The sequence below is a fragment of the Antechinus flavipes genome, chromosome 1 (genome assembly GCF_016432865.1).
Source record: "Antechinus flavipes isolate AdamAnt ecotype Samford, QLD, Australia chromosome 1, AdamAnt_v2, whole genome shotgun sequence".
Lineage (NCBI taxonomy): Eukaryota > Metazoa > Chordata > Mammalia > Dasyuromorphia > Dasyuridae > Antechinus > Antechinus flavipes.
The window spans coordinates 699,324,062-699,468,240 of NC_067398.1; the positions used below are offsets into that span (position 1 = coordinate 699,324,062).

The window sequence follows — 144,179 nt, forward strand, 5'->3', positions numbered from 1 at the left end:
ATTTACTATTTAGTTTTGCTAAGCATTGGGAATAGTCCATGGAACATAGTAGATGCTTACTGAAAGCTTATTGATTTAACCTAACCTGTACCCTTTTTACCTTACCAAATTTCTTATACTTTAACTCTTTCCATGTACTTTATAAAATCAGTTACACTGATCTCCTTGAAATCCTCCAGACTAATATTCCATCTTCTTTCTCCATGTCTGGAATGCTCTGCCCCTTTACCTCTGCGTTTTAGTTTCCTTGGCTTATTTCAAGATTAAACTTAAATCTCACCTTATGACCTTTCTTGATCCCACCAGCTGCTAATGTCTTCCTCTCTGAGACCACTTTCCATCTATTCTGCATAAATCTTGTACATATCTACACATTTACATAGTTATCTTTCTCATTAATACTTGACATTAAACTAAGCTCTTTAAGAGTAGGAATTTTCTTTTCTTTTCTTTGTAATCTCAGTGATTAGCTCAGGGCCTGGCACATGTAGACACTTAAACATTTGTTCTATGTAAAACAAAACAAAACAAAACAAAACAAAAAAAAAAAAAACCACATTTCCAAAGAGTTTTCTTTCTTTGGAATTCTGAAACACTGACCTATTCCTAAACTTTCCCCAACAATACTGACCTTTTTCTCTGACTGCTCTTCATTTGGCCTTCAAAGATGCCATAGGGGAATCCATTTCACAAATTTAGACCTGTTTATGCAGGAATCAAAACTGTGGGCCACCACAAGTGAAATGGAAAGATATATGATTGGCATAAAAGGGTGGTAGTCTTGTTGCCTAATAATTTCAATCATGTCCAACTGTTCATGAACCCATTTGATGTTTTTTTTTTTTTTGGCAAAGAAATTGGAATAGTTTGCCATTTCTCTCTGCAGCTTATTTTACAGAGGATGAAAGTGAACTGGGTTAAGTGACTTGCTCAGTAGCTGATTAATAAGTGTCTGAAGCCAAATTTGAACTCAGGAAGATGATAAGCATGTTGCTAAAAGATAACCATAAGATCTCAAAGCTGAACAGGTACATCTGTAACTTGCTCAACAATCAAGCAGTGTCAACCATATATTGTGAAAAGACTTCCAAGCAAATAAACAGTCTTGTTGGGAAAGTGATTTACTATGGAGGATTTAGAGAAAGATTGGTACAAGAGTTACACCGTCTTTGTAGTTGGATGAAACCACAACATCCAGGAGATAAAAGACTCATTCAAGTATTAATGTCTTAACAAGTGTGTGAAGGTCTTAGAAGTCTAGACCAGTTGAACCAGTTTGAAGAAGAACTTTTTAATTCCTGTTAACGTTTGACTTTCTAAAAAACTATCATTCTGACCCTTTAGGTAAAAATCATAGGGGCTCCTAGATAAAAACCACTATGATTGAATATTTGTTTTTCCTTCTTTATAACCAACAAAAAACATTCAATTCAAATAAGATATCACAGCAACTATGAAGGGACTTCTGTATGAGAGTTTTTTAGAAATCTGTAAGATTACAAAAATTTTTTGACTCCTCTGTCCTCATAAGTTGTCATCTACACAGACTCAGTTTGCAGTCTTCAGAGGCTTACAATCAAACAGAAATACCAAAGGGTTTCATTATCTAATAAGGTTCAATAGCTATTTCAATAAATTTTTTCAAAATTTGGCTATAACTTAAGGAGACCCAACTAGAAATGAAGGGAACATAATTTTTTTATTGATTTACAATTGTTTTTTCAGTAATTTATCCAATGGTTTTTTTATGGGAGTGGCTTGTAGAAATAAAATATTTTAAATGGAATTTTGTTAGATGGAAGAATATCTATGGCTTGTGTACTAACAAAAAAATGACAGCTACCAAGGCAGTAATAATTTTCCATTTTAATTCTATACCAAACTATTTAAGAGATACTTTACAAACAAAATAATTCATTTGGGGGAAAAAAGTATCTAAATATAAAAGACAAAAAGAAAAAAGTAAGAAGAAAATGAATGTTATTTCCAGATCTTAAACTATAATTAAAACCACAGTCATTAAAACCATTAGGTTTTGTTTAAAAAATAAAATGTAGAGGCAGCTAGATGGCACAATGGATAGAGCACTGGAGTAAGGAGGATGTGAGTTCAAAACTGACCTCAGACACTTAACACTTATTGTTATGGGCCAGAACTCTGTACTTGAAACAAGGATTCATATAAGGTGTTAAGTCAGTGGAATTGATAAAACAATGGTTATCTAGTTTAGCACGGTGATTAATAGTCCTCTAGTTCAGTATGATTAAACTAATCTTACAACAAATAATGGTTCCCTAGTGATATAATGATTGGCTTATACAAACTCAGCCAGAGCCAGAGACTCAGAGGGGAACTAGAACAGACTCAGAGAAGACAGAGGACTGAGAGGCAGGAGCTCAAGCTCTCAGAGCCAAGAGAGACGCTCATTCCATCTCTCACCTTTGTGATGGTTAGAGGCTGGAGCACAAGCTCCCATACTGAAAAGAGGAAAGGAAGAATTGGACAAAGTAATGTGGAAAGCATTTCAATTTGATTTCATATATGACTTAATTCAATAACATGGCCATACTTCACACACAATGTAAGTTTCTGTGTAATGTATGGTCCAACATAATGATCTGTTCCTCAATCTTCTTCAATTGTTCTTTTTCATGGGACACCCCTATTCCATGTATAATTTACTTCCTTCCTTGCTTTTTCTTTAGAATTCAATTACACATCTTATAGGAGCCTTTTCTTAGTCCTCATTCCCTAATCTCCCAAACATACACACAATCAATGTCAGTCTTCCCCTCTAAGGGTATTTTGAATAAATTTGTACATTCTTCATTTATAAAATTCCTTATCTTAAAGAAACTTGTGGTCAATTGAGGCAGATGTTTCTGTTGTGAGTGTTCCAATGCCTGAAGCATAGCAGACATTTAATAAAAATTTGTTGATTGATCTGTATAAATAGTGAAAACTACCATGTATAATTCTTTCCCTTCTTTAAACAATGACCTGGGTACTACAAAACATTCCATCAGCTAACAAATTTCTTATGGAAATGGAAATAATTAACGTTGTAGTACATCCTTCCAAAGACTTTACCCATCTCTTCTCTGCAAGATTTAATTTATTTTATTTTATATTTTCTTTTTTTATAAAATTTTGAGTTTCAAAATTTTTCTTCCTTCCTCCCTCCCTTTCAATCCCATTCCCCAATATAGCAAAAATATAATCTAGGTTATAATTGTTGAATCATTTTAAACACATTTTCCAGGCCTTTCTCAAATGAGCCTGTTCATCATTTTTAATAGAACAAAAATATTCTATTACTTTCTCATGCTATGTTCTTCAGTCATTCACCAATTGATAGGTATCATTACCACCACAAAAAGAGCTGCTACCAATATTTTTGCAGATGTGGGTTTTTTCTCCTCTTTTTTTGGTTTCTTTGAGATACAGATCCAGCAATGACACTACTGATTCAAAGGGCATGCTTGTAGCTGATTCTCTTCTTTACTGAAGAATTCGAACTGGGTTGAATCATCTCATTCCTGAAGAGAGCCTCCTCCATCAGAGTTGATCATCATATAGTCTTGTTGTTGCTGTGTGTAAAGATCTCCTGGTTTTGCTTATTTCACTTAGCATCAAGGAAATGAGACCTTTATAAGAAACACTGGCTATAAAAGTTTTCTACACCTTTGTGCTTCCCTTCTAATCTTGATTGTGTTAGTTTCGTTTATGCAAAACCTCTTAAATTTAAAGTAATTAAAGCTGTCAATTTTGCATTTCCTAATGTTCTTCTTTGGTCATAGTTTCCTTTTCCACAGACTTGACAGATAGAATATCCCTTGCTCTCCTAATTTGCTTATAATATCATCAATTATGATCAAGTTAATGGATCCATTTTGACCTTATTTTGGTACAGGGTGTTTGATGCAGGTCTGTGCTAAGTTTCTGACATTATTTTCCAGTGTTCCCAGCAATTTTGGTGAAATTGTTAGTTTTTATCACAGAAGCTGAAGTTTGAAGGTTTCTCAAATGCTAAATTAAAAGTGTCAATGATTACTGTGTCATGTGATTTTAATCTATTTCATTGATACACCATTTTATTTCTTAACCAGTACTATGTCTTTTTGATGCCTTCTGCTTTATATAGAGTTTTAGGTCTGGTACTGCTAGGCCACTGTCCTTTGTGTTTGTTCCCACTAATTCCCTTAATTTTCTTGCCCTTTTTTCTGCAAGATGAATTTTGACATTGTTTGTGTTGCTCAAGCTAATAATTTTTTGGCAGTTTGATTGGCTAGGCATTGAACAAGTAGACCAATTTAGGGAACTTTTATGTTTATGCTATTAGCTTGGCCAGCCACGAACAATTGATATTTTCCAGTTGTTTACATGTCACTTTATTTGTGTGAAAAGTGTTTTGTAATCGTCTTATAGAGTTCATATAATAACTGGTTATGACATGTAAAATCTAGGACATTTCTGATAGAGCTTTAAGACTGTAAATTATTGTTATCACTTAACGTCTTTCTTTTTTTTTTCCTATATATATATATATATTATTTTATTTTATAATAACTTTATATTGACAGAATCCATGCCAGGGTAATTTTTTTTACAACATTACCCCTTGCACTGGCTCCTGTTCCGATTTTTTTTCCCTCCCTCCCTCCACCCCCTCCCCTAGATGGCAAGCAGTCCTATATATGTTAGATATGACTTAACATCTTTCTTAAAGACACCTTGTAAGAATCTACTTTTTAATTTTTTTTTAATTTCCTTCAAACTTCCCTAACAACCTGACCAAATTTTTGACTCCACTCTCTTACTAGGCAGTATTGTGTTTCCATTGACCTTATTTAAAACTCATTGAACTTCTAACCACCAAAAAACAAAACAAACAAAAAAAATCCCAAACACCTGAATTTCCCCGTATTCTTATTTCAGAAAAGTTTCTCAAGTTTTTCATAATCTCTCTGTGTGTATAAATTTAGTAGAACATGAACTACCATCACATAAAATAAATACAAGGTGTTAATGCAGATTAGCAATTCAGAGCTCACTTGAAGAGGCAAAAATAATTTAAAGACAATTCTCCACCTAGGTGGAGTTTAGGAAAATCCCTACTTGCCAAGTTAGTAATATTATTTATTTTATTTTTTGATTGTTTTGTTTTTCTGATTATACATATATATAAATATTATTTTAATTACACATTTATTAATCATATTGGGAGAGAAAAACAGAACAAAAAGGAATAACATGAGAGAGAGGAAAAGCAGAAGGAAAAGGAAAAAGTGGACATATTTTTTTTTTTTGATGTACATTCATGTTCCAGACTTTTGTCTCTGGATGCAGATGGTGTTTTCTATCCAAACTTTTTTTTTTCTGGCTCTGAATCTGTAATTCTTCTTCTTTTTTTAATAGTTTTTTTTTTTTAATTTTTATTTAATAATTACTTTATATTGACAGAATCCATGCCGGGGTAATTTTTTTACAACATTATCCCTTGCACTCGTTTCTGTTCCAATTTTTTTCCCCTCCCTCCCTCCACCCCTCCCCTAGATGGCAAGCAGTCCTTTATATGTTGGATATGTTGCAGTATATCCTAGATTGCCTTGGATCACTGAATATCTCAGAAGAAACCAAGTCTTTCATAGCTGTTCATCCCACAATCTTGTTGTTACAGTGTATGACATATTCATGGTACTTTTTGTTTCACTCAACCTCAATTTGTGTAAATCCTTCCAGGCCTTTCTAAAATGTTCTTGTTCATCATTTTTTAAATAGACAATACCATTCCATTACTTTCGTGTACTGATGGTCATCTCACTTTCCAATGCTTTGCCATCATAAAAAGCATTGCTACAAAGCCAGGTTCGCGGTTTGACCTAATTGAAGGGCAAATACTTCTGGGGCAGAGGCTAAGGAAATAACAAAAATAACTCCTAGGGTCAGCTTTGGAGACTTCAGAATGTCCTTGAGGAACGTTTGCCTGAAGGCCAAAGTGTGGATTGGACAGATGACCAGGGAAAGATTGCAGGACCCTCTAGTTGAACATGGTCAAGGGGAGATGAGCAAATCTGGTCTCTGGTTGTGGCTGTAGGTGAGGAAGGGCGATTTCATGCTGGCTGGATGTGGTCCAAGAGAAAGCTGCTGGTTGTGGTCACTTTCTGAATCCCTGCTTTGCGTTGCAAGGCGGAGGGATGAGCTGAAGCTTGCAGCCTCTCCAGATTAGAGGGAACACCTTGAGACTGAGCTTCTGAACGCAATTCAGAAAGGAGAAGCTTTATTCAAACTCGTGCTTAGAATTTGATTATAATAATAAACTGATAAAAATAAAATATAAGAAAAAATGAGCAAGCAAAGGAAAAAAGAAGCACGCATAACTGTAGATCGGGGTTTATATTCAGAGGAATATAGCTTAAAAAAAAAAAAAAAAAAACGCATTCCTGCTCTTCTTTCGCGCCTTCCGCAGGGCGTACGGGCTTGAGCGCTAGCGCGTCCGAGGCCCCGGGCCAGGCGTCCGTAAGCTGACTGCCTGTGAGAGGGTCCCTTAGGGCTTCAGAGTCCAGATCTATGCGGTAGGACGACCGCGTCAGAGGCCGGCGCTCCTGCAGGAGAAACCATGAGGGGAGAATGCAGAAATCAGGGAGTCATGGAAGCCTGCTGATGAGAAACCTAGTAACAAACACCTCTGAACCAACAATGTCATCGGGTTCCAAGTAAAACGTTTTACTCCTCCACCAATTTACATCATCCACCAATTCTCCAAATATTGAAAAAAAAAATATCTCACCCTCGGGGCCAGCTAGATGGTGCAGTGGATGGAGCACCAGCCTTAACTAAGGTCAGGTGGACCTGAGTCCAAATTTGATCTCAGACCCTCAACACTTTCTAGCTTTGTGACCCTGGACAAGTCACTTAACTCCAATTCCCTCAGGGGAAAAAAAATCCTCACCTTTGGATAAGTGATAAAGAATCCTAAAACTTTTGACCAGTTCAGTGAGCAGCCACGTGCCTCTTCTGCTTTTGGTGCTATTCACTCTAAAGGTGGTATTCCTTGCAGGTTGGTAAAAGAGTAAAACAGGTTACAGTGAGACTGCCTTTCTGAAAGTGATCCATTTGATCCTCTTCTTATTACTTTAGCAGAGGGTCTGAGAGAGACTAAACATCCATATACATTTGTATCAAACGAAGGTTTTAAAGAATAACTTTGGGTCGAAGATGCTGCTGACAAAACTGTGTCATTGTCACCGAGACTGATTCCTGTCTTGAAGGCAGCTCTGACTCATTCAGATGGCGAAGTGTTTGAAAGGGGCTTGAATGCTTTAGTACATTTGAGTAGTGACCTCAGGCCTTCTCTAAATGATCACCTGCTTACAAGTCATTCCTTGATCTTTTGCTTCCAAGTCTTTCCAAAAGACTAATGGATAAGAAATCCAAAGAGCCAATCACCAGTGCTTTACAAAAGCTAGAACCCCATGGTGGAAGGGGCTGTCTTATTTATGATTATCAAAGCTAAGATTGCAACCTATTGTTCCATCTCCTCTTAAATCAAAGGAATGACAAAATGATTTGACTAAATGGTGAGAGATTTCAGAAGCCTGTGGTGAACAGCATAGGATCCCATTTGAATAAGGTTCCTTTTCTTAATCTCAACTCCTGATTTCCTATTTTCAAGATAAAATTTAATACACAGAAGGGATATCATGAAATCGCATTTGTCATCATGGGAAAATAGAAAATAATGGAAAACTATTGAAAGGATTTCTATAGTGCAAATGTGGGGTTTATCCGGTTTTTTCCTGCTACATTGATTTGTATTAAGAATCACAGTTTTGGTTACAATTTCTGCTTTTATGTTTATGTTTTAGTTAGAATATCCCTTAAGTGATTTCGCTAGTTGTTCCTAATTACTCCGCCCTACTTTGCTAAGTCTAAAATTCTACAAAATCATAGAAATTCTAAGAATTAAATGATTTAGTAACTTACCGATAACTTATTGCTTATAAATAGGGATTTTTAAAATGTGGAATGCTTGGTGAAAACATCCAGAACATTTCAAAATACTACTATTTATTAGTGTAAATTTTTATATGTTAACATGTAAATTATTATTTTACTACAACTCTAGATGAGTTTAGATGTTGTAATATAATTTATTATATTTCCTTTCCTAAAAGCAGACTTGCAGAATGGAATATTTAAGAATTCAACTGTTGCAATTACAAATTGTATTCACAAAATTTTTGGTTTTAAGGTGTTAACTCTTTTCAGCTTAAGAGAACTTAATTGTATTCTCAAAATTTTTGGTGTTAAGGTGTCAACTCTTTTCCCCTTAAGAGTACTTAGTACTCAAACAGCCCTCCCCCTTTATAGCCCGAAAGTGTGTGTAAGACAGAGACAGAGCAGAGTAAGAGAGAGACAGATACTTTATGGGTACATCTAGTGTACCAAGTTGACACCTGTTACATCTTGTGGCCGAATTGAAAGTTTGGGGTCTGAGATAAAAACTATTCCAGGGTTTTTTACTTCAGGAACTGAGCAAGGGGGAGGAGGAGGGAACTTCTGGTACTTTTAAGAAAGTGCAAGTGGAAGTCAAGTTCACACACACACACACACACACACACACATCTTAGGTGTGAAGTCAGCTTTTCACTTGTGACTCCCTCTTAAATAGAAAGGGCAACTTTATAAAGGAGCTCAGTTATAGATCAAGTCACTGTAGGGAAGTGAGCTCCATATCATTTGGTGGAGCTTTATAAATGCCCTGGTGACAAAAGAAAGTCTTTCCTTTTCCACGCAGGGTTATTTAAGGCAGATGCATCATAGTGGAAATTTCTAACAAAAGGTGATCCACTGGAGAAGGGAAAAGCAAAAGACTCCAGCATCTTTATCAAGAAAAGAACGATAAGGATCCTCAAGATATGGAAAAGCTGGAAACAGAGAGGAAGAGACCTGGAGAGGAGGAATATGGCACAGCTGGGGGCCTGTCAGAGGAAGAGGACTATGTGCCTTATGTGCCCGTAAAGAAGAGAAAGCAACAAAAGCTACAGAAGTTGCTGCGGAAGCGATGGAGGGGAGAGGCTGAGGAGGAGCGGAAAGACAGTGGCAGTGAGTCCCGAGGAGATGAAGGCGACATTCCCCTGGGCCCCCAGTCCAGTGTCAGCCTTCTGGACCAGCACCAGCTCCTGAAGAAGAAGGCAAATGCCCGCAAAGAGTCTGCTAAGGAGAAGCAGCTGAAAGAGGAAGAGAAGATCTTGGAGAGTGTGGCAGAAGGACGAGCTCTCATGTCAGTGAAGGAGATGGCCAGAGGAATCACCTACAAGGATCCCATCAAGACCAGCTGGAAGGCCCCTGGGTATGTGTTGAGCATGTCTGCAGCCAGGCATGAGCGTGTTCGCAAGAAGTACCAGATCTTGGTGGAAGGAGAGGGGATACCACCCCCCCTCAAAAGCTTCAAGGAAATGAAGTTTCCTGCGGCCATTCTGAGGGGCCTGAAGAAGAAAGGAATTCACCATCCCACTCCCATCCAGATCCAGGGCATCCCTGCCATCCTCTCCGGCCGCGACATGATCGGCATTGCTTTCACTGGCTCTGGCAAGACATTAGTGTTCACTCTGCCCCTAATCATGTTTTGCCTGGAGCAGGAGACAAGATTACCATTCTCCAGGAGGGAGGGGCCCTATGGGCTCATTATCTGCCCTTCTCGAGAGCTGGCCCGCCAGACCCATGGCGTCTTAGACTATTACTGTCAGCTGCTGCAGGAAGACAACTACCCCTCCTTGCGCTGTGCCCTCTGCATTGGGGGCACGTCAGTCAAGGAGCAGATGGAAACTATCCGGTATGGGGTGCACGTGATGGTGGCCACTCCTGGGCGTCTCATGGACCTCCTACAGAAGAAAATGGTGAATCTGGACGTTTGCCGCTACCTGGCCCTGGACGAAGCTGACCGAATGATAGACATGGGCTTCGAGGGAGACATCAGAACCATCTTCTCCTACTTCAAGGGCCAGAGACAGACACTGCTCTTCAGTGCTACCATGCCCCAGAAGATCCAAAACTTTGCTAAGAGTGCTCTGGTAAAGCCTGTCATCGTCAATGTGGGCCGGGCAGGGGCTGCCAGTCTGGATGTCATCCAGGAAGTGGAATATGTGAAGGAAGAGGTCAAGATGGTGTACCTGCTAGAGTGTCTGCAAAAGACACCCCCACCAGTGCTGATTTTTGCAGAGAAGAAGGCGGATGTGGATGCCATCCATGAATACTTGCTTCTCAAAGGTGTGGAGGCTGTAGCCATCCATGGAGACAGAGATCAAGCAGAACGGAGCAAAGCCATCGAGACATTCCGCGATGGCAAGAAAGATGTCTTAGTGGCCACTGACGTGGCCTCCAAGGGCCTGGACTTTCCAGCCATTCAGCACGTCATCAACTACGATATGCCCGTGGAGATTGAGAATTACGTTCATCGGATTGGTCGGACAGGCCGCTCTGGGAACACGGGCATGGCCACCACCTTTATCAACAAGGCCTGTGATGAGTCAGTACTCTTGGATCTCAAAGCCCTCCTCCTTGAAGCCAAACAGAAGGTGCCTCACATGCTGCAGGTCCTGCACCAAGGAGATGAATTGGACATTGGAGGAGAGAGAGGCTGCACCTTCTGTGGGGGTCTGGGCCATCGCATCACTGACTGCCCCAAGCTGGAGGCCATGAAGACCAAACAAGTCAGCAACATTGGCCGGAAGGACTACCTGGCCTACGGATCCATGGACTTCTGAGCCAGAACAGAACTGCAGGAAGAAGACCAGGTCTCCCCAAACTTTTCTTTCTGTTTTTTTTTTCTTTTTACTTATTCTGTTTTTTAAAATAAAATAAATTTAAAAAAAAAAGCTTTGGATCTCACGTGTCTATGATGTTTTAAGGACTGCACAGCATCTTTGTCAAAATAAACCTTTGATAGAACATTGGAGGGAATGTTAGCTTTGCAAAGGCTCCTCACTTTTTTATATTCAGCATATTTTCCCTTTTCCATATCACAGTTGTTTTTCATCACCTATCAATATTTGTGTAGTCATTTCCTAATTGGTGGGTATCTACTTTGATTCCAGTTATTTGCTCCCACTAACAGCAGGCTGGTATAAAAAAGATTGCAATAATGACATAATAAAAAGAGGTGACATTAGATATGAACCCCTAGTTTGGAAGCTGTTCAGTACACTACTGATGAAGAACAGGCAACAATTTGCAAATGCAAATAGCTCCATGTGGCTGGGAAGTGGGTAGATAACATTAAAAAGGAAACTCAACTCATGTGTGTCTAGTGATGAAAGAAAGGTCCAATACTGTAATCAATATTGCTAAGGAACTTGGTGTGGAAGCTCTAGGAATCAGAGTAAACTAGATGTATTCAAACAGAAGGTGGATAGATTAAACTTTGTTATCTTTGAGGTTAGTAAATTTAATTGGATAAGCAGGGGTGAGTTTAATTGAGATGATAATCAGTATGCTGTAATGATGTAATTGCAATAAGATAGATAGGACTAACAAGGATTGGAATATAGACATTGCATCTTTGACCTTCTTCATGGTGGTTATCCTGTCTCCTGCACTAAGATGAGACTGACAGAGGAAACTGGGACAGACTATGACAGACGCAGATTGTGAAAGGGACAATAAAGATTTTGGATTTTATGCCTGACTGTTCTCGTGGTGATTTTTCTACTGAGGCTAAGTAAGGCCCTTCTGGAGGACCTCCAGAAAGCTTGCCGGAATGTTACAAATTCTCTTTCTCTCTTTTAAAAAAAAAATTCTTTCAAAGTACCCTAAGAATGTGACCAATTTCTTGGCCAAACTCACTTATTTGGCAGCTTAATATTTCCATGCCCTTGTTTGGAGTTCAGTAACTTCTAAACACCAAAAAACAAAACAAACAAAAATACCAAAACATTCTTATTTCATCCATTCACCCAATCACCATCTCATTTTTATTTCAGAAAACTTCCTCAAACATTTTCTCAACACTCTGCAGGGGTCCTCAAACTTTTTAAATAGGGGGCAAGTTCACTGTCCCTCAGACTGTTGGAGGGTCGGACTGTAGTAAAAACAAAAACTTTGTTTAGTGGGCCTTTAAATAAAGAAACTTCATAGCCTTGGGTGAGGGGATCATCATCCTCAGCTGCTGCATTTGGCTTGCTTGCTGTAGTTTGAGGACCCCTGTAACTTAAACCATATATTATTGTGTTAATATTCTACATTTGGTTTAGTCCTTCCCTACCTGGTGGGAATCTAATGTATTTCTATTTTTTCATTCACTCTTGGACAAAGAGACTTATCTCTAATTCATACTACTTCCATCCTTTCATCCCAAGCAAAAGGGGTTCTATCTCTGCTCAGATCTAGCTGAATGGAATACAATGGGATAGAATTCACCTTAGATTAAATTCTTTGTAAGGTTTTCTAATTAGGTGGAACAACAACTTCAAGATTTCAATACAAATAGCACCTCAGAGCAAACTTGGAAAGGACGAAATAACTTAAAGTCAGGATTAAGTAGTTCTCCACATAAAACAACCTTGGAAAAATTTAGGAAAAACCCTAATTCCCAGATTCGTGGGGATTTAAAAAAAAATCTTTTTTGTTGTTGTATTCTTTTTTCCAATTACACACATGCTTTAAAAAAATATATACACATTTTTTATGAATCATATTAGGAGAGAAAAATCAGAAGAAAAGGGAAAAACCATGAAAGAAAAAAAAAAATGAACGTGGCTTCTCTTGTTCTACATTCATTCTCCATACTTCTCTCTCTCTGGATGCAGAAGGTGTCGTCTATCCAAACTGTATTGGGATTGCCTTGTATCACTGAACTGCCGAGAAGAGCCAAGTCTTTCACAGATGATCAGGACATGTTCTTGCTGTTACTGTGTACGCTGTATTCGTAGTTCTATTCATTTTGCCCAGCATCAGTTCTTTGTAAATCTTCCCAGGTCTTTCTAGGCCTTTATAAATTCAGCTTATTCGTCATTTGTATTAGAACAATTTCTTTCTTATAACATTACTTTCACATAACAATTTATTCAGCCATTCCTCAGCTGATGGCTTTTACTCACTTTCCTTTCTTTGACACCAGAAAAAGAGCTGCTGCAAACCCAGGATGATGCTTTGAACTGATTGAAGTTCAAATACTTCTGGAGCAGAGCCTAAAAAGAGTCAAAAAAAAAAATAAGCCTCAGGAGAAGCTTTGTAGGCATCAGTTTAGACTCCAGCAAGTTTTGCCTGAAGGACAAAGTTGGCTTTGGAAAGATGACCATGGAAAATGGCAGGTTGAACCTTGTCAAGATGAGATGACCAGATTTGGTCCCTGACTGTGGTTGGGGGTGAGGAGGGGTGATTTCATGCTGGGCGGTATGGTCAAAAAGAAAGTTGCTGATGGTGGTCACTCTCTGAACCCCTGATTTGGGTTGCAAGGTAGAGGGGTGAGCTGAAGCTTGCAGCCTCTAGAGACTGGAGGGAGCAATAGCATTGGCAGTGCTCATGGTTTGTGGCTCAGGAGATGAAAACAACAGCACAAAAAACCTGGATTAGGCCTGAGATACCCCCAACACCTCAGGACTAAAGGCTAACTTTAATACAAATTCCATAAACAGGAAATTTGCTGCTACTGCTGCTACTACTACTACTGATGATGAAAAAGAAGACTAAGAATCCATCCAAAGATTATATCTATGCTTACAAAGAAGATCTGGATTCAAATTCAGAAGAAGATGGTGAAATTAAAATAGTTACTTTGATGCCTTCTGAGAAGATGGCAGAGCTCCAGATTCCCATGAACAGACAGGAAATTAGAACAAAATGAATATAGAGAAGCAAAAATAAAGGGGTAAAATAGTGGTCTTCCTAGGACAAAATGAGAGGACTTCAGAAAAGACAGGAATTTCAAGGACTGAGACTTAGCCAGCGAGAAGGATAGACACCTCTAGACTGACTTCTTCACGAGTCTACAAACACAACAAATCAAGCCCTGGGGCAGCTCTGTCAGCAGGCAGACTAATCCTCCCAAAATTTCCTCTCAACTTTCTCCTCACTCTAAGCTTCAAAGAAATTTCACCTCAGAAACTTTCATCTCACAAACTTGTACCTCTTGAACTCTGATCTAAAGAATAGCAGACAGCTGAGTGGGAGAAGATTGAAAGTCTTCCCTGACTTTCCTGATGCCAGCTTTAGCAGTGCTGATTAGAAGCGATCTGAGGTCGTTGGCTGAGCAGTAATCACATGCCAGGTGACTTCAGTTTCATAGAGAAATTGAAGAAGCATTTTCAGGATATTATGCCTGGGGCCCTAATTGTGGCTAATGGGAAAAGAGAAGTCCCTGAGATTGAGTTCCTGAACATAATTCAGAAAGAAAGATCTGAGGACTATATTAACCATATTCGGGATTAAAACTTAATTATAACAATAAATTGCTAAGAGATAAAATAAAAACAAAAATGAGCAAACAAAGGGAAAATAACCCTAGATAAACTATGAAGACCAGGGTTGACATTCAGAGGAAGATAGTTTTAAAAAAAGAACACTTCTACCACAAAGAGTAATCTCAAATCATCAAAACCAAAAAACAAAACCAAAACAACAACAACAACAACAACAACAACAACAACAACAACAAAAACCTAAAACAACTGAGAAGAACTGAAAAAGGAACTTAGAAATCAAAACAGGGAGATGAAGGGGGTGATGTGTGTGTGTGTGTGGGGGGGACTAAAAGAAATCTAAAAAAACTTGTGAAAAGAAAGGTACCCAATTGGAAAAAGATACCAAAATGTACAAAGAAAATTAAATCCTTGAAAATCAAAATTGGGCAAGTGGAATTGAATGATATTTTAAACTCCAAGAGCTAATAAAACTAGGAAAATTGAAGAGTACCTGAAAAATCTTCTTAGAAAAATAAAGGATGAGGAAAACAGATTGAGGAGAGAATATAAAATTTTTGGAGTTTTTGAAAGTAATGATTTTAAAATCTGGATACAATTTTACAGGAAATTATTAAAGAAAATTTCCCTGAAGTTGAAGAACAACTGTATAAAATTTAAAAAAAAAATGGGGGAGAGAAAAAAAAAAAAAAAAAAAAAAACTACTGATCATCACTTAAAAGAGATTCCAGGAAGAAAACTTACAGGAATGTCTTAGCCAAATTTCAAAACTCCCCAAGTAGAAAATATGGCAAGCAACAAGAAAGGAAAACAATTTAAATATTGCAGAAATAATCAGGATTCCCAAAGTATAGCCCTAGCTATACTAAAAGACTGTAGATCTTGTATCATTATATTTTGAAGAGAAAAAGAGCTGGGGTTGTGTACAAAAATAACTTCCATAGCAAAGTTGAGTATGATTCTGAATAATAATTTTAAAAGGACATTCGATGAATTGAAAGACTTTCAGATATTTGTGACAAAAAGGCCAGAACTCAATGGAAATATTGATATACAGGATCCAGAAGAAATATGAGGAGAATGTTTTTAAAATATTATAATAAGGCAGCCTTTAAGGTAAATCTGTTTTCTTCATATGTAGGAAAATATTAGCATCATTCTTAAAACAGTCATCATTAACATTATGTGCAAGGGAGATTGAGGCTGAGTTTGTATGTTGCAGTGAGTCTAAAAAACAAAATTAGGTAAGAAATAATAAAAAGGAACAATTCTACAGATTGGATGTGAAAGGAAGAATTAATACAGAAGAAATAAGCTGATAGAGAACTAATCATAGTTAAACCTTATTCTCATCAGATTTGGATTAAAAAAGAAATAACAAGAATATCTCGAAGAGCATAGAATACTTCTGAACTTGTAGAGCTTAGCTTTGGGTAAAGTATAGGAAGGTAAGGGGAAAATAAGCCTGAGAAGGGAAATTGTAAGTAAAAATAAGATGGAAGGAAATGAAGAAATAGTAATGATTACTTTGAATGTGAATAGGATATAAAACAGAAATATATAGCAGAATGGATTGAAAATGAAAGTCCAGGAATATGCTGTTTACAAGAAAGACAGTTAAGAATGAGAGAAGCACAGAGTTAAAATGGAAGATTGGGAGTTAGAGCCAAGATGGCAAAGGCAAGGATTTGCCTGAGCCATTTCCCAAACCCCTTCAAGATAATGACTCTAAGCAAATACGAAAGCTCCAGAACCCACAAGAAGATAGAGGGAATTTTTTTTTCCAGCCCAAAATAACTTAAAATTTAACAGGTTTAGCAAGTTGTCTTTGTTTAATGGATACTGAATAAAGTGATTTTAATTTATCTATTTAAAAAAGATGAGGGGTGGGGAGACTTGGCATGAAAGGTTGGTTGCACCAGAGTAAGAATGGTCGCTACCCTAGCGACCAGGTCTCAGGAAAACAGGAGCAGCCATCAGGGTCACCTAATCTTTGTAAAAAGTGGTGATTTTCAGACCTCTCAACCCATAGGTCATCAGGAATGCACAATCCAGTGAGAGTGGAGCACAGACAGTCAAGCTCCCAAGAGTAAAAGTTATTATGTTTCAACTTATGTGGATTAGTAATTATGATCTCAGACAAATTCATGGATAAAATAGATTTAGTTATAAATATAAACAAGGAAACGACATTTTGATTTTTTTAAAATACTTCGAATCAATGCTATTGAACCCATATGCACCAAATTCTATAGCACATTTCAAAAGAAAAAAAAAAGATCCCATCCTGAGATCAGAAGGACCTGAAATCAAAGAATCTAAACTGTTTAGATTGACAGGGAAACAAGAATATTTTTTTCTTTTTAAAAAGTTTTTGATTTTTAAAACATATGCACAATTTTACACATTAACCCTTGAAAAACCTTATCTTCCAATTTTTCCCTCCTTTCCCCCACTATCTTCCCTAGATGTCTTATAATCCAACATATATTGGATATACATTTGCAATTCTTCTATGCATATTTCCCCTATTATATAATGCTGCATGAGAAAAATTATATCACAAATTAAAGAAATAAGAAAAAATACAAGCAAGCAACAACAAAGAGTAAAAACACTATGTTGTGATCCATACTCAGTCCCCACAGTCTCTCTTTGGGTTCAGAGGGAGAGCCCTCTTCATCACAAGAACATTGAAACTGATCAGAATCATCTAATTGTTGAAAAGAGCCATATTTGTCAGAATCAACATGTTCTCCTTCTTGCTGTCTACAATGATCTGCTAGTTCATCAGTTCATGTAAATCTTTCCAGGCCTCTCTGAAATCATCTTGCTGATGGTTTTTTAGAGAACAATAATATTCCATTACATTCATACATCATAACTCATTCAGCCATTCCCCAACTGATGGGCAGTTTCTTGCCTCTATATAAAGGGCTGCTGCCACAAACATTGTTGCATATGTGGGTCCATTCCCTCCCATGTGATCTCTTTGGGATACAATCCCAGTAGAAACACTGCTGGATCAAAGGACATATGCAGTTTGATAGCGCTTTGGCCATAGTTTCAAATTGCTCTCCAGCATGGTTCAATCAGTTCACAACTCCATTAACAATGTATTAGTGTTCCAGTTTTCCCACATTCTCTCCAAAATTTGTCAGCTTTTCCTGTCATCTCAGCCCATCTGAAAGTTGTGTAGTGATACCTCAGAGTTATCTTAATTTGCATTTTTCTGATCAATAGCGATTTAGGGCACCTTTTCATATGACTAGAAATGGTTTCAATTCATTCAAAAGAAAACTGTCTGTTCATTCCCTGACCATTTATCAATTGGAGAATGACTTCAGTTCTTATAAATTTGAATCAATTCTCTATATATTTTAGAAATGAGGCCTTTATCAGAATCCTTCAAAATAAAAATTGTTTTCCAGTTTGTTACTTCCCTTTTAATCTTGTCTGCATTGGTTATGTTTATACAGAAACTTTTAAAACTTAATATAATCAAAATGATCTATTTTGTATTCAGTAATGTACTCCAGTTCTTTTTTTGCCGCAAATTCCTTCCTTCTCCAAAGTTCTGAGAGGTAAAACTATCCTTTGTTCTTCTAATTTACTTATAATATCATTCATATCATTTACATATAATATCTAATTTACTTATAATATCATTCATATCAGTCTATTTAATGAACCTTATATACCGTGTATACTGTGTAAGGTGTGAGTAAATACCTAGTTTCTGCCATAGTGATTTCCAATTTTCCCCCAGTTTTTGTCAAATAGTAGCTTCTTATGCCAAAAGCTGGGATTTGTCAAATACTAAATGCCTGTAGTCATTGATTATTTTGTTCTGTGAATCTAACCTATTGTAATGATCAACTACTCTCTTTCTTAGCCAGTACAAAATGGTTTTGCTGATCACTGCTTTCTAATGTAGTTTTGGGTCTGGTACAGCTAAGTCACCTTTATTAGCATTTTTTTCATGATTTCCCTTGAAATTCTTGATCGTTTCTTCTTCCAGGTGAACAAAAAAAAAATGAATATTAAAATAAGCCTATTTTATACAAAGGAATCATAAATGAGCTTCCTAAGGGGGAAAAAAAGAATGAAGACCAGATTGATTTGTAAGCAAATTCTCCAAAAATTTAAAGATCAGCTAATCCCAATATGGAGTAAATTGAAGAACGAGTACTACCAAATGTTTTAATGAAACAAATATGATACTGACATATAAAGAAGAGAGAACATAAATACAGAAAGAAAATTATAGACAAATTTCATTAATGTATATGGATGTAACAATTGTAATGAAAATACTAGCCTAGAGACTACAAGAGTATATCAGAGATTATAGATAATCACTAAATTGGATTATACCAAGAATGGTATAACATAAAAAATTTCATTAATGTAATTATAGCATGTTTTTGATACAAATAAAGTGAGACTTAACTACTTGAAGAAATAGTGATTGTTTGAAGATGGGCAGAAGCAATATTAGAAAATGCAAATTCTACTTAAAGTACTTATTCAATGCTATCATAATTGAACTACCAAAAATCATTTTCTTTAATTAGAAAAAGTAGTAATAAAATTCATTGGGAAGAACAAAAGGTCAAGAATATCAAAGGTATTAATGAAAAAAATGTTAAAGACATTTTAGTAGTACCAGTTTTATAGATAGATTGTTGGATAAAGGTCTCCTATCTCAAATGGAGAACTTTGTCAAATGTATGCGATTATGAGGAATTTTCAGTGAAAAGGATGTGTTTCCATGAAAAAAAAATGGCCCAAACTACTTCTAGTCATAAGAAATGCTCTTCATTTTGGAACTGTGCTCAAAAAAAAAAAAAATCAAACTGTACATACCATTTGATCCAACAGTGTTTTTTTTTTTTTTTATTGGGGTCATATCCCTAAGAGATCTTAAAAGAAGGAAAGGGACCCTCATATGGAAAAATATTTGTGGCAGCCCTTTTCGAATTGGAAACTAAATGGATGCCCATCAGTTGGAGAATGGCTGGATAATTATGTTATATGAATTTTACGGAGTATTATTGTGCTGTAAGAAACGATCAGCAGGATAATTTCAAAGAGACCTGCAGAGACTTACATGAACTGATGCTAGGTGAAATGAGCAGAACCAGGACATCATTGTACATGGCAACATCAATATTATACAACAATCAAATCTTATGAGATGATTGATGCCAGGTCCAATAATCTTGCGATAAAGAGAGCCATCTACATCCAAAGAGAGGAGTGTGGGAACTGACTGTGAATCACAACATAACATTCTCACTTGCTTTGTTGTTCGCTTGCATTTTGTTTTCTTACTCACTTTCTTTTATTTGATCTGATTTTTCTTGTGCAGTAAGAGAATTGTATAAATATGTTTATATATATATCAGGTTTAACATATATTTTAACATGATTAAGATATACTGGATTGCTTGCCATCTACGGGAGGGGATAGGGAAAAGGAGGAGAAAATCTGAAACAAAAGGCTATGCAAGGGTCAATGTTGTCAAACTATTCGTGCATGTTTTGAAAATAAAAGGCCTTTTTCAAAATAAGAAATGCTCTAAATCATTTTTTTATTGGAGAGATGCAAATTAAAAGTAATTAAAACATAATCTCCCACCTATTAGATTGGTTAAAATGATAGAAAGAGGAAATGACAGTTGTTAGAGGGGATGTGGGAAAATTGAGGCACTAAAACACTATTGATAGAACAGTGAACTCATCCAAACATTTTATAGAACTATCTGCCCAAAGAATTATAAAAGTGCATTTACTCTTTGACTCCAGAGTAAGACTTTTAGCTGTGTTTCCCAGAGTGATCAGGGGAGAAGGAAAAGGACTAATATATATTCTAATAATTTAATAATATATCTAATCTAATCTAATAATCTAATATATTTTTTAATAATATATATTCTAAAATATTTATTACAACTCTCTTTGTGGTGGCAAAGAATTGTAAATTGAGGGGATGTCCTTCAGTTGTGGAATGGCTAAACAAGTTGTGGTATATGATTGTGATGGAAAGCACTGCAAGAAATAAGCGTGTTACTTTTAGAAAACCGAAGAAAGACATATGAAATAATGAATTGTGAAGTGAACAGAACTCAAAGAATGTTGTATACAGTAACATCAATATTGTTCAAAGAATAATTGGGAAGAATCAGGGTATTTCAAATATCATAAATACTCAGCTCAATTATAAAGGACCTATGAAGTAAGGTGCTATCTACCTCCAAAGAAAAAACTGATAAATAGAAGTAAGCAAAACATGAATGGAAAAATTGGTTTATTAAATGTCATCCCAGAAGAAAATTTACAGGAATTTCTAAGTATATATAAATTATTTTTATTTTCCATTATTTTCCAAGTTCTTGTTTACATTTCCTTGTTCTCCTCCCCTACTCCTTCCACCACCACCACCCCCAATAGCAGAGAAATCAGCAAGGCCAGCCTTATCCAAAACAATTTTATAATCAAAGGACTGAAAACAATAAACCACGAAAGTATGAGGATATGTACCAATAGAGTGTTAGTGAATGGAAAATGCAATTTTGACTTTAGATGATACTGGATTATTTAGAACTGACTTTTAAGGAAAAGTAGACACTGATGTCTACAAGGAAAGGTGTTCTTCACAAATAATTATTGAGCCAATATGGTTGCTTTGTATATTCATTGGTAGAAAGTAACCCACTGCAGCAACAAGTACCTTTAAATTCATCAAATGTGTCAAGTTTGATTATAATTATCTTTGTAATAGTTATACAAGAAGCCACACTCTTGAAGGTTCACTAGAGCTCAAGTTCACAATTCTACTCACTTTATGCACTGCCTGTATGTAGTACATGTATCCTGATGTTCAACTATTTTAAAGTTTAAACAAAATTTCAATGTAGGTGATTGTTTTAATGAAAAAAATTGTTTAAAATAACAGGAATGAGGGATGTTATTTCATCCAAGTTGAATGATTTAATCCTTGTGAAATAGACATGCCAGGTGGAAAGATGGGATGTGGCACTGGAGGTTGTCCACCTTGGGGCACAAATGGAATAGGGTATCTAGGAGGTGGCATTGAAAGTCCTGGACAAGAATAGGAAGGATCAGCATGAGCTGGAGGCAATTGTGGAGGGTGAAAGTTAAAGTTATATGCTGGTGGGGGGACATTTGCAGATGTTGGTGTAGGAATTATGGGTGGTGGAAAGGATGATGCTAGGGCAGGTGGGACAAGTGATGGAGGGTTAAGAGGATGTATGTGTGGAGGGTATGGCAAATGAGTGGCTTGTCCATATTCTGGGGGCAGAACCCCATGGAATGGTCTGTCTGTGTTCCTCATGAATTGCATATTTTCATAACCTTCTGATATGTAGGAATTTGTATTTGACATTGTAGTGAAGTGGCTAAAAGGTGGTAGCGAGGGATGGTGAGGAAGAGGAGGTGGTTGATATACAGGGGCAGAATAACTTTGAGGAGCAATCTGGACGTTTGGTAGCTCTCCAAACTCCATTGTGCTGGTCTGCTCTCCCTTTCCTATTGAAACTGCATCTGTGAGCACTGGTTGACATTGTGGAGGTCGATGTCCAGGTAATCTTGATGGGTGTATGGTCTGAATTTGGGAGATTTTAGATGGTGATGACTCTGCTGCCTTATTATCTGCCCTGGAAGAAATAGCGAGTGATTGTTTAACTTTCCTGGGAGAGTTAGACCGAGGAGATGGTTTCTTAGATTGTTGTGCTTGCTGCTGTTGCTGCTGCTGTTCACTGCTGGGTCTCTTTCTTTTGGGGCTGCCACCATTTAGAATTTTGAGAATGCTGGAACTGTTGTCACAGCACTGGAGTGAGGGCACTTGAGGCCTTGACTGAAGAGACTCTGGTTGCTGCAAATGATGAGGAATATGGAGAGCTTTCTGCTCGTGTTCTTGTGAATAGAGATCCAGGATCTGACGGCAAATATCTTCTAATACCTCATCAGATACATCTGGAACAAACTGTTCCCACCATCTCTCGTACAATGGGTTTGATGTCCATTCCTGTATTTTAAATTTGCATAAGTGACCTGCCAAGTACATCACTGAGACTGCTATGATATCCGGTTCCCACTGTAATGATAATGTAGTACACAAGCTGTCATTTACAAATGTCCATGCCATTTGAACTAACTTTTGGATTTGGTTTTTATCACCTTTGAGTTGTTTGGCATATTTTAACAGATATTCATAGGGATGTTCCACCTGAAAATCAAACTTTATAGCCTGTAATAAGACCCTTTCTAAAGCGATAATTTCCTCGTTTGGGTCATCTCCAAATTGACCAAACTGTATGTCATTTAACAAGCTGCGAACTGTTTTGAGAATATCAATACATCTTTTAGGAGTTTCTTCTACTTTTCCTGCCAAAAAAAGAGCACACGCTCCTGTCACATATCTTGGGAATTGCTTAAATGAATGAAACATGTAGAAACGGTGAAAAAACATTACTCCTGTAGCCACCGTGAGATAGGGCAGTCCCAAAGATTTTCCTACATCAAAGATGAACCTGGCACCCTCTCGTCGGTATTGGGCTTCAATAGCTGGATCCAGGCCCTCTAACAGGGAAGGTGTCATAGATAAAATTTTTTTATCCCAATACCAGCATGGTTTTCTGTCGTCCAGAGTTTGGTTTGCCAAAGTTTCTGAAGAACTGGAAGTTTCTTCATTCCCCGTCATTTCTTGAAGTCAACTTGTTCTTAATGAAAACTTTTCCTGAGTAAGTTAGAATCTTCCACCTGACCAAGTCCTCCTTAGCAACTCCTCTTACTGCAGTCTGCAGCGATTTTGCACATGGGGTGCCAGAAAACCTGGAACAAAAAAATCGGTACAATTCAATATTATTAATTTAATCAGATGTATTTCTACATTGTCTTATCCAAGAATATGCTATCATGTATAGTTGATATGAAGATAGTTTGTCCAAATTTGTTGGAAGCTGCTTCCTTAGGATAAGCTGATTCTTAATGTGAGGAGACTGATAAACTTCTCAGCCCTCTGTGCGAAGCTCGATCTTCCACTTGGGAATTTCTCTAATTCATAAACCTCCCCATTCTAACATGGTGCGAAACTAGTTCTTCCCAGTTGTGAATCCCTTAATCCTAGTTAAGCCTGGATTGTAAAATATGTCCCGGGTATGCTTTCCTCTCTCTCTCCTTCTTTCCCTGTTTTCTTCTCGCTCGCTCCCTTCTGTTTTCTTATTCTCCCTCCTTACCTCTTTCCTTCTGCACCATGAGATGCTTGCAGAAGTCTCGGCTTGGGCCCTGAGGGAAGATCGTTGGAGAACGCCCTTCTCAGCTCCTAAGAAAGGGTCAGTGGTGGGGGGGATGCGATGCGATGCGATGCGATGCGATGCGATGCGATGCGATGCGATGCGATGCGATGCGATGCGATGCGATGCGATGCGATGCGATGCGATGCGATGCGATGCGATGCGATGCTCTTCAACAGCGCGGCCTGAAGCAACTGGAAACCTCGCCTGATTGCTGCTTATTTAAAGAGGCTACGAGTTAACACCTGGTTCTAGGAGCCTACGAGTTAACACCTGGTTCTAGGATGCTACGGGTTAACGCCTTGTTCCAGGCGGCTAAGACTTAACACCTTCTAGAGAAGAACTTGGTAACCTTAACCAGAGAAATTCTAAATGGAAAGGTTTCCTCTGCCCGGATTGCTAGACGCAACTTGCCTAAGATTCTCCTTTGTAAGTCAGGGACTTACAGGGAAAGGGATCCACGTGGGCAAAAATGTTTGTGGCAGCTCTTTATGTAGTGGCAAAAAGCTGGAAACTGAGTGGATGCCCATCACTTGGAAAATGAATGAATATGGCATGGTATATTAAAGTTAAGGAACGATTATTGTTCTATAAGAAATGTTTGACAGGATGATTTCAGAGAGGCCTGGGGAGACTTGCATGAACTGATGCTAAGTGAAATGAGCAGGACCAGGAGATCATTACACATGACAACAGCAATATTATACAATCACCAATTCTGATGGAAGTGATTCTCTCCAACAATGAGATGATTGAGGCCAATTCCAATGTTCTTGTGATGACGATAGCCATCTAAAATCCAGAGAAGGTACTGTGGGAACTGAATGTGGATCACAACATAGCATTTTCACTCTCTTTGTAGTTGTTTGCTTCCATTTTGTTTTCTTACTCATTTTCTTTCCTTTTTGATCTGATTTTTCTTGTGCAGCAATATAATTGTATAAACAGGTTTTCATATATTGGATTTAAGATAGATTTTAACATATATAACATATATTGGGTTACATGGGAACACAAGGGTCAATGTTGAAAAGTTATCCAATCATATGTTTTGAAATTAAAAAGCTTCAGTACAAAAAAAAAAAAAAACACCTCTTTGTATCTTTTGTTCCATTTAGGGACCAGACGACAACTTCCCATCCAATCCAATCAACATTTCTTTTTTTAATTTTTTATATGAATATATCTTTATGTACCATATGTCAGCACAACACCTATGGTCAAGAATTGCAAATTACATGAGAGAAATACTAGTGATTTCAAGTGATACCATTAATTCACCAAAAAGGAAATAAACAAAAACTAGATGTTTCATTGAAATGTTATTATCTTGGTGACCAGAGGCCCTAGGGTACTTTGTTCAAACTAAGGTGGACAGTACCAAACACAGTTAACATTTTAATAGCATCTGAGAAAGGCTTATAAAATTTATATTCTTCTCCCTACACCCGCCCTGCCATCCATTGAGAAGGCAAAAAAAAAAAAAAACCACAATATTCATCATATATATGTGACCATACAAAACAAATTCTCATATTAATCATTCTGAAAACATTAAGTAATCATCTACTATTTTTTAAAATAACTTTTTATTGACAGAACCCATGCCAGGATAATTTTTTACAACATTATCCCTTGCACTCACTTCTGTTCCAATTTTTCCCCTCCCTTCCTCCACCCTCTCCCCCAGATGGCAAGCAGTCCTATACATGTTAAATATGTCACAGTATAGATGTGATATATGTGTGCAGAACCGAACAGTTCTCTTGTTGCACAGGGAGAATTGGATTCAGAAGGTAGAAATAACCCAGTAAGAAAAATAAAAATGCAAACAGTTTACATTCATTTCCCAGTGTTCTTTCTTTGGGTATAGCTGCTTCTGTCCATCATTGATCAATCGAACCTGAGTTAGATCTCTTTGTCAGAGAAATCCACTTCCATCAGAATACATCTTCATACAATATCCGTTGTTGAAGTATATAATGATCTCCTGGTTCTGCTCGTTTCACTTAGTATTAGTTCATGTAAGTCTCTCCAAGCCTCTCTGCTGGTCATTTCTTATAGAACAACAATATTCCATAACATTAATATACCACAACTTACCCAACCATTCTCCAATGGATGGGCATCAATTCATTTTCCAGTTTCTAGCCACTACAAATAGGGCTGCCACAAACATTTTGGCACATACAGGTCCCTTTCCCTTCTTTAGTATCTCTTTGGGGTATAAACCCAGTAGTAGCACTGCTGGATCAAAGGGTATGCACGGTTTGATAACTTTTTGGGCATAATTCTAGATTGCTCTCCAGAATGGTTGGATTCATTCACAACTCCACCAACAATGCATCAGTGTCTCAGCAATGCATCAGTGTCCCAGTTTTCCTGCATCCCCTCCAACATTCATCATTATTTTTTTCTGTCATCTTAACCAATCTGACAGATGTGTAGTGGTATCTCAAAGTTGTCTTAATTTGCATTTCTCTGATCAATAGTAATTTGGAACACTTTCATATGAGTGGGGATAGTTTCAGTTTCATCATCTGAAAATTGTCTGTTCATATCCTTTGACAATTTATCAATTGGAGAATGGCTTGATTTCTTATAGAGTCAATTCTCTATATATTTTGGAAATGAGGCCTTTATCAGAACTTTTAACTGTGAAGATGTTTTCCCAGTTTGTTGCTTCCCTTCTAATCTTGTTTGCATTAGTTTTGTTTGTACAAAGGCTTTTTAATTTGATGTAATCAAAATTTTCTATTTTGTGATCAATAATGGTCTCTAGTTTATCTTTGGTCACAAATTTCTTCCTCCTCCACAAGTCTGAGAGATAAACTATCCTATGTTCCTCTAATTTATTTATAATCTCATTTTTCATGCCTAAATCATGGACCCATTTTGGTTCTTATCTTGGTATACAGTATTAAGTGTGGGTCCATGACTAATTTCTGCCATACTAATTTCCAATTATCCCAACAGTTTTTGTCAAATAATGAATTCTTATCCCCAAAGTTAGGATCTTTGGGTTTGTCAAACAATAGATTGCTATAGTTGACTATTTTGTCTTGTGAACCTAACCTATTTCACTGATCAACTAATCTATTTCTTAGCCAATACCAAATAGTTTTGGTGACTGCTGCTTTATAATATAGTTTTAGATCAGGTACAGCTAGGCCACCTTCATTTAATTTTTTTTTCATTAATTCCCTTGAGATTCTTGATCTTTTGTTCTTCCATATAAATTTTGTTGTTATTTTTTCTAGATCATTAAAATAGTTTCTTGGAAGTCTGATTGGTATAGCACTAAATAAATAGATTAGTTTAGGGAGTATTGTCATCTTTATTATATTCGCTCGGCCTATACAAGAGCACTTAATATTTTTCCAATTATTTAAGTCTGGCTTTATTTGTGTGGAAAGTTTTTTGTAATTTTGCTCATATAATTCCTGACTTTCCTTTGGTAGATAGAGTCCCGAATATTTTATGCTGTCAACAGTTATTTTGAATGGAATTTCTCTTTGTATCTCTTGCTGTTGGATTTTGTTGGTGATGTATAAAAATGCTGAGGATTTATGGGGATTTATTTTGTATCCTGCAAATTTGCTAAAGTTATGAATTATTTCTAATTGCTTTTTAGTAGAATCTCTGGGGTTCTCTAAGTATACCATCATATCATCTGCAAAGAGTCATAGTTTGGTTTCCTCGTTGCCTATTCTAATTCCTTTCATCTTTTTCTTGACTCTTATTGCAGAGGCTAACATTTCTAATGCAATATTGAATAATAATGATGATAGTGGGCAACCTTGCTTCACTCCAGATCTTACTGGGAAAGGTTGCAGTTTCTCCCCATTGCATAAGATGCTTACTGACGGTTTTAAATATATGCCCCTGACTATTTTAAGGAAAAGTCCATTTATTCCTATACTCTCAAGTGTTTTTATTAGGAAAGGATGTTGGATTTTATCAAATGCTTTTTCTGCATCTATTGAGATGATCATATGGTTTTTGTTAGTTTGGTTATTGATATAGTCGATTATGCTAATGGTTTTCCTAATATTGAACCAGCCCTGCATTCCTGGTATAAATCCCACTTGGTCATAGTGTATTATGCTGGGGATGATTTTCTGTAATCTTTTTGCTAATATTTTATTTAAGATTTTAGCATCAATACTCATTAGGGAGATTGGTCTATAATTTTCTTTCTCTGTTTTCATCCTACCTGGTTTAGGTATCAGTACCATGTCTGTGTCGTAAAAGGAGTTTGGTAGGACTCCTTCAATCTCTATTTTCTCAAATAGTTGATATAGCATTGGAGTTAATTGTTCTTTAAATGTTTGGTAGAATTCACATATAAATCCATCTGTTCCTGGGGATTTTTTCTTAGGGAGTTGGTTAATATTTCTTTTTTTATTTCTTTTTCTAAGATGGGACTGTTTAGGATATTTACTTCTTCCTCTGTTAGTCTGGGCAAGGTATATTTTTGAAGGTATTCTTCCATATGAATATAAACTGCTTGCATTTTTGTTTTTCTTCCCGGGTTATTTCTACCTTCTGAATTCAATTCTTCCTGTGCAACAAGAAAACTGTTCAGTTCTGCACACATATATTGTATCTAGGATATACTGCAACTCATTCAACATGTAAAGGACTGCTTGCCATCTGGGGGAAGGGATGGGGAAAAATCGGAACAGAAGTGAATGCAAGGGACAATGCTGTAAAAAATTACCCTGACATGCGTTCTATCAATAAAAAGTTATTAAAAAAAAAAGAAGGTATTCTTCCATTTCATTTGAGTTGTCAAATTTATTGGCATAAAGTTGGGCAAAGTAACTCCTAATTATTGCTCTAATTTCCTCTTTGTTAGTGGCGAGTTTTCCCTTTTCATTTTTAAGACTAACAATTTGATTTTACTCTTTCTTTTTTAAATCAAATTTACTAAGGGTTTGTCTATTTTGACAACTCTTAGTTTTATTAATTAATTCAATAATTTTTTTTTACTTTCAATTTTATTGATCTCTCCTTTTATTTTTAGAATTTCAAGTTTAATGTTTGACTTGGGGGTTTTTAATTTGTTCCTTTTCTAGCATTTTTAGTTGCAAGCCCAATTCATTGACCTTCTCTTTCTCTATTTTATGCCTCTAGAGATATGACATTTCCCCTTATTACCACTTTGGCTGCATCCCACACATTTTGGTATGATGTCTCATTATTGTCAGTTCCTAGGGTGAAGTTATTAATTATGTCTATGATTTGCTCTTTCACCCAATCATTCTTTAGTATGAGATTATTTAGTTTCCAATTATTTTTTTGGTCTGCTTCCCCCTGGCTTTTTGTTGAATGTAATTTTCATTGCATCGTGGTCTGAAAAGGATGTATTTACTATTTCTGAATTATTGCATTTGAATTTGAGGTTTTTGTATCCTAATATATGGTCAGTTTTTGTATAGGTTCCATGAACTGCTAAAGTACTCCTTTCTGTCTCCATTTAGTTTTCTCCAGAGATCTATCATATATAACTTTTCTAGTATTCTATTTACCTCTTTGACTTCTTTCTTATTTATTTTGTGGTTTGATTTATCTAATTCTGAGAGTGCAAGGTTGAGATCTCCCACTATTATACTTTTGCTGTCCATTTCTTCTTGCAGCTCTCTTAATTTCTCTTTTAAGAATTTAGATGCTACACCACTTGGTGCATTTATGTTTAATATTGATATTGCTTCATTATCTATGCTACCCTTTAGCAAGATATAGTGCCCTTCCTTATCTCTTTTAATTAGATCAATTTTTGCTTTTGCTTGATCTGAGATCAGGATGGCTACCCCTGCTTTTTTTTTTTTACTTTACCCGAACCATAGTAGATTCTGCTCTAACCTTTTACCTTTACTCTGTATGTATCTCCCTGTGTTTCATGTAAACAACATATTGTAGGATTCTGGCTTTTAATCCATTCTGCTAACCGCTTCCTCTTTTTGGGGGAGTTTACCCCCTTCATATTTAAAATGACCAATTCTGTATTACTTGCCATCTTGTTAACCCCTGTTTATGCTTTTCTCCCTTCTTTACCCCTTACTCCCCTCCCCAGTATTAAACTTGTGAGCACCACTTGCTTCTCACAGCCCTCCCTTTTTAGTATTCCTCCCATCACCTTAGAGTTACTCCCCCTACCTTACTCCTTTTCCTCAGTTTCCATATTCCCTTCCGCTTAGCTTATTCTTTCCCTTTTCACTTTTCCCTTCCCACTTTTCAATGAGTGGGAGAAGTTTCACCATAAATTGAATATGTCTAAAATTTTTCTCAAAGCCAATTCTGATGGCAGTAAGATACCCACTATATTCACCCCCTCCATTCTTTCAGATATAATAGATTTCCTTTGCCTCTTTGAGAGATGTAGTACCCTCCCTTACCCTTTTTCTGGTATAATGTCTTTCCCACCTCTAGTTTCTAGAACAAGGTATACATGTATTCTTTATACATCTTTATAGCAGAAATATAGTTCCCAAGATTTCTTTTTACCTTTTTAGGTTTCTCTTGAATTCTATATTTATAGATCAAACTTTTTGTTAAATTCTGTTTTTTTCATCAAAAATAGGTGAAATTTGCTTATTTCATTGAATGACCATCTTCTTCCCTGGAAAAAGATGATCATTCTGGCTGGGTAAGTTATTTTTGGTTACATACCGAGTTCCTTAGCTTTCGGAATATCATATTTCAGTCCCTTCGATCTTTTAAGGTGGATGCTGCTAGATCCTGGGTAATCCTTATTGTGGCTCCTCTATATTTGAATTGGGTTTTTCTAGCTGCTTATAATATTTTTTCCTTTGTCTGAGGGTTCTGTCATTTGGCCACTATATTTCTTGGTGTTTTGATTTTAGGATCCCTTTCAGTAGGTGATCGATGAATTCTTTCAATGTCTATTTTACCCTCTGTTTCTATGACTTCTGGGCAGTTCGCTTTGATAATTTCCTGGAAAATAGTGCCCAGGCTCTTTTTTTCATCATATTTTTTCTGGGAATCCAATAATTCTCAGATTCTCTCTCCTAGATCTATTTCCCGGGTCTGTTGTTTTCCCAAAAAGATATTTCACATTTTTTCCCATTGTTTGATTTTTTTGGTTTTGCTTGACTGATTCTTGTTGTCTCCTTGAGTCATTCAATTCCATTTGTTCGATTCTGATTTTCAGTGGAGTATTTTCTTCACTCACTTTTAAAATATCTTTTTCTAATTGTCCAATTGAGTTTTTAAGTGAGTTGTTTTGTTCTATGGATTTTTTTTTCCATTTCACCAATTTTATTTTTTAGAGAGCTATTTTCTGTTTCCAGTTCACTAATTCTATTTTTCAATGATTTGATTTCTTTATCCACTGTGTCTTTAAATGAGTGGAATGACTTCTCCAGACTTTCTTGCTAATCCTCCCTCTCCTTTTCCCATTTTTTTCTAGCTCTCAATTGAGAGCTTTTTTAATTTCTTCTATGAGATTCATCTGTGCTGAGGAACAGATGATCTCCTACTTTGGGGGTTCATCTGGAGAGAGTATGGTTTTAGTCTCCTCAGGGTTTAGAGTCTGCTCTCTCTCCGGATAGAAACTGTCAATAGTTCAGGTCTGTTTCAATTTTTTGCTCATTTTGTCAGAGAAGAATCAAAGACAATCTAGCAAAGAAAAAAAGAAAAAAACCCAAAAGGAATCTACTTTCTTTTGGGGGCTGGGTGGTGTTACCGAGCTTCCTCTACAGACTAGGGGAGGGCAGCAGTGAGGGACTAGCAAGACAGCCATGGCTGTGCTGCGCCTGTGCTCTGAGACTCTGAGAGCATGCTGAGATACTGTGGGGGAGGGGTGGTCAGGTCCTGAGAAACCCAAGCTGTTGGGGGTTTTATTCTTCACCCCCTGTGTTTTTAGCTTCTCTGCTTGCCTGCTGGCTTGCTGCCAGGGAAAAGTATCCAAATCCTGTAGCAAAGCTCTCCCCACAGAGATGGCTGAGATAACCCTCCCACCCCCCTCTGGTCTGCTCAACTGTGAGCTGCTTGCTATGCTCTCACTGCCGCTGCCTGCCCTCAGCCTGTGCCTGATCTACAACTGTCCTGCCCTCAAGCAGAAACAGACCTTTCCTGGTGAATTTCAAGGATGTCTTCTCTTGGTAACTATTTGTGGTTTTTTTTTTTCAGTCAAGCATTAATTCAGAGGCTTGTCATGAAATGAATTCTGAGAGAAAACACGGAGCTTACGTAGCTGTGTGCCTCCTCTCCACCATCTTGGCCCATAATCATCTACTATTAAGCCAAATTATTCACAGGTTCATGAAGATATTGAAATAAAATTGAAACAGGTGTTGCTAGTGGTATATGAATATTATGGAATATTATTGTTCAGTAAGAAATGACCAGCAGGATGATTTTGGAAAGGCCTGGAGAGATTTATATGAACTGATGCTGAGTGAGATGAGCAGACCCAGGAGAACATTATATACTTCAATGCCAATACTATATGATGATCACTTCTGATGGACATGGCTCTCTCCAGCAATGAGATGAACCAAATCAGTTCCAAAAGAGCAGTAATGAATTGAACTAACTACACCCAGTGAAAGAACTTTGGGAGATAACTATGAACCATTACATAGAATTCCCAATCCCTCTATTTTTGTGTGCCTGCATTTTTTATTTCCTTCACAGGCTAATAGTACACTATTTCAAAGTCTGATTATTTTTGTACATCAAAATAACTGTTAGAACATGTATACTTATATTGTATTTAATTTATACTTTAACATATTTAACATATATTGGTCAACCTGCCATCTGGGGGATGGGATGGGGGGAAGGAGGGGAAAAATTGGAACAAAAGGTTTGGAAATTGTCAATGCTATAAAATTACTCATGCATATAACTTTTAAATAAAAAGTTATACATAAAAAAAAGTGATGCTGTCAAGTCATTCTCTCTCTCTCTCTTTCTCTCTCTCTCTCCCTCCCTCCTTCTTTTCCTCCTTGCCCCCCCCTCCCTCAACTAAGGAGGATGAACATGAATCAAAAGACAATCTTTTTCTGAATGCAAATCACATTCTTTTGTCCAAAGTCTATTGGGATCACTTTGAATCACCAATATTCTAATAACTAAGTCTTTCATATTTGATCATCACACATTCTTACTGTTATTATGTACAATGTGTTCTTGGTTCTTCTTGTTTCACTCAGTATCAGTTCATGTAAATTTTTTCCAAGCCTTTCTAAAATCTGGTTGTTTGTCATTTTTATAGAACAATAATATTCCATTGTCTTCATATATTACAACTTGTTCAGCTATTCCCCAATTGAGAGGTTCTACTCTTTTGCCAATTCTCTGCCACCATAAAAAAGAGCTGCCAAAAATATGTTTGGACATGGACTCCTTTCCCCTCTTTTATGATTTCCTTAGGATACAGACCCAGAATTGACACTGCTGGGTTAAAGGGTATGGACAGTTTTATATCCCTTTGGACTATAAAATAATTCCAAACAGCTTTCCCAAATATTTAGATTTTTTTTTGCAACTCCACCAACAATGCATTAGTATCTAGGTTTTCCCACATTCCCTCCAACATTTATCATTATCTTTTCCTGTCATTTAACCAAATAACATTTATCAAGCACAAATAGACACGGTAGTGAACAATTAATAGAAAATAAATACTTAATAAAAAGAAAAAGTCCCTGCCCTCAAGTGGCTTGGGATCTAAAGTATGAGATAATCCTCAAAAGGAGGCAGGAAAGTAGGAAAGGGTAAAGGTAGGGGGTATCCTGTTCTGTGGAGTTTGAAACCAACCAAAATAGTAAATGTATAGTAGAAAGAGCAGAGATTTCCTGCCCTCTATAAAAGAAGGAATTGAGATTTGTTAGATACGTTGTCCTTGAGTTTAAAAAATAGTAAAATTCATTTGAAGAACAAAAAGTCAGGAATTTCGAAGAAAAAAGGGGAAAAGGTACAGAGCTCCATCTTGCTTCTTCTGATGCACCTTTTTACAATTAGTAAAACTTCTTCTGATGAAGTTGCTATGCCGGTAGGAAGGTGTGTACAGAAGCCCTGGCCCCCGCCCTGAGGGAGGATTCATGGGTAGGGCTCCCCTCCTTTCTGCTTCTGAGGCAAAAAACATGATATTCATCATACATATGAAACCATACAAAACAGTTTCTCACTTTAATCATTCTGCACACATTTAGTAAGCATTTACTGTTAAGCCAAATTGTTCTTCTTAAGTAATGAGGAGGCCAATAAGATGGGAGAGAATATGTCTTGAGACTCTGAGTGATATGAAGAAAACAGAATTGAGGAGTTTGGATTAATACAATTCAAGAATACACTGGAGACTGAAGCAGGACAATTCTAACTCATAGAACAGAAAAGACAGGATGAAGGGAAAATGTAATCCCTTAATTTCAGAATGAATTTACTAACATGGCTTTATTTGACAATACTTTTCTTAAGATTTATCAAAGGTAATAAGACACCATATTCATGGTAATAAGTCTTATTCATATACTTCAAAAATAGTGGCTGATGGATGAATATTGGGGATCTGTCACTCTGGGGACTTAACTAAAAGCCTATGGCTGCTAGGAATCAAAGGACTTTAGAGACTGAGCTGTCCAAGGTAGCATGAAAATGAGTAATACTAAAATGTTCTTGTGTTATTCAACATTATGGAATGGTGAATAGCTGAAACAAAGCAGGCAGAAATGATGTCCTTGTTTCTTTCCCCTAAAACAAAACAAAACAAAACAAAAATCAGATGAGTCACAAAGACCTTGACCTAAAATTATTTATATCTACATTTATGGTGATGATGCTGAATTAGCAAAGCTGAGTTGTAAACACTTCTATTCCTATAAAGTTGTATGTGGACATACTGTCAAATATCCCTCTTCTCAAAACACTTGGACATTATCCGAGATAGAACACTTCAATACCATAGATCCCTTAAGAATATTTTTATTGATTCTCATTTCATTGAAGTGAATTTTTATAGACTAGATGACAACTTTCTCTAACCCTTTCCAAACTCCTCAATTCTGTTCTCTTCATATCACTCAGAGTCTCAAGACATATTCTCTCCCATCTTATTGGCCTCCTCATTACTTAAGAAGAACAATTTGGCTTAACAGTAAATGCTTACTAAATGTGTGCAGAATGATTAAAGTGAGAAACTGTTTTGTATGGTTTTATATGTATGATGAATATCATGTTTTTTGCCTCAGAAGCAGAGAGGAGGGGAGCCCTACCCATGAATCCTCCCTCAGGGCCTGGGCCAGGGCTTCTGCACACACCTTCCTACCAGCATAGCAACTTCTCTAACCCTCAGGATGATTTCAGAGAGGCCTGGAGAAACTTACATGAACTGATGTTAAGTGAAGTGAGCAGAACCAGGAGGTCATTGTACATGTCAATAACAAGATTATAAAATGATTAATTCTGATAGAGATGACTCTCTTCAACAATGAGATGATTCAAACCAGTTTGAATTGTTCAGTGATGAAGAGAGTCATCTAAATCCCAAGAGAGGATTGTGGGATTTGTGTGTGGTTCACAACATAGCATTTTCACACTTCTCATTGTTGTTTGCTTGCATTTTATTTTGTTTCTCTTTTTTTCCTGGGGCGGCATGATAATTATATATATATATATATACATACATACACACACACACACACACACACACACACACACACACACATATATATATATATACACATACATATATTGAATTTAACATATATTTCTATCATGTTTAACATATATTGATTACATACCTTCTAGGGGAGGATTGGGGGAAGGGGGGAAATTTGAACAGAGTTTTGCAAGGGATGTTGAAGAACTGTCCATGCATATATTTTGAAAAATAAAAAGCTTTAATAAAAATAAATCAAGTTGTGATATGCAAATATTCTTTACTTGCTTGCCTAGATACCTACTGTTTCAAATGATTAATACCTGGTGTTCCCTATTCTATAAGGGCAACTACAATACATGGATTGATTATTCTTCCCTTCTCAATGTCCCTTGATCCCACCAGCTTGGGTTGGGAATGGTAGTGTGTACAATTTCTATGGACACTCTTCAGTAGCCAAGGTTTAGATTGTATTGCTTCTCCTTTCTAAAGCACATACCTGGTCAAATCACCCACATCCTATCAAAGGATAAAGTGAAGATATGCATTAGCCAGATATCTTCTTTGGATATTAGAATTACCCATATCTGAAGAGAAATTATTTACTCATTAGAAGGTTACTGGGTACCACAAGTATAAGATTGCCTATTTACACTGATAGGAGCTTTCCATAAATGTTATAGTCATTATGCTTTTCTGGCTTCTATTTTATATCACTTCATGTAAAATTTTCTGTGGTTCTCTTTGTTCATCATATTTATCACATCTTAAATCATATTACTATTCCACTGTGTTAATGTAATTCATTTGATTTAATCATTACCTATGTGAGAGTATCTAATATATTTCTAGTTCTTCATTCAGTCTTGGACAAAGAGAATTATCTCTAACTCAGACTACCTCCATCCTTTCATTCCAAACAAAGGGAGTTGTCTTCTACTCAGACTTAGCTGAATAGAACACAATGGGCCAGAATTCACTTTAGATTAAATTCTTTGTAAGATTTTCTGATTGCGTGGAGCAGCAACTCCAAGATTTCATCTCATCTGCCTTTCCCTTCAGAAAACTAAGCTTTGACCTAATCCCAATAGGAACACTGCTGGATCAAATGATATGCACTATTTGAGAACTCTTTGAACATTGTTTCTAATTGCTCTCCAGAATGGTTGGATCAATTCACAGCTCTACCGACAATATATTAGTGTCCAAGTTTTCTCACATCCTCCCCTCAACATTTCCTGTCATCTTAGTCAATCTGAGAGGTGTGTCGTGGTACCTCAGAATCATCTTAATTTGCATTTCTCTGAGCAATAATGATTTACAATGCCTTTTCATATGACTAGAAATAGTTTCAATATCCTCATCTAAAAATTATTTTTTCATATCCTAAGACCATTTTTCAATTGGAGAATGGCTTGAATTCTCATCAATTTGTGTCAATTCTCTATGTATTTTAGAAAGGAGGGTTTTATCACAGCCCTAGAATGTAAAAATTTCACCGTTTATTGCTTATCTTCTAATCTAGTCTGCACTGGTTTTGCTTGTAAGTTTTTTTAACTTAATAGAATTAATAATATTTATGTTGTGTTCAATAATGAACTCCAGTTTTCTTTGACCACAAATTCCTTCCTCCTCCACAGATCTAAAAGGTAAAATAGTTATGTTCTTCTAATTTGCTTATAATATGACTCTTTATGTTTAAATCATAAATCCATTTTGATTTGTATTAGTATAGGGTGTTAGGTGTAGGTCAATGCCTATTTTTTCCAGGCTAATTTCCAATTTTCCCTACAGATTTTGTCAAATAGTGAGTTTTTATCCCAAAGGCTGAGGTCTTTAGGTTTGTAAAACACTAAATTACTATGGTCATTGACTATTTTGTCCTGTGAATCTAACTTATTGCACTGATTTCTTGGCCATTACCAAATGGTTTTGATGACTATTGCTTTATAATATAGTTTTAGATCTTGTATGGTTAAACCACCTTCATTTACATTTTTCATTAATTCCTTTGAAATTCTTGACTTTTTGTTCTTCCAGATGAACTTTGATGTTATTTTTTCTACCTTTGTAAAATAATTTCTTGGGAGTTTGGTTGATATGGCACTGAATAAATAGCTTAATTTAGGTACTGTCATTTTTATTATATTAGCTCAATCTACTCATAAGCACTTGATAGTTTTCCAAGAGATTAGATCTGACTATTTTTGTGGAAAGTGTTTTGTAATTGTCTTCTTGTAGTTCCTGACTTTGCCTTGGCAGGTAGACTCCAAAATATTTTCTATTATCTACAATTATTTTAAATCAAATTTCTCTTTCTATATCTTGCTGCTGGACTTTCTTGATAATATATAAAAATTGCTCATGATTTATGTGGATTTATTTTGTATCCTGCAACTTTACTAAAGTTGTGAATTGTTTCTAGTAGTTTTTAGATGATTCTTTAGGTTTCTCTAAGTATATCAAATCATCTGCAAAGAGTGATTTGGTTTCCTCACTCCCTACTCTAATTCCTTTCATGTCTTTTCTCTTCTTTTATTGCCAGAGCTAACATTTTTGATACAACATTGAATAATAATGGTGGTAGTGGGCATCCTTGTTTCACCCCTGATCTTACTGGGAATCATTCTTGTTTATACCTATTACATCTGATGTTTGCTGATGGCTTTAAATAGTTGTTATTGATCATTTTAAGGAAAACTCCATTTTTTATAGACTCTCTAGTGTTTTTCATTGGAATGGATGTTGGATTTTGTCAAATGCTTTTTCTGCATCTATTCAGATAAATCATATGATTTTTGTTAGTTTGGTTTTTGACATAGTTATACTAGTGGTTTTCCTAATATTGAACCAGCTCTGCATTCCTGATATGAATTTTATTTATCCATTGTGTATTATCGTGGGGATAACTTGCTGTAATCTGTTTGCTAATATTTTATTTAAGATTTTTGCATCAATATTCATTAGGGAAATTGGGCTATAAGTTTCTTTCTCTGTTCTGATCCTACCTGGTTTAGATATCAGTATTATGTCTGTGCCATTAAAAAGAATTGGGTAGGATTCCTTCATTTTTCACTTTCCCAATAGTTTGCATAATATTTGGAAATAATTGTTCTTTAAACAATCAGTAGAATTCACATGAATATCCATCTGGCCCGGGAGCTTTTTTCTTAGGGGGCAGATTAGTAGTTTGTTCAATTTATTTTTCTAAAATAGGACTACTTAAGTAATTCATTTCCTCTTCTTTTAATCTGAGCAATCTATATTTTTGTAAATATTCCTTCATTGATTGACATGGGCTTTGAGGGAGACATAAGAACCATCTTCTCCTACTTTAAGGGCCAGAGACAGACACTGCCCTTCAGTGTTACCATGCCCCTAAGGAGCCAAAACTTTGCTTAGAGTATCCTGGTGAAGCTTGTCATCATCAATGTGGGCCGGGCAGGGGCTGTCAATCTGGATGTCATCCAGAAAGTGGAATATGTGAAAGAAAATTTTAAGATGGTGTATCTGCTAGAGTGTCTACAAAAGACAACCCATTGAGTGCTAATTTTTGTAAAGGAGAAAGCAGCTGTGGATGCCTTCCATGAATACTTGCTTTTCAAAGGTGTGGAGGTTGTAGCCATCCATGGAGGCAGAGATCAAGCAGAACAGAGCAAAGTAATTGAGATATTTGGGAATGGCATGAAAGATGTCTGACCACTGATATGGCCTCCCAGGGCCTGGATTTTCCAGCCACTCAGCACATCATCAACTAAGATATGCCTGAGGAGATTGAGAATTAGGTCAAAACTTAGTACCTGAAGAGCAGAGCAGATGAGATGAAATCTTGGAGTTGTTGATCCACTCAAATAGAAAACCTTACAAAAAATTTAATCTAAGGTGAATTCTGGCCCATTGTGTTCCACTCAGCTAGAGGCAGACCCACTGGTTGGGATGAAAGGATGAATTAGAGATGACTCTCTTACTCTGTAAGAGATAATCACTGCCTTCAATTTATTATTATTTGCTGTCTCATATTAATAAAGTGATTTTCATACCCAGATCATTGTGATATGGAATTTGATTTGTCACACATAGTGATCAGATATTTATTCTTTGATCCTGTACATCTCCAACTTGTCAACATTCACATGGCAATACTACTACTATGACTTCAAGTAGGTAACATTTATATAGAGCTTTACATTTGGCAAAGCACTTTTTACATGCTAATACTTCTGCTCCTCACACAGCTCTGTGAGTTTGTTAATATTATCTTCATTTGATAAATAACAAAACTTGGGGACATGGAAATTAAATGATTTGCCTTGTCACACAGCTACCAGGATTTACATCTAGTTCTGACTTCAAAATGCATATCCATATAGATTGATGTAGATATGTAGATCTAGTGTCCATTTATAAGGGTTCTGCAAGGAGTCCATCAAAAAGCTCTGCTACCTTAGAAAAACATCTAGAGAATTCCAGAAAAGAGGTGCTAGGATTTACCATTTCCTCTTAGAAAATTCATGAGTTGCTGAAAGTTGAAAGTGCCAAAAATCACCAAAGATTATGTTTTAGTAGGCATTGCATGGACCATTATTGAGATGTAGTTCCTAAGTTTGAAGTACCAGGAGTACTAACTACCAAGACATAAAATTCATGGAACTCTAGAAAATTTTAACTAATTTTCAAAAGCTTTATTTTGCCATTAGTTGGATGTAGCTAGATGATTTTGGACAGAGAAGTAGGCTTGGAGTTAAGAAGATTTGAGTGCTGTTTCATCTCTTTTTTCTATATGTATGATCCTGGACAAATCATTTATACTTTGTTGAAGTGCAAAATTTTTTATTATATCTTTTTTATTTATAAAGCATATGCATGGGTAATTTTTCCAACATTAACTCTTGCATAACCTTTTTTTTTTTTGCAAATTTTCCCCTCCTTCCCTCCACCCCCTCCCCTAGGTGGAAGGTAGTCCAATACATGTTAAGTATGTTGAAATACATGTTAGATTCAATATATGTATACATATTTATACAGTTATCTTATTGCACAAGAAAAATCAGATCAAAAAGGAAGAAAAACTGAGAAATAAAACAAAATAAAAGCAAATAACAGCAGAGAGAGTGAGAATGCTATTTTGTATTCCACACTCTGTTCCCAGAGTTCTCTCTCTGAGTATAGATGGCTCTCTTCATCACTGCACAAGTGGAACTGGTTTGAATCATCTCATTGTTGAAGAGAGCCATGCCCATCAGAACTGATTGTTATATAGTCTTGTTATTGCTGTGTATAATGATCGCCTGGTTCTGCTCATTTCACTTAGCATCAGTTCATGTACGTCTCTCCAAGCCTTTCTGAAATCATCCAGCAGGAAGTTGATAATGTTACAGTGGTAAATCCTTCCAGTACCTTTGACAAGGAAACCCCATGAACAATATTGATGTGCTGTGGTCTGTGGGGATCCAAAGAGTTGGACAGGACTGAACAATGCAAAATGCAGTGTATAGTATTTTCAAATTAAATAGTTTGCCATCAGTGCAGAAACTCACATTGCTGTTGTTTTTTATCCTTACTGACGATGTCTGATAACATTACTGAAAAGCATGGGAAATATTGACTGGGAAACCCTACTTCACTTTCTTTGTGACTGGAAAAGCATAAGAATATTGTCCTTTATCCAGAACCTATGCAAATATGCCATCATGAAACTGGTGTACAATGTTGATGAATTTCTCCAGCAAGCTAATTTTTTCCATAATCTTCCATAGGTCTCATTATTGAAAGTATCAAAAGGCTTGGTTCAATAAACAAAAGTTTTGTACAGACCACTATTTTCTCCTGAGTTATTACTCCTGGAGTTTTGGGGCAAACATCATATTGACCATAGATAACCATCTTCCTGATGAAGAATCATTCTATTAAAAAAACACTTGGCAAAAATCTTGCCATTAATGACTAAGAGAGACATTCCTTCCCCTGTGATTTTCACAGAGTAACCTGTTTCCTTTTCTAAAAAATGAAAGCATCCTTAATCTCCTGGGATATGATTTTCTCTTACCATATAATCAGGAAGATTTCAGACAGCCTCTGTAGGAGCAGTGGGCTTTCTGTCATGAATCTCCACTGGAATGGAGTCATCAGCAGGTGCTTTTCCCTTGGGAAGAGCTTCATGGTGCTCAGTGCCTCTTCTTCAACTGGAGATTTAGCTAGAGAAGAATTGATAGCAACCTGAGGTATATGATCAGTGACTTCAGCATTGATTGATGACAGTCAGTTAAGAACACTATGGAAATATTCATCTCATCTCTTCAGGATCATTTTTTTTTATCATTATGACTACCAATGCTGAGTATTTCAGATGCACCAGAGAGCTTGGTCCATAACCTTCATCCTTCATAGAGGAACTTGGGATTACTACTCTTAGCATAGAATTGAATTTTATCCACATTCTTGCTGAGTTGAGAATTCTCCATCTCTCTCTAACCTTCACTTGCACTCTTGATGGAGTTAAATGCGGTCTTTTTGGAAATGGACAAGCTATCTTGCTAATAAACCTAGGAAACTTCTTGTTTCTTGCTTAACGGCTTCTGAATTTTACCATCATTTTTTTCTAACCAGGACTGGTGTTCTGGTCCAGATAAGCAAATACACCAAGTCTCTGAAAGCTGCCCATTCCTCTTCTGCTTTACTGTTGTTGACTGTGTATTGACTCAGCATTTTCTTCAGTTTAGCAACAAACTGTTACTGCATGGGAGAATATCTCTAAGCTGTTGATGTCTAATCTTCTTACAGTTGTCTTGCCTAAGACATGCTGCTTTTTTTCTGAATTTAAAGTTTTAGCTTGGAGAGGATGAGTCTGTCATTAGTCTAGCTCTCTGTACCACACATTGCCTTCATCTTTCTCACATCTTTCCTATCTCTTCTTTTTTCATCATGATTTTGGTTTTTTTCCCTTTATTAAAGTTTTTTTTAATTTTTCAAAACATATGCATGGATAATTCTTCTATATTAGCCCTTGCAAAACCTTGTGTTCCAATTTTCCCCCTTTCCCCCCACGCCTCCCCTAAATGGCAAGTAATACAATATATGTTAAACATGGTGGAAATATATATTAAATCCAATATATGCCTACATATTTATACAATTATCTTGCTACAAAACAAAAATCCAATCAAACCAGAAAAAAATGAGGAAGAAAATAAAATACAAGTAAATAACAGCAAAAAGACTGAAAATGCTGTGTTGTGAACCATGCTCAGTTCCCATAGTCCTCTCTCTGGATGTAGATGACTCTCTTCATCATAAGACCATTGGAATTGGTCTGAATCATCTCATTGCTTTTTTAAAATACCTTTTTATTTACAAGATATATGCATGGGTAGTTTTTCAGCATTGACAATTACAAAACCTTTGTTCCAATTTTTCCCCTCCTTCCCCCTACTTGCTCCCCCAGATGGAATGTAGACCAATACATGAATCATCTCATTGTTGAAGAGAGCCACATCCATCACAATTGATCATTGTATAATTTTTGGTTGCCATGTATAATGATTTCCAGATTCTGCTCATTTCAGTTAATATCAGTTCATGTAAACCTCTCCAGGCCTCTCTAAAACCATTCTAATTATTATTTCTTATAGAACAATAATCATTCCTTAACATTCATATACCATAACTTATTCAGCCATTCTCCAATTGATGGGCATCCATTCAGTTTCCAGTTTCTTGCCATTACAAAAAGAGCTGCCACAAACATTTTGGCACATACATGTCCCTTTCCTTCCTTTAAGATATCTTTGGGATATAAGTCCAAAAGAAACACTGCTGGATCAAAGGGTATGCATAGTTTGATAACTCTTTGCGCATAGTTCTAAATTGCTCTCCAGAATGGTTGGATCCATTCACAATTTCACCAACAATGTATTAGTGTCCCAGTTTTCCCACATCCCCTCCAACATTTATCATTATCTTTTCCTGTCATCTTAGCTAATCTGAGAGGTGTGTAGTAGTATCTCAGAATTGTCTTAATTTGCATTTTTCTGATCAATAATGATTTAGAGCACCTTTTCATATGACTAGAAATGACTGGAATTTCTTCATCTGAAAATTGTCTGTTCATATCCTTTGAACATTTATCAATTGGAGACTTTGCCTGTCCCTTCTTCTAACAATGACACAGTCTATTTCAATGCCAGTTCTTGCTACAAAAGCATATTTTACTACTAGGCATAAAAACAGTGTTGGTGATGAGAATATCATGAGATTCATAAGTCTTCAGTAGTAACCATTGCTATTCCCATTTCCAACTTTAGTCTTTTCAAGGACTTCATGTCATATCTCATAGTTTGTGCCTTCTCTCAAAATAAAGTTACTCAGAATTATAAGATTGTCTTCTCTTAATACATTGATGATGAGGATCTCCAAATCTTCAGAGAATTTTTCTTTGACATTTTCAGAGTTTGTCATGGTTGAAGCATACACACACATATCATATAATGTGGCACTTTTCTGCAAGTGATAATTGCATTGTCATGAGCCTGTTATTCATTGCTTCTGGAAAGCATGCATCTTACTGGCTAAATTAGCTCTGATTGCAAAAATCAACTCCTCCTTAACATGTGCTCTTCATCAAAATGACCACTCCAGAAAAAAAAAAAAAATCTTGCTTCAACTTTAATATACTGGCTTTAATTTGCCAATCTTGTTTTATCCTGATAGCTAATTGGATACATTATCTCTCACAACAAGAACTGTTTGTTTCTCAGGTCTACTGGACTTCATGATCATTGATATCCTTTCCAACTCTCAAATCCCATGGATGCTAAAGCCCCAAGACTAGTATTGTCATATTGCACAGAGAAGCAATCAACAATGATGAGATAGACACAGGATTGGTTATTTACATATTTTTTGGTTAGATTAGTTCCCACCACAATTGAGTTAGCTAGATGGCACAGCAGATAACTTTGCTTTGGGCAAGGAAGTCAAAAAGACCAGAGTCCAAATCTGGTCTCAGACACTAAGTGATCTTAGGCATTTCTTTCTTTTCTTTTTTATTTGCTAAGGCATTTGGAGTTAAGTGACTTGCCCAGGGTCACACAGCTAGGAAGTATTAAGTTTCTGAGACTAGATTTGAACTCAGGTCCTTCTGACTTCAGGGCAAGTGCTTTATCCACTGGGCCACCTACCTACCCATCAAAAAAAAAAAAAAGAAGAAGAATAGCACTTACCAAGATTGCTGTAAGAATCAATGAGATATTTGTAAATTGTTTAGAACAATTCCTGGCACATAATAAGCAATGTATAAATGCAAATTATTGTTATCATTATTGTGCAATGCCTCCTTGGATACTTTGCCTATCTTTGATCTTGGAGTTTCTTTTGTGTACAGAAATATCTACTTGCCCATAACTAAGATGAAATCCATTCTAACAGAAAGGGGTATTAAAGGAATTGTTGGGGGTTGGTGCAAAGGTTGAAGAATACCCTGACTTGAATTCTTTTATAAGGCATATAGATGGTGCAATAGGTGTAAGGGCTAGAATTGGAGGCAAGATCCTATGTGTATAGGATCAAATCTATCCTGTGACACTTAATGTCAATGTGATCTTGTCCCTATCTCTTAATTTTAGCTTGAGGGATTTTTTTTTATTTAAGACCAAATGAGATATGTAAAAGCATGTTGAAATCTAACAGACATTTATTGAATCGTTACTGACTTGACTGATCACAAAATCTAGGAGAATATTTCTGTACTTATTTTTAGTATGTAATCTATTGGAAAAGAAGGGATTAGATAATAAGATATAAATGCAGAGATCAGATCATGATTGGGAAACTCAGCTAGATATTTCTCACTAAGAAGCTTTACTTGAATTCCCATCTTTTAATTCCTAAAATGAAAACTTCATTAAGCTTTACAGGAAGACATCAGAGAAGAACATTTGGTAGATCTGTAAAGTAGGGTCTAAAAGACTCAGTTTGTGCATTAGCTCCTATCATGAAGAAGGCATATGTACTTGAGGAATAAATTAATAGAGATGTTGATTTCTTTGAGAATTTGATGTCCTTTGGATATCTGAGGATTACGAAACTATATTTTGGTAAGAGGTAAGAATCAGTGTGCCCTAAATATTTAGAGGTAAGCATCTGAGAAGGTACATTATGGACTTGAAATGCTGAATCACTGAGATTTCCCAGAAATACCTATTTAGTAATAATGCTAAGTACCTTGGAGTTTATTAAATTTTCAACCAGCTCACTTCCCAATGAAACATATCTCCTTCTGACAGAATGTGAATATTTCTTCTGTTAACACTGCTTTTTCTTAATACACAGAACTTGTTGCATGATCTGTAGAATATTTGTGCCACATAAACCTTCACTAATTTTTCTCAGAAGCCAACAAGATATAGAAGGATATTAGGACCACACAATACAAATTGGATGACCAATGATTCCAAGTAGCCATAACTTTAGAAGATATCATTCTAATCTTCTTCTCTCATTCTAGTCATATTCCCAACTATCCTCTTTTTCAGGGCTCATTTGACGTTAATGTCCTTTACTTATTAGACACATAGAGAAGGCTAAGATTATTCTCTGGCTCCTGGTTCCTTTGAGAAAGCTAAGAAAGTGAAATCACTACCTTTTTTGGCAACAGAAAAAGTCCAGAGAAATACAACAGATTAGTCTTACAATTATCTAGGATGTATTGTTTTTATTTAACACACAGATCCCAAATTGAATATGAATAATCAAACAAGCAAGGGGCAAGTCTTTAAGACTTTAATAATATATGCCATGGGAAAATACATAGGAGAAAGTCTTCTTTAAGTGCTTTCAGCAGAGACTTGATCTAATTTGTCTCCCACTGTTTCAGTATTGGATACATTGAGAAAAGGGAGGGGGGAACAAGTGAATGCTGGCAGAAGCTGGAAAGGCAGATTTCTGGGGAAGGTGAAATATAAAGAATTCACCAATAGTCATGTGTATGGAGTCTTTTCCTCTCGTTCTAAGATTACAAGGGGATCCTTTTACTTTTTAAAGAAATTCTTAATGATAAACTTCTGAGGAATCACTTGGGATGAAGATCCTAGTGACCTAGAGATCAAAAGAAAGGGGAAAAGATATATATATATATATATATATATATATATATATATATATATATATATATATATAGTAATGGGCTGAGGCTTGAGTTGATGCACTGAGGTCCCAAGTACATGAGGCTAAATAGTAATTGGACCATACTCTATTAATATATATGCTTGGAGAAAGAATGGCCCCCACCCACTCTTTGTGCAAGTCCTAATGTGTTGTATAGAAAATGATGATTTTGGTGGGTGGAAGCAGGGGAGTGGAAAGGGAAGCAGAAAAAGAGACTGTTGGCTGGCATCTTGACACAGCTGCTCGCATTGCTATCACAACGGCCCTTTCCCTCCGATCCCCCTCTGCTAGCTGACTTCCTGTCACAGTTTCCCATATTGCTATCTCAATCCTTCTTCACCTCTACTGAGAATTCTCTCTCCTGAGAATAAAGATTGAAGATTTTTTCCCTTAACCTGAATCTAACTCTGGCTGATTTTAAATACGTGGTTATCACAATATATAATATATATTTCTTTGTGTGGTGGCAAAGAATTGGATATTAAGGGATGACCATCAATTGGGAAAAGACTGAACAAGCTGTGGTGTATGGATGTAATAGAATACTATTGTGTTATAAGAAATGAGTAGCAAGAAGATTTCAAGAAAAACCTTGAAAGACTTACACATGAACTGATGTTGAGTGAAGTGAAAAGAATTAGGAGAATATTTACATAGTAACAGTAACATTGTGTGATGATCAACTGTGAATGATTTCAGCAATACACTGATGCAAGACAATTCCAAAAGACTTATAATAGAAAATACTATCTTCATCAAGAGAAAGATTATGGAATCAGAATGCAAATCAAACCACAATTTTTTTTCATTTTATTATCTGTTTTGTGTGTGTGTGTGTGTGTGTGTGTGTGTGTATAATTTTCTCTTTTATTCTGCTTCTTCTTTTACAATGTGACTAATGTGAAAAAATGTTTAAAATGATTCAACATTTATAACCTAGACTACATATTTTTTACTATGTTGGGGAAGGGAGGAAGGGAGAAAAATTTTAAAACTCAAAATTTTATAAAAATGAATATTGAAAACTAAATAAAATAAAATAAATAAAATCTTGCAGAGAAGAGATGGGTAAAGCCTTTGGAAGGATATGCTATAACTTTAATTATTTTCAATTCCATAAGAAATTTGTTAGCTGATGGAATGTTTTGTAGTACCCAGGTCATTATTTAAAGAAGGAAAAGAATCATACATGGTAGTTTTCACTATTTATACAAATCGATCAATACATTTTTATTAAATGTCTGCTATGCTTTAGGCATTGGAACACTCACAACAGAAACATCTGCCTTAATTGACTACAAGCTCCTTGAAGAAAAGGAATTTTATAGATGAAGAATGAATAAGTTTATTCAAAATATCCTTAGAGGAGAAGACTGACATTGATTGTGTGTATGTATATGTGTGTGTTTTGGGGATTAGGGAATGGGGACTAAGAAAAGGCTCCTATAAGATGTTGAATTGAATTCTAAAGAAAAAGCAAGGAAGGAAGTAAAGTATACATGGAATAGAGGTGTCCCATGAAAAAGAACAATTGAAGAAGATGAGGGACAGATCATTATGGTTGGACCATAAATTACACAGAAGCTGACATTGTATGAGAAGTATGGCCATGTTATTGAATTAAGTGACATATGAAATCAAATTGAAATGCTTTCCACATTACTTTGTCCAATTCTTCCTTTCCTCTCTTTTCAGAGACCCCCTACCTATAACTGCTATTTTGAAAGCTGCCTATCTATTCCTTCTCTGCTTATGCCATAACCAATCTATATTGGATAATCATCCAATTAGTGTTCCAATACTTTTATGATCTTATCACAGAAATAAGGGGAGGGTATGCCAGGGAACAAGGGTGAAAGTGAGGCAGGGTGGATGGTAATAGCATATGGAAGCATAGGAAAGGATTCATAAAACTGGAGATCCTTCTCAGGACAAGGCCTTTGATTTTTGCCTTTGTAGCTTTGATGAATGCTAAGATAAAAAATGTGATAACTCACTCTTTGAGAATTATTTCCCATAGCAGAATTCTGTTCTTGGTACTTGGTCTGAGCCATGCTTCCAGCAAAAATATGACTTCATTTTCTTCATTTAGTGCATTGATGCCAAAGTGGCCAAGTCTCAATGTAGTGATTAATCAGTATAGCTTTCTAGTCTCATTGAAGACAAAGCAATTTGTTCCATATAACCAGAATTTGTTTTCCTCTGTTCATATTAATCTACAAATGTACTAGAAATTGTCAGATTTATTTAGGCTTTCTGACTAATTTTGAACAGACTTTGTGATTGTTACCACTACTTTGGGTATCTAACTAATCATTTCTTGACACAAATATTTCCTCTTGTCTCATGTGTCACAATTTTCATCTCTGTTTCAGCCACCAGAGACTCTGTCCTTGTGGGCTACCTGTGGGCTACAATGAAGAAGAATTTCATGAGAATTCATTTTTTTCTACCTGTGGCTTGATCTTGGGAATTTTATTCATTTTGATTTTGAATTGGATGAATCAATTTGATTAATTGATATTTGGAACTCCTGGATTAAAAATATGAAAATCTTGACTCACCAATATTTCTCATTTACTTCTATGACTCTTCAAGGGGCAGGGAGAACATGGTTATTATCTCTTGGTATTGAAATGCTTTATCTATGTCTGTTTTTTATAAGAAAAAAATAACTAATATCTTTACCTCTAGTCTTTTCCATTTTTCCCATTGCCCCATTAACTTGGTCAAAGCCCTTGGGTATACTCATAATCCATCCCATTGCCTGGAGAAGACTAATTGCTTGGCAGACTTTTCTCTCCTATTTCCTTTTTATCCTGTCTCAGAGATCTTAGTAAGTAGAATATATGTCAATATTCATAAGCTCTAAAGGTAAAGTTCAATGTGAAGTCATCCTTAAAATTGAATAGCCCATCCCTAAATTGCCTGCTCCTACCATTTCTTTTGACACAGATACTATATCTTTCTTGGAGACCTCATGCTATTCCTGAAATTTTGGTTGGCATCTTAATATGCTTCTAAGGGTCTATCCACTTGTCTCTCTCTTCAGCAAAGAGAAAGGTTCTGTGCTTAGGGAACATGAACCAAAGGCTTCAGAGAATATAGTTGTAACTCTCCTTCATTCATTTTGGCTATATATTGAAAAGGAGAGCTAGAAGAGCAGGACATTAAACACTTGTAGGAAGATATAGTTTCCTTTTAGGTTGCTATTTGTTAATAGGCTATTGCTAAGGAGAATTTCTGGTAGAGGTTTAAGAATAGAAGGCCATGTGCTGATCAGTTTGACAGTCTATTGGACATTTTTGTTCTGATTTAATGTTCAATTCTGATACGATGAGTGATGCCAGTTGAAATCATGTTAGGATTGAAGAGAGCCATCTACACCCAGAGAGAGAAACAGAATGTAGATCACGACATAATATTCTCACTTTTTTTGTTGTTGTATCTTTGTATTTTGTTTTCTTACTCATTTACTTTTTTTTTGATCTGATTTTTCTTGTGCAGCAAGAGAATAGTATAAATATGTTTATACCCATTGGATTTAACATATATTTTAACATGATTAACATGTTTGTTATCTAGGTGATGGATTGGGAGAGAAGAAGGGGAAAATCTGAACCACAAGGCTATGCAAGGGTCAGTGTTGTCAAATTATCCATGCATGTTTTGAAAATAAAAAGCTTTTTAAAAAATAAGAAATGCTCTAAATCATTTCTGATCAGAGAAATGCAAATTAATTAAAACATAATCGCACACCTATTAGATTGTTTAAAGTGATAGAAGGAGGAAATGACAATTGTTAGAGGTGATATGGGGAAATTGGGGCACTAAAACACTGTTAATAGAATGGTGAACTCATCCAAGCATTTTATAGAGCTATCTACCCACAGAATTATAACAGTGCATTTACTCTTTGACTCCAGAGTAAGACTATTAGATGTGTTTCCTGGATTGATCAGGGGAGAAGGAAAAGGACCTATATATGCTAAAATATTTATAGCAATTCTCTTTGTGGTGGCAAAGAATTGTAAATTGAAGGGATGTCCTTCAATTGTGAAATGGCTTCAAGAATTGTGATATATGAATGTGATGGAATAGTACTACACTGTGAAAAATGATCAATTGCTTGTTGATTTTGGAAAACCATGGAAAGATATATGAAATAATGATTTGTGAAATGAGCTGAACTCAGAGAATGTTGTACACAGTAACATCAATAGTGTTCAAAGAATAATTGGGAACAATCATGTTATTTCAAATATTATAAATACTCAGGTCCACTATAAAAGACCTATGAAATAAGGTGCTATCTACCTCCAGAGAAAGAACTGATAAATAGAAGTAAGCAAAACATGGTTCAAAAAATTGGTTTATTAAATGTCAGCCTAGAAGAAAATTTACAGGAATTTGTAAGTATATATAAACATACATTATTTTCCAAGTTCTTGTTTATATTTCCTTGTTTCTCCTCCCCTCCCCCCTCCAAAAAACAACCCCCCGCCCCCATCTCTTGCTTAATATTCTGAAAACCATCAATGATATCCCGACTTGTTTCACACTGGAGGGACTGAATTGCAGTTGGGCCATGATAATAGCGATCGTTCATCTTCAGGCTAAGTGCATTGTTTTGACGCTGTTACGTCCCCTCCCCCCCACCCTCACCCCCAAGTCTTAATAGTCGATGGATTCTTGGAACTTCATCCTTTTGATTGGGGGTTGATAGAAGTCTGAAACCAGAGAGTTCCCCTCCGTGCTGCCGTTTTCACTGCTATGCTCGTTTTGGGCTTCACGTTTCCTGAGAGTCGTTGCCAGGACCATAGCACTGTGGTGGTTAATTCTCTGGATGATGGCGGCATTTCTCTTCTGCTTTATGGATTTTGAAGAGTTGGAAGTAGATGGCACGGGGGAGACCCCATAGCCCTCATCTAAGGATGTATCGTCCATAGCTGTCAAATCTAATAGTGGATTTTTCACTCCTAGTGACAGCATCGTTTTCCAACTTTTTTCATCCATTTGGGCACATTCTGCAAAGAGATCCTGTGAGCCCATGTAAAGCCGATCTCTATGAAAGTAATGGGATTGCAAAAACCGTGCCCAGAACTCCTTTTTTGTCATGTTCCGTGGAACGTTTTCTGCATATTTCGTTTTCACTGCTGGGTAGGTCCTCAATACGGACTCAACGATGTCAGAAGTCAAGTTGTACTTCAGGCCATCACAAGCCTCTTTTTTGGGGCAGACATCAGCCAGAAATGCTGCCGAAATGCCCACATCCTGTTTGTGATTGGATGCTGCAGGGCTCTCCACAGCATTCCGGCTGAAACGATTGGCCCAGAATTCTTCAGCACTGATCACCTGACTCACAACCAGGTCTTTATAAAGCTGAAACAAAAGCGGATCTTCTTGCAGTCTTCTGTTTTTCTCTTGCAGTTCTTTCCTGGCTTTCCTGTTGAATTTGGGCAGCAACTGCTGAAGAAGGTCCTTCACGGTATCTCGCTCGCTTACAGCTGTGCTTCCATTGGAAAAATGGAAATTAATTTTGTCTCCTGATTGTAAGATCAGCTGAAGTTGGATTTTAGCTTTTCCTTCTCGGCTGATTTTCTGGCATTTAATGTGCCTATACATATGGCTGATTGTAAATGTGTCTTTGCCTTCAGGCGCCCAAGCGATCCTTTCTGCCAAGAGGTACAGGGTTCCATCTTGCTTCTTCTGACGCACCTTCTTTACAATCAGTAAAATTTCTTCTGATGAAGTTGCCATGATGGCGGGAAGGTGTGTGCAGTTGGTGAAGGAAGTTCTGTGGGGAGAGCTCCTCTCCGCTCTAGTCCTGAGGGAGGGTCGGTGGGGAGAGCGCCTCTCCGCTCCAAAGGGAGGATCAGTGGAGAAGTTCGATAGTTAGAGCTCCACTACTCTCCTCACTTCACTACAACTGCCTAGGATCTTCCCCAGCTATGAGAGACCCAGCCTTGTTGCTGGTTATTTAAAGAGGATACGAGTTAACACCTGGTAATAGGAGGCTATGAATTAACGCCTGCTTCTAAGAGCCTACGAGTTAACGCCTGGTTCTAGGAGCCTACGAGTTAACGCCTGGTTTGATTCCGGGAAGAGTTACCACTTTCTTGAGAAGAGCCTGGGAATTTTACCCAGAGAAATTCTAAATGGAAAAGTTTCCTTAGCCCAGATTGCTCGAGGCAAATTGACTGAGTTTCTCCTTTATAAGTCAGACAATCCCAAGCTTTGAGGAAGGGAGCAAAAATTTGTGGGTTGCTGCTAGTGATATGGCTGAGTTCAGGTAGACCTCTGTTAATGGGGGAAAAAAGAGAGGACCAGCCCAGTCCTTGGAAGCGGCAGAATGGGATGATATGTGTCAGCTAGAATGGATGCAAAACTGTTTCTCTTGAAATTAGCAGAAGAAATGACTCTGGATGGAGAAGAAAATATTGTCATGCATATTTTATTATATTATATCATATTAATTAAAACATAATTAATTATTAATAGAGAGGAGAGGAGTCAGCATTGAGAGGTGTTGCTTGGTGAGGTGGAAGGATTCTAACTCAGGAAAACAAATTTAAGAACAAATTAATTTCAAGAAATGAATGGGAATGAAGAAACTTCCAGTTCTTCAGAAATTTGGCAAACCAAAGTTTGGACTACAGAAAACCATGCTGGTTCTGGCATAAATAAGTTTTATCTAAGACACCTTCACGATTAGATGGCCTGGATCCAACTACTGAATCCAAGTATCGCTGAAAGGGTGCCAGGTTCATCTTCGATGTAGGAATACATTTGGGACTACACTATGTTACGGTGGCTACCGGAATAATTTATTTTCCCTGTTTCTACATGTTTCATTCATTCAAGCAATTCCCAAGTTATGTGACGGGAGTGTGTGCTCTTTTTTTGAGAGGGAAAGTAGAAGAAACTCCAAAAAGATGTAAAAAATATTCTCAAAACAGCTCGCAGCTTATTAAATGAAGCACACTTTGGTCAATTTGGAGACGATCCAAAGGAAGAAATTATGGCTTTGGAGCGTGTCTTATTACAGACCATTGATTTCCAAGTGGAACATCCCTACAAATTCCTCTTAAAATATGCCAAACAATTCAAAGGTGATAAAAACCAAATTCAAAAGTTAGTGCAAATGGCAAGGACATTTGTAAATGACAGTTTGTGTAGTACATTATCATTACAGCGGGAATCTAATATCATAGTAGTCTCAGTGATGTACTTGGTAGGATATTTATGCAAATATGAAATAAAGGAATGGACATCAAAACCATCGTACAGGAGATGGTGGCAACAGTTTGTCCCAGATGTATCTGATGATGTGTTAGAAAATATTTGCCATCAGATCCTGGATCTCCATTCACAAAAACACCAGCAGAGAGCTCTCCAGATACCTCATCAATTGCAGCAACCAGAGTCTCTTCAGTCAAGGCCTCAAGTGCCCTCACTTCAGTGCTGTGACAACAGTCCCAGCATTCTCAAAATTCTGAACGGTGGCAACCCCAAAAGAAAGAGACCCAGCAGTGAACAGCAGCAGCAACAGCAGCAAGCACAACAATCTAAGAAGCCATCTCTTCAGCCTAACCCTCCTAGGAAGGTTAAACTGTTACTGGTTGTTTCTTCCAAGTAAGATTACAAGGCAGCAGAATCATCACCATCTAAAATTTCCCAAATTGAGACCATACACGCATCAACATTACCTTTACATCCACCTCTGGAATGTAAGCCACTGCTCACAAGTGCAGTTTCAATAAGAGAGGGAGAGTAGAAGAGCAGATTGGAGGTTGGAGATCTTCCAAAAGTCCAGATTCCTCTGCCCCTGTGTATCAGCCACCTTTTCTTCCTCACCATCCTCCATTACCACCTTCAAGCAACCTCATTGAGATATCAATTACAAGTTCCTATGTGTCAGGAGAAGGTTATAAAAATATGCGGTCCATTATGAACAAAGACAGACCCCTCTATGGTCTTCTGGCCCCAGCATATAGAAAACCCATCCATTTGCTATACCCTACTTACATCCTCCTAATTCTCTTTCATTTTTTCCACCTCCTCCCCTTACGTCATTTCTACTACCCATAATTCCTACACCCACATGCGTATATTTCCCCTCACTAGCATACAACTTTTATTTTCACCCTTCACACTTGCCTCCAGCTCATGAAAATCCTTCCTATTCTTGTCTAAGGCTTTGCATGCACCTCTTAGTTATCCTCCTCCATTTGTTCCCCAAGATGGACAACCTCCCACATCCCATCTCCCTACTTGGTATGTCTATGGTAAAATAATTAAGTCATTCAACTTGGCTGAAATAACACCCCTCATTCCTTTTCTTTTTAAATCAAAAACTTTTTTTTCACGTTTTAAAAGTCACCTACAGTGAAGTTTTGTTTAAACATTAAAAGAGTTGAATATCAGGATACCTTGTATAATACTACATAGTTGTAGTGCACAAAGTGAGTAGAATTGTGAACTTGAGCTCTAGTGAATCTTCCTGGGTATTGGCTTCTTGTATAACTATTGCAAAGACAATTATAATCAATCTTTACATATTTGATGAATTTAAAGGCACTTGTTTCTGCACCGAATTGCTTTCTACCAATGAATATACAAACCAACCATATTGGCTCAATAATTACATGTAAAGAACCCATTTCCTTTTAGAAATCAATGCCTACTTTTACTAAAAAATAAATTCTAAATAATCCAGTATCATTTAAAGTCAAAATTTCATTTTCCATGCAGTAACATGTTCCAGTGGTACATGACATCATACTTTCATGGTTTAACTATTATTTTCAGTCTTTTAATTTTAAAATTGTTTTGGACAAGCTGACCTTGTTAAATTTGCTGCTGTTTTTTGATGTCTTTTTTGAAAGGGGGAGGTTAGGAGAAAGAAGGAAATGTAAATAAGAACTTGGAAAATAATGTATGTTTATATATACACTTACAAATTCCTGTAATCTTGTTATCTTTTAGAAATGCAAATGTAACATCATTCTGCAAAATTCCATTTTGGTCACAAATGATACTCCCTGAGTCAGTTACTTCCCTGAATAAAACCATTTAAAAAAAAAAAAAAAAAAAAAAAAAAAAACTTTGTTCCAGGCATTGAAATTCATGATATTGTGAATGTTATTAAATTATTCTAGGATTCTGGGATTATTATAATTCTGGAATGACTTTTTAAAATTAATTTATTTTACTTTATTTTTTTAATAATTATAAGTTTTTATTTACAGAGCCTATACCTGGGTAATTTTTTACAACAGTATCCCTTGCACTCACTTCTGTTCCAATTTTCCCCTCCCTCCCTCCACCCACTCCCCCAGATGGCAAGTTGACGAATACATGTTAAATATGTAAAAGTACAAATTAAATACAAAATAAGTATGCATGTCCAAACATTTATTTTGCTTTACAAAAAGAATTGGACTCTGTAATTGTGTACAATTAGCCTGTGAAGAAAATCAAAATTGCAGGCAGACAAAAATAGAGGGATTGGGAATTCTATGTAATGGTTCTTAGTCATCTCCCAGAGATCTTTTGCTGGGCATAGCTGGTTCAGTTCATTACTGCTCCATTGGAACTGATTTGGTTCATCTCATTGCTGAAGATGGCCACGTCCATCAGAATTGATCACCATATAGTATTATTGTTGAAATATATAATGATCTTTTGGTCCTGCTCATTTCACTCAGCATCAGTTCATCTAAGTCTCTTCAGGCCTTTCTGAAATCATTCTGTTGGTCATTACTTACTGAACAATAATATTCCATGATATTCATATACCACAATTTATTCAGCCATTCTCCAATTGATGGGCATCCATTCAGTTTCCAGTTTCTGGCCACTACAAAGAGGACTGCCACAAATATTCTTGAACATACAGGTCTTTTTTCCTTTCTTTAAAATCTCTTTGGGATAAGAGCCCAGTAGTAACACTGCTAGATCAAAGGGTATGCACAGCTTGATAATTTTTTGAGCCTAGTTCCAAATTGCTCTCCAGGAGGACTGGCGAGACTTACATGAACTGATGCTAAGTGAAATGAGCAGAGCCAGGAGATCATTATATACCTCAACAATGATACTGTGTGAGGATGTATTCTGAGGAAGTGGATCTCTTCGATAAAGAGAGCTAATTCAGTTTCAATTGATCAAAGATGGGCAGAAGCAGCTACACCCAAAGAAAGAACACTGGGAGATGAATATAAACTGCTTGCATTTTTGTTTTTCTTCCCGGGTTATTTCTACCTTCTGAATTCAATTCTCCCTGTGCAACAAGAAAATTGTTCGGTTCTGCACACATATATTCTGTCCAGGATATACTATAACCTATTCAACATGTAAAGGATTGCTTGCCATCTGGGGGAGGGGGTGGAGGGAGGGAGGGGAAAAATCGGAACAGAAGTGAATGCAAGGAACAATGTTGTAAAAAATTACCCTGGCATGAGTTCTATCAATAAAAAGTTATTTAAAAAAAAAAGCTCTTTGCAAATTTTCCCTCCCACCCCCACATCACCATTTCTGCCTCTCCTATAAAATTATCTTCCATCTATTCTGTATATATGTGGCATGTACATAATTATTTAAATGTTGTTGTCCTCATTGTGATGTGAGCTCACTGAGATTAAAGACTCACTGGAAAAGAGTATATCTTTAAAAATCACATACTGATAGTTTTGGGTAATACATGTTCCCACGTTACTGTTTTATTTTTTTATTATTAAAGTTTTTCTTTATTTTATGGGGAAAAAAAAAAGAATGTATCAGTGTCCCTGTTTTCCCACATCCCCTTCAACGGTCCCCATTATCTTTCCCTGTTATTCTAGCCAATCTGACAGATGTGTAGTGGTATCTCAGAGGTGTCTTAATTTGTATTTCTCTGATTAATAATGACTTGGAGCATCTTTTCATATGGCTAGAAATACTTTCAATTTCTTCATCTGAGAATTCAGACTGACATTTTAAATGGGAAAAAATCTTGAATACTAAAGTTTGTAAATTCCGATGTAACTGGATCCCAAACTGAAGTTTGTAAAATATATTCAAATGGATATTGAGAACTGCTTGGCCTCTGGGACAACAAAGTTGGATTTAAAATGTTAACTCTTTCCTGATTCATGAAAAGCTCAAATAGATTCATGAAATTTATAGGTTTAGGAAATTTTGTCATTACTCTTCTTTCAGAATCTTTTCTCCTTTAACAGAAATCAACTGAGCTCATCCACACCAGTAGCAGCAACCCACGAATTTGCGCTCCTTTCCTCAAAGTTTGGGATGGCTTGACTTACAAAGGAGAATCTTAGACAAGTTGCGTCTAGCAATCTGCGCAGAGGAAACCTTTCCATTTAGAATTTCTCTGGTTAAGGTTCCCAAGTTCTTCTCCAGAAGGTGTTAAGTCTTAGCCGCTTGGAACAAGGCGTTAACTCGTACCCTCCTAGAACCAGGTGTTAATTCATAGCCTCTTTAAATAAGCAGCAATCAGGTGAGGTTTCCAGTTGCTAAGGAAGGTCTCAGGCCGCGCTGTTGAAGAGCATCGCATCGCATCGCATCGCATCGCATCGCATCGCATCGCATCGCATCGCATCGCATCGCATCGCATCGCATCGCATCGCATCGCATCGCATCGCATCGCATCGCATCGCATCGCTTTCTCCACTGAACCTTTCTTAGGAGCTGAGAAGGGCGTTCTCCAACGATCTTCCCTCAGGGCCCAGGCCGAGACTTCTGCAAGCATCTCGTGGTGCAGAAGGAAAGAGGTAAGGAGGGAGAATAAGAAAACAGAAGGGAACGAGCGAGAAGAAAACAGGGAAAGAAGGAGAGAGAGAGAGGAAAGCATACCTGGGACATATTTTACAATCCAGGCTTAACTAGGATTGAGGGATTCACAACTGGGAAGAACTAGCTTCGCACCATGTTAGAATGGGGAGGTTTATGAATTAGAGAAATTCCCAAGTGGAAGATCGAGCTTCGCACAAAGGGCTGAGAAGTTTATCCGTCTCCTCACATTAAGGATCAGCTTATTCTAAGGAAGCAGCTTCCAACAAATTTGGACAAACTATCTTCATATCAACTACACATGATAACATATTCTTGGATAAGACAATGTAGAAATACATCTGATTAAATTAATAATATTGAATTGTACCGATTTTTTTTGTTCCAGGCTTTCTGGCACCCCATGTATAAAATCGCTGCAGACTGCGGTAAGAGGAGTTGCTAAGGAGGACTTGGTCAGGTGGAAGATCCTAACTTACTCAGGAAAAGTTTTCATTAAGAACAAGTTGACTTCAAGAAATGATGGGGAATGAAGAAACTTCCAGTTCTTCAGAAACTTTGGCAAACCAAACTCTGGACTACAGAAAACCATGCTGGTATTGGGATAAAAAAAATTTATCTAAGACACCTTCCCTGTTAGAGGGCCTGGATCCAGCTATTGAAGCCCAATACCGACGAGAGGGTGCCAGGTTCATCTTTGATGTAGGAATATCTTTGAGACTGCCCTACTTCACGGTGGCTACAGGAGTAATGTTTTTTCAGCGTTTCTACATGTTTCGTTCGTTTAAGAAATTCCCAAGATATGTGACAGGAGCGTGTGCTCTTTTTTTGGCAGGGAAAGTAGAAGAAACTCCTAAAAGATGTATTGATATTCTCAAAACAGCTCGCAGCTTATTAAATGACAGCCAGTTTATGCAATTTGGAAGTGACCCTAAGGAAGAAATTTTTACTTTGGAGCTGGAATTATTAGAGAGCATTAAGTTTGATTTTCAAGTGGAACATCCCTACAAATTCCTGGTAAAATATACCACACAACTCAAAGGTGATAAAAACCAAATCCAAAAGTTAGTTCAAATGGCATGGACATTTGTAAATGACAGCTTGTGTACTACATTATCATTACAGTGGAAACCCGATATCATAGCAGTCTCAGTGATGTACTTGGCAGGTCACTTATGCAAATTTAAAATACAGGAATGGACATCAAACCCATTGTACAAGAGATGGTGGGAACAGTTTGTTCCAGATGTATCTGATGAGGTATTAGAAGATATTTGCCTTCAGATCCTGGATCTCTATTCACAAGAACACCAGCAGAGAGCTCTCCATATTCCTCATCAATTGCAGCAACCAGAGTCTCTTCAGTCAAGGCCTCAAGTGCCCTCACTCCAGTGCTGTGACAACAGTTCCAGCATTCTCAAAATTCTAAATGGTGGCAGCCCCAAAAGAAAGAGACTCAGCAGTGAACAGCAGCAAGCACAACAATCTAAGAAACCATCTCTTCAGCCTAACTCTCCCAGGAAAGTTAAGCAATCACTCGCTGTTTCTTCCAGGGAAGATAACAAGGCAGCGGAGTCATCACCATCTAAAATCTCCCAAATTCAGACCATACATCCATCAAGATTACCTGGACATCGACCTCCACAATGTCAACCAGTGCTCACAGATGCAGTTTCAATAGGAGAGAGAAAGCAGACCAGCACAATGGAGATTGGAGAGCTACCAAACGTCCAGATTGCTCCTCAAAGTTATTCTGCCCCTGTATATCAACCACCTCCTCTTCCTCACCATCCCTCACTACCACCTTTTAGCCACTTCACTACAATGTCAAATACAAATTCCTACATATCAGAAGGTTATGAAAATATGCAATTCATGAGGAACACAGACAGACCATTCCATGGGGTTCTGCCCCCAGAATATGGACAAGCCACTCATTTGCCATACCCTCCACACATACATCCTCTTAACCCTCCATCACTTGTCCCACCTGCCCTAGCATCATCCTTTCCACCACCCATAATTCCTACACCAACATCTGCAAATGTCCCCCCACCAGCATATAACTTTAACTTTCACCCTCCACAATTGCCTCCAGCTCATGCTGATCCTTCCTATTCTTATCCAGGACTTTCAATGCCACCTCCTAGTTACCCTCTTCCATTTGTGCCCCAAGATGGACAACCTCCAGTGCCACATCCCATCTTCTCACCTGGCATGTCTATTTCACAAGGATTAAATCATTCAACTTGGATGAAATAACATCCCTCATTCAATTTTTTTCATTAAAAAAATCACCTACATTGAAATTTTGTTTAAACATTAAAATAGTTGAACATCAGGGTGCCATGTACTACATATCTGCAGTGCATAAAGTGAGTAGAATTGTGAACTTGAACTCTAGTGAACCTTCAAGAGTGTGGCTTCTTGTATAACTATTACAAAGATAATTATAATCAAACTTGACACATTTGATGAATTTAAAGGCACTTGTTGCTGCAGTAGATTACTTTCTACCAATGAATATACAAAACAACCCTATTGGCTCAATAATTATTTGTGAAGAACACCTTTCCTTGTAGACATCAGTGTCTACTTTTCCTTAAAAGTCAGTTCTAAATAATCCAGTATCATCTAAAGTCAAAATTGCATTTTCCATTCACTAACACTCTATTGGTACATATCCTCATACTTTCGTGGTTTAACTATTGTTTTCAGTCCTTTGATTATAAAATTGTTTTGGATAAGGCTGGCCTTGTTGAATTTTCTGCTATTGGGGGTGGTGGTGGTAGAAGAAGTAGGGGAGGAGAAACAAGGAAATGTAAACAAGAACTTGGAAAATAATGGAAAATAAAAATAATTTATATATACTTAGAAATTCCTGTAAATTTTCTTCTGGGATGACATTTAATAAATCAATTTTTCCAACCATGTTTTGCTTACTTCTATTTATCAGGTTTTTTTCTTTGGAGGTAGATAGCACCTTACTTCATAGGTCCTTTATAATTGAGCTGAGTATTTATGATAGTTGAAATAACCTGATTGTTCATAATTATTCTTTGAACAATATTGATGTTACTGTATACAACATTCTTTGATTTCTGCTCACTTCACAATTCATTATTTCATATGCCTTTCTTTGGTTTTCTAAAATTAACATGTTTATTTCTTGCAGTGCTTTCCATCACAATCATATACCACAACTTGTTTAACCATTCCACAACTGAAGGACATCCCCTCAATTTACAATTCTTTACCGCCACAGAGTTGCAATAAATATTTTAGAATATATATTATTAAAATATAGATTCGATTATTAGATTAGATTAGTTACATTATTAAATTATTAAAATATATATTAGTCCTTTTCCTTCTCCCCTGATTACTCTGGGAAACACAACTAAAAGTCTTACTCTGGAGTCAAAGAGTAAATACACTTTTATAATTCTTTGGGCAGATGGTTCTATAAAATGCTTGAATGAGTTCACAGTTCTATCAACAGTGTTTTAGTGCCCCAATTTTCCCACATCACCTCTAACAATTGTCATTTCCTCTTTTTATCATTTTAACCAATCTAATAGGTGTGATTTTTTTATGTTTTAATTACTTTTAATTTGCATCTCTCTGATTAAAAATGATTTAGAGCATTTCTTATTTTGAAAAAGGCCTTTTATTTTCAAAACATGCATGAATAGTTTGACAACATTGACCCTTGCATAGCCTTTTGTTTCAGATTTTCTCTTCCTTTTCCCTATCCCCTCCCGTAGATGGCAAGCAATCCAGTATATCTTAATCATGTTAAAATATCTGTTAAATCTGATATATATATAAACATATTTATACAATTCTCTTGCTGCACAAGAAAAATCAGATCAAATTAAAAAAAAAGTAAGAAAACAAAATGCAAGCGAACAACAAAATGAGTAAGAATATTATGTTGTGATTCACAGTCAGTTCCCACAGTCCTCTCTCTGGGTGTAGATGGCTCTCTTTATCACAAGATCATTGGACCTGGCATCAATCATCTCCTAAGATTTGATTGTTGTATAATATTGATGTTGCCATGTACAATGATGTCCTGATTCTGCTCATATAGGTCTCTGCAGGTCTCTTTGAAATTATCCTGCTGATCGTTTCTTACAGCACAATCATACTCCGTAAAATTCATATAACATAATTATCCAGCCATTCTCCAACTGATGGGCATCCATTTAATTTCCAATTCGAAAAGGGCTGCCACAAATATTTTTCCATATGAGGGTCCCTTTCCTTCTTTTAAGATCTCTTAGAGATATGACCCCAATTAAAAAAAAAACACTGTTAGATCAAATGGTATGTATAGTTTGATTTTTTTTTTTTGAGCACAGTTCCAAACTGAAAAGCATTTCTTATGACTAGAAGTAGATTGGACCTTTTTATTTCATGGAAACACATCCTTTTCACTGAAAATTCCTCATAATTGCATACATTTGACAAAATTCTCCATTTGAGATAGGATACCTTTATCCAACAAACTTTCTATAAAATTGGTACTACTAAAATGTCTTTAACATTTTTTTAATGAATACCTTTGATATTCTTGACCTTTTGTTCTTCCTAATGAATTTTATTACTACCTTTTCTAATTAAAGAAAATGGTTTTTGGTAGTTCAATTATGATAGCATTGAATAAGTACTTTAAGTAGAATTTTCATTTTCTAATTGCTTCTGCCCATCTTCAAACAATCACTATTTCTTCAAGTAGTTAAGTCTCACTTTATTTGTATCAAAAACATGCTATAATTATATTAATGAAATTTTTTATGTTATACCATTCTTGGTATAATCCAATTTAGTGATTATCTATAATCTCTGATATAGTCTTGTAGTCTCCAGGCTAGTATTTTCTTTACAATTGTTGCATCCATATACATTAATGAAATTTGTTTATAATTTTCTTTCTGTATTTGTGTTCTCTCTTTATATGTTAGCATCATATTTGTTTCATTAGAACATTTGGTAGTACTCGTTCTTCAATTTACTCTATATTGGAATTAGCTGATCTTTAAATTTTTGGAGAATTTGCTTACAAATCGATCTGGTCTTCATTCTTTTTTTTCCCCCTTAGGAAGCTCATTTATGATTCCTTTGTATAAAATAGGCTTATTTTAATATTCGTTTTTTTGTTCACCTGGAAGAAGAAAAGATCAAGAATTTCAAGGGAAATCATGACAAAAATGCTAATAAAGGTGACCTAGCTATACCAGACCCAAAACTATATTAGAAGGCAGTGATCAGCAAAACCATTTTGTACTGGCTAAAAAAGAGAGTAGTTGATCATTACAATAGGTTAGATTCACAGAACAAAATAGTCAATGACTACAAGCATTTAGTATTTGACAAATCCCAGCTTCTGGCATAAGAAGCTACTATTTGACAAAAACTGTGGGAAAATTGGAAATCACTATGGCAGAAACTAGGTATTTACTCACACCTTACACAGTATACACGGTATATAAGGTTCATTAAATAGACTGATATGAATGATATTACAAGTAAATTAGATATTATATGTAAATGATATGAATGATATTATAAGTAAATTAGAAGAACAAAGGATAGTTTTACCTCTCAGAACTTTGGAGAAGGAAGGAATTTGTGGCAAAAAAAGAACTGGAGTATGTTACTGAATACAAAATAGATCATTTTGATTATATTGAGTTTTAAAAGTTTCTGTATGAACATAACGAATGTAGACAAGATTAAAATGGAAGCAACAAACTGGAAAACAATGTTTACTTTCAAGGATTCTGATAAAGGCCTCATTTCTAAAATATATAGAGAATTGACTCAAATTTATAAGAACTGAAGCCATTCTCCAATTGATAAATGGTCAGAGGAATGAACAGTTTTCAGGTGAATAAATTGGAACCATCTTAGTCATATGAAAAGGTGCTCTAAATCACTATTGATCAGAGAAATGAAAATTAAGACAACTCTGAGGTACCACTACACACCTCTCAGATTGGCTGAGATGACAGAAAAAGCTGAAAAATGCTGGATAGAATGTGGGAAAACTAGGACACTAATACATTGTTGATGGAGTTGTGAACTGATTGAACCATGCTGGAGAGCAATTTGAAACTATGCCCAAAGCACTATCAAACTGCATATGCCCTTTGATCCAGCAGTGTTTCTACTGGGATTGTATCCCAAAGAGATCACATGGAAGGGAATGGAACCACATATGCAACAATGTTTGTGGCAGCAGCCCTTTATATAGAGACAAGAAACTGCCCATCAATTGGGGAATGGCTGAATGAGTTATGATATATGGATGTAACGGAATATTATTGTTCTCTAAAAAACCATCAGCAAGATGATTTCAGAGAAGCCTGGAAAGATTCGCATGAACCAAGGCTGAATTGAGCAGAACTAGCAGATCATTGTACACAGCAAGAAGGAGAACATATTGATTCTGATGAATATGGCTCTTTTCAACAAATAGATGATTCTGATCAGTTTCAATGTTCTTGTGATGAAGAGGGCTCTCCCTCTCAACCCAACGAGAGACTGTGGGGACAGAGTATGGATCACAACATAGTGTCTTTACTCTTTGTTGTTGCTTGCTTGTATTTTTTCTTTTTTCTTTTTTTATTTGTGATTTATTTTTTCTCTTGCAGCATTATATAATAGGGGAAATATGCATAGAAGAATTGCAAATGTATATCCAATATATATTGGATTACAAGACATTTAGGGAAGGTAATAGGGGAAAGGAGGGAAAAATTGGAAGATAAGGTTTTTCAAGGGTTATTGTGTAAAATTGTACATATGTTTTAAAAATCAAAAACTTTTAAAAAAAAGAAAAAAATATCATTTTTCCCTGTCAATCTAAGCAGTTTAGATTCTTTGAATTCAGGTCCTTCTGATCCCAGGATGGGATCTTCTTTTTTCTTTTGAAATGTTCTATAGAGTTTGGTGCATATGGGTTCAGTAGCATTGATTCGAAGTATTTTTAAAAAATCAAAATGCTATTTCCTTGTTTATCACTTATAAATAAATCTATTTTATCCATGAATTTGTCTGAGATCATAAATACTAATCCACATAAGCTGAAACATAATAACTTTTACTCTTGGGAGCTTGACTGTCTGTGCTCCACTCTCATTGGATTGTGCATTCCTGATGACCTATAGGTTGAGAGGTCTGAAAATCACCACTTCTTACAACGATTAGGTGACCTTGATGGCTGCTCCTGTTTTCCTGAGACCTGGTCGCTAGGGTAGCGACCATTCTTACTCTGGTGCAACCAACCTTTCATGCCAAGTCTCCCCACCCCTCATCTTTTTTAAATTGATAAATTAAAATCACTTTATTCAGTATCCATTAAACAAAGACAACTTGCTAAACCTGTCAAACTTTTAAGTTATCTTGGGCTGGAAAAAAATTTCCCTCTATCTTCTTGTGGATTCTGGAGCTTTCGTATTTGCTTAGAGTCATTATCTTGAAGGGGTGTGGGCAATAGCTCAGGGAAATCCTTGCCTTTGCCATCTTGGCTCTAACTGCCAATCTTCCATTTTAACTCTGTGCTTCTCTCATTCTTAACTGTCTTTCTTGTAAACAGCATATTCCTGGACTCTCATTTTTAATCCATTCTGCAATATATTTCTGTTTTATATCCTATTCACATTCAAAGTAATCATTACTATTTCTTCATTTCCTTCCATCTTACTTTTATTTACAATTTCCCTTCTCAGGCTTATTTTCCCCTTACCCTCCTATACTTTACCCAAAGCTAAGCTCTACAAGTTCAGAAGTATTCTGTGCTCTTTGAGATATTCATGTTATTTCTTTTTTAATCCAAATCTGATGAGAATAAGGTTTTACTATGATCAGCCCTCTATCAGCTTATTTCTTCTGTATTAATTCTTCCTTTCACATCCAATCTGTAGAATTGTTCCTTTTTAATTTTTCTTACCTAATTTTGTTTTTTAGACTCACTGCAACATACAAACTCAGCCCCAATCTCTCTTTCAAACTACGTTAATGATGACTGTTTTAAGAATTTGCTAGTATTTTTCTACATATGAAGAAAACAGATTTACCTTAAAGACTGCCTTGTTATAATAATTTTTAATATTTTCCTCATATTTCTTCTGGATCCTGTATAACAATATTTCCATTGAGTTCTAGTCTTTTTGTCACAAACATCTAAAAGTCTTTCAATTCATCAAATGTCCTTTTAAAATTATTATTCAGAATCATACTCAACTTTGCTATGGAAGTTATTTTTGTACACAACCCCAGTCTTTTTCTCTTCAAAATATAATGATACAGGATCTACAGTCTTTTAGTGTAGTAGCGGCTGGGTCTTCTGAAATCCTGATTATTTCTTCAATATTTAAATTGTTTTCCTTTCTTGTTGCTTGCCAATTTTTCTACTTGGGGAGTTTTGAAATTTGGCTAAGACATTCCTGTAAGTTTTCTTCCTGGAATCTCTTTTAGGTAATGAACAGTAGGTTTTTTTTCCCTCCCATTTTTAAAATTTTATACACTTGTTCTTCAACTTCAGGGAAATTTTCTTTAATAATTTCCTGTAAAATTGTATCCAGATTTTTAAATCATTACTTTCAAAATTTCCAAAAATTTTATATTCTCTCCTCAATCTGTTTTCCTCATCCTTTATTTTTTCTAAGAAGATTTTTCAGGTACTCTTCTATTTTTCCTAGTTTTATTATCTCTTGGTGTTTTAAAATATCATTCAGTTCCACTTGCCCAGTTTTAATTTTCAAGGATTTAATTTTGTTTCTACATTTTTGTATCTCTTTTCCCAATTGGGCAGCTTTCTTTTCACAAGTTTTTTAGATGGCTTTTAGTCCCACCCCCACCCCCCTTCACCTCCCTATTTTGATTTCTAAGTTCCTTTTTTCAGTTCTTCTCAGTTGTTTTGATTTTTTTTGTTGTTGTTGTTGTTGTTTTGTTTTGGTTTGGTTTGGTTTGTTTTTGCTTTTGTTTTTGTTTTTGTTTTTGTTTTTTGTTTTGTTTGTTTGTTTGTTTGTTTTTTGTTTGTTTTTTTGGTTTTGATGATTTCACATTAGTCTTTGTGGTAGGAGTGTTCTTTTTTTAAATCTATCTTCCTCTGAATATAAACCCTGGTCTTCATGGTTTATCTAGGCTTATTTTTCCTTTGCTTGCTCAATTTTGTTTTTATTTTATTTCTTAGCAATTTATTGTTATAATTAAGTTTTAATCCCGAATATGGTTAATATAGACCTCAGATTTTTCTTTCTGAATTATGTTCAGGAGCTCAATCTCAGGGACTTCTCTTTTCCCATTAGCCACAATTAAGGCCCCAGCCACAATATCCTGAAAATGCTTCTTCAGTTTCTCTATGAAACTGAAGTCACCTGGCATGTGATTGGTGCTCAGCCAACGACTCCAGATCGCTTCTAGTCAGCATTGCTAAAGCTGGCATCAGGAAAGTCAGGGAAGTCCTTCAATCTTCTCCCACTCAGCTGTCTGCTACTCTTTAGATCAGAGTTCAAGAGGTACAAGTTTGTGAGATGAAAGTTTCTGAGGTGAAATTTCCTTGAAGCTTAGAGTGAGGAGAAAGTTGAGAGGAAATTTCAGGAGGATTAGTCTGCCTGCTGATAGAGCTGCCCCAGGGCTTGATTTGTTGTGTTTGTAGACTCGTGAAAGAGTCAGTCTAGAGGTGTTTATCCTTCACTCTGTCTAAGTCTCAGTCCTTGAAATTTCTGTCTTTTCTGAAGTCCTTTCATTTTGTCCTAGGAAGGCCACTACTTTACCCCTTTATTTTTGCTTCTTTATATTCAATTTATTCTAATTTTCTGTCTATTCATGGGGAATCTGGAGCTCTGCCATCTTCTCAGAAGGCATCAAAGTAACTATTTTAATTTCACCATCTTCTTCTGAATTTGAATCCAGATCTTCTTTGTAACCATAGGTGTAATCTATGGTTGGATTCTTAGTCTTCTTTTTCATCATCAGTAGTAGTAGTAGCAGCAGCAGCAGCAAATTTCCTGTTTATGGAATTTGTATTAAAGTTAGCCTTTAGTCCTGAGGTGTTGGGGATATCTCAGGCCTAATCCAGGTTTTTTGTGCTGTTGTTTTCATCTCCTGAGCCACAAACCATGAGCACTGCCAATTCTATTGTTCCCTCCGGTCTCTAGAGGCTGCAAGCTTCAGCTCACCCCTCTACCTTGCAACCCAAATCAGGGATTCAGAGAGTGACCACCACCAGCAACTTTCTTTTTGACCATACTGCCCAGCATGAAATCACCCCTCCTCACCACCAGCCACAGTCAGGGATCAAATCTGGTCATCTCATCTTGACAAGGTTCAACCTGCCATTTTCCATGGTCATCTTTCCAAAGCCAACTTTGTCCTTCAGGCAAAACTTGCTGGAGTCTAAACTGATGCCTACAAAGCTTCCCCTGAGGCTTATTTTTTTTTTGACTCTTTTTACGCTCTGTTCCAGAAGTATTTGAACTTCAATCAGTTCAAAGCATCATCCTGGGTTTGCAGCAGCTCTTTTTCTGGTGTCAAAGAAAGGAAAGTGAGTAAAAGCCATCAGCTGAGGAATGGCTGAATAAATTATGTTATATGAAAGTAATGTTATAGGAAAGAAATTGTTCTAATACAAATGACGAATAAGCTGAATTTATAAAGGCCTGGAAAGACCTGGAAAGATTTACAAAGAACTGATGCTGGGCAAAATGAATAGAACTATGAATACAGTGTACACAGTAACAACAAGAACATGTCCTGATCATCTGTGAAAGACTTGGCTCTTCTCGGCAGTTCAGTGATACAAGGCAATCCCAATACAGTTTGGATAGATGACACCTTCTGCATCCAGAGAGAGAAGTATGGAGAATGAATGTAAAACAAGAGAAGCCACGTTCACTTTTTTTTTCTTTCATGGTTTTTCCCTTTTCTTCTGATTTTTCTCTCCTAATATGATTCATAAAAATGTGTATTTTTTGAAAAGTATGTGTGTAATTGGAAAAAAGAATAAAACAACAAAAAAGATTTTTTTAAATCCCCACGAATCTGGGAATTAGGGTTTTTCCTAAATTTTTCCAAGGTTGTTTTATGTGGAGAACTGCTTTATCCTGACTTTAAATTATTTCATCCTTTCCAAGTTTGCTCTGAGGTGCTATTTGTATTGAAATCTTGAAGTTGTTGTTCCACCTAATTAAAAAGAATTTAATCTAAGGTGAAATCTATCCCATTGTGTTCCATTCAGCTAGATCTGAGCAGAGATAGAACCCTTTTTGCTTGGGATGAAAGGATGGAAGTAGTCTGAATTAGAAATAAATATCTTTGTCCAAGAGTGAATGAAAAAATAGAAATACATTAGATTCCCACCAGGTAGGGAAGGACTAAACCAAATGTAGAATATTAACACAATAGTATATGGTTTAAGTTACAGGGGTCCTCAAACTACAGCACGCAGGCCAGATGCAGCAGCTGAGGATGATTATCCCCTTCACCCAGGGCTATGAAGTTTCTTTATTTAAAGGCCCACAAAACAAAGTTTTTGTTTTTACTACAGTCCGACACAGTGAGCTGGCCCCCTATTTAAAAAGTTTGAGGACCCCTAGCAGAGTATTGAGAAAATGTTTGAGGAAGTTTTCTGAAATAAAAATGAGATCGTGATTGGGTGAATGGATGAAATAAGAATGATATGAAATTCAGATGTTTTGGAGTTTTTGTTTGTTTTGTTTTTGGTGTTTAGAAGTTACTGAACTCCAAACAAGGGCATGGAAACATGAAGCTGCCAAATAAGTGAGTTTGGCCAAGAAACTGGTCACATTCTTAGGGTATGAAGAAAAGTTTTTGAACTTTGAAAGAAAGTTTTTTAAAAAAGAGAGAGAGAATTTGTAATGTTCTGGCAAGCTTTCTGGGCCTTGGCCTCAGCAGAAAAATCACCACGAGAATAGTCAGGCATAAAATCCAAAATCTTTATTGTCCCTTTAACAATCTGCACCTGTCATAGTCTGTCCCAGTTTCCTCTGTCAGTCTCATCTTAATGCAGGAGGCAGGAGAACCACTATGAAGAAGGTCAAAGATGCAATGTCTATCTTCCAGTCCTTGTTAGTCCTTATTGCAATTACCTTATTGTATTATATATTATTATATACCTTATTGCAATTACATAGGTATTATTATATAATAGGTATTATTATATACCTTATTGCAATTACATCATTACAGCATACTGATTATCATCTCAGTTAAACTCACCCCTGCTTATCCAATTAAATTCACTAACCTCAAAGATAACAAAGTTTAATCTATCCACCTTCTGTTTGAATACATCTAGTTTACTCTGGTTCCTAGAGCTTCCATACCAAGTTCCTAAGCAATATTGATTACAGTATTGGACCTTCCTTTCATCACTAGACACACGTGAGTTGAGTTTCCTTTTTAATGTTATCTACCCACTTCCCAGCCACATGGAGCTATTTGCAATTGTTGCCTGTTCTTCATCAGTAGTGTAGTGAACAGCTTCCAAACTAGGGGTTCATATCTAATGTCACCTCTTTTTAGTATGTCATTATTGCAATCTTTTTTATACCAGCCTGCTGTTGGTGGGAGCAAATAACTGGAATCAAAGTAGATACCCACCAATTAGGAAATGACTACACAAATATTGATAGGTGATGAAATATAATTGTGATATGGAAAAAGGAAAATATGCTGAATATAAAGAAGTGAGGAGCCTTTGCAAAGCTAACATTCCCTCCACTGTTCTATCAAAGGATTATTTTGAAAAAGATGCTGTGCAGTCCTTAAAACATCATAGACACGTGAGATCCAAAACTTTTTTATTTTTTTAAATTTATTTTATTTCAAAAAACAGAATAAGTAAAAAGAAAAAAAAACAGAAAAGAAAGGCTGGGGAGACCTGGTCTTCTTCCTGCAGTTCAGTTCTGGCTCAGAAATCCATGGAGCCTTGGACCAGGTAGTCCTTCCTCCCAATGTTGCTGACTTGTTTGGTCTTCATGGCCTCCAGCTTGGGGCAGTCAGTGATGCGATGGCCCAGACCCCCACAGAAGGTGCAGCCTCTCTCTCCTCCAATGTCCAATTCATCTCCTTGGTGCAGGACCTGCAGCATGTGAGGCACCTTCTGTTTGGCTTCAAGGAGGAGGGCTTTGAGATCCAAGAGTACTGACTCATCACAGGCCTTGTTGATAAAGGTGGTGGCCATGCCCGTGTTCCCAGAGCGGCCTGTCCGACCAATCCGATGAACGTAATTCTCAATTTCCACAGGCATATCATAGTTGATGACGTGCTGAATGGCTGGAAAGTCCAGGCCCTTGGAGGCCACATCAGTGGCCACTAAGACATCTTTCTTGCCATCGCGGAATGTCTCGATGGCTTTGCTCCGTTCTGCTTGATCTCTGTCTCCATGGATGGCTACAGCCTCCACACCTTTGAGAAGCAAGTATTCATGGATGGCATCCACATCCGCCTTCTTCTCTGCAAAAATCAGCACTGGTGGGGGTGTCTTTTGCATTCACTCTAGCAGGTACATCATCTTGACCTCTTCCTTCACATATTCCACTTCCTGGATGACATCCAGACTGGCAGCCCCTGCCCGGCCCACATTGACGATGACAGGCTTTACCAGAGCACTCTTAGCAAAGTTTTGGATCTTCTGGGGCATGGTAGCACTGAAGAGCAGTGTCTGTCTCTGGCCCTTGAAGTAGGAGAAGATGGTTCTGATGTCTCCCTCGAAGCCCATGTCTATCATTCGGTCAGCTTCGTCCAGGGCCAGGTAGCGGCAAATGTCCAGATTCACCATTTTTTTCTGTAGGAGATCCATGAGACGCCCAGGGGTGGCCACCATCACGTGCACCCCATACCGGATAGTTTCCATCTGCTCCTTGACTGACGTGCCCCCAAAGCAGAGGGCACAGCGCAAGGAGGGGTAGTTGTCTTCCTGCAGCAGCTGACAGTAATAGTCTAAGACACCATGGGTCTGGCGGGCCAGCTCTCGAGAAGGGCAGATAATGAGCCCATAGGGCCCCTCCCTCTTGGAGAATGGTAATATTGTCTCCTGCTCCAGGCAAAACATGATTAGGGGCAGAGTGAACACTAATGTCTTGCCAGAGCCAGTGAAAGCAATGCCGATCATGTCGCGGCCGGAGAGGATGGCAGGGATGCCCTGGATCTGGATGGGAGTGGGATGGTGAATTCCTTTCTTCTTCAGGCCCCTCAGAATGGCCACAGGAAACTTCATTTCCTTGAAGCTTTTGAGGGGGGGTGGTATCCCCTCTCCTTCCACCAAGATCTGGTACTTCTTGCGAACACGCTCATGCCTGGCTGCAGACATGCTCAACACATACCCAGGGGCCTTCCAGCTGGTCTTGATGGGATCCTTGTAGGTGATTCCTCTGGCCATCTCCTTCACTGACATGAGAGCTCGTCCTTCTGCCACACTCTCCAAGATCTTCTCTTCTTCTTTCAGCTGCTTCTCCTTAGCAGACTCTTTGCGGGCATTTGCCTTCTTCTTCAGGAGCTGGTGCTGGTCCAGAAGGCTGATACTGGACTGGGGGCCCAGGGGAATGTCGCCTTCATCTCCTCGGGACTACTGCCACTGTCTTTCCGCTCCTCCTCAGCCTCTCCCCTCCATCGCTTCGACAGCAACTTTTGTAGCTTTTGCTGCTTTCTCTTCTTTACGAGCACATAAGGCACATAGTCCTCTTCCTCTGACAGGCCCCCAGCTGTGTCATCTTCCTCCTCTCCAGGTCTCTTCCTCTCTGTTTCCAGCTTTTCCATATCTTGAGGATCCTTATCGTTCTTTTCTTGATAAAGATGCTGGAGTCCTTTGCTTTTCCCTTCTCCAGTGGATCACCTTTTGTTAAAAATTTCCACTGTGATGCACCTGCCTTAAGTAATCCTGCCTGGAAAAGGAAAGACTTTCTTTTGTCACCAGGGCATTTATAAAGCTCCACCAAATGATATGGAGCTCACTTCCCTACAGTGACTTGATCTATAACTGAGCTCCTTTATAAAGTTGCCCTTGCTATTTAAGAGGGAGTCACAAGTGAAAAGCTGACTTCACACCTAAGATGTGTGTGTGTGTGTGTGTGTGTGTGTGTGAACTTGACTTCCAATCGCACTTTCTTAAAAATACCAGAAGTTCCCTCCCCCCCCCCACTTGCTCAGTTCCTGAAGCAAAAAAACCCAGGAATAGTTTTTATCTCAGACCCCAAACTTTCAATTCGCCCACAAGATGTAACAGGTGTCAACTTGGTACACTAGATGTACCCCATAAAGTATCTGTCTCTCTCTTACTCTGCTCTGTCTCTGTCTTACACACACTTTCGGGCTATAAAGGGGGAGGGCTGTTTGAGTATTAAGTACTCTTAAGGGGAAAAGAGTTAACACCTTAACAACAAAAAGTTTGAGAATCCAGTTAAGTACTCTTAAGCTGAAAAGAGTTAACACCTTAACACCAAAAATTTTGTGAATACAATTTGTAATTCCAACAGTTGAATTCTTAAATATTCCATTCTGCAAGTCTGCTTTTAGGTAAGGAAATATAATAAATTATATTACAACATCTAAACTCATCTAGAGTTGTAGTAAAACAATAATTTACATGTTAACATATAAAAATTTACACTAATAAATAGTAGTATTTTGAAATGTTCTGGATGTTTTCACCAAGCATTCCACATTTTAAAAATCCCTATTTATAAGCAATAAGTTATCGGTAAGTTAATAAATCGTTTAATTCTTAGAATTTCTATGACTTTGTAGAATTTTAGACCTATCAAATTAGGGCGGAGTAATTAGGAAAAACTACTGAAATCACTTAAGTGATATTCTAACTAAAACATAAATATAAAAGCAGAAACTGTAACTAAAACTGTGATTCTTAATACAAACCAATGTAGCAGGAAAAAACCGGATAAACCCCATATTTGCACTATAGAAATCCTTTCAATAGTTTTCCATTATTTTCTATTTTCCCATGATGACAAATGTGTTTTTCCTGTGATTTCATGATATCCTTTCTGTGTACTAAATTTTATCACGAAAATAGCACATCAGGAGTTGAGATTAAGAAAAGGAACCTTATTCAAATGGGATCTTATGCTGTTCACCACAGGCTTCTGAAATCTCTTACCATTTAGTCAAATCATTTTGTCATTCCTTTGGTTTAAGAGGAGATGGAACAATAGGTTGCAATCTTAGCTTTGATAATCATAAATAAGACAGCCCCTTCCACCATGGGGTTCTAGCTTTTGTAAAGCACTGGTGATTGGCTCTTTGGATTTCTTATCCATTAGTCTTTTGGAAAGACTTGGAAGCAAAAGATCAAGGAATGACTTGTAAGCAGGTGATCATTTAGAGAAGGCCCGAGGTCACTACTCAAGTGTACTAAAGCATTCAAGCCGCTTTCAAACACTTCGCCATCTGAATGAGTCAGAGCTGCCTTCAAGACAGGAATCAGCCTCATTGACAATGGCACAGTTTTGTCAACAGCATCTTCGACCCAAAGTAATTCTTTAAAACCTTCGTTTGATACAAATGTATATGGATGTTTAGTCTCTCTCAGACCCTCTGCTAAAGTAATAAGAAGAGGATCAAATGGATCACTTTCAGAAAGGCAGTCTCACTGTAATCTGTTTTACTCTTTTACCAACCTGCAAGGAATACCACCTTTAGAGTGAATAGCACCAAAAGCAGAAGAGGCACGTGGCTGCTCACTGAACTGGTCAAGAGTTTTAGGATTCTTTTTCACTTATCCAAAGGTGAGTTTTTTCCCCTGAGGCAATTGGAGTTAAGTGACTTGTCCAGGGTCACAAAGCTAGAAAGTGTTGAGGGTCTGAGATCAAATTTGGACTCAGATCCACCTGACTTTAGGGCTGGTGCTCTATCCACTGCACCATCTAGCTGCCCCCGAGGGTGAGGTTTTTTTTTTTTTTTCTCAATATTTGGAGAATTGGTGGATGATGTAAATTAGTGGAGGAGTAAAACGTTTTACTTGGAACCCGATGACATTGTTGGTTCAGAGGTGTTTGTTACTCGGTTTCACATCAGCAGGCTTCCATGACTCCCTGATTTCTGCATTCTCCCCTCATGGTTTCTCCTGCAGGAGCGCCGGCCTCTGACGCGGTCGTCCTACCGCATAGGTCTGGACTCTGAAGCCCTAAGGGACCGTCTCACAGGCAGTCAGCTTACGGACGCCTGGCCCGGGGCCTCGGACGCGCTAGCGCTCGAGCCCGTACGCCCTGCGGAAGGCGCGAAAGAAGAGCAGGAATGCGGTTTTTTTTTTTTTTAAGCTATATTCCTCTGAATATAAACCCCGATCTACATAGTTATGCGTGCTTCTTTTTTCCTTTGCTTGCTCATTTTTTCTTATATTTTATTTTTATCAGTTTATTATTATAATCAAATTCTAAGCACGAGTTTGAATAAAGCTTCTCCTTTCTGAATTGTGTTCAGAAGCTCAGTCTCAAGGTGTTCCCTCTAATCTGGAGAAGCTGCGAGCTTCAGCTCATTCCTCCACCTTGCAACGCAAATCAGGGACTCAGAAAGAGACCACAACCAGCAGCTTTCTCTTGGACCACATCCAGCCAGCATGAAATCGCCCTTCCTCACCTACAGTCCCAGCTAGGGACCAGATCTGCTCATCTCCCCTTGACCATGTTCAACTAGAGGGTCCTGCAATCTTTCCCTGGTCATCTGTCCAATCCACACTTTGGTCTTCAGGCAAACGTTCCCCAAGTACATTCTGAAGTCTCCAAAGCTGACCCTAGGAGTTATTTTTGTGGTTTCCTTAGCCTCTGCCCCAGAAGTATTTGCCCTTCAATTAGGTCAAACCGCGAACCTGGCTTTGTAGCAATGCTTTTTATGGTGGCAAAGCATTGGAAAGTGAGATGACCATCAGTACACGAAAGTAATGGAAAGGCTTTAGAAAGGCTTGGAAACATTTACACAAACTGAGGTTGAGTGAAACAAAAAGTACCATGAATATGTCACACACTGTAACAACAAGATTGTGGGATGAACAGCTATGAAAGACTTGGTTTCTTCTGAGATATTCAGTGATCCAAGGCAATCCATTAAAGTTTGGATAGAAAACACCATCTGCATCCAGAGAGAAAAGTCTGGAAAATGAATGTACATCAAGAAAAAAAAAAAAAAACATGTCCACTTTTTCCTTTTCCTTCTGCTTTTCCTCTCTCTCGTTATTCCTTTTTGTTCTGTTTTTCTCTCCCAATATGATTAATAAATGTGTACTTAAAATAATATATATATGTATAATCAGAAAAAGAAAACAATCAAAAAATAAAATAAATAATATTACTAACTTGGCAAGTAGGGATTTTCCTAAACTCCACCAAGGTTGTTTTAGGTGGAGAATTGCCTTTAAATTATTTTTGCCTCTTCAAGTGAGCTCTGAATTGCTAATCTGCATTAACACTTTATATTTATTTTATGTGATGGTAGTTCATGTTCTACTAAATTTATACACACAGAGAGATTATGAAAAACTTGAGAAACTTTTCTGAAATAAGAATACAGGGAAATTCAGGTGTTTGTGATTTTTTTGTTTGTTTGTTTTGTTTTTTGGTGGTTAGAAGTTCAATGAGTTTTAAATAAGGCCATTGGAAACACAGCACTGCCTAGTAAGAGAGTGAGTCAAAAATTTGGTCAGGTTGTTAGGGAATTTTGAAGGAAATTTTTTTAAAAATTAAAAAGTAGATTCTCACGAGGTGTCTTTAAGAAAGACGTTAAGTCATATCTAACATATATAGGACTGCTTGCCATCTAGGGGAGGGGGTGGAGGGAGGGAGGGGAAAAATCGGAACAGAAGCGAGTGCAAGGGGTAATGTTGTAAAAAAAAATTACCCTGGCATGGATTCTGTCAATATAAAGTTATTATAAAATAAAATAATATATATATAAAGAAAAAAAAAGAAAGACGTTAGTGATAACAATAATTTACAGTCTTAAAGCTCTATCAGAAATGTCCTAGATTTTACATGTCATAACCAATTATTATATGAACTCTATAAGACGATTACAAAACACTTTTCACACAAATAAAGTGACATGTAAACAACTGGAAAATATCAATTGTTCGTGGCTGGCCAAGCTAATAGCATAAACATAAAAGTTCCCTAAATTGATCTACTTGTTCAATGCCTAGCCAATCAAACTGCCAAAAAATTATTAGCTTGAGCAACACAAACAATGTCAAAATTCATCTTGAAGAAAAAAGGGCAAGAAAATTAAGGGAATTAGTGGGAACAAACACAAAGGACAGTGACCTAGCAGTACCAGACCTAAAACTCTATATAAAGCAGAAGGCATCAAAAAGACATAGTACTGATTAAGAAATAAAATGGTGTATCAGTGAAATAGATTAAAATCACATGACACAGTAATCATTGACACTTTTAATTTAGCATTTGAGAAACCTTCAAACTTCAGTTTCTGTGATAAAAACTAACAATTTCACCAAAATTGCTGGGAACACTGGAAAATAATGTCAGAAACTTGGCACAGACCTGTATCAAACAGCCCGTACCAAAATAAGGTCAAAATGGATCCATTAACTTGGGCATAATTGATGATATTATAAGCAAATTAGGAGAGCAAGGGATATTCTATCTGTCAAGTCTGTGGAAAAGGAAACTATGACCAAAGAAGAACATTAGGGAATGCAAAATTGACAGCTTTAATTACTTTAAATTTAAAAGGTTTTGCATAAACAAAACTAATACAATCAAGATTAGAAGGGAAGCACAAAAGTGTAGAAAACTTTTACAGCCAATGTTTCTTATAAAGGTCTCATCTCTTTAATACCAAGTGAAATAAGCAGAACTAGGAGATCATTATGCACAGCAACAAGACTATATGATGATCAACTCTGATGGAGGAGGCTCTTTTCAGCAATGAGATGATTCAACCCAGTTCCAATTGTTCAGTAAAGAAGAGAATGAGCTACAAGCAGAGAGAGAACTATGGGAAATGAGTGTGGACCACAACATAACATTTCCATTCTTTCTGTTGTTTGCATTTTTGTTTTTCTTCTCAGGTTCTTTCCTTTCTTTCTAGATCCGATTTTTCTGGTGCTTGAAGATAACTATAAATATGTATACATATATTGGATTTGACATATACTTTAAAACATTTAAGATAAACAACCTGCCAACTGGGGGAGAGGGTGGGGAAAAGGAGGGGGAAACTTGTAACAGAATGTATTGCAAGGGTCAATGTTGAAAAATTACCCATGCATATGTTTTGTAAATACAAAGCTATGATGATAAAAAATAGTAAGTGGTAGGGGGGATTAAAATCTGCATAAGGATCCCTTCTGGCTGCAAAATGACTTAGACTAACAGATGTTAACATTGTTTATGTTTAATTGCATTTTTATTTATATTATTAAATATTTCCCAATTACATTTAAAAAATAAAGTTCTCATTTCTAAATTATGTAAAGAACTGTGTTGATATTTTAAGTATATGTCTTTTCCCAGTTGATAAATGGTCAAATGATATGAACAGACAATTTTCAGATGACGAAATTAAGGTCATCAATAGTCACATAAAAATGGTCTAAGTCACTATTGCTTAGAAAAATGTAAATTAAAACAGGTCTGAGTTATCACCTCATATCTATCATATTGGCTAAGATGACAGGAAAAGATAATGCTAAATGTTGGAGGTAATGTTATAAAACTAGTACATTAAAGTATCATTGGTGGAGTTGCGAAATGCTCCAATCATTATGAATATTTGAAACTATGCCCAAAGGCTTATAAAACTGTGCATGCCCTTTGAGTCAGTAGTGCCACTACTGGATCTGTATCTCAAAGAAATAAAAAAAGATGAGAAAAACCCCACATCTGCAAAAATATTGGTAGCAGCTCTTTTGTATGGTGGTAAAGAGTAGATACCCATCAATTGGTGAATGGCTGAACAGCATAGCATATGAAAGTAAAAGAATATTGTTGTTCTATTAAAAATGATGAACAGGCTTATTTGAGAAAGGTCTGGAAAGATTTGCATTAACCAATGCTAAGTGAAAGAAACGAAACCAAGAAAACATTGTACACAGTAATAGCGAGATTGTGAGGTGATCAACCATGACAAACATAGTTCTTTGCGGCAGATCAGTGATCAAACGCAATCCCAATAAATTTTGGATGGAAAATGCCATCAGCATTCAGAGAAAGAAATATGGAGACTGAATGTAAATCAACACATGCTATATTCACTTTTTTCTATTTTTATTCTTATGTGACTCTTCTTTTTGTTCTAATTTTCCTTTCCTAATGAGATTCATAAGGAAATTGGGGGGGGGGGGTATGATGAATGTATATGTATAATAAAAAGGGTTTTATGTGTAACTGGGGAAAATAAAAATTAATAAAATATTGCCATAATGATGCTTTTGAGAGTTATTCCTTGATTAAAAAGAAAAAAAAAATAGATGGGGATACAATCCTCTTCCATAATTCTTTCTTACTAGTTCCATGAGTCTGCTTATATCATGAGTGTCATTGATAATATTTGATAATGCTTGTTATATGTGTAAATCTGTTTGGAATCCAGTTTTGCTGGAAATAGAAATGCAAATTGAATATTTGAAATAATGTAAAGAACTGTGTTGATATTTTAAGTATATGTCTTTTCCCAGTTGATAAATGGTCAAATGATATGAACAGACAATTTTCAGATGACGAAATTAAGGTCATCAATAGTCACATAAAAATGGTCTAAGTCACTATTGCTTAGAAAAATGTAAATTAAAACAGGTCTGAGTTATCACCTCATATCTATCATATTGGCTAAGATGACAGGAAAAGATAATGCTAAATGTTGGAGGTAATGTTATAAAACTAGTACATTAAAGTATCATTGGTGGAGTTGCGAAATGCTCCAATCATTATGAATATTTGAAACTATGTCCAAAGGCTTATAAAACTGTGCATGCCCTTTGAGTCAGTAGTGCCACTACTGGATCTGTATCTCAAAGAAATCAAAAAAGATGAGAAAAACCCCACATCTGCAAAAATATTGGTAGCAGCTCTTTTGTGGGGTGGTAAAGAGTAGATACCCATCAATTGGTGAATGGCTGAACAGCATAGCATATGAAAGTAAAAGAATATTGTTGTTCTATTAAAAATGATGAACAGGCTTATTTGAGAAAGGTCTGGAAAGATTTGCATTAACCAATGCTAAGTGAAAGAAACGAAACCAAGAAAACATTGTACACAGTAATAGTGAGATTGTGAGGTGATCAACCATGACAAACATAGTTCTTTGCGGCAGATCAGTGATCAAACACAATCCCAATAAATTTTGGATGGAAAATGCCATCAGCATTCAGAGAAAGAAATATGGAGACTGAATGTAAATCAACACATGCTATATTCACTTTTTTCTATTTTTATTCTTATGTGACTCTTCTTTTTGTTCTAATTTTCCTTTCCTAATGAGATTCATAAGGAAATGGGGGGGGGGCGGTATGATGAATGTTTATGTATAATAAAAAGGATTTTATGTGTAACTGGAGAAAATAAAAATTAATAAAATATTGCCATAATGATGCTTTTGAGAGTTATTCCTTGATTAAAAAGAAAAAAAAATAGATGGGGATACAATCCTCTTCCATAATTCTTTCTTACTAGTTCCATGAGTCTGCTTATATCATGAGTGTCATTGATAATATTTGATAATGCTTGTTATATGTGTAAATCTGTTTGGAATCCAGTTTTGCTGGAAATAGAAATGCAAATTGAATATTTGAAATAATGTCAGTTCAAATAAAATGAAATTTGTAGTAGCTCTTTTTGTGGTATCAAGGAAATGGAAATTGGGCGAATGCTCATCCATTGGGGAATGGCTGAATAAGTTATGGGATATGAATCTAATGCAATCGTGTTGTTCTGTAAGAAACATGAACAGACTGATTTCAAAAAAGTCTGGAAAGATTTACATGAATTGATGTTGTAGGGAGTGAGCAGAACCAGAAGAACACTGTACCCAGTAACAGCAAGATTATGTGATGATCAACAATGAGAGACTTTGCTCTTCTCAGCAATGCCATGATCCAAGATAATTCCAATAAACTTGGAATAAAAATGTCATCGACAATCAGAGAGAGTACTAGGATGACTTAACATGAGTTGCACAATGCTGTTTTCACCCTTTTTTTGTTGCCCCTTTTTCTTTCCTTATGGTTTTTCCCATTTGTTCTAATATTTCTTTCAAAACATGATTTTGTCTAACCTATATGAGATTGCTTGCTGTCTTGTGGAGGACAGGTTAGGGAGGGAAGAAAAGATTTTGGGGTTAAATCTTACAAAAATGAATTTTGAATATGATCTTTACATGTAACTGGAAAAATAAAATAGGATTGAATTTGTTTAAAGGGGGAGGGCAGGAAATTTATTAAGGACACCCTGTTCAAAACAACTTTCAACAACTTTTTAAGGACTGATAGTACCAAGTAAAATAAAAAAGTCTGACAATAATATCATGTATCACTACTGTATTACTGAGGGAAAAAAATGAGTTTTGACTTTAGATGATATTCGATAGTTTGAAACTTATTTTTCAATAAAGGAACCCTCTGATTTCTAACAGGAAATGGTACTCTTTGCCTATAACTATTAAGCCAACATGGCCGATTCCCATGTGCACTAGTAAAGGAATCCAGTGCTGCTACAAGTGACTTAAATTCATCAAGTGTACAAAATTTAGACAGTAATAGGCTTTACAAGAAAACACAGTTTTGAAAGCCCACTAAAGTTCAAATTCCATTTTCTTTCTCTAGACTCAGCAGGGGTCCTCAAACTTTTAAAATAGGGGGCCAGTTCACTGTCCCTCAGACTGTTGGAGGGCCGGAGTATAGTAAAAACAAAAACTTTGTTTTGTGGGCCTTTAAATAAAGAAACTTCATAGCCCTGGGGGAGGGGGATAATCGTCCTCAGCTGCCGCATCTGGCCCGCGGGCCGCAGTTTGAGGACCCCTGCAGGGTAGAAGAACTGGATAGCATTATGCAAGATACCTTGTTGTTCAATTATTTTTTAATTTAAACCAGACTTCAAAGATTATTAAAATAATAATAACGAAAATTTTTTTTTTAATTTTAGAATAGGAGTGGTTATCTCATCCAAGCTACATGTTCCAATCCCACCCCTCTCCACCCCACCCAACCCCCCAAGAGTCCTCTCAGGAGTAAAACCGGAGGTGGCAAAGGAGATTGCTCACCTGGGGCCACAGGTGGCATCCAAAGGCCTGAAGGAAGGCTGGGAGGCAATTGTGAAAGTGGAAAATTGGGATTGTGTGGTGGGTCCCGTTAAGGGGGAGGGGGCAGCCCATTGGTGGTGGACACTTGGACAAAGGGTCCTAAGGAGGCTGAAGCAAAAGCCAATACTCTTTCGACATTGTTAATTTAGTCAGGTGTATTTCTAAATGACTATACTTAGGAAATCATGCGGTCACACATGGCTTGAATACAGTTGAACAATATGAGGGGAACTTCCTTTCTTAGCATAATCTGATCTTTAATGAGAACTGATTGTTGTAGGTGTGTGGCTACCTCTTTCACTTGTGAATCTCTCTGATTCATAAACTTTCTTTTTGATATTTATACGTTTCTGTATTTTGAAGACCTAAAATATCATCTCCACGATAGCCAAAGGTTCGTTGCAACCAAGAAATGTCATGTCCTTTATTTAAAGTCTCTTCCATGATAACTCAGCAATATCCTAAAGCCATAGCACAGCAAAGACAGAGGATTCAATATTGATGAAAGAAAAAAAAATCTGCACAAAGATTTCTCACCTCACATTAATTTATTCAATATACAATTTATTCAAATAACCCAAATGCAACAACGTGGAAAAAGTCCAGATTCTATCTAATGCGTGTCTTTCTCGGGATCTTGTTCTGCAGCCTCCTCTCGTTGCCGTTTCTTCCAAAGTTTGGCTTCAGCTAGTAGTTTGAGGTATGGCTGGTTTTCTTCATCTTCTGGAAAGATGTAATGGTAACACTCTTCCCAGCCAGCATCAGACCCGTCTTCCGCCTGTACTTTTCTTCTTTTCCGAACTCTCTGTGGCAAGATCTTGTCCACCCTTGCCTTTTGAGATTCGGTTCCAAATTCATGTTCAAAGTTCTTCCAGGATTCTAAGAGCAGGAACCTCTGTTCCTGCTCTTTACTGTTTTTCATCCTTTCGTTGGCTTCTTCATAAATCTGTCTGCATCGAGTTAGGCTCTCTTCTTTTCCTGCAGACAGCTCAAATTGGGCAAAACTGAGCCACACCTTGACATGCTGTGTGCGTTGGAGCAATCTCCGGTAGAGATTTCTTGCTTTTTCCGATTCTTCTTGCTCGATTTCAAAATCAATATAGGATTTCCAAAGCACCTCTGGCATGTCTAAGCACGGTTGGGCGACAGCTAACTCGTAGATCGCCCGGGCTCTGTCCACGTCGCCGAGAATTGTCTCTAACTCGGCAAACTGGATCCACGTCGGGCAACTTTCTGGCGCGAATTCCAGGAACTTTTCGTAAAGCTTGCGGCACCGCTGGAATTCTCGAAGCTGCAGCTCTAGTTCAATGTATCCCCGAAAGAGTTTGCTTTTGGGACACTTGCCGATAGAGGTCCCCAAGGCTCTCCTGGCAAGCGGTAGGTTTTTTTGTCTGATTTCAAACTGGGCGTAGAGTAGCCACATTTTCCCAAACGTGAACTTTTGGTGAGGAATCAGTTTCAGACAAGCCTGATAGACCTGTCTGGTCCTGTCTGGATCCTTGGCCTGCAACTCTTCGTGCAGGGCGTAGTGGATCCAGAGGTATATATACCTCCTCCAGTGCCTCTTCTCTTGGCTCGGCGGCACGTTGGCGATGGCCCTTTCGTACACATCTCGCAGGTCGTCTGGTTCCTCCCCGTGGCTTTCCAGCAAGCGCAAATAATCAAACCAGGCGTCGTAATTGTGTGGGTTGGTCTTCACCTCTTCTTCATACTGGAATCTCCTTCTGCTCACGATGACGTCTTCGATGCCCCGGCGAGTGCCGAATTTCTTTTCAAAGATGGTATAATTGCGCAAGAGCTCTGGGGCAGCTTGCTTGGGGATCCTGTGCAGGGCATATCGGTAGATCACGCGGGCCCTTTCAAGCTCTTTCTGATTTTCCTCAAACTTGGCAAAGGCCACATAGAGACGTTCATCCATGTGCTCCTCTCCGAAGTAGTCCACAGCCCTTTCATAGACTTTCCTGGCGTGAGCAACACTACCCCATTTTTCTTGGTATCGGGCGTACTTGAGCCAGTTCTTCACCTCAGGGTGCACGAGGACTAATCTTTGGTAAAGGCCTTCCGCCCGATCCACCTCTCTGTATCTCAGTTCAAAGCTGATATAGGAGTGCCAGGCTTGCTCGTCGGGCTGCCACTGCATCCAGCGTTCGAACACTTGCCGGGCTCCGACCACATTCCCCAACCTCTCCTCCATGTACGTGTATTTGCGCCACAGCACGTTGACCCGGGGAAGAATCTGCACGGCCCGATCCCAGATATTTCGGGCATGATTGACTTGTCTGTTCCTCATCTCCATTTCTGCATATCGTAGCCAGAGGGTGATATTTCGGTAGTCCACGTCTAAGGCCCGCTCGTATATGGAACGGGCTCTTTGAATTTCCTTTAGCCTCTCTTCCCATTGGGCGTATTTGATCCAGTTGCTAATTGTGGTTCTGTTCCTTCTTAGATTGTCCTCAAAAGTCTGTCTCCTCCGGAGTTTGTAATCGCTGAATTCTTCTTCACTGGTGATTTTCTCCCGAGGACCTGGCGGCAGAAGTTCAAGCTCTCTTTCTTTAGCTTCCCTCAAAAGCTGTTCTGCTGTGATCTGCACTTCCGCAGGGGCTTTGTTTTTTACCTTCACCACTCTGGGGATACATTGCTTTCCCGACATGGTGGAGGATTGCAGGTTTGCCCGGATGGACCCCTAGACGCTTTCAGAAGCAGCTTCAATCGCCAGGTGGCAACCTCTAAGTTTCCTCCAACTTCGTCAACTCAGTCACGAAATTGAGGCTGATGGTGTCCGTTTTACAGCGACCAGAGATGCTGGGGGAACGGGGACAGTGTAATCTTCTGGTTTGCTTTTCTGGAGGTCTCTGGACCAGCCAGAGATAAAGTCCAAAAATCTCGATCGTCTCCTTGACAGTCTTGTCTCCTTGCCTGGGGCCCGGGCTAGTTTTCTGGAGGCCCTTCAGACAGGCCTTGTTCTCAGCAGAGAAGTGCAGGAGGACAGGCCAGCAGCCACGGTGGTAGGCGATGGAATGAATGTCCCTTCTCCAGTCCTTGTTGGCTCTTATATTCTCTATTATAATTACATCTTCGTAGGTGTGAATCTTTTAGAATAGGTGTCAATCTTATAGAACTTAAGTACTAAGGACCTGTATTGAGCCAGCGAACAATAGTTCGCCCTGCTAAACTAGATAAGCATTGTCTTATCAGTTCCACTGAGTTAACACCTTGTAAGAATTTCACGAGAATTCTGGCTTTTTACAGGACAGTTTCTCTAAGCTTACTTTCTCTCCAGGTCTGCCTCCTTGACACCAAATTGACACTCCTGGAAAGTGAATGGCAATCCTTGATGGTGGAAATTTAAGAAGGAGATGGGCTGAGTCTATACCTTTTCCTAGAAAGGGAGGGGGTGTGAACTCACAGTGGTAGGTGTGGGGGAGCGAGTAAAAAGACTCCATTATATCTTTGTTTCTTCAAAGTCAAATGCCAGGCAAAATGTAAGATCACAAGCTTCTTCTTTTTGGATTTCACTTGTGAATCTTTGATTCATAAACTCTTTCGTTCTAATTAAATGTGAAGCTAGACCTTCAACTTGTGCGTAGCTCAGCTCTCAGTGTTTAGGTATGAGAGGATCTTATACCATATCACCAGCAGAACTGCAAGAAATCATAGCGATGCCCAAAGAGCAAGTCTCCAATGTTTTATCAGGTAAAACAATGAAGAACTTTTTTGGAAACCATTATTATCAGTCTAACGAAATGAAGTACAATTAGCATTGTAGCCAATCCGGTAGCTTTTAAATAAGTTTCTAACAAATAAGTTTGCAAGTTAATAGTATGGAAATTACAAGAGAAGTTATTTTTCCAGCTATGTTGGTGTTACTAATGCACTTAGTTGAACATTAATAGAAGTGGGAAATATATTTCCCAAGCTTTCCCAGTTAGAATTCACAACTCATTACTGGATTGCTCTCGATGTACAATGTGCTGTTAGACAACTTTTAAAGTTTTTCATTCTATGGACGGTTTCTCTAAGCTTACTTTCTCTCCAGGTCTGCCTCCTTGACACCAAATTGACACTCCTGGAAAGTGAATGGCAATCCTTGATGGTGGAAATTTAAGGAGGAGATGGGCTGAGTCTATACCTTTTCCTAGAAAGGGAGGGGGTGTGAACTCACAGTGGTAGGTGTGGGGGAGCGAGTAAAAAGACTCCATTATATCTTTGTTTCTTCAGAGTCAAATGCCAGGCAAAATGTAAGATCCCAGGCTTCTTCTTTTTGGATTTCACTTGTGAATCTTTGATTCACAAACTCTTTCCTTCTAATTAAATGTGAAGCTAGACCTTCAACTTGTGCGTAGCTCAGCTCTCAGTGTTTAGGTATGAGAGGATCTTACACCATATCACCAGCAGAACTGCAAGAAATCATAGTGATGTCCAAAGAGCAAGTCTCCAATGTTTTATCAGGTAAAACAATGAAGAACTTTTTTGGAAACCATTATTATCAGTCTAACGAAATGAAGTACAATTAGCATTGTAGCCAATTCAGTAGCTTTTAAATAAGTTTCTAACAAATAAGTTTGCAAGTTAATAGTATGGAAATTACAAGAGAAGTTATTTTTCCAGCTATGTTGGTGTTACTAATGCACTTAGTTGAACATTAATAGAAGTGAGAAATATATTTCCCAAGCTTTCCCAGTTAGAATTCACAACTCATTACTGGATTGCTCTCGATGTACAATGTGCTGTTAGACAACTTTTAAAGTTTTTCATTCTATGGACGGTTTCTCTAAGCTTACTTTCTCTCCAGGTCTGCCTCCTTGACACCAAATTGACACTCCTGGAAAGTGAATGGCAATCCTTGATGGTGGAAATTTAAGGAGGAGATGGGCTGAGTCTATACCTTTTCCTAGAAAGCGAGGAGGTGGGAACTCACAGTGGTGGGGGTGGGGGAGCGAGTACAAATGATCCTGAAAAGTGAATGAGCACAAGTATAGATGCTTATCTGATCTCATTTGCTAGAAACTAAGAAGTTAAAGTTTCAGAAAATTTCTAGGGCAGGATTTTATAATGGGTATCTTTTCGGTTTAGAATGTCTGGTTATCAATCCTATGTATTAATTCACTGATTTTACATACATGTAATTTCATCATGAGATTATATTTCAAGGTTCTAAAATATTGACATTCTGTTTAGATGTTAGCCTGCTGCCTGAGTTCAGCCCTCCTCACTATTTCTTAAAACTATTTCAAACTGACAGAATTAGTAAGTATTAATATCTAATATTTTGAATATTTAAAAAATACATCTACATGTGCTTTTTTTTTCCTTTTTTAAAAAAAATAATTATAATTTTTTTATTGACAGAACCCATGCCAGGGTAATTTTTTACAACATTATCCCTTGCACTCACTTCTGTTCCGATTTCCCCCCTCCTGTTAGAATCCTAGTGTTAACTCAATGGAATTGAGAGAAACAGTGCTTATGTGCTTGAGTTTACACCTTTGAGAATTCACACATTGGCTCATACATTGGAGTTCACAAGTACAGGAGATACACAAAGTTAACTTTGTAACTTTGTGAATTCACACCTCCCATAATCCCACTCTCAGAGGAGGAGTCAACCTTTGAGTTTACACCTCTAAAAGAGCACAGTCAGGAGAGTTCAGTTGAAAAGATTGAGAGGGAAGTGCCAATTGGAAATTGAGAAGCCATGAGTCAGAGTTGAGCTAGAGGCAGAAGCTGGAAGAGCTAAGAGACAAGCTGCAAGAGCTCTTGGAACTAAAGAGGGAGATAGGCCACCAAGAAAACTAACAAGGGTATTTTGGAGGAAGCAATAAAAGATCTGAACTTTTAATATCTGGCTGCATTTGGAGTGATTATTACTTGGAACTTGCCTCCAGAAACCTCCCCAAGAACACCTGCTCCCAAAGAGAACAATCATATTATACAAAAGAAGAGAACACCACACCCTCCCACCCTCCACCCCCTCCCCCAGATGGTAAGCAGTCCTATACATGTTAAATATGTCACAGTATAGATATGACATATGTGTGCAGAACCGAACAATTCTCTTGTTGCACAGGGAGAATTGGATCCAGAAGGTAGAAATAACCCGGGAAGAAAAACAAAAATGCAAACAGTTTACATTCATTTCCCAGTGTTCTTTCTTTGGGTGTAGCAGCTTCTGTCCATCCTTGATCAATTGGAACTGAGTTAGAGCTTCTCTTTGTCAAAGAAATCCACTTCCATCAGAATACATCCTCATACAGTATCATTGTTGAAGTATATAATGATCTCTTTGTTCTGCTCATTTCACTCAGCATCAGTTCATGTAAGTCTCTTCAAGCCTTTCTGTATTCATCCTGCTGATCACTTCTTATAGAACAATAATATTCCATAACATTCATATACCACAATTTACCCAACCATTCTCCAATTGATGGGCATCCATTCATTTTCCAGTTTCTAACAACTACAAACAGGGCTGCCACAAACATTTTGGCACATATGGGTCCCTTTCCCTTCTTTAGTATCTCTTTGGGGTATAAACCCAGTAGTAGCACTGCTGGATCAAAGGGTATGCACAGTTTGATAACTTTTTGGGCATCGTTCCAGATTGCTCTCCAGAATGGTTGGATTCATTCACAACTCCACCAACAATGCATCAGTGTCCCAGCAATGCATCAGTGTCCCAGTTTTCCTGCATCCCCTCCAACATTCATCATTATTTTTTCCCTGTCATCTTAGCCAATCCAACAGATGTGTAGTGGCATCTCAAATTGTCTTAATTTGCATTTCTCTGATCAATAGTGATTTGGAACACTTTCATATGAGAGGAAATAGTTTCAATTTCATCCTCTGAAAATTGTCTGTTCATATCCTTTGACCATTTATCAATTGGAGAATGGCTTGATTTCTTATAGAGTCAATTCTCTATATATTTTGGAAATGAGGCCTTTATCAGAACTTTTAACTGTGAAGATGTTTTCCCAGTTTGTTGCTTCCCTTTTAATCTTGTTTGCATTAGTTTTGTTTGTACAAAGGTTTTTTAATTTGATGTAATCAAAATTTTCTATTTTGTGATCAATAATGGTCTCTATTTTATCTTTGGTCACAAATTTCTTCCTCCTCCACAAGTCTGAGAGATGAACTATCCTATGTTCCTCTAATTTATTTATAATCTCATTTTTTATGCCTAAATCATGGACCCATTTTAGTTCTTATCTTGATATACAGTGTTAAGTGTGGGTCCATGCCTAATTTCTGCCATACTAATTGCCAGTTATCCCAGCAGTTTTTGTCAAATAATGAATTCTTATCCCCAAAGTTAGGATCTTTGGGTATGTCAAACACTAGATTGCTATAGTTGACTATTTTGTCTTTTGAACCTAACCTATTCTACTGATCAACTAATCTATTTCTTAGCCAATACCAAATGGTTTTGGTGATGGCTGCTTTTAGTTTTAGATCAGGCACTGCTAGGCCACTTTCATTTGATTTTTTTTCATTAATTCCCTTGCGATTCTCCACCTTTTATTGTTCCATATGAATTTTGTTGTTATTTTTTCTAGATCATTAAAATATTTTCTTGGGAGTCTGATTGTATAGCACTAAATAAATAGATTAGTTTAGGGCATATTGTCATCTTTATTATATTCACTCGGCCTATCCAAGAGCACTTAATATTTTTCCAATTATTTAAATCTGACTTTATTTGTGTGGAAAGCTTTTTTGTAATTTTGCTCATATAATTCCTGACTTTCCTTTGGTAGATAGATTCCCAAATATTTTATGCTATCAACAATTATTTTGAATGAAATTTCTCTTTGTTTCTCTTGCTGTTGGATTTTGTTGGTAATGTATAAAAATGCTGAGGATTTATGGGGATTTGTTTTGTATCCTGCAACTTTGCTAAAGTTATGAATTATTTCTAATAGCTTTTTAGTAGAATCTCCGGAGTTCTCTAACTATACCATCATATCATCTGCAAAGAGTGATAGTTTGGTTTCCTCATTGCCTACTCTAATTCTTTTAATCTCTTTCTCTATTCTTATTGCTGAGGCTTGCGTTTCTAATACAATATTGAATAATAATGGTGATAGTGGGCAACCTTGCTTCACTCCAGATCTTACTGGGAAAGGTTCTAGTTTTTCCCCATTGGATATGATGCTTAGTGATGGTTTTAAATATATGCCCCTGACTATTTTTTTAAATTTATCTTCCTCTGAATATAAACCCTGATATTCAAAGTTATCTAGGGTTCTTTTTCCTTTGCTTGCTCATTTTTGTTTTTATTTTATTTCTTAGCAATTTATTGGTATTGTAATGCCAGGCAGGAGAGAGATTAAAAAGTTTTTAATATTTTATTAATGGGAGAGTAAGATTGACTGGACAGGACTCTTGTCTCAAATTGTCTTTAGACAGAGATAAAGATATACTGGGACCAAGGGATCCATGTTGGTCCCAGGGCTGGAGGACTCAAAGAATCCAGCGTCCAGCATACAGCTGCCAGCCGCCAGCGTCCAGCAATGAACGGAGGAACCCCAACTTCTTAAATACCTTTTCTCTAAACAAAGGAAGGGGTAAGAAGTGAGGGAAAACCTCTATCAGGATAGGGAGGCCATAAATCCTAGAAAACCCAGAGACAGGATGTCTGAATACAAAAGAAGTAAAAATATCAATGAGATATCTTGGAATATTTTAGAAGGATATTGTAAATCCTCGAGGACAGAAAAGAGTCAGGAGGCCTGCTCTCGTTTATCTTGCTAATTTATAACCTTTGAACAAATAGTCCTTTGTCTTACTGGGTCAGAGGGGGATTTACAACTAAAGAGACTGAGACAGAACAGTTAAGGAAACTGAGACAAGGGAAACTTGTACAGGGAAACTGAGTCAGGACAGTTAAAGAGAACTGTGGCATAACAGTATAATTAAGTTTTAATCCCAATTTGGGTAATGTGGGCTTCAGATCCTTCTTTCTGAATTAAATACAGGAGCTCAATCTCAGGACTCCTCTTTTCCCATTAGCCACAATTAGGGCCCTAGCAACAACATACTGAAAATGTTCTTGTTCTCTATGAAACTGAACTCATCTGGCATGTGATTGCTGCTCAGCCAACAACCCCAGATCGCTTCTAGTCAGCCCTGTTAAAGCTGGCATCAGTAAATACTGGGAGTCCTTCAATCTTCTCCTACTTAGCTGTCTGCTCCTCTTTAGCTCAAAGTTCAAGAGATAAAAGTTTGTGAGAGGAAAGTTTCTGAGGTGAAATTTCCTTGAAGCTTAGAATGAGGAGAAAGTTGAGATGAAGTTTCCTGCTGACAAGACTGCTCCAGGGCTTGATTTGTTGTTTGTAGACCCATAAAGACTTCAGTCTAGAGTTGTCGATCCTTCACTATGGCAAAGTCTCAGCCCTTGGAAGTCCTATCTTTTCTGTCCTACTCCTAGGAAGGTGACTGCTTTACCTCTTTAATTTTGCTTTTCTATATTAATTTTTCGGTAATTTCCTATCTTCATGCAGAACCTGGAGCTCTGCAATATACTCAGAATGTACCAAAGTAACTATTTTTATTTCACCACCTTCTTCTAAATTTGAATGCAGATCTTCTGCATAACTATAAAAGTAATCTGTGGGTGGATTCTTATTCTTTTTCATCATCTTCATCATTATCACCATTATCGTCAGCAGCAGCAGCAAACTTCCTGTCTGTAGACTTTGTATTAAAGTTGGCCTTTAGTGCCAACGTGTTCGGGATATCTTAGGCTTTATTTAGTTTTTTTTTTTTTTTTCTGCTGTTGTTTCCATCTCCTGAGCCACAAACCATAAGCCACAACCAATGCTATAGCTCCCTCCAGTCTCTAGAGGCTGCAAGTTTCAGTTCACTCTCTACCTTGCAATCCAAATCAAGGATTCAGAGAGTGACCACAACCAGCAGCTTTCTCTTTGCCCATACCACCCAGCATGAAATCACTCCTCCTCATCCCCAGCCACATCCAGGGACCAAATCTGGTCACCTCATCTTGACCAGGAATTCAATTAGAGGGTCCTGACATGATCATCTTTCCAAAGCCAATTTTGTCCTTCAGGCAAAACTTCCTGTAGTGGAAACTGATGCCTATAAAGCTGCCCAAAAGGTTTAGTTTTTGTGGCTTCTTAGCCTCTGCCTCAGAAGTATTTGCACTTCAATCAGTTCAAAGCACTAACCTGGCTTTGTAGCACCTCTTTTTGCGGTGGCAAAGAATTGGAAAATGAGTAGATGCCCATCAACTAGGCAATGGCTGAATAAGTTATGTTACACGAAAGTAATGAAATATTAGTTTTATAATAAAAATGATGAATAAGCTGATTTTATAAAGGCCTGTAAAGATGTATTCATTTTGCTCAGTATCACTTCGTTGTACAAGCACGAATACAGGGTACACAATAACAGCAAGATCGTGTGCTTGAAGAAGGGACAACGAAACTCTAAAAATCCTTAAACGAGAAAATCTCCTTCAACTCTGCCTCAGTCCTCGGGAGAAAAATCACCAGTGAAGAAGACTTCAGCGATTACAAACTCCGGAAGAGACAGATTTTTGAGGACAACCTAAGAAGGAACAGAACCACAATTAGCAACTGGATCAAATACGCCCAATCGGAAGAGAGGCTGAAGGAAATTTAAAGAGCCCGTTCCATATACGAGCGGGCCTTAGACGTGAACTACCAAAATATCACCCTCTGGCTACGATATGCAGAAATGGAGATGAGAAACAGACAAGTCAACCATGCCCGAAATACCTGGGATCGGGTCGTGCAGATTCTTCCCCGGGTCAGAGTGCTGTGGCACAAATACACGTACATGAAGGAGAGGTTGGGGAATGTGGTCGGAGCCCGGCAAGTGTTCGAACGCTGGATGCAGTGGCAGCCTGACGAGCAAGCCTGGCACTCCTATATCAGCTTTGAACTGAGATACAGAGAGGTGGATCGGGCGGAAGGCCTTTACCAAAGATTAGTCCTCGTGCACCCTGAGGTGAAGAACTGGCTCAAGTACGCCCGATACCAAGAAAAACGGGGTAGTGTTGCTCACGCCAGGAAAATCTATGAAAGGGCTGTGGACTACTTCAGAGAGGAGCACATGGATGAACGTCTCTAAGTGGCCTTTGCCAAGTTTGAGGAAAATCAGAAAGAGCTTGAAAGGGCCCGCATGATCTACCGATATGCCCTGCACAGGATCCCCAAGCAAGCAGCCCCAGAACTCTTGCGGAATTATACCATCTTTGAAAAGAAATTCGGCACTCGCCGGGGCATCGAAGACGTCATGGTGAGCAGAAGGAGATTCCCGTATGAAGAAGAGGTGAAGACCAACACATACAATTACGACGCCTGGTTTGATTATTTGCGCTTACTGGAAAGCCACGGGGAGGAGCCAGACGACCTGCGAGATGTGTACGAAAGGGCCATCGCCAACGTGCCGCCGAGCCAAGAGAAGAGGCACTGGAGGAGGTATATATACCTCTGGATCCACTACGCCCTGCACGAAGAGTTGCAGGCCAAGGATCCAGACAGGACCAGACAGGTCTATCAGGCTTGTTTGAAACCGATTCCTCACCAAAATTTCACGTTTGGGAAAATGTGGCTACTCTACACCCAGATTGAAATAAGACAAAAAAATCTACCGGTTGCCGGGAGAGCCTTGGGGACCTCTATCGGCAAGTGTCCCAAAAGCAAACTCTTTCGGGGATACATTGAACTAGAGCTGCGGCTTCGAGAATTCCAGCGGTGCCGCAAGCTTTACGAAAAGTTCCTGGAATTCGCGCCAGAAAGTTGCCCGACGTGGATCCAGTTTGCCGAGTGAGAGACAATTCTCCGCGACGTGGACAGAGCCCAGGCGATCTACGAGTTAGCTGTCGCCCAGCCGTGTTTAGACATGCCAGAGGTGCTTTGGAAATCCTAAACTGATTTTGAAATCGAGCAAGAAGAATCGGAAAAAAAAAAAAAAAAAAAAAAAAAAAAAAAACACCAAGAAATCTCTACCGGAGATTGCTCCAACGCACACAGCATGTCAAGGTATGGCTCAGTTTTGCCCAATTTGAGCTGTCTGCAGGAAAAGAAGAGAGCCTAACTCGATGCATACAGATTTATGAAGAAGCCAACGAAAGGATGAAAAACAGTAAAGCGCAGGAACAGAGATTCCCCTGATTTTTGAATTTACAACTAGATTGAGAATACCTTTTTTCCCCTTATTGCTAAACAAATACAATTTAGCACATAATCAACTCTAGCCTTAAAAAGGCAGAGATTATCAGAGTTAAATTAAACTGTGGGACTGAGGGGACAACCTTATTTCAACTCCTCTATAAATGTCAAAACTGGGGGAAAAAATCCTTGGAATGGGAAAAGCCATATTGTTCCAATAGAGTCTCTATATACCATTTTAATAGTTGCATCCTATATAAATCAGACTATTTCAGTGCCTAACAATGGTACTGTGCCATACTGAATTCAATGGTTTGTTTAGTCAATGATACCACCCCATATATTCTTTTTATGTTTGCTATCATACATATACACATGTATATACACTCTAGAACAGGAAACGATAGTATTCATGAGTTCACACAAAGTCCCTTTGGAACCTGTTGATGTATCCATTACTAATTTATGTCTTCAGTTTGAAAGCAAATTCTCATTACCTTTCTCGTAGGTAAAAATGGTGGTAGATAACTGTCATTCCTTCAAGACATGATATTTATGCAAATGACTAAAATATTTTTAAAATTTACCCTACAACCCAGATCAATCTTTTTCCATAGTAATTTTCTGGCTATCCTTTAATCCAGAAGCTTTATTATATCACCCGACATGAACCTGTATCTTATTATAAGTGAATCCATCTAAAAATGCATTTTGTACATTAACTGGAATAACAGAGAGGTACCAGTGGATGTAAAAAATTGCAAGAAATGGAGCTAAATCCAAACACTTCTTTAAAATAATCAAAGTGATTAACAAGAGATACTATAATTGGACTTATTAAGGAAATCATTGAGGGCTTGAGGAAAAGACACAAATCTAATGACAACCAATAGAAATAGATGACCATATTACCAATGAAGAACAATGAAGGTGTCCAAAGACTATTTCAGAAATAGGATAAAAAACACTGCTATTGAGTTCTGTAGTGAGATCATGGGATAATTGATAGAAAACAATGATGCTCTATGGGCATCTCTGTGTAAAATGATCTCCATCTTTGTCTTATATGCATGCCGGTGACAACTGCAGAATATAGATTGATAGAACATGAAGTCATGAAAGATTTGAATGCATGGTTTGTGATCAATACCACTGATAAATCAATACCACATTGATGGCAGGGTCAGAAATACATAAGAATTAAAAAGGAGAACCCAAAGGACCTCAATTTCAAAAGTCAGTAGTTCATCATTTGATGGAGTCTCAAACTATTCCTATTCATTATGGAAGGGGGACTTGTGCAACTCAATAAACCAATTCACCCATAAAGATAATTTGGGTTAAAAGGCCAAAAAACCAGACTAGAATGATTTCAGTTCCAAAAGTATACCTTCTCCCTCAGTCATTTAACTCAGAGGATCATCCTGGGTTGGACTCAACTGCAAAGCCAAATCATATTTCAAGATTTGAGATCTAATTAAAGAAAAAAATAATAAAAAATCATAGATAGTAAATATATCAGAGACTTAGTTATACCCATCTGAATAGTTTTCTTAAGAAACTAGTTTTTAAAATAGTAGCTTTTTTTCCTGGAGTCCCAGCCTCCCATCTTCCATATGCCAGAATTGCTCCAGTTGTTCTTGCCAAATTACAAGACAAAGAGGCAGAGCATTCTTTTCTCATTTGAAATGAAATTAAGGGTTTATTTTGGCAGATTCCATCTGAATTTAATAGTATAACCTAGCAATGAGGGAAGCTAATGTTTGAAAGGTTGGCCTCAGTTCTCTGCTTCTGATTTTGAAAGAATCATGAGCAGGAGAGATAAATCCCTGGGGAATATAATGTTACTTTTTTGCACCATGAAAATAAGAAATAATTATCAAATTGACTTCTGGACTTAACATACCACTGAATTCATCTGATGATTTCTCAGTAATAATTGTAAAATCATACTATTCTATAATTGGTCCTTAGGCTCCCTTATATAGAACCTAATTCTCTTGGCCTCTTTGACCCATTTTTCCTCAGGTCTTTATTAATATGAGAAACCAAAAGGTACCATAACTATTTGCTCAGTTTGTTTTCTTTGATAGCATACTTTTCCCTCTGACAGCAAGATTCCCATGAGACTCCTCTTGTTACAGGTATTTCATAATATTCTAGCTAAATTGGTTGACACTTTGGACATACTGTTAGAGGTTGAAATTTTGACTTGTTTGAATTGAAGAATGCATCTTTTTTGAAATGAGCCAGTTATCTGAAAGCTTGCATTAAACTTTATTTCTGGCAGGGGAAAAATAATTCTTTCTTTCTGTCTCATAGTTAGCCATAAACTTGAAGCTGTAGGTTACTGATGAGTCTAAACTGATGATGGTCTCCTCCCATGAACTAGCAGAAAGAACTCAGAAACTTGGTATTCATGCTTGCTTCCCAATATAGATTCTGAGTAGCCTTCTTCAGAGTCTCAGTTTTAGTATTTTGTCTTCCCAGTTTAAGTCCTTTCCATTATGTGGCACTTAGAGGAACTGCAAACCCCAGTCTTTCTATAGTAAATGAGAAAGCAAGTTTGAAGAGATTTATCCTAACTTTCCATATATTTTCCATTCCTCCCCACATGCATTGAACCTAATTTATTCCATTGTGTTTAATACCAGAATTAAAAAGGAGTCAGTGCCATTTGCTCAAGGATCTTGTTTTTTATTATAAGGCAGCGTTCTATTGTCTTTGCTAGCAAATAAGGTTTTAGGGAAGAGGTTGAAAACAAACAATGTAACCTGCTTGTTCTAGGACACAAGCACCATGATAACAAGAGCTAGAAATGATGATCCTAAATTATGATACAATCTAAGTCACACTGGAGGAAAGGGTATATGTGTAGGTATGTTTGCGTGTGCTCTCAAATGTACATGTACAAGAGTCAACAAATTAAAGTCAGTACCAGGAGTTGCATTATCCTCAATACAACATTTTTAGGAACAAAAATGCCCATCATCTGAGCTTGCTAATTCAAGTCTTCTCCAGAATACACAGTTCATCCCCAAGGGTTCCGGTTTTCCTTGTTTAGGCCCTTTTGCTTTCATGGAAGAAAATCAAAGATACCTTATTTCCATGCTCTATCATATTTGATAACACTCCATTTCTTGTCCTGGACAGTCTACCCTGGACAGCTTCAATTCTAAGTTTCTTGGTTCCTAGCAGCCAAAGCCAAGTCAGTTCCACTGAAAGACTATCATTATCCACTCTTCCCAAGAATATGAACAGAATTTGTTACCAATAGCACAGTACCTTATGTTCTCTGATGATTCTTAATTTATTGGATTGGTAGCAAAGAAAACCATTCTAGTCCTTGTCTCTCTCAAATCAAGGTACCAGATTTCCCTAACCTTCAGCACCTATTTTATTGTCCTATGGGGATCACAAATTGAATTGCTTCAGTTACTTGTGGGTCCTTGATCTCTCAATCTAGAATCTGTCACCTATTATTCTCTTCATGTCACCCAGACTCACCCATGGGATTTGGGACATAACTTTTGAACACATTAATTTTGTTAAAACTTAAAGCTTGAGAAATTATCTCCCATATCCTGGGAGCAGAACCCTATCATAAACTTGATAGCCAAGAAATACACCATTGAGAAAAAAAATTAGTAAACATAAAAAAAAAATGACCATAGATAGTTATCATAGTGTTAGAGAAGATCAGATTCAGAGGACAATGAAGTCAAAATAGCTACTTGCAAAACTCCAGAGAAAAATATAAAGTAGTCACAAACCCCAAAAGAGTTCTTGGAATAGTTTTAGCAGAACTTGTAAAATAAAATAAAAGAGATAGAGGAAAAATTTTAAAAGCAACTTATTGGAAAAAAGATTCAAAAGCCTACTTAAAATTACAAATGGGCAAGGGGAAGCTAATGACTTCATACAAGCTCAAGAAATAAAACAAAATAAAAATAATAAAACAATAGAAGAGAACATGAAACATCTCATTGGAAAAACAATTAACCTAGAAGATAGGATGAGAAGAGAATTGTTATATTGCCTGAAAGTCACAATAAAAAAGAGACTAGATTTTTTACTTCAAGAAATTAAGGGAAATTGCCATAAAGTTTTAGAACTAGAGTAAAATAGGAATTGAAGAAATCTAATCAGCATTTGAAAGATCCCAAAATGAAAACTCACAGGAACATCATAGCTAAATTCCAAAGTTCCCAGGTCAAGGAGAAAATCTCAAGCTACTAGAAACAATTCAAATATTGTAGAGCTACAGCCAGGACAGCTCTAGTTTTAGCACTTTCAAACTTATTTAATTTTTTTTTTAAATTTTCTCCCAATTACATGTTAAAATCATTTATTTAAAAAAAATTTTGAAGAAATTGAGTTATAAATTCTATTCCTTCTTTTTCCCTTTCCTTCCCTGACACAGTAAACAATTCAATAAAGTTTATAAATATGCAATCATATCATACATTACCATATTATTCATTTTGTACAAGAAAACTGAAACCAAAAAATAGTAAAAAAAAAAAAAAAAAGTATACTTTAGCCTGCATTCTGACATCAGCTCTTTCTCTGGAGGTGGGTAGTATTACCTTATGAATCCTTTGGGATTATTTTAGATCATTGTATTGCTGAAAATAGCCAAGTCATTCACAATGTCCATTTTACAATAGTGCTATTAATGTATACAATGTTCTTCTGGCTCTGCTCACTTTGCATAAGTTCATGTGAGTCTTCATGTTTTTTATGACATCATCCTGATTGTCCTTTCTTATAGCACAATATTCCATCACAATCAAATACCACAGCTTGTTCAGCCATTCCCCAGTTGACTGGCATCTCTTCAATTTTTAATTCTTAGGCACTACAAAAATCATTATAAATTTTTGTACAAAAGGTCCTTTTCCCTTTTTAAAATATTTGGGATACAGACCAGATGCAGACCTAACAGTAGTATTACTGGATCAAAGGGTATATATAGTTTTATAGCCTTTTAGGCATAATTCCAAATTTCATCTTTGTTATTAAAAGACTGAAAGGCATGGAATATGATGTTCTGAAGAGCCATGAAGCTGGGTTTACACCAAAAAAATAATCTACCCAGCAAAGCTAAGTGTAATACTACAAAGGGCTCTTTAATTTAAAGTCTTTCTGTAATTCTTGAGGAAAAGACCAGAAATTAATAGAAAATTTGATTTACAAATACAAGAATCAGGAGTAACATAAGAAGGCAAATAGAATGGACTAATTATAAGGTTTCAATGGAAAGTTAAAGTTATTCTTGGACCCAGTGGGACCCTCTTACTCTACTGAGGATGAATGGAAGGTTTAAGAAGCTAAAGGTACTTTTGATTAGCCACAATCATTCCAAACATTGATGCTCCATCAAAAAAAGCAGATTTTTTCTGAATCCCTCTAAGGCAATACCCATTTATGGTTTGTCAACATCATCTGAAAATGAGATAGTTCTTGGGTACCATGACTAACTATCACCTTTCTGTAAGATACAGGGGAGTTAGCATGGACTTTTACAAACTCCTTGAAAATAAGTTAGCCTCAATGCATTATATCTCTTTTATCCTTTTCCCAATCTCTCACAGGAAAGTTCATACAGGTCAGGGACAGGGTTTGGATATCAAGCACAAAAGGGGCCCTTATCAAATAAGGTCAGAGTAATCACAATAGAGGCAACCAAAAAGACTCAGGGTTTGTTTGTTTGTTTTTCACATTAGTGCTTTTCAGATTCCCCATGGACATTCATGGGGAAGCTGAGAAATCTTGTTTTTGGACATAAGAGGTGCCATGGCTGAAAACCAGCACTGGTTTTCCTTTTGGCTTCATTCCAGGAAAGTCAGAACCTATACTCCATTTTTTTTTAATATTCATTCACAAAAAAGGCATAATAGTTCTCAACATCTGATGACAGAGAGATGAATTCCAATCAGTGCAAAGCCATCATATCACATCAAGAAAAAAGATAAAAGCAATTTGAACATTATTTCCCCTCTCACTCTAATCTAGACAATGAGACTGCATATATATTATGAAGGGCTATATTGCTTTTGGAATCAAATATGAAGCCTTGTATTTAGCATTTATAAAGAGGATCTGAAATTTGAGTAAAAAAGTGACTGTAGGATCTATCTTTAAGGAAATTGCTTTGGCAGCAGTAGACTGTAGTAGGGATGAGCCTCAAGAAATAAGGAGACTAATTAGGTAGCTAAATACTACAAAGGATGAGTTTCCCCCTCCATTAAATAAGGAAGTAACTGAAAAATGCAGAGTTGAACCTTAGTCAATTCAACATGGAGAAAAAGCAGCAATAATTGCTTTTTAAAGCCATGCCTTCAGAGTCCAATTCAAGCGTCCTTTTCCTGGCACTATGTTGCTTACTCAACACTATAGTTAAATAACAAAACTAATTAGAATTCCATATTCCCAATTCCTAGTCTAAGATCATTCTTGCTAGACAATCATATTACAATGTTTGTGCCAATGCCCATCTGTGAGAACTATCTCATCAATTTAATTTTGGTATGGGTAAAGACTCACCAAAAGATACCACAAATCTATCTGAATGAAAAAGGAAGAAAAAGATAGGTAGAGGAAATCACTAGATAATAGCAAAAATAACAAGGAATAGGAAACTAAGTATTTTCCATTATAGAATGATTGGTACCAATGTCTCTTCTAGATTTTGGAGCCCTGGAGCAAAGATCTGGTTATCCTGACCTAGTTAAGAGTTTGTTGCCTTTGCTGCCTCTTTCTGTACCATAACATCTGAAAATTCCAAACCCAAGTCTTCATAGATGCATGACAGAATGTTATGGTTACAAAGGAGAAAACACTCTATTTTTGTACAGCAGTCTTTCCCCTTCCTCAGTTGAAAGCTGCCAAGGGCAGAGACCAAGTTGTGTATTTTCCAAATGTTAGACTCACCAACACAGAGTGTGTTCCTGCTTTAGCATCATTAAATTCAATGTAAACATTTTATTTCCAGGAATTCACCTTATAATGTTTCTCAAAAGTGGCCCAGGACTCAAGAATACAACAGAACCATCAGAAATTAAAAATGTTTGTTAAGCACCAATTATATAATAGATACTATGAGATGCCAAGGGTTCATAGGTTTAGTCAAATCAAAGTATTCCTTGCCTTCAAGGAACCCACAATCTATCAGAGATAGAATATCACAGGTTTGTATCATACTAAAGCAGAAAAAAAGACCTGGCTCTGGAATTAGAAGGAGGGGATTCAAATACCACTTTTGGTGACAACTATGTGCTTGACTGAGACCCAAAGAGCTTAAATGACTTTTCCAATGTCCTCTTCTGTAAGAAATGGTGGGGGATGGGGAGGTAGGGAGGGGGAAACTAATGGTCTCCAAAATCCCTTCCAAATTTAGATATATACTTCAAGTGTTTTAAGGAGGAAATACATAGGAAAAAAGATGAAGTCGTTTGGAATGTAGGTATGCTCTGGCAATAAGAAGATGAGTATTGAAATAGGAAGTGGTGCTTAAAGCTCTACAAAGAGGAGAGTCCATGAATAAGGCACAGCCTTATCAAAGATATCTAGTGAGAAGTTATAATAGCCTACATGAAGAAGAACAAAAAGCTCAGTCTAGCTGGATTGTAGAAATCATGAAGGATTAATGATGCATAATTATCTCGGGATACCTTAATTATTGACCAGAGGAGATTTCATTCAACCCTAGATTGAGGAAAGCATTTTGCTTTTCATGTCATGGACCCCTTTAGCAGCATGGTGAAGTCTTCAGATTCTCAGACCAATGCTTTATTACCTACATTCAAAATTGAGAAAAGAAGTTTCAATTAGTAAAAATTGTGATGTAATTTTACACTCTTCCTCCACCAAGTTCACAAATCTATCCACAGACCTCTTTGCAGAGTGAGATTCGTGGATCCCAAGATGAGAACCTGTCTAGAGGTAATGGGGAGTCAAACACCTTTGATAAGTTTCTTCTCTCCTTCCCTTACCCACCTTCCCACCCATTCCATCCATCCCCAATTAAAATGGCTCAAAAGTCAGCAGAAAATTCCATTTTTTTTCCTTCAGGATCCCAGGCAGAGAAGGGACTACAAAAGCAGGGATCCCTAGTGCACTTTAGCTGTTTGGGTAGCCTAATAGAGGCTCTTTGATGAAGTAAAACATTTCCAAAGCCATGACCTTAGACATTTCTCTGGGAAAGTGAACCTGAGTAGGAGCAAGAGAAGGCAGAGGAAGAAGGAAGACAGCCCACAGGTCCTTCCTCTCATTGATTTCGTGATATAGCCTCCTGTTTTATCACTCTCTGTTTATTGAGTATACCTGCACAAGAGAGCTTGTGCTCTCAAGGGATTCTCCCCAGCAACTCTCATCCCCTGCGCCCTCTTCATCAAGGATGATGGACTCACTCACTTCCATTCACCCTGTCAGCAGCTTCCCCAGCCCTGATGTAGATGGATTGCCAGTGGTAAAGGCAATCTGGGACACGTCATTAATATGCATTCCCCAGTAACAAGCAGCCCCATGCCAGAGACTGTAGATCAACAATGTAGAGAGAGGTTTGAAAGAAAGAAAAAAAAAAGGAAGAAAAAGAGAAAGAAAGAAAGAAAGAAAATAGCATTGCTTCCCCTAACTTTCCCTGCAGAAGAATGAGGATATTGAGATTTAGACATCACCTCCCCTCAGATTCCAATGTGCCCCACCCTGTAATAGTGAGTATAAGATTTAAAGAACCAGTCTTCAAAAATAAGAGATAGAAAAATGACTCGAGCCAAAGTCAAGCATAGAAGTCATCTGCTAAGTGAGAGGCCTATCTTTCCTGAGCCCCTCAGTCATCATCCTTGTTACTTCTCACATTCTGGAGGTTCAGTTATCTTTATACATGTTTCCTCAATAGAATGTAAGCTTTTTAAAGACAAAAACTGTTTCAATTCAAGGGCATAATCCTGATCTTCCCTTATAGTGCTAATGAGGAAATCATATTTACAAAACTTTAGACATACTATGTGAATGCCGGTTTTCTTGGATACTTAAAGTATTTGTGAAATGTTTTCCATTCATTCTAATTTGAACCTGAAAACAATCCAGCCTGGTAGACTTCAGATCTTATTAGTCCTATTTTATAGGACTAATTTTATAGAGGGAAAGTTAAGAGATTTGACCATCATCACACAGTAATTTACCCAAGTCTTTCTAATTCCAAAACTAATAGCATCAATTTTCACATGGTTTTGTTAGGGCATACTTTCACTTTCATAGAGTTTTGAGAAGAGGTCTTTCAAAATTTATATTATAGAAATACGTGGAAGTCAATGATAAGGCATGAGAAAGGAAGACTGGGACCTAACACGCAGACTGGTGATCTGTGGTGTTCTCTTCTTTTCTAAAATATGATTGTTCTCTGGGAGCAAGTTTCTTGGGGAGGTTTCTGGAGGCAGTTTTAGTTTCGGTTCAATGTAATAATCACCTCAAATGCAGCCAGCTGTTAAAATAGTTCTTTATCGTCTCTTCCAAAATAGCCCAGTTAGCTTTCTTTGGTTCCGAGAGCTGTCGTTGCCAATCTTTTGCCTCTGCCAACTTCTGCCTCTAGCTCAACTCTGACTCCTGGCTTCTCAATCCCCTCAACTGACTGACTCACTTCTCAATCTCTTCAACTGAATCTTCACTGACTTATGGCTCTCAATATCTCCAACTGACCCTTCGCTGAGATTGACAGCTTCTTATATATGATCTCTTAAAGGTGTGAACCCAAAGGTTGACTCCTCCTCTGAGAGAGTGGGATTGTGGGAGATGTAAATTTTGTGAATCTCATACTGAATACTGACTTGTAAATCTCCCAAACTTGTGAACTAATGTGTGATCTAATGTGTGAACTCTCAAAGGTGTAAACATAAACATTGTTTCTATCAATTCTATTGACTTAACACCTTGTTTCAAATTCTGGCTTAGAGAATCATTCTTCCATGTTAATCATGGTCTATGTCATCATAGAAATCATAAACCACTGCTCCCATTTTAGAGCAGGAGCTTTTCAATTTAGAGCTGGTAAAAGCAATTAGGAATTAGCTCAGCCACTTATAGCTAGGTAAAAGTAAGGAGCAGAGAGAGGGAAAACAAAAATCAAGCTTCTAATATTAGTTTATAGAGTAATAACATTCCAATTCATTAGAATAAGAGAAATTCACAGAAATACAGAATGTCTTTTGAACTGATAAAGAAAAATAAGCAGCACAAGAAAACAATGAATATAATGAGTATAATAATCAGAGAATAAAACAAAGTGAAATGCTTTGGAATTGGGATGACTCTAGGAATTGGAGAAGAGATGAGTAAATGTTGTGCTCTTTCACAGGATGTGGAGGGAAAACTAGATGTCTACAAGGCAAAGTGACAGCTAAATCCTTTTCAGGACTAAGCCCACTATGAGATGCTTTCTCCTTCCTCATAGCATCTTCCCTTTAATGGCTTCTTCCAAATCCTTTTTCTTGTCTATTTTACCTCTTCCTTTTGTCTGTAACTTCTCATAAATAAAGGTGGCTTTTGGCCAAAAAAAAAAAAAAAAAAAAAAAAGCCAGGTGACTTAATGGATAGAGTGGTGCACTTAGGAAGAGGTTCTCATCTTAGGCATTCACCATCTAGATGACCCTGCACAAATAACTTTTACAATTGAGGAAACAGACCACAGTATAAGGAAATTGGACTTTGAGACTTTGACCAAGTATGAGGACTGGATTGGGAGGACTGGACTTGCAGGGAGGTTCTTAATTGGAACCATCATGCACTCCACCAAAACTGAGTCTAGCTGGGAAAGGCAGTGATCCCAAATTGAAGGCACAAGTGAAATGCTGCCAATAGAGTCAATATCATTTTCCCACAAAAAGTATGAATTTCCATCAGGATCCAAGTCAATAGGGATTCTAGAAGACTAGAGTCTAGAGAGGACAAAAATTATGAATAGTCTTTTGGATGTGATAATTGTAGAGGAAGAGAATAAGAGGAGGCTTCTGGAAAGCATAGCATCACATCAAAACTAGAAAGTCTGTGCTTTGAATTAAACGTAGAACATTTTTAGGAGCATGAGGACGTCAAACTGCAGCTTGAGAAGCATCCAATTGGAATCAAATTAAAGCAAGAGGATAGGAAGCATGAACCGAGTTCCTTCAGTCATCATTCTACAATATGGACAGGTTTTTGATACCCATGTTGAAGAAGCCGGATCAATAGAGATGCTGCCTGGTGACCCTGACTGAAACAAAAGCATGAAGATAGGAAAAATTTGTTAGCATGAAGATCCTACTCTTGCTTTAAGAAAGGAATTATATTGAAAAAGATGCATTATGTAAAGGGGAAGATACCTCTTATCTGTCTTGGAAAAACATAGTTCTATAAGGCTAGCTCTGACAGCTTCAGTCAGAAGCAGATCAATTGGAAGAGCTGAGGATTCAGAGCCTGAAAAGAGTGATTGAAGATGTATTAGCTCTGCTCTTGGCTATGGAAGCATTTTTTTTCCAATACAGAGATAAGTAAGCCTTGGCATTCTATTATAATGAGGGCTATCAAGAGATATTGCTCCAGAACCAGATCATTATACACTGCAACAGCAATACTATATGATGATCAATTCTGATTGATCTTTAACAATGAGATGAACCAAATCAGTTCTAATTGTTCAGTAATGAAGAGAATCAGCTATATCCAGTGAAAGAACTATGGGAAATGAGTGTGGACCATTGTTATTATCCACTTGAAGTTTTGTTTTCCTTCTCAAGTTATTTTTACTTTATTTCTGAATCCCATTTTTCTTGGGCAGCAAGATAACTGTATAAATACGTATACTTATATTGTGTTTTACATATACTTTACCATATTTAACATGTATTGGTCTAATTGCCATCTAGGGGAGGGGGGAGGGAAAGGAGGGGAAAAGTTGGAACAGAAGGTTTTGCAAGGTTCAATGTTGAAAAATTACCCATGCATATGTCTTGTAAATAAAAGGCTATAATAATGATAAAAAAAGAGATATTACTCCAATTTCTTGATGGTGCTATAGTTAATGAAACCTTACTACAAGGTGCACAGAGAGTTCTTTGAAGGTTACCAGAAGTGAGGAAAAAAAAAACTGTAAGGGCCAAGAATACTTGAAACAAGGTGTTAACTCAGTGCAATTGATAAAGCAACGTATCTAGTTTGCACGTACTTAGTGCTTAGCAGGGTGAATAGAGTTCACACCTATTCAGTATGGTAAAATGATGTAATTATGGTAGAGTATATAAGGGCTGAGATAGAAGGGAGAAGAGAGACTGGAAGATAGAGATCCTTGTGGTTCCTGTCCTGTATCCTGAGACCAAAGCCCATCTGAAGCTGCCTCAGAAAGCTAGCCAGGCCCCAGGAGAAGGAAACTGACTGTGAAGGAGATAAAGACTTTGGACTTAATTCCCGATTATTCTCGGCAATATTCTGCTGAAACCAAAGCCCATTCGGAGGACCCTCAGAAAGCTAGCCAGAACATTATATTTTGGTCGGGGGCTCTACCGTGTATATCGGGTTCCTCTCCTCAGATTTGTTGCTACATCCGGAGGAGTGAAGAAGAGGTCGTTTACGTTTCCTGCGCTGACTGTTTTGCTTCTTTGCTTCGGGTACCGCCGCTGCTGCTATTGACATCATGTCGATCCTGAGGCTTTTCTCGAAGCAGCCCCCAGTTCATTCCACGGCTGGGGCCGTCCCAGTTTACAATGAGAAAGGGGAGATTTCAATGGAGAAAGTGAAGGTGATACGTTACGTGTCGGGGAAGAGACCAGTCTACGCCCCTAAGGTGTCCTCAGATGAGGAGGATGAGGAATTTCAATTCCTTAAGAAAGCCAAGGAGCAAGAAGAAGCAGAGCCCGAGGAACAGGAAGAGGATTCACCCAGCGATCCCCGGCTTCGGCGTTTACAAAAGCGCATTAAGGAAGATGCGGAAGAAAGGTTGGCCCGGCATCGGGAAATAATAGAGCCTGAAGTGATAGGAAAAAGCGATTCTGAAGAAGCAGGAGATGCAAGACAAGTGGAGCGAGAGGACAGTGGGGAGGAAGAGGAGAAAGAAATTGATGAGGAGGAAATTGAGTGGCGGCGGGACCTGATGCGAAAGCGAGCACAGGAAAGGAAAAATGAAGAAATTGAAGTCATGGAAGTGGAAGATGAAGAGCATTCTGGGGAGGAATCCGACTCAGAATCGGAGTATGAAGAATATACGGAGAGTGAGGATGAAATGGAAGCCCGTCTCAAGCCAGTCTTCACTCGAAAGAAGGACCGGTTAACAGTTAAAGAGCGTGAGGCGGAAGCACGGAAGCAGAAGGAGTGGGAGAAGGAGGCAAAACATCTGGCTGAGGAGAGACGCAAGTATACTCTCAAGATCGTGGAAGAGGAGACAAAGAAAGAACTAAGGGTAAACAAACGTTCCTTGGCTGCCCTAGATGCGCTCAATACAGATGACGAGAACGATGAGGAGGCATATGAGGCATGGAAAGTTCGGGAGCTAAAAAGAATCAAACGGGACAGAGAGGATCGAATAGCGAGGGAGAAGGAGAAAGCAGAGATTGAACATATGCGAAACCTGCCGGAAGAGGAAAGACGAGCTGAACTCCAAGCAAATGGCAAAGTTATTACCAACAAAGCTGTCAAGGGCAAATACAAGTTCTTGCAGAAGTACTATCACCGAGGTGCTTTCTTTATGGATAAAGAGGAAGAAATATACAAGAGAGATTTCAATGTTCCCACCCTGGAGGATCATTTCAATAAGGCAATTCTTCCCAAAATTATGCAGGTCAAGAACTTTGGACGATCAGGCAGAACCAAATATACCCATCTTGTGGATCAAGATACCACTTCCTTTGATTCAGCTTGGGGTCAAGAGAGTGCCCAAAATGCCAGGTTCTTCAGAGAAAAAGCAGCTGGGGTACGAAATGTATTTGAAAGGCCATCTGCCAAGAAGAGGAAAACTACTTAGGATTCAATCACTTACTTCCCCAACTCTGGACATATGGGGAAGTTTGTTTTTGTTGGTGTTTTTTTTCCCCCCAAGATTGTTCATGCAAAACTTCTTTTCTGGCACCTTTTGAGCCTAGCATTCATTTTATGATTCCAAAGGGACCCTAAAATGAAGGATTGGAAAGAGAACATTCTATCTTTGACCAGCCTAGTCCACTAACACCAAGGCTAGTCTGGAGACCTCCAGAAAGCTAGCCCAGACTTTACAAAAAACAAACAAACAAAAACACTGCAATTTCTTTTTGGAGTTTGGACTGGAGGAGGAGCTGAAAGCACAAATTGAATTAGAGGAACAAGAAGAGTCAAATGGCTGTGGTAAATGGGCAGAAATTCATGGAATATTTGATAGAACAGTGAGAGGTACACCATTTAGACAAAGAGAAAGCAAAGCAGGAGAGTGAACATATTTCATGGGAATGCATATAGACTTCCGAGGAAGAAGACAGGCCTGGGATCCAAAAGAATGGGCAAAGTTCTCAAGCCATCCTGGAAAATTGTTTTCTGGGAACAAAAATCTGTGTAGCAGCCAATGAGAACATAGCAGAATCATTGACTTTGAGATTCTTGGCTACTACTCCTTCTGAGAAACTTCTAGATTTGTTTATTCCATTACCATTATCTCACATTGTATTATGGCATGATAATTAAGTACAAAATAATGTATTTTGAATGTATTTTCAGAGATCTAAAATATTAATTAAAATGCTTTAAAAACTAATAAAGTATGTGTTTGTAAAAGCTTCTTCTAGGTCCAAATCTATGACTTTATGGCTCTTGGTACAAATGATGCATATGCTGTCAGATGCAGTTGTTTGAGTTTTGCTTAACTGGCGCAGGGGTCCAGTTCACTGTCTCTCAGACTGTTGGAGGGCCGGACTATCGTAAAAACAAAAACTTTGTTTTGTGGGCCTTTAAATAAAGAAACTTCATAGCCCTGGGTGAGGGGGATAATAGTCCTCAGTTGCCGCATCTGGCCCACAAGCCGTAGTTTGAGGACCCCTGGAAGCATTCTGTAATTGGAGACAGAAGGCAGGTTCAAATTTTAACTATTCTACTCACATCTAGTAAGATCGCTAGAGTTATTTTCTACACCTGAAAAAATGAGTTCATTAAAGTAGAGAGACAAGGAAAATAACTGATTCTTAATCCAAAGAGCATCAAAATGTATTTGTTCAAAAAAAACTTGTCTTGACTATAGGGCAAAATTTTAAAAAGATATAGCAATTTTGTCAGTAATAAGTTTTTTGACTGACTTTGAAGGCCTTTATAATCTAGATATACCCATTATTTCTTTCTATTCACAGTTCACACATCTCATTCTTGTTAATATCTCCTAAAAATAGACCTCACTGCTTTTGTATATTTAATCTTATTCTTCCTTTTTGGGGTGATGCACTCTACTATCTATATCATTTCATTTCAGGCAATTCCAAATATTCTACACAAAACCAACTCTTGTTCCTTCACCCTACCTTCTGTATGAAAAGGCCATACATTTTCACAACATATAAAATAAGAACAGAGATCTCAAAGTACCTGTGACTTAGTATAGTTTATTTTGTTTGTTCCTAGTTATAGAAGCACTTTTTTCATACAGTAAAACAGAGGAAAAAAGCCTTGCACCATATTATGAAAACTATTAAGAAAGTTTGTTCCAGCTTCTTGATGTTGAGGCTGTATAGTTGAAACATTGAGGTACACAGAGAGCCTTTTGAAGGCTAAGGAATTGGAGAGACAGTTTCAGACCTTTGACAAGATTTCAATGACTTTCCTTGTGTGTGCTTTGACTCCATCTCTTCCTGCCCTGCCAACCCCAAGGACAAACCTCCAAGCCCAAAGATCAAATATAATCCCTATCTAGGTCCTAATAAGTGAAAAGGAGCATTGAGTTGAACAAAGCTAGTCAAAACTGTTCAAGGCATGATGTACCTGAATGACATTTTCTAGCTTTTTGGCTTTACTAACAACAAATATCAGCAATTCTCTCTTCTTAGTTAAGTCAAAGAGGTGCCTCTTTCCCTGATATCCTACCGAGATGATTATCCAGTCTGTAGATTCCAATCAGAACAGAAATACAAACCACCTCTTTAATGAGAGCTGACATTGGCTTCAGGCCTCCAGAAGTGAATTAGGAAAGAGTATTTCATTGATAAAGGCTCCCCTCCCAGATTTCTCTTTGCTCCCAAGAGATTAAAAATCCCTTTATCTACTGAGGGGAGTTGCTGAGGAGGAAATCTATATAAGCAGAAAGGACCCCAGGCTTTATCAAATTCTAATTTGTTTTCTTGCTTGCATTTGTTTAGAAAGAAAATAAAAGCAGGTATGTGGGGAGAGACTGGAAAATTTACTTTTACCACTTTCCTAAGAAGGGAGATTGACTTTGAAGAGAGTTAAGGATTTGTTCTTCAGGGTCAGGTTCCTAGGACTGTAGAAAAGGAATAGAATGATTTGATCATAAAACCAGAACTGCAGAGATTATAATCCAACTCCCTCATTTTAAGTTATCAGAAAAAGGAGATCAAAGGGAGTAACCAAAGGCGAAATTTGAACCCAGAGCCTTTTGAACCACAATATTTTCCTATTTTCTGATTAAAGTTATGCACTTAAAAGTTCAAAGTGGGCTTATAATTCAAGTGACTCCTACTCTGGAACCCAACTGAAAGAAGTGACGAATTGTGTGATCATAGAGAAATCAGCCTCTGTGGCTATTTCTTTATTCAGAAAACAGGTACAATATTTGCTCTATCAATTTCAGTGTTTTAAGAAAAGTGTGATATTGGAACTCTTTTAGTGATATGTAAAGGAAAGTCATTCCTCTCAAAAAGTATCTCTATCAAATTTTGATTATATCAAATTGTAAAACTTTTGTACAAAAACTAATGCAAACAAGATTAGAAGGGAAACAAACTGGGAAAATATACAGTCAAAAATTCGGGTAAAGGCTTCATTTCCAAAATATATAGAGAATTGGCTATCAGTTGGAGAATGGCTTGATTTCTTATAAATTAAATGGTCAAAGAATATGAACAGACAATTTTCAGATAAAGAAATTGAAACTACTTCTAGTCATATGAAAAGATGTTCCAGGTCATTATTAATCAGAAAAATGCAAATTAAGACAACTCTGAGATACCACTACACACCTGTCAGATTGGCTAGGATAACAGGAAAAGATAATTTTGGATGTTGGAGGGGATGTGGAAAAACTGGGATACTTGATACATTGCTGATGGAATTGTGAATACATCCAGCCATTCTAGAGAGCAATTTGGAACTATGCTCAAAAAGTTATCAAAATGTGCATACCCTTTGATCCAGCAGTGTTACTACTGGGCTTATATCCCAAAGAGATCATAAAGAAGGGAAAGGGATTTGTATGCGCAAAAATGTTTGTGGCAGCCCTCTTTGCAGTGGCTAGAAACTGGAAGTTGAGTGCATGCCCATCTATTGGACAATGGCTGAACAAATTGTGGTATATGAATGTTATGGAATATTATTGTTCTGTAAGAAATGATGATTTCAGAAAGGCCTGAAGAGACTCACATGAACTGATGCTGAGTGAATTGAGCAGGACCAGGAGATCATTATGTACTTCAACAACAATACTATATGATGATCAATTCTGATGGATGTGGCTCTCTTAAAAAATGAGATGAACCAAATCAGTTCCATCTGTTCAATAATGATTAGAATCAGCTACACCCAGAGAAAGAACTCTGGGAAATGAATTTACCCCCTTCACATTTATGGTTAAAATTACCAATTCTGTATTACTTTCCATCTTGTTAACCCCTGTTTATGCTTTTCTCCCTTCTTTCCCCCTTATATCCCTCCCCAGTATTAAACTTGTGAGCACCACTTGCTTCTCACAGCCCTCCCTTTTTAGTATCCCTTCCCCTGCCTTAGAGTTCCTCCCCCATCTTACTCCTTTCCCTCACAGTTTCTTTATTCTCTTCTGCTTAGCTTATTCCTTCCCTTTTCACCTTTCCCTTCTCACTTTTCAATGAGGTGGGAGAAGTTTCACCATAAATTGAATGTGTCTAAAATTTTTCTCAAAGCCAATTCTGATGGCAATAAGATACCCACTATATTCACCCCCCTCCATTCTTTCTCTCAGATATAATAGATTACCTTTGCCTCTTTGTGAGATGTAGTACCCTCTCTTACCCTTTTTCTGGTACAATGTCCTTTCCACCTCTAGTTTCTAGAGCAAGGTATACATGTATTCTTTATACATCTTCATAGCAGAAATATAGTTCCCAAGATTTCTTTTTACCTTTTTAGGTTTCTCTTGAGGTTTATATTTGTAGATCAAACTTTTTGTTAAGTTCTGGTTTTTTTCCATCAAAAATAGGTGAAATTCGCTTATTTCGTTGAATGACCATCTTCTTCCCTGGAAAAAGATGCTCATTCTAGCTGGGTAAGTTATTTTTGGTTGCATACCGAGTTCCTTAGCCTTTCAGAATATCATATTTCAGGTCCTTTGATCTTTTAAGGTGGATGCTGCTAGATCCTGGATAATCCTTATTGTGGCTCCTCTATATTTGAATTGTGTTTTTCTAGCCGCTTACAGTATTTTTTTCCTTCGTCTGAGGATTCTGTCATTTGGCCACTATATTTCTTGGTGTTTTGATTTTAGGATCCCTTTCAGTAGGTGATCGATGAATTCTTTCAATGTCTATTTTACCCTCTGTTTCTATGACTTCTGGGCAGTTCTTTTTGATAATTTCCTGGAAAATAGTGTCCAGGCTCTTTTTTTCATCATATTTTTCTGAGAGTCCAATAATTCTCAGATTACCTCTTTTGGATCTATTTTCCAGGTCTGTTGTTTTCCCAAGAAGGTATTTCACATTATTTTCCATAGTTTCATTTTTTTGCTTTTGTTTGATTCTTGTTGTCTCCTTGAGTCATTCAAGTTCCATTTGTTCAATTCTGATTTTCAATGAAGTATTTTCTTCACTCACTTTTTTAAAAATATCTTTTTCTAATTGTCCAATTGAGTTGTTTTGTTCTATGGAATTTTTTTTCCATTTCGCCAATTTTATTTTTTAGAGAGCTAGTTTCTGTTTCCAGTTCACTAATCCTATTTTTCAAGGATTTGATTTCTTTATCTACTCTGTCTTTAAATGAGTGGGATGACTTCTCCAGACTCTCTTGCCAAGCCTCCCTCTCCTTTTCTCATTTTTCTTCTAGCTCTCTTGTGAGAGCCTTTTTAATTTCTTCTATGGGGTTCATCTGTGCTGAGGAACAGATGATCTCCTCCTTTGGGAATTCACCTGGCAATAATCTGTTTTTAGTCTTCTCAGGGTTTAGAGTCTGCTCTCTATCCTTATAGAAGCTGTCAATGGTTAAGGTCCATTTCAATTTTTTGCTCATTTTATCAGAGAAGAATCAAAGACAAATTAGCAAAGAAAAAAAGAAAAAAAAACCAAATGGAATCTGGTTTTTTTGGTGGGGTGCGGAGTTGGGGGGATGTTACCGAGCTTCCTCTACAGACTGTGGGGGTGGCAGCGAGGCATTAGCAGGACTGTGCTTCACCTGTACTCTGAGACTCAGAGTGTGCTGAGACACTGTGGGGGAGGGGTAGCCAGATTCCGAGAGACTCTAGATGTTTGGGGTTGTATTCTTCACCCCTGGTATTTTTAGCTTCTCTTGCTGCCAGGGCAAAGTAGCCAATCCTGTAGCAAAGCTCTCCCTGAAGAGACTGCTGAGATCATACCCCACCTCCCTCCCGTCTGCTCAGCTGTGAGCTGCCTGCCCTGCTCTGGCTGCTGCTGCCTGCCCTCAGCCTGCACCTGATCTAAAACCGTCTCCACCCTCAAGCAAAAACAGACCTTTCCTGGCGAATTTCAAGGATGTCTTCTCTTGATAACTATTTGTGGATATATATATATATCTCCATTTCTATTTTGCAACCTTTGGTCCAGTCCATGAAAAGAAATTATTCTGATTTGTTTCTGCACACTCCTAAGTCACTTCCCAGCTTGAGAAGCTAATTCTAGGATGTGCCCTTATGCTACCATCCTATAGCACAAGAGAGGCCTTGCATACTGCTTCCCCCTACTGTAATGCTCTTTTCAAGAATTATCTTAACTTTTTCCATGGTGAAAAATGCAGTACATGAGTCCTGTCTTTAGGAATCACTTTTTTTTTTACTAGACTGAAATTGGTATGATATCAGAAACCTAAAGATTGACAATGTGAATAGATGGGATTTGTCCACCCTCTTAGGCAGGGCTGTAACTAGAATGAGGTGACCGGGGCTTTCTATTGGAACACCATAAATTAAAATGGCTTTGATTTCACTGGAATAGGGGAGTCCTATTGAGGACTCTTCCCAATGCTGATTGAATATTTGCTGTGCAAATACTTCTCCTGGATAGTAACCTTGGCCACTCAGAGTCTCAAAGACTTTTCTATGGTTATGTCATTAATAGTTATCAGAATTATGCCAAAAGGGCTATAAAAATTGCATACTCTTGGATCTAGCAGTGTCTTTACTGGGCCTAATATCCCAAAGAGATCTTAAAGGAGGGCAAGAGACCCACATGTGTTAGAATCCTTACAAAGTATTAAGTCATTTATCTAATTTAGCATGGTACTTAGCAAGTTCTCTAGCTCACTAATGTATTTAAGTACTCATTGGAGTTCACACTTTTGGGAGATTCAAAAGTCAGGAGATTCACAAGTCAGGAACCCACAATCCCATTCTTGGAGGAAGAGTCAACCTTTGAGTTCACACCTCTAAAAGAGCATATAAAAAGACTAGCCTCAGTGAGAAGTCAGTTTTAGGAGACTGAGAAAACAGACTCAGAGAGGAGATTGAGAGCCAGAATTCAGTTGGGAGATTCAGAGTGAGTTGGAGGCTGAAGCTGGAAGAGACAAATAACTAGTAGCAAGAGCTCTTGGAACCAATGAAAACTAACAGGCTATTTTGGAAGAGACAATAAAGGACTGGCTGCATTTGAGATGATTATTGATCAGAATTGAAACTAAGGCTGCCTCCAGAAGCTCCCCTAGAAATCTGCTACCAGAGAACAATTATATTTTTGAAAACAAGAGAACACTTCACACATGTGTAAAAATGTTTGTGGCAGCCCTTTTTGTAGTGGCAAGAAACTAGAAACTGAATAGATGCCCATCAGTTAAGGAATAGCTGAGTAAGTTATGGTCTGTGATTGTTACGGAATATTATTGTTCTATAAAACTATTATTAGGATGATGTCAGAGAGACCTGGAAAGACTTACATGAACTTAAACTAAGTGAAATGAGCAGAACCAGGAGATCATTGTATATGGCAACAAGATTTCACAGTGATCAATGATCACTGATGTACATGGCTCTTTTCAATAAGGAGATGATTGAGGCCAATTCCAATGTTCCTGTGATGAAGAGAACCATCTATACCCAGAGAAGACTTTGGGAACTGAGTGTGGATCATAACAGCATTTTCACTCTCTGTTGTTGTTTGCTTGCATTTTATTTTCTCTCATTTTTCCCTTTTTGATTTAATTTTTCTTATGCATACATATTTATACAATTATTTTACTGCACATCTTGGATTTAACATATATTGGATTACTAGGGGATTTTAGGGGAAGTGGGGGGAAAGAAAGTGGGGAAAATGGAATGCAAGATTTTGCAAGGGTTAATGTTGAAAAATTATTCATGTATATCTTTTGAAAATTTAAAAAAAAAAGAAAAACTTATCAGAAATAATGTTTTAATTCCCATTTCCCTGATGCTGAGGCCAACTTTCTAGCCACTATGCCATCCTGACTTTAAAAATAGATGATCTTCAAGATGGCAACATCTAAAAGTATTTCATTTGATTTTTGTCAAAGAAGGTGCTGAGAAGGGTATGATATGTGGCAAAATAGGCTGCAAGGACATGATTAACAACTTTAGAGAAATAGATGTTAAGAAAAGATGTGCTGAACATTTGGCAAGGGTACAGCTAGACAAGATCCCGAGTGCTCTGTGGTATGTAGATAAAACACAAGTTTCTTCTTCCTCCAAAAGTGATCTTTAAAAAAATGATAAATTATTTAATTTTTTAAAAATTAAGTTTTCTATCCTCTCCCTCCAGTTTTTACCCCACCTAGAAAAAAGCAAACAATAGCAAATTATACATGTTAAACCATGCAAAACATTTCTATTAATCATTTTGAAAAAAAGCAAGAAAAATAAAATGGAAAATTATACTTCAATCTTCAGAAGTTATCAATTCTCCTCTGGAGGTGGATAGCATTTTCATCATAAATCATTTAGAATTGACTGTATTGATCAGCACACTAATCAAAACATGTCATTTATAGTTGATCTTCACACAGTATAGCTGAGTACAATATTACCTTGGTTCTGCTCACTTCACTTTAAATTTGTACATACAAGTCTTCCTGAAACCATTTCTCTTTTCTTTTATTACAATAGCAATCCATCACAATTGTATCACATGTTCAGCCATTCTCCAATTGGTGGGCATCTCTTTTTCCTAATTCTTTTTTTGCTACATAAAGAGTTGTTATATTTTTGTATATAAAAGATCTTTTCCTTTTTCTTTACTTCTTTGGAATATAGACAGTGATGGTATTAATAAATCAAGGATATGCACAAAAAACATGACTTACTAAGATAAAATGGCCAAGAGCCACAGAATGGATTGCATTTTGCTTTGTAGAGAAAAGATCACAAAACTACTTGAGTGTTTCCCTCCAATAACAGAAATTATTTCTTAATTCAGCTAGGAAGCTACCACATGACATACTCCCCAGGCACCAAAATTGCTGGTCTCAGACTAGTTCAACCTATGTTCCTCGATCCTCTTACATGAGCAAAGGAATCTAGAAGACTATAGAAATCCCCAATTGTGCATTCTTCCCTTTGTGTCTGTAGACAGATTAATTCCTTATACCTGGAATTATACTTTGCACTTGTCAAAATACTAAAGCTGTGAGGGACCTTTGGTCATCTTAACAGCTGAATGAACTGTGCTGTGTCAGATCTGAGTTCATTATCAACTGTGTCTACTGTATACAGCTATTGTGGAAAAATGGTTTTGCAGATACATTCAGATCTGTTTGTATTCAATGTTTTAGCATCCTTACAATGCTAATAGCCTCTAAGGACACTGGTTTTGAGAAAAAACATCTTTGTCAAAGACTAATAGGACCCATATGTGTTAATGCATACCTTGACACTTATGTATCTGGGTGGAAGTGATGAATATGACTAAAAATTTGTTTTATAACATTTAAATTATTTCTATGCATATAAAGGTATGTATACATATAAATTTTATAAAATCTTATATCTTCTATTATTCAATGTGTATAGACACACATTATACATATATTATATATGACATATAGCACAACTTATATATGAAACACAATTCAGAGCTCTGTTTCCTGTTTTGTTAAAAAAAAAAAAAGTCAGGCCAGAGGAGATAAAAGAAGATCAAGTTCCTTCCAGTTCTAAATTGTCTGAATGAAGTCCTTTCTCCCCAAGCACAGAGCTGACTGTCATTCTTGATTCCACTGTAATGACCCCCTTCTGTCTCAAGGATTGGCTCAAAGCTTTCTGTCTGGATTCTGCCACTCTTCCAGGCTGACTATCTGCCCTCTGCTTCACATTCTCTGCTCCAGCCAGACTGGCCTTCTGGTCTGGACACTCACCACCTTCTATCTTGTGTCTTCACACCGGCTGTTCCCAGTGCCTAAAATATTCTCCTTTTCCTTCAAGGATCCCTCAGTCAATGAGGTCATCATAACAGCTAACATTTATAGAGTGCTGGAAGGTTTGCAAAGCACTCTTCTCACTTCATCTTCATAACAACCCTGGTAGGTGGATGCTATCCTCCCTCCACTTTTACAAATGGGGAAGCTAAGGTAGTCAAAGGTTAAATGGCTTACCTGGGACACCATACGTACAAAGTATCTTCAGGCAGATCTTGACTCAGTCTTTCTGCCTTCCAGTTTAATGCATTCTCCCACTGAGCCATCCAGTTTAATCATCAAGTCATTCAAGACTCAGTCCAAGTTTCATTTTATCCAAAGCTTAACTGATTGCACTACTGTTTTGGGCCAGAACTTGAAACAAGGTGCTAACTCACTGGAATTGATAGAAACTTATGTACTTAAGTTCACACCTTTAAAAGTTCACACATTAGCTTGGAGATTCACAAGTCCGGAAACCACAATCCCACTCTCTGGGAGGAGGAGTCAAACTTTGAGTTTACACTTTTAAGAGATCATATATAAGAAGCTCTTGGAGCCTCAGCCAGGAGTCAGTAGGGGAGATTGAGAAGCCAGAAGTTGGAGAAAGCTAGAGGCTAAAGTTGGCAGAGGCAAAGGACAAGCAACAGGAGGTCTTGGAATCAAGGGGAGAGACAGGCCTCTACGAAAGCTAACTGGGCTATTTTGAAGGAGACAATAAAGGATTTGAACTTTTAACAGCTGGCTGTATTTGAGGTGATTATTGATCTGAACTGAAACTAAGGCTGCCTCCAGAAGCCCCAAGAAACCTGCTCTCAGAAAACTTCATAATTTAGAGAAGAGAAAACTACACACTACCCCTCCCCTAATCTGCTTCTGCACGGCTTCCTAAAACAATTTTGCATATGTAGTCTTTCTATATTGCTATATGGATATGTGTAGAATTTTTTTGGTTTTGGATTTCTACTGCTTGGTACACATTAAGTGCCTAATAAGCATTTGTTGATCCTGACTTCCCCTCCCCTTGTGGTATACAAGGTAAGAATCTCCTATTCCCAGCCTATGATTACACACACACACACACACACACACACACACACACACACACACACCAAAACACTATTTGGGGCTTTCCCAGGCTTTTTGTTGATAACTGCTTTCTCACCATTCTCCTCATCAACACTTGGCCCCTGGAGATTTTTGAAGTATTTCAGTTTGGGGTTCTACTATTAAGGGACAAATCAATTCCCCAAGAGCCTCCACAGCTGTGGATCATAACATCTGAAGGAGTTGCAGGGCAGAGTTTGCTGACAGGTGCTGTGGACTTTGAGCAAATTGGAGGCAGAGGGAAGAGGAAAGAGGTCAGACAATGCAACGGCCTCTCAGTCAGAGAGGTCAGAGAACAGCAACTGCCCCTCAGATTCCTTGTATCATCCTCTCACAAGAGGAGATTCATTCTGGGTTGGATCTCCAGCAGCCACTGGCAGGTGGCTCTCATGTGTTCCAACAGCTCTCCCAGGTATCCCAACATTCTACATATTAGAAAGGATGTTGACGAGTATATCAATAATGATGACAGCAATCTAGCATTTATATAAAGCTAAGTTAAGGTTTACAGAGCATTTCACAAATATCAAATTTGATCTTCATAAACTTTGAGAGGTTAAGTACTCTTATTACCATTTTGTAGATGAAAAAAACATATACGGAGATCAAATGATTTGCCTAGGATCACATAACTAGGATCTGAGGCTAGGTTTGAATTTGGGGTCCTTCACTCCACCTCTCCATCAAGCATACCCACTATGGCTATCAGAGGAAAAATAAATGAGGTTAAAACCAAGAATTGGTGAAGATTTAAGAGGGAATTAGTGGGAGGAAGGGGGCGTATATTCAATTTAGTGTTAAAATTAGTTTACATGTAAGTTATCAAGTTTTGTTGCATTGTTACTTAATATTAACTCCCGAGTACTTTTTAAAATGCAAGAGGAGACCAGGGCTATAGAGAAGGGAGCCACCTGAACATGGGAGTGTGGGGGATGGGGAAAAAAACAGCAGCTTTCATTGATTTTGCATCTCTGGGTATGCCATAGCCAAAAAGGAATCCCCCCAAATCCATTGAGACCATCAGCTTTCCATCTAAACTACAGCCTGTCTTTATGTTGGCTAGTGTGAAGGTATTTATGTTTGGCCAATAAATGAAATAAGAAAGTACAATTTAGGAAAGATGCATATGTTTATCTGAAGAATCCACCTCAAGATTTTCCTTAAAATGCTATGATTACAGCTTCAGGAGTGGTGGACTCAATTTCTAGAAAAGGGGAAAAAAAAACCTCTAGATTTAAGAAAATTGCTATAAGCATGATGGGCCTGATCACTTCAAGAATATCCATTTGTTATTCAGGGTAGGTAAATAGCAGTTCCCATGACTAGGAAAAGGACGTATGCTATAAATAAGTGGATTTATCAAGTGTTTGAGTCTAGTTTCTTTTTGTGTAGTTTTGTGTTCATAATACTGTAAAAGTTTAGAAGGAAAAAAAAATCAAAACAACTGCCTTATGGCAGTAACAGATTCTAATGTGTCCATACTCAGTGCTGAAGTGGTAAGCACTGATGGCCGTCCTCAGCAAATGCAGTTATAGGAACAGACTTTAAAATGGACTCCAAGCTAGATGGATTTACAAGTGAATTCTACCAGAAATTTAAATAATAATTGATTCCAATACTATACAAATTATTTGATAAAAATAGGGGAATAAGGAGTCCTACCAAATTCGACATATAATGCTGATACTTTTACCAGGAAGGATCAAAACAGAAAAAAAAAAGTTGTAGATCAACTTTCTAAATGAATGTTGATATAAAAATCTTAAATATTAGCAAATTGATTACAACAATTTATCACCAGGATGAATGTAGAGCTGATTCAATATCAGGAAAATTATTAGTATAATTAACTATATCAATAACCAAACAGATCATATGATTATATCATTAGATGCAGAAAAAGCATTTGACAAAATACAACACTCATTCCTGTTTAAAAAAAAAATAAAAACTAGATAGTACAGGAATAAATGGAGTTTTCTTTAAAATGATAAGTATCCCCTATCTAAATCATCAGCAGGGGATAAACTAGAAGCATTCCCAATAAGATCAAGGGTGAAACAAGGTTGCCCATTATCACTATTACTATTCAATATTGTGCTAAAAATATTACTTTTAGTGATAAGAGGGGGGAAAAAAGGAAATTGAAGGAATAAGAATAGATATTGAGGAAAGAAAATTATCACTTTTTGCAGATGATATGGTAGTATATTTAGATAATACTAAAGAATCAATTAAAATACTAGAAATAATTAACAACTTTAGTAAAGTTGCAAGATACAAAATAAATCTTCATAAATAATCAGCATTTCTGTATGTTAACATCAAAGTCCAACAGCAAGAGATAAAGAAAAATTCCATTTAAAATGACTATATAAAATATTTGTGAGTCTATCTACCAAGACAAAGCCAGGAACTATATGAACACAATTATAAAACAATTTTCACACAAAGTTAGATCTAAACAAATGGAAAAAAATATCAAGTGCTCATGGGAAGGTCATGCTAATATAATAAGACAGTTCTATCTAAATTAATCTACTTGTTCAATGTCATACCAATCAAACTGCCAGGAAGTTACTTTATAGAGCTAGAACAAATAAAAAAAATCATCTGGAAAAACAAAAAGTTAGGAATTTTAAGAAAATTAATGAAAAAAATTCAAATCAAGGTGGCCAGAACTATTTAGAGCAGCAATCATCAAAACCATTTGGTACTGGCTAAGAAATAGAGTGTAATCAGTGGAATAGATTAGATTCACAAAACAGTAGTCAATGACTATAATAATCTAATGTTTGATAAACCCAAATACTATTCTATGATAAGAACTTGCTATTTGACAAAAATTTCTGGGATAATTGGAAATTTGTATGTAGAAACTAGGCATTAACAATACCTAATACCAAGATAAAGTAGAAATGGGTTTATGATTTAGTCAAAGAGTCTCAAATCTGTAGAGAAGGAAATGATTTATGACCAAAGAAGCACTAGAATACATTAAATGCAAAATGAATAATTTTGATTATATTAAATTTTTGTACAAACAAAACCAATTCAGCCAAGATTAAAAGAAAAGCAGAAAACTGGAAATAAAATTTTATATCCAAGGGTTCTGATGAAGGCCTTTTCTCTAAAATATATAGAGAATTGACTCAAATTTATAAGAATACAAGTCATTCTCCAATTGATAAATGGTAAAGCAATTTGAACAAAATTTTCTGATGAAGAAATTAAAGCCATTTCTAGTCATAAAAACATGTTCTAAATCAGTATTGCTTGGAGAAATGCAAATTAAGACAACTCTGAAGTACCACCTCACACCTCTCAGATTTGCTAAGGTGACAGAAAAATAATAAATGTTGGAGGGATGTGCGGAAACTAGGACACTAATACATAGTTGGTGGAGTTGTGAACTGATCCACCATTTTGAAGAGCAATTTAGATCTATGCCCAAAGGTCTATAAAACTGTGCATACTGTTTGATCTATTAGTGTCTCTATTGGATTTGTATTGCAAAGAGATCATTAAAAAATGGAAAAAAAGACCCACATATGGAAAAACATTTGTAGCAGCCCTTTTTGTAGTGGCAAGGAAGCTTAGTGGATGCCCATCTGTGGGGAATAACTGAATAAGTTATGGTATATGAATGTAATTGACTATTATATTCTATAAGAAATGATCAGCTAGATGATTTCAGAAAGGCCTAGAAAGACATATGAAGTTATGCCAAATGAAGTGAGTAGAACCAAGAGCATAGTACTGAGCAATAAGATTATGGGATGATTAACTGTAAGGGACTTGGCTCTTTTCAGTAATGAGGTGATTCAGGCCAATTTCAATAGACTTGTGAGAGTCATATGGATCTTGAAAGATGACTATAGGGACTAAATGTGGATCTTGACAGTATTTTCATTTTTTGTTATTGTTGATTGTGTCTCATTCCCTCCCCCCCTTTTTTTTTATCTGATTTTTCTTCTGCAGCACAAGAAGTATGAAAATGTTTAGAATAAATGCACATATTTAACCTAAAAAACTGACCCCAAGCTCATGGATCAGTCACTCTAATCCAGAAGATGGAAATATGTTCAGCAATAACATTTGAAAATAAACTGCAAACAGATCTTCAAGAAGCAGAATACTTGACAAATACACAAAAGTAACAATGTATCTACCACACCTTAATAAGGTATTTTCTTACATATTTTTATTCAAATACACATTTTGTTATCTCATTACCTAGATAGACTCTGAAAGTAATCAAAGCAATAACAATACTCAATGATTAGCACCAAAGTTAAGGTCAGTATCATCATTTGCCATACAAAGGAAGCACTCTTAATACAGAAGATGGGATAGAAATATGAGCATCACAAGATCTTTGATATTTTCAATACATCTGATTTAGCTTCCCCCTTAATATATCAACTAATCAAAAACACTGGGTAAATGTTCTTTTTATAATTTGGAAGTCTATAACAAAATATTCACATTAAGATACTAGAACCTATCTCATGTTGGCATTTTCAACTTCTTAAGTGTCAGGAACTAGCTCCAATTGTTGTACTTTCTAATATTTTCTTAATGTGTTCAAGTACCAAGAAAAACTTTTTCAACATCCTTTCTTTATTCTCAAAAGGAACTTAAATAAAACAAAATTGTGGGGAAAGAAATACAGAAAATTCAAAAAATACAACTAGGCTGGTGAAAGCATTAGATGACAAGTCATGGGCATCAGTTGAAAGATTCTTAACAGTGGGGTGAGGGTTGTTCTGCTCGGTTCCAAGGAATAGAGGCAGAATGATCATAAATTCTCTGGAATTAGAGTTAAGATCAAAGGAAAAAAAGCAAAACACCCCTTCCCAAGAAATAACTGTCAAAAAGCCAAATACTTCAAGAGAATGAGCTGTCACCAAAGGTTTTCAACCCAAAGGAATTGATAACATTTAATAAATCCTAGTTGACTGACAATATGGCAGACACTATGCATAGAAAGTAGGGAAGGAAGGAAACTCCTTACTGTTGAGAGGCATACAGTCTAGTAGAAGAGAACATGCAAACAATTATAATATATGCAAATATATAAATATTATACACATTAATAAAATGTTACTATATAGTAATATATAATATTAAATAATACATAAATATACAAATTATAAATAAAGATATAGACAGCATAAATTGGAAATAGATTGCTAAGGAGGACTTGTAAAGAACTTGAAAGATGCCAGAAGATAGAGATATTCTCTTTCCAGTAATGAGGTGATTCAGTAATGAGGGGAGAGAAGAAAGCTCTAAGGATGGGAAAGAGCCAATGAAAATGCCCAGAATCAGGAAATCCACTGGATTGGATTGAAGAGTAGAAGTGGTGAGGGAAGAGGAAAGTATAAGAAGACTAAAATCCAACAGAATATTTTAGGGTTGATCTTAGAAGTAATAAGAAGCCACTGGAGTTAGGGGGAGGGAAAAGAAGAGAGAAGTCCAGATCTTATTTTCCCTGCAGTCCTTAGCATTATCCTATTTCTTCACCAATTGGTTCTTTTCCTTCAGCAGCCAGAAATCCTAGTGAGGGGTTGACCATTTACCCCGCCCCCCCATTGTACTCCATTCAGAGTGGGTCTCGACAAATCATTTTGACTGGATTGAAGATTTGGTTAAAAGCAGGCAAAATGTCCTGAATTAAAAACAAAATCCCTCTCCTTTATCAAAAAACAAACAGGCAAACAAACAATGGAGGAGGGGAGAAGAAATGGCTCACAACTTTTCACTTAAATCTGCATACAGTTCAGAAAGTATGGTGTTCTTTGAGGAAAGATCTGAGTAGTCCATCTGAGTAATTTTATAGTGGGGGAAAAAAAAAAAAAAACATGGGACCAAATCCCACTTGATTGATTTTTACCTATGTAGCTTCTGGCAAATCACTTACCTTCAAAGGCCTTTATTTCTTCATCTGTAAAATGGGGATGTGGCTGTATTAGACTTAAAAGACTTTAGATATCATCTATATATAATCCTACATGGTCTGAAATAGACATGAGAACTTAAACATCGATCTCAGAAATTTCATAGGGTATCCCTGTGGCATTTGACACATATCTATAATGGAATCTCTGGGAAATCCATGTTAATCCTTGTTGCCTTTCTTTATCTTTTCAGAGCCAAGTCCTCATCTTCAGGGTCATTTTTAACCTGCTCTGGATTTAAAGGACCAATGTTCATCTTTTCCATCTGGTGTTTACTACATATATGATCTTGGACTAGTCACAACCATTTCTTTATCTATAAAATAGGGGTTGACTAAATGGTTTCTAAGGTCTCTTTCAGATCTACAAGTATATAAAAGAAAGATATGTAGATGAAATGCAGGAAAAAATGTATGAAAGATTCAGGAAGATGTCCCACTGAGATTTCCCAATTATATTCAATCTGAGTGTGGTGCATGGTGCCTCCTTTTCCACATCTGTGACAGGATTATATTAGCACCAACTTTCTAGGACATTTACTTGCAAAGCTACCAATACCAAGTGATCTATTTAATTCACTTTCATCATTTTTGTGCAAATACATAGAAGTAGCAGTAGCAGAGTTGATAGAAGAGAGCCGATTTCAGGAATCCAGTAGTACTGCAATGTTACCTCTGACACAGGATAAATTAGCTTCACAGGGCATTTTAAAGACTATAGAAATTTCTGGGCACTTACTGATTTATATTGGTGGAGTATTTTGATCACCCGAATTTTCCCACAGAAATTAAACTATCTAGTTAAAAAAAAAAAAGTCCAAGCACTAGAAATACAAACTTAAAAGAAATTGTCTTTAGAAAGGATCTCACAGCAAATGTTCATCAACTATTGTTAAGATTATGTGGCATACAAAGCACTGGCTGTAATAGGGTGTGGAAGTCTCACTGACAATCAGGTGACCAGTTTGCTTTAGGGGAATGGAGGGAAGGGAGTAAATTCTCAATCAGGCATAGGACTTCTGAGACCCCTTCCAACTCAGACTAATTTGGGATGACAAACCCATATTATCCGAATTTCTACTATAAATCACTAGAGAAATGGACACTCCTTTGAAAGTTAGAGATATACAGAACCTACTGGCTTTGAAGTAAGCAGCAATAACTAAGATTCAGTTTCAGTGGAATGGGGTAGGTAGAAAATAATGACAGACTTCCAGAGTGATTGAACTTCTGGATTAGCTCTAGGGAGGCAGTAGCCCTGGAAGACAAGAGTGAAGTGTTAAATTACTTCCAAAGACTTTACATTCCAGTCCTGGATCTTAAGATGCAAACTATAGAGTTAGAAAGGATTTCAGTATTATTATTCTACTAAAACTGATCAACAGGCCGATTTCAGAAAGACCCAGAAAAATTTATGTGAATTGGTGCCAAGTGAAGCAAGCAGAAACAGGAAAATATTGATCATAATCTAGTTGTTGTGAATAAGTATGATAGACTTGTTTCTTCCCAGCAATTCAATGATCCATGGCAATCCCAATAAACTTTGATTGAAAAATGACATCTACACCCAGAAAGAGACCTATGGAAATTGAATATGGATCTATGGATCAATGCCCATTATTTTCACCTTCTCTCTTATGGTTTTTCCCTTTTATTCTGATTTACACTCCCGATTTTACTCATACAAAAAAATGTTTAATTTTTTTGAAGTTATCTATGTACATTCTTTTTTAAAGAAAGGATTTCAAAACATTTAAAGTTGACTTTCTTCTATAGAAGAGGAAAGAGGGATCTAGGGAGTCTAGGAAATTTAAATGGCTTGTTCCCTAGGTAATCAAAGACTCAAAGGGGAAGCTCAACTGTTTTATAATAGGCAGAATTGTATATAAAGAGGTATCAAACATGCATCCCTAATGTGGGCCCAAAACATCCCCAAATGTGGCCCAAACCAGATTAAAATGTAATTTAGAAATATTTAACAAAATAAATAAAATACAGTAGAGATAATCATACTTTTAAATTATATTAATATGTCCTTAGATCCTTATGTATGAATTTGTGGATTTCTACTTGAGTTTTATACCACTGGTATAGAAAAATTGATCAATGAAGTTGAAACCAAGAAGACCTAGGTTTAAATCCTACTAATACATTTATTAATTGGTTCTAGGACCAAACTTTCTAATTTTTTTTTTAATCAGAATGCTCAAGAAGTCTGGATCCCTTCTCAAAATAAGGTTTTTAAATGCATAAAGTAAAATACACAGGATTACAAAGGAACCCAGTGATATTGAAATATCATTATCAAAATATTATTATTATTTAAATTGATGAATATCAAGATCTTTTTTTCTGAAAGGCAGAGGCAGGATGAGGTGGAATGGGAATCTTTTTTTGTTCAGCTCACCCAATAATGCCTCTACTGTAACCTTGAAACCACACCATACCAAGTTCTGATTACAGATCTCTCTATCTTTCTAAGCTTTTGAAGATTGGAAAAATGATTCATGATCTTTTCTTCCCTGTTTTTGCAAACACTTGGTCTGGGCCTGACCAGGAGTGCTGCCCAACAGAGGTAGAGTTATTAGTGAGGAACATTCTCATAGGAATAAATCAGAGTCATTAGCCATTCGGGAAAAAAATACATATTACCAAAAAAAAAGTACACATGGTTTTGAAATATCAACTCACATACATTAGATTGGCTAAAATGACAAGAAAAAGAAGGAAGATGACAAATGCTGGAGGGGATTGAGAACACAAATACTAATACACTGCTAATGGAGCTGTGAACAGACAGGTTCAATAATTCTGGAAAACAATTTCTAAGTATTTAATAGCCAAAGAGCTATTAAATTGCATATACCCTTTGACCCAGCAATACCTATCTTAACTAGATTAGAGATCAAAGAGGAACAGGACCCATATGTACAAAGATTTTTATAGCAACTTTTAGTGATGACAACAAATTGGAAATTTGAGAGGATGGCTATTGTTTGGGGAATGGCTGAATAAGGTGTAGCTAAAGGACTATTGTTATAAGAAACCTGCAGAAGCTAGGTGATATAGTAAATAAAGTGCTGTACCTGAAGTCAGAAAGACATCTTCCCGAGTAAAAAAAATCTAGCCTCAGACATATACTAATTGTGTGACATTGTGCGACACTCAGCTGAAGTGCTAAATCACTTAACCCTGTTTCAGTTTACACACACACACACACACACACACACACACACACACACACACACACACACAGATGAAGAAAGAAATGGCATACCACTCTAGTAGCTTTTAGCTTTGTCTAGAAAACCCCAAATAGGGTCAACAAGGAGCCATACCTGATTAAAATAGATAACAAAAATAAGAAACTTGGAAAGACTTACATGAACTAAAGCAAAGTGATGTGAACAGGACCAAGAGAACAGGCAAGGCAATGACACTGATATTGTAGAGATTATCAATGTTAGAATTGTAGTGGGTCCATGTTTTTATCAAAGTTCCCAAATCTTTCAAATGACTCATTATGAAACATGCTCTCTACTTCCAATTAGAGCTGATAGACTTAGCTTACAGATTGAAGCTTATTTCCCCCCCCCCCACCTTTTTTTTTTTTTTAAACATAGCTAATGGAACTTGTTTGTTTGTTGTTCTCAAAGAGGACAAAGGCATAAGGGAAATTCCATTACATGCAGGCAAATTGAATATAAGTGTGGGAGAACTGTGCAAGGTCACATGCCTCACTTTCTCCTTTAAAGCTATCTGGGGTAGTGGTCAGATATAGATCAAGATGACTGGAAATAGCTCTGGATGCATTGGGAGACCTTGACCTTTTTAAGCTTATTTGTAATAGGTTTTCCCCCCAGACTTCTCAATGGATGGGTGTAATGTTTGGGCTTGCATTCTGGAGGTCCTTTGGATGGGCCTTAGTCTCAGCAGGATAAACACCACGAGAATGGTCAGGAATAGAGTCCAAAATCTTTATTGTCTCCTTCATTCTCCCAATCTGAACCAGTCTCCCCCAAAGTGCAGGAGGCAGAAGAGCCACCACAAGGCTGATCAAAGATAGAATGTCTGTGGCTACTTTGTCTTCATTTTAAATATCCTGTTACAATCACATCAATTGTCGAACTATTACATCACCATGCTAAATACTAAGCATATGTAAACCAGATAACCATTGTCTCATCAATTCCACTGAGTTAACACCTTGTTTCAAGTATACTTCTCCAAAGTTCTGTCTTCTACATCTCCAGCTTTCTTTTGTTTTAGAACAGAGGTGGTCATACCCTCACTGACTTCTCAAGAAGAGAGGTGAGAACACACACACAAAAAAAGGAGGTGATCACACCCTCCCCGACTTCTCAGGAAGGTGAGAACACCAAACCAGATATTGTTAGCAGGTTTCCTCTGGGCTGAAGGGTCTTATTTGAAAGAGGTATATATAAATCCATCAGCACAAGAGGTATTACACAAGCACATAGTAATATAGCTCAGGCTAGTAGTGATGTAGCAAACAACATGAATCAACAGTGATATAACAAACAATATGAATATACATACCCATAAGTCCTAGAAGGTGGGTATATAAATAACAATCATATATATACCTCCTTCAGCAGCCAAAAGATAGTCCAAAACCAATCTATTTTCCATTACTTCATGTGTCAAAGAATCCAATGATTCCTGCAGATTGTTAAGGAGCAGGGCAATTCTCCAAGACCCTCCACGCCTGTGGATCATAGCATCTGAAGGAGTTGCAGGGCAGTCTTTGCTGACAGGTGTTGCAGACTGGGAATGAAATAAATTGGAGGCAGAGGGAAGAGGAGAGAGGTCGGACAACACAATGGCCTCTCAGTCAGAGAAGTCAGAGAACAGCAACCGCCTCTCAGTCTCCTTGTATCATCCTCTCACAAGAGGAGATCCATTTTGCAGGTCTGGGTTGGAACTCCAGCAGCCACTGTCAGGTGGCTCCCATGTATTCCAACAGATGGGGAAGATGGTAATGAAAGGGAGAAAGTTCAAAATTAAAACTGAAGTTATTTACTTTCCTTCCCCCAAAGTCTATTAGTATGGGGCTCTCATTTAGTGGAGGTTGGGGTCTTGTCCTCCCTGAGCAAGAGAGCTCTAGCTTCGAGTCTTCTTCAAATCTTAAGAGTTCTCTTCAAGCTTAGCTCCCTCTCTGATGTTGCAGTTTTGAAAGCTTGTGACTTTCAGCTTTGAAATGAAATCTGGACAAATCCACCATTACTTCAAATTTCTGAAGGAAAAGATTCTGGGAATATTTGGAAGGAGCTGTCCATATCTATCATTTCCCTATCTCATATTTGCCACATCAGTGATTTGGGGAACTTCCCCTTAGGTGAGATCTGTAATCTCTTACTTGAACTAAGCTTTTTGCTTCTGAGAGCTCCTTCACTCTATTGTCTGGTAGACATTCTCCTATGAATACCTTCTGGTTTTTGATGATTCGAATGAATGGATTTTCTTGATTAAGTGCTACATATACACATATATATTCATTGTGGAGCTAGTATTGGGTATGAAAAGATTCAAGCCTTGGATATGAAACTTGGGTCCTCCTCCCAAATAATGAAAAACCAGTGATCAGAAGTTAGTTTGAACTTAATATTCTCGGGAATATATAGAAGTATATAGATGTACTTCTAGTCCAGTAGCCTGAGGAGAGCACAGGGGTGACATCAAGCCCCAACTTCGTGCTTCCCCTTTTGGCAGGAATAAAAGTCTCCCTTGGAAAAGGGTAGAAGGAGAATTGGCTAGAGATGTCTATTCTCTTTCCATTCCAGCTACACAAAGATACTGAAGGTGGAAGAATGATCTTGACTGAGAGCAAGTTATTGCAAAAGGAATGATCACTAAGGCCAAATGTCATATTGTTATAGGTGTGATGGAAGAAACAAAATAAATGTTGATAACCTGGGAATTAATATACCAAAGAGTCGGAAAGAATATATCATCATGGTATACTGAGATGTGTATAGATTGTGGAGAATTTTGTGCAATCTGCTTTTGTCATTTTTGAAGATTCAAGAAAGATGTATGAGATAAAAATTTGGTTTAACAATTGAATGATCAACAAACACCTTCAAAATTCCATCATGGTAGACTACATGTCATAAATATGAAATAAGTATTATACAAGTGTCATTAATATGTTAATATCATTACCATTATCACTATACTGGAAGGTATGTCCTATGGCAGAATTATTGGCTTTGTCAAATGAAAACAACCAGAAGAATGGATGGAAATCACAAGCAGGTCAATTAAAGTCTTATGTCAAGAATAATTTCCTAACAATTAGAAATGACCAAGATGGGGAATGGGATACAGGCAGAGGGAAGGTTTCTGGACAATCACTTGTGAGGTATTGCAGAGGGTATTTCCTTGTTCAGATACCAGCTGAACCCAGTGACCTCCCAGATTGTTTCCTCTCCAGCTCTAAAGTTCTGTGATGGATCCAACAGCCCTTTAATAAGCAGACTTGCAAAACAGAAAGAGCCAGGCATGAACAGATTATATAGGTGGGGAGAAATATGGGGAAATTGAACACTTGAAATTAATTTCCCCCCGGCAGCTCTAGTCTAGGGATATTGGTTCTCCTTGCTCCTGCCTGGCTTTTTCTAGTTGTTTTTTTCAACTTACTGACAATACATGATTTACAATTTGGAAATTAATATATTTCCAATGAGTAGTTGTCAAATCCTAGGCTTTTTAAAACTGTTTCCCTATGTTTTCTTTTAGAAGCCTTGAATGATCAAATATACATTTTTCAGTTTGGTGGATAGAGGTAAGGAAAATGCTACCAGAGAAGCCATAGAGGGCTATCACCACCACAGGCTTTAGGGAAATCATTATAGTTTTTGCATCTTCTTTGGATGAAGAAGTGAGAGATGTTAATGTTAATGCCGCTTGGTTCTCCCACGTTCCCTTGTGCCCCTGAAGTGTGTAAAAATTCAGGATAATGCTGGATCATAACACTTTGGGTGTGAGTTTTAATATATACGCAAGTATGACTGGCTTCCATCAACAGGAAACAATGAAAAGGCTGGGAGAGGAGAAATAGTATACTAAAGATGAGGGCATTAGACTGAATAAGGTCCTTTCAAGCACCAGTAGAATGATTTTATATTTTAATGAAATTAGCTTCCAAAACCTCAAGGATTTCCATTTCCACTCTTTATATGGACACTCATTTCTAAAACATATAGAAAATTGACTCAAATTTATAAGAATTTAAGTCATTTTCCAATAGATAAATGGAGAAAAGATAAAAGCAATTTTCAAATTATGAAATTAATGCCATTTCTTGTCATATGAAAAGGTACTCTAAATCACTATTGAACAGAAAATGCAAATTAAGACAACTCTGAGGTACCACTAAACCCTTCTCAGATTGGCTAGGAAGTTTACAGGATTACAGGAAAGATTACAGGATTACAGGAAAAGATGACAAATTATGTGAGTAAACTGGGACTCTAATACACTGTTGACGGAGTTAGTGAACTAATTCACCCATTCTGGAGACTAATTTGGAACTATTCTCAAAGGGCTATCAAACTATGCATGCCTTTTGATCCAGCAGTGTCTTTACTGGGCCTGTATTCTAAAGAGATAATAAAAGAAGGAAAATGACCTACATGTGCAAAAATGTTTGTAGCAGTCTTTCTAATAGTGTCAAGGAATTAGAAACTGAGTGGATGCCCATCTATTGGGGAATGGCTGAATAAGTGATGGTATATGAATGTTATAGAATATTATTTCTCTATAAAAAAAATGATCAGCAGGATGATTTCACAAAGATCTGGAGAAACATATGAACTGTTACTAAGTAGAGTAGAATCAAGAGAACATTGTATAATCTTGCTATTGCTCTGTATAATGATCAATTCTGATGCACATAGCTCTCATCAACAATGAGATGATTCAGGTCAGTCTAACGGTCTTGTGATGAAGAAAGCCATTTGCACTTAGAGAGAGGATTGTAGGAACTGAATGTAAACCACAACATAATAGTTTCGCTTTTTTGTTGTTTGCTTGCATTTTGTGTTCTCTCTTTTTTTTCCCCTTTTGGATCTGATTTCTTATGCAGCATGATATTTGTGGAAATATGTATAGAAGAATTATACGTGTTTAACATATATCAGATTACTTGCTATCTAGGGGAAGAGGGGAAAGGGAAGGAAAAAAATAGAACCCAAGGTTTTGTAAGAATGAATGTTGAAGATAATCCATGTATATATTTTGAAAATAAAAAGCTTTAATTAAAAAAAAGGAAAAGACTATCCTATATTATAGTTATTGTTAGCCTGAGCACTTGCTTGGGAGTCATAACTTATTATTTGTTCAGAAATCTAGAAATGAATTCAATTATGATATTTCCAGGGGAAATCCTCAAGGGAGAGCTAGCAGAATAGCACATTGTACTAGAAACTTCCAACATAGAAAGCAATGAACCTTTGCTTATAACCTTTTCTATTTCCCCCCCTCAACTTCTTATTTTATTCAATTCAAAGTTGCTATTATTCAAAGAAGGCTTGCAGGCATTTTCCCAGCACTTGTGAGACTAGAACTTAATTCTAATCTTAGAACTGTCCAAAGACTAGACCAAGAAGAGCTAAGTTCTGGCCGCAGTTTTCCCCCCTCTATTCAGCAAGAAGTTTAAAATTTTGAGTTCAGGATGGGCACATTCAACATCCAAGCTTTTCCAAGTTATTCAGATAGGAAATTAGCTTCTAACTCCTAACGAATATCCCACTATTAAAAGATATTTGAGTGTAAGGGTAAACCTTATCTCTCTCAAAAAGTGCAGATTAGGCCCAAGGAGATTTTCATTAGACAATAACATTTAAAATCCTTTGTCAAATCATATTGAGGGAGGGAAGATTCTAATACCTGACCAAGGATCCACTTGTTTAGCTTTTTTGTTGTTGTTGTTATTCAGTCATTTAAATAGAGAAAAAACCCAACTTTTTTCTAGTAAAAAAGATTGGGCAGGTAGTAACAGAGATAAGGAACTAAATGCAGGTTCATTCATGATTGAGAAGGTGGGATTGGGAGAACAGAGAATACTGAGAGAGGGCCACAGTTCTAGGCCACTAAGTGTGATGCAGATCAGATGGTATCTTGTCTTTTCTTTTTAAAGCAACAGGGGTTAAGTGACTTGCCCAGGGTATCACACAGTTAGGGTCTAAGGTCAGATTGGAAGTGGATCTTCTGACCTTAGGTGTTCTATCTACTGCCCTACTTTGTCTTTATCAAATATCATGACTTATATCAGGATGTTGAAGGCATGAATAATTTATTATTTGGAAGGAATTTTTTTTCTCTTGTAATTTGAATCCCTACTACCCAGAAATCTCAGAATACTGCATAACTCAAGACATTATCTTCATATTGTACTATCTAAATTTAATGGATATAGTCAAGAACAATTATAGAAGGTTAGTGTGGTAATACTTTAAAACTTCCATTTTAAATGTAGAATCAAGAGCTTTGCAGAGTCAAAATTTCAGGTAGAAAGTGATGAATACCTCAACAATATGACAGTAGTTCTCAAAATAAGAAGCTAATGACTTTGTCATAGGAAAAAGAATTCCAAGTTTCCTCCCCCCCCCCAGAGCAATTGCTATGAATGATGGTACAGAGCACTATCCTTTCTATCTGTCTTTCCTCCTCAAGCCTAGCCCATGAGTCAGATTGCTGTTCATCCTTCCTTCTCAAAGTTCATCCTCCTCAATGTGGTTATCATGAGGGTGATGTCTTGACTTGTGAGTGGCTTGGATTTGAGCAAAGAAAAGCTGCTTAAAGTTAGTCTCATTCTCTCCTCCAGAGTCATCAGAATCTTATTTGTAAGACATAAGTCAAGATCATGGGCAATAGCCAGTTGTAGATAATTTACTAAGAGAAGGCACTAGATTTAAAGAGAAAATGAGGAAAGGTTTCTGAAAGAAGATGGGACTTTGTTTCTTTTTGTAGTGGCAAGAAACTGGAAACTGAGTAGATGTCCATCTGTTGGAGAATGGCTGAGTAAGTTATGGTACATGATTGTTATGAAATATTGTTCTATAAGAAATGAACAGGATATTTTAGAAAGATTGGAGAGGCTTACATGAGACAATGCTAAGTGAAGTGAGTAGAACAAAGAACACTGTATACAGCACCAGATTATGATATGATCTACTCCGATAGACATGGGTCTTTTCAATAATGAGGTGATTCAAGACGATTCCAATAGACTTGTGATAGAGAGGACCATCTGCATCCAGAGAGAGAGCCACAGAGTCCAAATGTGGATCACAACATATTTTTACCATTGTTTCCTTGTTCCTTCCCCCTCTCTTTTTTCCTTTTGGATCTTATTTTTCTTGTGCAGTATACTAGATGTAGGAATACATTTATAAGAATTGCATGTTTAACTTATATTGAATTACTCGTCTGGGGTTTGGAGACGGAGGGGGAAAAGATATGAAAAGAGATTTTGCAAAGGTGAATTTTGAAAACTATCTTTGCATGAATTTTGAAAACTAAAGAGCTATTATTAAAAAGTGAGATTTTGAGAAAAAATTGGTAGGAGAGATGAAGAGAGAAAGAGTTCCAGGCATGGGGGACAGTCAGTGTACGTATCAAGAGATATGAGTCTTGTAGAAGGAAGAATGAAGTTACTGTCATTGGATCTATGTGTATGGGATGGGAAGAGGGGTTACATGCACATCCTTGGGGTGGGGAAAAGCATAATTTAGAAAAGAATAGAAAAATAGCAAGGGATCACATTACAGAGGACTTTAGATGGCAAACAGAACAGAGGTAATATGGAGGCAGTGGGGTTGGTTAAATGAGGAGGGGATGACATGGGCAACTTTGTGCTTTAAAAAGGTTAACAGTTTTGGAGGTTGACTTGGAATAAGGAGAGATTTGAGATAGAAACAGGGAATAGGGACAGGGACTGAGATGGAGATTAACCAGTAAGCCATTGCAATTGTCCAGGCTTGAAGTGATGGAGCCCTGGAGCAGGTGAGGGCAGTGTTGAAGGTCAGAAAAGAAGGTCAGGAGTCATGGAAAAGGTGAATAGAATCAAGATGGAAGCATGCCCAGGCCCTCGGTTTCTTTTTTATAGCTTTTTTGTTGACAGACATATACATGAGTAATTTTTTTTATAACATTAGGCAGGCAGACTTATACATAGTAAATATGTTAAAGTATATCCTAGGATACAATATATGTGTATAAAACTGTACAGTTCTCTTGTTGCACAAGAATAATTGGATTCAGAAGGTAAAAATAACCTGGGAAGAAAAACAAAAATGCAAGTAATCCATATTCATTTCCCAGCGTTCCTTCTCTGGGTATAGGTGGTTCTGTCCATCATTGATCAATTAGAACTGAATTAGATCTTTTTGTTGAAGATATCCACTTCCATGAGAATACATCTTCATATAGTATTGTTGTTGAAATGTATAATGATCTCCAGGTCCTGCTCATTTCACTCAGCATCAGTTCGTAAGCCTTCCAAGCCTCTCTGTATTCATCCTGCTGGTCATTTTTTACAGAATAATAATATTCCATAACTTTAATATATCACAGTTTACTCAGCCATTCTCCAATTGAAGGGCATCCACTATATGGAAGTTCCAGTCATCCTAAGGGATGCTTGTCTTTTTCAAACATTTAAACCAGAGTAAAATGATGGAATGGGTAAAGAGCTGCTACCTAAAAACTTGGGTTTTAAGCTTTATTCTTTCATACAAGGGTTATAATATGACTCTGAGCAAGTCAACTTAACCTTTCAGTGACTCCAACCCCAAGAGACCATAAATTGTAGAGTCAAGTCAACCATTTATTAAGAGTTTGCCACGTACTAGGCACTGTGCCAATCAGGTGCCCATCTACATCGATGGGAGTTCTTTTCTAAGAACTCCTTAAACTAATTAAATCATAGGTCTGGTCCAAAATAAATAAAATGGAAAAGGCACAGTTTACACACAAATTAATATGACACTAGAAAAAATAGGGAGAATATAAACAATGATATAGGAGTGAGATAAGCATATATAAACATATAAAGTACTTTGGACTTTTCCTGAAGTTTAGACTTGATGATCTCAAAGTATTCACAGGTAAGAACACTAATCAATTTAAAGAAAACAGTCTGAAATAAAAAAAAAAATATGAGAGCCTGAGCAAAAGCTCCATGATGAAAGGAATAGACAGTATTTTGCTGGAATCTGCCTCAATAAAGTTCAGCAATCATCTACATTGGGAGGGGCCAAACTATCCCAGGTCCCTGGAGTCAGGTTATAGGTAATTCAAGGAAACTTATACATCATTTTACTTTTATTTAAGATGTCTACTACAATGGGTTTTTATACTGTAAGTGTGTTAAAGCTTTATTCTCCCCTGGGTATGCTCAACCAGATGAAAAATGGGGTGGCCAGGAGGTAGCAAGGAGTTTACCATCTGGGGTTGGTGTTTGTGAGCACCTGAAGGAAAATACCACCTCATGATTACCCAAGCTCCCTCAATTTCCCTTTGGACTTGGGATCAGAGGCACTGAAGAATTAGCTAGCATGTTTCATTGCCTTCAGAAGAGCTCAAGGAGGCCAACCCAGAGTCTTGAAAAATTTTATGTATATATTTTAAAAGCTTTAGGTTAGTTGCTAAACTTTCCTCATTAGAATATTGCAAAATGAGCGATCTGGGAGGCACATGAAATCTCTTATAATCATCTTAAGTCTCTCCCTACTCCCCACTCCCACAACACCATTGCCTAGAATATGTTTAGATAAATAATGATAATGGGACAATTTATATAATACTTAAAGCTTTGCAAAATATTTTACATATAGTCATATTTAATGCTAATATAATCTTGTGAGATAGGTGCTTTATAGATGAGAAAAAATGACATACATATGAAATATTTTTTCAACATATTATTAATTCACTGCAGCAAGATTTGAATTCTGATCATCCTGACTCCAAGCCTAGGACACTGTCCACTATAATACCTAGCTGCCATAGTGTCTTCCCTATAGAAGGGGAACTTGTCAAGGAAGGTTCTGTTAGGTTTTTTATTTTTGTGCCCATACTACCTGGCCAAAAAAAATTTGTTGATAGAAAGTAAATGCCCAGGATTGAGTTGGTAGAATGTGACAGGAGATTTGTGCTAGACTTATTTTCCTCGTTGAATTCTGCAATTCCTCCCCCCCATGCTAAAATTCTACATTCAGCAGTTGCCTTCTTTGTCACTAACTCTGTGTGGCCTTGGGCTCATTATCTTATCTGGAAAAAAATAAACGATGAGGTTAGACTAAAGGCAACCCACCAAAATGTAGAGAGGTGCTGACTGGAAGCCAAAAAAAATCCAAGTTTGAATTCTGATGCTAACACAGAGCTGAGATAACTTTTCCTTATGTCACATAGCTACTAAGGCAGTTTTATCATCTGTAAAATGCAGATGGTACCCATAAGATTAATTTCACAAGGTGTTGATGTTCAAGTGAGAATGTGTTTTATAAGATATAAAGAGCTAGGTATCTTATTACATAGGTTTCCTAAGCTTCATACAGTACCAAAATTAAGAGGAAGAAATATCTCGGGGTTGTTGACAAGCACAAACTTTCATTGTTCTTAGGAAGATGAATTGAGTCAAGCAATGATAGATAACATTAATAAGCAGGATCTATATTAAAATCAAAGCAGCTTGGATACCAAGAATTCGTAAGGCACAATGCTGTGTAAATAAGCTTAAGTATACTTACATCTTTATACCATTTAATTTTGGGGGGCAGAGATGAAGGAAACAGTAAGATCAGTACCTGTGATTTTTGTTATTTGAAGAAATTCCATGGAAGCAACCTCTTTGGGAAGTCAGATGTCTAACTTAGTCTTCTAATTGTCTCAGTCAATGATTCAAAACATTTTATACAAGGTCATTGGGTTAATGGGCAAAAAAAAAAAATGAATCTGATATTTAACTTCAAAAGCTGGACTGCTGACTGTTACACTGTGATTCACCTAATTATAGAGTAAATGGTTGCTTTACATATTTTTAAATGAGAATTTACTATATTTATTTTAACAATTATTTAATTATATCATATATAGAAGGTTGGAATCAGGATCTAGATTCAAATCTCACTTGCCACTTATTAGTGATAAGACTGAATCACCTCACTTTTCAGTCTTCTACAAAATTCTAAAACTAATATTTATAAGGAAGAGTTTTCCCAGTGAAGCCCCCGTCCTTTTCGTCCTGTGCCAGACCATCCTATTGACAGGAAAAGCCCGTCATCATTACAGGAGTGATTCCCCCTTCCCTGGAAGCCATGACTGACAAATGGATGCTCCATACTAAGCCTTCAGCTGATTTTTTGTCACTGAGCTAAGTGTTACTGTTAGTTCTAACGATAGACAAAGCAGAATCCATCAGCAGTCAATGGGAAGGAGCTGTTTGGAAACTCTTCTACCATCTTCCCCCCAGAAAAAACTCGACCCTGTCATCAGGATTCATGCCAAAGGTGGCCCAGCCCCCAAGACAGAAAAGTCACTTCTGCAGAAGAAATCCTAAAGACCATTGAAGAGAAAAGCAATCTCTCACCTTTCTTGCCCATTCCTGACCATCTCCATGGTCATATTTCAGCCAGTTGTAACAAGGCATGGAAATGGGGGAAGTTAGTTTTTTGCTTTGGGTTTCCTTCCATCCGATAATGTACACTAGGGGGCCCCCTCCTCACATAACCCACAGCCAAGCCAGAGATGTCTGTTCCTAGAAACCCAGTTTATCCTTCAGCATCCCAAGAGCTAGAATTATTCCCATGGTTATGGGACAGAGACCGAGTACTGGAGACAATGTAAATGCCCCTTCCCAAGGCGACAATACCAATTTTGTCTAAAGCAGGAGACCCTGTTTGAATTTTGATACCTGTATTTCAATATAGCTGGTTTCCTTTGGGATCCCATATATTTTATGCATTTAAAATATGATTCTGAGAAGAGGGTAATAACCTTTCACAACTTTCCTAAGGAGCTCACGACACAAGTTAGACTACCTACATGCTAGTCTACTATCCTATTAGGTTAGAGTTGGGGGTGGGAGGAGGAGATAGAATGAGCACTCAGTTATTGGCAGCAGGAATCTTGATGTGGATAAGGCAAGTACTTACTTGGGGCAGCTAGGTAGTGTAGTGGATAGAGCCCCAGCCCTGAAGTCAGGAGGACCAGAGTGCAAATCTGGCCTCAGACATTTAACATTTCCTAGCTGTGTGACCTTGATCAAGTCACTTAACCCTAATTGCAACAGCAACAGCAACAAAAACTACTTAAAATTGTCTTATTTGTGGAAGAGGGCAAAGATGACAAAATTAGTTCCATTAATGAGATTTTCTTCAGGATATCAATATGTTTCAATTACATAAAATTAAGGAATTCTTGCACAAGTGATGCAGCTAGGATTAAAAAGGGAAGTTGTCCATTAGAATGTTATAATTACTTTATAATCCTAGAGTTTAACCATTAAAACAAAGATTGGGGCAGGGATTCAGCCTAGAATCAATCTCTGTAAGTCCCTTAAAAATGCACAAAGTGGAGGATGGAGTGCAAGTAGTATTTTGGTGTATCAAAAATGCTACCCCTAGAATCATTAAAAAGGGACTAACCTGGGGATGGGGGAGTGAGAAATGGGGATTGAATAGGGGATTTATTGAGGAAAAGGCTGTCTTGAAGAGATTCTCTTTCTCATTGGGGGTCTTCCTGCAAAGACTAGGTGATTACCTATCTACATTAGAGAAGGAATTCTTTTGGGGCATGGATTGAATGGGCTTTGGGGTCCTTTTATTTTAAGGGTCGTCAAATAGCTATTAAGTATCTGAGGCCAGATGTTAATTCAGGTATTTGAGATCACTTTAAAGTCCCACATGAGATTCCAAAATCTGCGAGTAACTCAATATGAAAGCTGGTCCAGAAGACATAAAATACCAGGAAGATGAGAAATTGTGACATTCTATAGCCCCAGAACTTCCCCTCCCCTTTTGGGGGGAGGGGAGAATATTCATTTTAGCCATTAGTGTTTATACCTCTTATCTCTTGCCCTTTTATGATCCTGCTTCAATTTTCCACCCATAATCTATTTCAAAACATCTAATTATGTTTTAATTTTAACAATTTTTTTTTAATTTTGATTTTCAAATCCAAAAGATGTCTTAAGAGGATTTATTTAGGTTTTGGCAATACCATAACATATCCTGCATCGTGCATGTTTGAGCCCTCTGTGCTTTGACCATGTCTGTGCAATACTAATATAGCCTATTGCTACCATGCTTTCACATAACAGGGAACCAAAAGGATATCCTAGAAAGGTACTGTATTTAGTCAGTATCTAGGGTCAATATTATTTTGCCATTTATACCTGTGTAAGATTAGACACCCCAGTTAACCTTTGCAGGACTCTGTTTCCTTATGTGAGATCAGAAGATTAAATCAGATAGCATCTAACAGATTGTTTCCCCTATTCTAATTATCATAGAAAGTCAGACTTCATTGGATCCATTTCCTTATCTATAAAAGGAACTTTTAGTGGCCTCCTAGCTCCATAATATTTGTCATATATAATAATCCTATTGCTAATCAATAAGTGCCATTCATATAATACTGTGGTTTATGTACTATGTGTATATGCTCTCAAGACCCATGCTGATACCGTCCTAGTCAGTCCAAATTCTAGCCCAGGCTCCCTGTGTTTTTTAGTTAGGTGGGATTTGCACGTCCCTTTGCCTGTGAACAGAGGTTCAAAATTGCTGGTAACCCACAATCCTGTTCCCTGGCAGATTCCTTTGTAGGTTTATGCAGGTACATGCAAAAACACGTTTGCATATCTGCCATGCCTTTGGAAGACAGATTGTCCCAGTTTCCCAGTCCAGGCCCCAGCCTTGTCATAGGTCTTTCTGATTAAGCGGTGATGGGAAAAGCATCAAGCAATCAACCCAAATTCTGGTGGCCACCAGCTAAGCCACCAAAGCTGGCTGTGCAACCACTCCACTCTGAAATTATCAGGTCTCGGGGTGGTGGGCAGATATTAGAGGGTTGTGATAAGGCCTCCTAAGTGGCAGCATGTTGTAAACATTCCCACTGGTGCTGTTCGATTAGAGTGCTGGGAAAATGCCTGAAAGCTGCCAGTGGCTGTCACTGTGTCAGAGCTGGGCTGAAGGATGGGGGTGGGATGGAGCTGTTGAAAAAGGGGACCAGTTTGAGTCACAGTTTTATGAAGTACTTGGCTTAAATAGGAATCCAGAGACCAGTATCATAAGTTTCTGAAGAATTGCTCATTTTGGGGCGTCACTGTATAAGGAAGGAATTGCCCTCTTTTGGAAGCTTATCAGCTAAAATTCAGGCCATGTGGGGGTCAGTTGGAGGAAGTACGAATGATTTATCCTGGGAAAAACACTTTAGTGGGAATGACAACTGCCTTCAAGCCCTTGAATATCTGTCTTGTTGAAAAGAGGTCATGGGACCATAGATTTAGTCATGAAAGAGCCTTAAAAGCTTGCTAGTCCAATGCCTCTCCCCATTTTACAAATTTGAGAAATGACCCCAGGAGAAGAACTGACTTGTTCATAGTTGTACAGGCAGGATTTGAACCCAGGTCTTTAGACATGGCTTTAAACTCCTGCTTAGCCCCAGAAGACCAGAACTGGGAACAATGAGTGGGGTGTTAATAGTCAGGTATAAAAGGACCAAGACTAAAGATTTGATCTCTTTAAAAGGATTATGGGGCATTGGAGGTAACCAACTCAGCCTAACATCTACTTGAAGATTATCATTGAGGAATTCACTTTTCAGGTATATTTTTATTCTTCCATCATTTTTTCACTTGTATCTGACTTGTGAGCCTACATTTGGGGTTTTCTTGGCACAGATACTGAAGTGGTTGGCCATTCCCTTCTCCAGCTCATTTTATAAATGAGGGAACTGAGGCAAACTGACTCTTGCCCAAAGTCACACAGCTTGTGTTTCAGAACATATTTGAATTCATGGAAATGAGTCTTACCTCCAAGCCTACCACTCTATCCACTGTGCTACATACCTGCCCTATCAGATAAGGAGAGGGGCTTTTTAAGTTTATTGTTTTCTAGGCAGGTAAGTGGAATAGTAAATAGAATGGAGTTCACAAAATTCCAATTTAAATCCTACCTCAGTCACTTACTAGCTAACCTCAGAAAAGTCATCTCACCTTTTTGCCTCAGTTTCCTCAGTTGTAAATTGAAGGGAATGAACTCAGTCTCTAAGGACCCTTCAAGTTCCATTTCTGACTATGATCCAAGATTTAAAGCTAGGTTCTTTCATTAAAATTCAGCCCTATATTCACTGTTCCATATACATTTTTAACTTGTTTATCTCTAGAATAAAATTATAACATCTTTTCAAGTTAGATGTATATCTTTGGTTATGGGAATATTCAATAAGGAAACTTCTACTCCTCCCAGTATAAAGAATACTTAATCTGCTGAGATTCAGATGATATAAAGAGTTAAAGTGAATATCTAAGGTAATTTGGAAAGATCTTCCCAC

At 37.2% G+C, this 144,179-nt stretch overlaps 7 protein-coding genes and 4 pseudogenes across 7 annotated transcripts; 6 read left to right on the top strand and 5 right to left on the bottom strand.

Moving 5' to 3' along the window:
* The first annotated feature begins 6,630 nt into the window (after window positions 1–6,630).
* Window positions 6,631–7,547, top strand: LOC127543689 (PACRG-like protein; annotated as a pseudogene).
* A 1,374-nt stretch (window positions 7,548–8,921) lies between these two features.
* Window positions 8,922–10,769, top strand: LOC127543696 (probable ATP-dependent RNA helicase DDX41). Its single transcript, XM_051969943.1, has one exon. The coding sequence runs from the start codon at window positions 8,922–8,924 to the stop codon at window positions 10,767–10,769; it is 1,848 nt and encodes a 615-aa protein (XP_051825903.1).
* A 10,624-nt stretch (window positions 10,770–21,393) lies between these two features.
* On the bottom strand, window positions 21,394–23,148 carry LOC127548555 (cyclin-K-like). The gene has a single exon (XM_051975999.1). The coding sequence runs from the start codon at window positions 23,146–23,148 to the stop codon at window positions 21,394–21,396; it is 1,755 nt and encodes a 584-aa protein (XP_051831959.1).
* A 15,602-nt stretch (window positions 23,149–38,750) lies between these two features.
* LOC127548563 (general transcription factor IIH subunit 1-like) lies at window positions 38,751–52,292 on the bottom strand. Its single transcript, XM_051976012.1, is given in 3 exon segments — window positions 38,751–38,828; window positions 51,037–51,158; window positions 51,161–52,292. Coding segments are annotated over 3 exon segments (1,332 nt in total).
* A 1-nt stretch (window position 52,293) lies between these two features.
* On the top strand, window positions 52,294–57,850 carry LOC127548568 (cyclin-K-like; annotated as a pseudogene).
* Window positions 57,851–58,841: 991 nt separating this feature from the next.
* On the top strand, window positions 58,842–60,584 carry LOC127548578 (cyclin-K-like). Its single transcript, XM_051976030.1, has one exon. It carries the CDS (start codon window positions 58,842–58,844, stop codon window positions 60,582–60,584), a length of 1,743 nt encoding a protein of 580 aa, XP_051831990.1.
* Window positions 60,585–71,268: 10,684 nt separating this feature from the next.
* On the bottom strand, window positions 71,269–73,115 carry LOC127543700 (probable ATP-dependent RNA helicase DDX41). The gene is given in 2 exon segments (XM_051969955.1): window positions 71,269–72,920; window positions 72,923–73,115. Coding segments are annotated over 2 exon segments (1,845 nt in total).
* Window positions 73,116–74,505: 1,390 nt separating this feature from the next.
* On the bottom strand, window positions 74,506–82,602 carry LOC127548583 (PACRG-like protein; annotated as a pseudogene).
* A 565-nt stretch (window positions 82,603–83,167) lies between these two features.
* LOC127543710 (crooked neck-like protein 1) lies at window positions 83,168–85,287 on the bottom strand. The gene has a single exon (XM_051969965.1). The coding sequence runs from the start codon at window positions 85,270–85,272 to the stop codon at window positions 83,236–83,238; it is 2,037 nt and encodes a 678-aa protein (XP_051825925.1). The 5' UTR covers window positions 85,273–85,287; the 3' UTR covers window positions 83,168–83,235.
* A 994-nt stretch (window positions 85,288–86,281) lies between these two features.
* Window positions 86,282–94,783, top strand: LOC127548592 (crooked neck-like protein 1; annotated as a pseudogene).
* Window positions 94,784–107,447: 12,664 nt separating this feature from the next.
* LOC127548602 (microfibrillar-associated protein 1-like) lies at window positions 107,448–108,770 on the top strand. The gene has a single exon (XM_051976076.1). The coding sequence runs from the start codon at window positions 107,448–107,450 to the stop codon at window positions 108,768–108,770; it is 1,323 nt and encodes a 440-aa protein (XP_051832036.1).
* The last annotated feature ends 35,409 nt before the right edge of the window (window positions 108,771–144,179 follow it).

What these genes read in the sequence shown, in the direction of transcription:
- LOC127543696 (XM_051969943.1), top strand. Translation starts at nt 8,922, where the DNA reads ATGGAAAAGCTGGAAACAGAGAGGAAGAGACCTGGAGAGGAGGAATAT.
- LOC127548555 (XM_051975999.1), bottom strand. Translation starts at nt 23,148, where the DNA reads ATGACGGGGAATGAAGAAACTTCCAGTTCTTCAGAAACTTTGGCAAAC.
- LOC127548578 (XM_051976030.1), top strand. Translation starts at nt 58,842, where the DNA reads ATGATGGGGAATGAAGAAACTTCCAGTTCTTCAGAAACTTTGGCAAAC.
- LOC127543710 (XM_051969965.1), bottom strand. Translation starts at nt 85,272, where the DNA reads ATGTCGGGAAAGCAATGTATCCCCAGAGTGGTGAAGGTAAAAAACAAA.
- LOC127548602 (XM_051976076.1), top strand. Translation starts at nt 107,448, where the DNA reads ATGTCGATCCTGAGGCTTTTCTCGAAGCAGCCCCCAGTTCATTCCACG.